Below are 144,179 nucleotides of genomic sequence, written 5' to 3' on the forward strand. Positions count from 1 at the left end.
TATGCTGATGTCTAGTGTTACAGTAATTTTATAAATTGGGCAAATAATTAACCATTTGATAATTACAAATTAATATTTTCCAGATATTTTATTAACACTCTCACCGCCACGTGGACTGCTGGCCGCCCACGTAAATTTGAGTGTAACGAGCCAATATTGTTTTTTAAATTTTAACTGGCAAGCCACGTGGGCGGCCGGCATACCAAAATTAGCGCGCCAAATTTGCTGTTATATTTACTTGTCATAACTTGTCAAAAAGTTATAAGGCACGCCACCCGTGTAATTAGGTCAGTTGACCGCGCGCCGCCCACCTAGCCTGCGGAGAAAGACTTTTGGCGCGCATTTTTGCAATGTCGGATTTTAGTGACTCTGATTCGGACTATCAACCGCCGCCATTATGGGATGGATCTAATTCGACTAGCAGCGACTCGTGTTTATCTCAAGACGATGTTTCACTTCTGCACGAAAGCACACCAGTGCCCCCGGAGCCACCGCGACCTGACTGGCATCAACCTAACGGATCGCGACAAAAGAGGTTTCCATTGGATATACAACCAGGTATTAATATTTCTAACAATTGTAACAGGGAACTTGATATTTTTCGATTATTTTTAAACCAAGATATTATGGATCTTATGGTGCAAATGACCAATTGTTATGCTAATAAGGTAAAAATACTTAAAGTTGTCACACGCAACATGAGACTTGCCAAATGGACAGACTGTACTGAAGAAGAAATTTTAAAATTCTTGGGCCTGCTGATTTTTATGGGACTCAATAAATTACCTAAAATTAGCGACTACTGGAGCAATAAAAAACTGTATAAAAACGAAATAGCTCGCCAAGCTATGAGTAGAAACCGATTCGAGCTGTTATTGAGATGTTGGCATTTTGAAGACAGTTTTTTCCATGCATCAAATACAGACCGTCTTATAAAGATAAGACGTTTGGTGCAGTTACTCACAGCCACATTTCGAAATGCCAAAACACCTGGAGAATATATCACTGTGGACGAGACCATGGTAGCTTTCAGAGGGCGTATAAAATTTATGCAGTACATTCCTGGCAAAAGACACAAGTATGGGATCAAACTTTTTAAAGTCTGTGATGATGACGGTTATACGTACGACCTTATCGTTTACGAAGGTAAAAACTCAAGCGGGCAAACCAATACACCTACGAATTTAGTAATGAAACTATGTCAACCTTACCTAGGGGTAGGCAGGAGTGTGGTGACGGATAATTATTATACCAGCGTCGACTTAGCGCAACAATTATTGCAAAACGATACGCATCTGATTGGTACATTACGCAGAAACAGGAAAGGATTGCCGAAAAAAGTTGTTCAAGAAAAATTGAACAAAGGTGAAATGATCGCTTTAGAAAACAATGACGGTATTCTTATACTCAAATGGAAGGACAAGCGTGATGTTTTAGCTTTGTCGACAAAACACTCTGTTGGTTTTGTTACTGTTACGAGCAAAAGGAACCGTAACAAGAAAGTTATGAAACCTACCCTGATTGCTGATTATAACAAACACAAATGCTCCATAGATTTATCAGATCAAATGGCAAGCTATGCCAATCCTGCCAGAAGAACGATCCGTTGGTTCCAGAAGCTAGCCATAGAACTGTTATTTTCGACTGCTGTCACAAACGCTTTTATAATTTACAAAACTCATAAGCAGCTTAGTAGCAAGAAGTACACCATAACGGATTTCAGAGAGAATCTCTGCTTGCAGATGTTGGGAATCACTTCCAGTTCGAACTCAGTGGGTAGTTTGCCAAGGCGGCAAATACAACATAAATTCAGTAAATCAACACTTACTGATCATAGAGGAAGACTTATTCGGCGACGATGCATCCATTGTTATAAAAAAAACAGAGATGCTGGACTATCAGCTAAAGAAGCCAGAGATCAAACAAAAAAGGTAAATACAGTGTGCCTGGAATGCCCAACTAAACCTAGTGTTTGTGGACAATGTTACGCAGAAATCCACATCCAAATTAATCCTTAGTTTTTTTATTACGTATTTTGATTTTTATAACTGTGATTTTGACTGCTTTGGATTAATAAATAATAAATAATATTTTTCTAATACTAGTTTTACTCATTCAATTTTTATCCTTATATTACTTTAAATATAGTCCAATTTTCATCAATTTTTTTTTCACGGGTAGCGTTTTAACTGAACTAATCAATGAAGTCATCTTTGAATATTTATCTAGCAAGCCAAGCTCTATAAAATAATATGAATTTGTGGGATCACAGCGGACCCCACGGCCTGCTGATAAAGTCAACGACGTATCCCGCCGATAGCCCACATGGCATGCTACACAAGTTATTTAAAATCGGACGTGGCGATAGGTGGAAGAAATCGCATGGTAGGCGTGCCGCCCACAGGGCTTGCTGCGCTAGAAAAACCTTAAATAAGTATGGCGGTGAGAGTGTTAAATTGATTAGGGTTTTTATAAATACGCTTTTAATTATTGTTTAGTTACTAAATAGTTTTCAAGAAACAATTCAAATTAAAACGTATTATGGATAGCTCCTTTTCATGGGCACCACAGGTTTCAGAGGTGGGGCGGAAAATTTTTGCTACTGTCGGTTATCTAAGGCGTTGGAAGAATCTTTTGCCGATTAAGACGAAGATTATGCTAGCCAATACCCTCTTACTACCTATAATTGATTATGGTGATGCGTGTTATCCGGACTTGTCAAAGGAACTCCTAAATAAGCTGGAAAGGTTGCAAAACACATGCATAAGATTTATATATGGCCTGCGTAAGTTCGACCACATATCCCATTTTGGACCGAACTTGGGTGGTTGCCAATCAGTCAGCGGAGAGACTTACAAGCTTTGTCCCTTTTATATCGTGTCCTTTTCTTTCCTCAAACACCACCTTATTTGGAAGAACGATTTATTTTTTACGGAGCGGACGGCCAGGACTTGCTTCGATCTTGCACCGACGGCAAACTCCAGGTTCCATTCAGTCGCACGAAATACTATAGTAACTCTTTTACGGGTTATTGTGTCAGACTCTGGAATTCCCTGCCTACTGACATCCGTAAGGCTCAATCCCTAAATGTATTCAAGAAGCGTTTGGAAAACCATTTCTTATCTATGTAATATTATAGTATGTAGTATATTGCTTAAATATATACTTATATATATGTATGTAGTATTAGAATTTATGAGTAAGTAGTTTATTAAAATTATTTTGTATATATATAAATATATATTTTTTATACTTAAATTGCTGCACCAACCCGTTCCTTCGTTTTTTTTTCCTAACGTCAAAGGTTGTCTGGAAGAGATCGCTTTAGTGATAAGACCGCCTTTGCACGCTCTGTTTTATTTTTATTATTTTAAGTTGCTTCTGTATTTGTGTTTAATTTATATAAAATGTGTGTGTGCAATAAAGACTTAAAACAAACAAAATTATATTTGATTAACAACCAATGTTCATGACATTGAGTTGGTGGGTATTTCGATATAAATAATACTGCATTATCGATACACTTCAATCCTACATGGACTCGAACAATGCAAACATACCTCCCGGTGTCTTAGTCTTTATCACTTAATTTGATATAATCCGCGAATAGCAGGATGTATAATGTACTTTATATTTTTTTCAATCGTTATACTCCACACTAAACAAATCTTCGGCAATGTACTCTCTACGCACGTTTCGTTCCGACACCGGAGCATCCTCAGGAAATGTTCACTTTACAATGAATAATTGTAATGTCAAAGTAAATATATCACGGAGTTCCGCAAAGTAGCCCCTGTTTCTAACCAAAATTGAAAAATATAAATGATATATTTAGTTTATTTAAGAAATTCACTTACTTAGTATTTTACTGATATGATAATTAGAGGAAAGTTCCAAAAGCGTTGGGTACAAAAACTAAACGAAAACACGATATAAATTCCACTGTTCCTAATAATTATGATTTTAGTACCTATAACTTTCCCGTGGTACCATAATTATATTAGCTCAACTGTTAAACGCCACACGATCGAATTGATGCGTATTTGCGGTTATCCACTCTAAAACGCCGGCATTAATTACATTAAGCATTAGCTTTATGTACCCCCTATTAACTATAATAGCAGCTACATTATGAGCACTAATACTTTAATCATTATTTTTCAAAGTTATTTTACTTTTTTATTATACAAAATTAGCATTTTCTTTTCCATTAAATTTGCGGTCTTTTATATTAATAATTGAAGGACCAAACGGATTGCCCACGTTCATTGGCGTGCAGAGAGGGTATGCACAGGGTATGGAGGTGATATAAAATTAAGAAAATCTCCAGTGCGAGGCTTTTTATAACTCTTACAAGCCTGTTCTTAAGTTTTTTATAACTCGTACTGAAGATTTTCTTCATTTTATATCATCTGCATACCCACTATGCACGCCACTGCCCACGTTATGGTAAGAGGAAAACTAGCGCATGTTAACAGAGCAGCACTTCCCAGGTTATGCAAAGAACACATCCTGCAAAGTGTTGCCCTATGTCAATCAACCTGAGGCGTAGGAGTTAAGCCTTATGTGTCTGTAATTACACCGGCAACCACGCTCTTCTCATTGGAACACACCATTAAGATAATCGCAGAAAGCGGCAGAAATAAGCACGGTGGTAGTGCTTCCTCGGACGAGCTCTGTCACAAAAAACTCTACTACTACTAAAGAGATCAGTATAATATTACCTACCCTTTGATTGCAATATTAATATATACATAAGTGTACCGAAAACAATGAAAGATCGAGTGAAATGACTTTAAAAGCGAAAAAATATGTAAGTCCAATAAAAATGTTGTTCATATCACATATCTATCGACTAACTAATTTTAAAACTAACTTCTCTCTTCTCGTCTATTTGTTAAGTTATGCTTCGGCATCGGTAGATTTTATGCATTTTCCCAGACGGCAGCGCTAGAACAAATTATATGCTTGAGTTGATAGAACGAGTAAAATTTTTCGTGATATAATATTTTACCAATTTAATCCAAGTTGGTATCCTTGTTTTGAATTGGAACGATGTAACACGAAGTTACATGATACGCCATTAAAGTTAAATTACCATCACAGAATATCTGCAACTGAAATTGACAACCACTGTTTAGAATTAGACACAGGTAAATTTTAACATCACTTTACATTGACAATAGTATTCGAGTGAGTGAAATAAAATCAATCAAAATACTCAGTGTTTGCATTAGATCTATATGAAACTGCGTTTTGGAGCAGTTTTTTTGCAGCAGCATCGAAACTGCAAATCGACTGCACCAATCGTGCCGATTCCTATAACCGATATTGGAACAAACAAAATGGTTTAAAAAAAAACAACATGCATAACGAACTACTGAAAAGTATTGAATATATTTCAAAATCTGTAAATAAATTAAGAACAAATATTGTTATATTTGGTCGTCGAATACGTTTTTTTTTTAGAATATGAGACAACTCTTTTTGTATATAAGTAATGTATGTAATGTATGACTCATTATTACACTGGCTACCTACAGGTAAATTTAAAAATCAGTTTTTATAAAGTTTTTTCCAACCAATAGTTTTTCTACAGAACTAATATTTTAGTAATATAGCTTTTACAAACTATGACTGAGAATGTCATTGTAGTCTAACTCAATTATTTAGGAGAAATGTGGTTGTTCTAAGCCGTTAGATCTAGCTTATTATTTTCCCACGAAAGAAGATACCTACCTATAATCAACAATAGGATATATATTGGACTTCAAGATTTTAAAGATGAAAGTGATTCTAACTTTGGTTCAGATTGTCTATAATTTTCAACTTGATGAAATCATTATATAAATAGTTAAACAAAATAGAATATAGCTACAGAGATGAAATAATACATCACGTCTTATTAAAAATGGTCTTTAATTAAATCAACGTCAAGTTTTAAAAACAATGTGTCTATATTATCCCTTAAATCGTACTACGTATACTATTTTAATTATATAATACAACAATGGAATTGAGTTGAACATTAGAAATATTCTAATGTCTATTTTTAAGACTTATCATATTACGGCGGATGCGTCCAATCAAATTGTAGCTTTTTACTGTTTTTCTGCGTACTATGTATCATATATTATTTTTTTAAAGGGTGATAACTTAATGGTTTACACTTCGGCTTCCTGATCAACCGGTCCGAATACAATCCCCGGCAGGCACCTCTATCTTTTCGGCGCTATATGCTTTTTAAGGAATACATCGTGAGAAAACCTGTAAGGCGTGTGAATTCTACCAAATCACACGTGGCCAGCATGGTGTACAGCGGCAAGTCCTACCCACACTGAGATGAGACCCGTGCCACAAAGTGAGCCGGTAACTTTTTTTTAATGATGATGACTTTAAGGAAGGCATTTAGATATGTCCAACCCCTAAAGGCAACGATGGGGTACTGGATTAGCGCTTTACATTTGTACTGTTGTCGTTAATCACTATTGGACCAATTTTTTTTTCGTTTTAATAATCGTCTTTCATATAAATAAATGCCTACCTCTTTTCTATGTTTTTTCCTTTTACGCCATTGGTTGCCTGGATGAAATCGTTATGTAGCGATAAGGCCACCAAATTGTACTCTCTTGCTATGTATTTATATCTCTGTAACTACTTTTTTTCTTTGGTGTGCAATAAAAGTGTATTCATTCATTCATTCATAAATGATACCTTGTCGCGCTGGATGGTTGTAGAAAAACTATAATTTGACTGACACAGCATGCATAGTGTTTCTTCGGAAAGCTTTGCATTTAAAAAGTATGCTTCCGCCTTATATTTAATCCACATTTACCCTGGCACTTAGGATATAATGGATTATCCTAGACGACACTTGGCACAGGTGCCCTTTATAATAATCATTATTATAGTAAGTATAATATTTAATTCGATGTCTTACATCTTTAATTAACGAGATTTTTAAAAATTTACGGCATTTCAATAACAAAATCTGTTGCACTTCTATGAAATTTACTTAAGACCAATGTAACTGGATATATCTAGATAAATGAACCTTGAGGCGTCATTTATAAGAAAAAAAATATTATGCAAGACTAAACCCAACGCTGTACGGTCGAGTAAATTTTCACGATCCAATAGCCTCAGAAAACTAGAAACTAAACGATCAGCCGATAGTCTATTTTAGAAGCATTGGGCGGATTATAAATTTGTGAACTTTCTAAGACCTTCATACCTTTAATCTGGCGGCAATAAAGCTGGGTCCTATTGATTTGAATTATAAAGGATTTTTTTTATATGTTTATGCAACTGAAGAAACAGAAACTCCGTTTTTGCAGAACTGCTGGCATACTCTATGATCAAAGCAATAATAAGTTTAACAACATATTTAACAAATTCTTCATGAAAATGAGTATCATTTTCAAAGGTTTTATTCATTTTAGTGAAATTTATGACCCCTATTCATAATAAATGTTTTTTTTCTTTATTATTTATTAGAAAAATAATCTAGTTACATTGGTCTCATCTTATAATAGCAATTGCTACTTCACTGTATCTCAGTATCATTATTTACAATATATATAGTTTCATAAATAAACTCTCAATGTAACACGATAAACAAACAGTTTCAGATTTATACTTTACCTAATTATAATCTATAATATATTATTTACAATATTAGTTTTTAGTATTACCAAATGACATAATTATGTCGTAGTCGTAGTCCATAATATTATTATTGTTTCTCAAATATAACACAGATTACCATAGATAAAATGGTGCTTACTATTTATCACGAACACTTCTAATGAACTGTTTTGTCATGACGTCATAATATAGTATAGTACCAGATTTTTGCATTGCCATTAATACAGCTAGGGTTGCTTTAATGTTTCACAATGACTGTTAGCGCTGATGGTGCTCAAAGGGCTGAAATTGGTACGTTTTTAATTATAAATTTATTTCCATTCCGAGTTACAGGGTGGCTTTTTGTATCTCCAGATTTCTTTACACTGAGATTGCTTTTTGTCATGAAAATAATTATTACCCACTGACATTTTATATTTCTTAGTCATCGATCAACTAATACGATTTGATACAAATTCATACAAACTCCAAAGACGCATAAACGTTACATAACTGTAGCTATAGATAATTTGAATTCAACATCGCTTTAAGTCACGCTTAGGTCTAATTTCTAATACAAGTTCGAAAGATAAGACCTTTGGAAAGCGTTGAATATCACAAATTTGCTGCTGCTGATGAAATTATTCGCGCCTTTCTCTTACTGTTTTTGACACGTTATATATCTAAGTTTTAATTGATCGATGTTCTTAAGGTTTAAACTTCAACAATCTGTACCTATACTAAATAAATAAAATTGAACTGGCCCTTAGGGAAACAAAGTACTGATTTATAAGAAGATGATGCCAGCGAAAAACATGTTTAGTTGTATGGAAAAAAATCGCTCTTTATGTACATTTTAGTGGATAGCTGAACTTGCATACAAAATGAATTCAAAGAATTGTTCTATGACTCCCTAGTCAATAAAACAACTGTGACATTTTTTTAAAAGTTCTACGGCCCCATATTTTTTATATTTTTATGCCCATTATAATGTTATATCAGTTTTAATAATGACGTAATGAAATAACACCATAGCTTTGTCGCGAGAGCAGCTGAATAAATATATAAACACAAGTTTATGCAACATTGTTAAATAAATTTTACGAGTAACCTCTTTAATCATAATACTTTTATATAAAAACTGGGTTCTGATATTTATTTCAAACTCAGTTACACAGAGAGAGAGATGTACGTAATATGCCGTCGAAACTAAATTACGCTATTCTCTTTTATATCACAAAAAGAGCTATATATAATACAACGCTGGTAAAACACAATGCAGAGTGGAGTGTAAGGCTTCTTACACAATGTGCGTTGCCCTGCATGGCAGCCGGAGTTTCGCCTGCAACAATAAAGTTAGTATATATTTATGTAGAGGCTAAAGCCTAGATGTCTTAAATTACCTCTATCGTACCTCCAAAATTTTCGGAGCTAAATCCAGTTTAGGCAATTTAATATCACTTGCTTTGGTGATGAAGGAAAACATCATGAAGAAACCTGATGGCCACGAACTCACCATAATGCCCTCAAAGATGTGTGAAGTCTACGGATCCGTACTTGGCCAGCGTGGTGGACTACGGTCGAAAATCTTTACACCATGAGAGGAAACCCATGCCCTATTGTAGGCCGGTAATTAATTGATAATGATAATGAGCTCATATAGGCATTTAAAGAACGGTAAGGTAACGGTAATTGATGGCCTATATTATTGCCTATAGTTCTATATGATATGAAGAGGACATTCTTTAGTTATCGGTTATTAATAGCCTGCGAACAATGATGGCAATGATGTTAATAATAAAATGAACTGGCAAACTGGATGTACCAGGGGCTTCTCTGCTATCTCTAGCTAGGTATTTTTTTAGAAATCATTAAGAAAATGTAACACTTTTTTATCGATACGATTATTTCCCATGGTAAGTTTTCTATAAAAATAATTTAATTTACATTTCATTTCCTCAATTTATTCATATTAAAATAGCAGTAAAGATAGTGTAATTACCTCACCGCAAAGTAAACAAAGCTTTCAAAAGCAAAACCACATAAAAGCTAATAATAAACCACTTTTGAACAAACAAAAATGCGGGCCAACGTATAAATGAAATATGAAACAAAGTTTCGTTAAGGTGTAATAACACGCTGCGTTGAAATTAATTTCACTTTTATGAAATTCAGTCACGAATTTTATAATTTAGTTCACTTTATGTTACAAGAGTAACATAAAGTAACGTAACGTAATATGTAATCTTTTGAAGAAAATAATGTTATCACGTGTGTCTAATTTAAGTTAAAATAAGCATAAGAAATTTAAATAACGCGAATATCATAAGTTTTTAACATGATTGTTTTTATATGGTTACATTTTTTCTGAATTATATCATTCATTATAGTATTTTGTCATCTAATATTTAAAAGGTACCTCCAATCGAGTAAAATAAAAAATGATTGGAGTAATAAAAAATGTATGCACACAAACAGCATTGCGAATATCATAGATTTTTAATATAGTTTTTGTCTTATCAATGTATTCTATCTTCATCTGTTTAACCCGTTCGGTTCAAAATGCAGCTTCTCCTTAGAAGAAGCCATCAAGAAACTCAGCAGATGCTCTTTTCCAAAATCAACGCTTTAAAATTTAATAATCATTACCCTTTCCTGTTGGAGATGTGAGCTTAACTGAGTGCTTGCAAGCAACCTTGTTATTGAGAAATTGTAAGTACTTAACCGAAGTATTCCAATTGAATACAATGCGAATGTAGTCTACATTCACCCCAAAAAAGCATAATCCGCGCGTTCGAAACCTCGGATAACATTCGCAATGCTGTTTGTGTGCATACATTTTATATTACTTTAATCATCAACATCAACTCTGTATATTTTCTGATGGCCTCGCTGAATTTCCCACTCAAATTGTACTATCACAACGACATTGTTTCGTGAAGCGTTGAATTCAATGCATAATATTTTCTTTCAAATAACACATTGTGAGTTAATATTTTTAACATTATGTTTCATTAAAAATGAGGATTAGGATATATTTCGAGAAAATTCTCATCTTGACGTCCCTAAAGGATTATTATTCTAAAACAAGAGCCTCGACATTATTAAAATAATACTGGTCTAGGTGATGGTAGTAAGCTTGCAGATAGCTGTAGCAGAATGTAAAATAGCTGGGTTAGGTTAGGTTAGGTTATAAATCAGATATCAGATTTATTACTACAAAGGAATAAGAGATAATACAAGAGTACAAGAGTAGAAGCATTGCTTTATCTGACATAGCCCGGAGAAGTCCTACTGCCATGTTTATTTCTGCCACAAAGAAGCATTGCTGTGTTATGGTGTGAAGGGCTTGGTTTCCGATGTAATTACAAGCCCATGCTGCTTAAAAACCTACGAGTCAGGATATAAACACCGGGCAGCACTTTGTAGGACATGTCTCTTATTTGCCCTGCGACATGTTGCTCTACAGAGCATGTTGCTCTACAGAGCAACATGTCGCATGTATATAGGCTCTGTTTTTCCACTTAACTTAGGTGGGCTATCTCGTTTCTATGTGAATTATTTCTATAAAATAAAAAAAGACTTACCAGTTAGCACGTGTACGCGCGCTGTCGCTGATTGTGCGTTGTCAGGCACGCACTGGTAGGCGCCTGCATCTGACGTTCGTGCCGCTTGCACAAGGAGTCTACTGCTACTGTGTATCCCCTTCTCGGTGACCAGCGATATGCCACCGCGGGTTGAGTCGAAGTTTATCGTCTAGATGCAAATAATGGATATTATGAAAATTAAGCTTAATTTGCTATACTCCGCGAAATGCTACTTAGCTAGTCATACTTTGATTGTTAATCTATAAATATTGTTCTTCTTTCTTTTTAAAATAATATTTATAAATAAGTTTTATTTCCCTATTGTATAATTTTGTACATGTATTTAGTTCCTCCTTTCAGTTTCTTTTTGTGTTATAGTGTCCATCGTCATTTAGCGTCAACACGATTAGTTATTAAGCATGTTACCTATAAGTTGAATCATATGTGTTTCTAATACCATATGTCAATGAATTACATGTGTTTTGTTGGTGTTCTTCGAATAAATAAATAAAAAAGCAGGATATTCTGTATGGTGTGATTTATAATTTCTTCAATCTTTATACTAGACACCAAAAAGATCTTCGGGAATCTCTACGCACGTTTCGCTCCGACACCAGAGCAGCCTCAGGAGATGTTTGACTCTGACTGACTTTACAATTAATAATTGTTAAGAATAAAGAATTGTGAATAATTGCTAATTAATTCAGAAAAATAACACCTGCAACTACCCAATATTGCAAATAATGGAATTATTATTTTATGACTATATCTTAAACCTAGCGACGCCCGCAGTGAATTAGACTTTTGGTTGCTTTGTTAGGACTAGATGGAAGGACGATATTTGGTGTAAAAATGCGAATGATCCTGTATACCACACTAGGGAATTTCATGTTATTTTTCTATGAAAAGTTCAATTGGCTGCTTAGATAGAGCATGAAGGAAAGACAAACAAACATACTGTTACAATTATAATATTAGTTAGGACTAATAAGGTTTAGTTAGGTTAGGTTAGGAATTAGAGACAATTATAAAGATACGTCGCAACTGTAACTTTATCATCGTATTAATGAAAATACATCGATAAGGAACTTCTCCATGAAAAATCATTACATTTTCTGAAAAGCAAGACCAACCTTCGCAGTGGTGCCCTACCTACGGTTCCCACAAAGCGTTTCGTGAGTTACCATATGATATCTATCATTTACAACGCTGCGGTTCTATTGTTGAAAGTTTGAAGCGGATAATCGAATAGTTCTTGAGTACACTCACTCTCCGAAATATTGTATATATTTTAGAATATAAATACTTCGAAACGAAATTATGATTCGATATGTGTAACTTCGCAAGAATTGCATAGGCAAAATAAGCGTTTTTGTCATTGTAGCCAGTATTGAAGATCAAAATGAGATTACACGGCCACAAGAGCGACAAAAAACTGTACAAACCTTAACTTTAGATATGGTTCCAGCAGCACATTTCCATTTTCTAAAGTTAAATAAATAAATATACTACGACAATACACACATCACCATGGAGCCCCAAAGTAAGCGTAGCTTGTTTTATGGGTACTAAGATGACTGATGAATATTTCTATAAATAATATATATAAATACTTATAATATACAGATAAACACCCAGACACTGAAAAACATTCATGTTCATCACATAAATATTTTCCAGTTGTGGGAATCGAACCCATGGCCTTGGACTCCGAATGCAGGGTCGCTTACCACTGCGCCAGTCGGCCGTCAGTCAGTAGTTGCTAGTTTATAGCACAAAAAACCGGATTGAACCGGAAGTGCGGATGAACTTAACACAATTGTTACAAGCAGTTGTTTAGTTTTTACTTCTCTCGGGGATTTAGCGGATTCTGCAGCTCGGCTATCTAAGATTAATCTGAATCGAATTTACTTAAAATTTTATAAATTCAGTTAGTACAAAAACTCATTTTTAGAGTTCGACTACCATCATTGGTGTAAACTGCTTTGTTCTTGGTCTGGTTGTTAGAATGTTCAAATACAGATAAGCGGCAACCACAATGCTAGTAAAAGTAATCTTACATGTACATCTTCTTTTCTTTGAATATTCAGACGTCTCAAAGAGGAAATCTTGTTCGACGTATGTAAACAAGATATCATAAATAACACAATATGTAAAGGTATCCGTGAAACCGTGAAAACAACACGTGTCGAATTATGTGATAAGTTGTATAATAACAAAGTTGGCTCCGTATAAAGTTCGGATTCTGTCATGCATTCTCACGGAAGGAGACGGAGTTATGAATTGCTCTGCATATTTATGATTTTGAATTTTGCATACGCGGATAAACTAAAGTTTATCGAAATTAGGAATATGCTGCAAATTGCATTGACATTATTTTTGATAAAATGTGGTTGTGTTGCTAATCACGGTATATTATTTTACAAAATTAGTATTGGGCAGTATTTTAACAATATCCTACACTGGCTTTCAGTCATCGAACCAAAAAAAAGACTGTTTATATAACATTAAATCCCTTATAACTTATAAATGGTTAGATAGATTTTAATATTTTGTTTTTCCTCAATATTTCGGTTGGTTCAAAAATATAAAATGATTTTTGGAAGGGAAAAGCAACTATAAATACCTTTTAATAGGTGGCATTCTTTAGATTTAAAGGTTATCAGATAACTACAAAATTAAACTTCAAGCTATATTTTTTTTCCATTGCAAATTGGGTCTTGACTGCAATCTCACCTGAGTGTTAAAAGATGATGCAGTCTAAGACAGTAGCGGGTTAAGAGTATTTCAGATATCTTAAGCCCATGCTTTCTAGACGAAACTTCAGCGGGCCACTACATCGCTTAGTGGCACGCCTTTCTCGGTAGGGTAGTAACTAGCCTCGGCCAAAGCGTCCCACTAGCCCAGCCCTGAGAAAATTTAGAAATCATCAATTCCCAAATTGCCGGGAATCGAACCCGGTACCACCTACGTCTACGAAGTCGTTAAAACTTACAACGTGTGTCAAATAATGTGATAAGTTGGATACCAACAAAGTTGGTAGTGTATAGTTTGGGTGCTGTCAAGCATTATCACGACAGGAGACAGAGCTGTGAATCGCATTGCATATTCATAGTTTGGAGTTTGTATACTATAAAGTAAGGATATTCTAAACCATAAGAAGACAATATTTAGAAACCTAGGAAAATTAACGTCTATGTGTCTGAAAATTGTGTCGTTTTCATACCGATTTAATATTATAAATGTAAAGGTGAATATTTCTGTGTATGTCCTTCGAATGTATACTAAGTGGTGATAACTTATTGGGTAGGGCTTCGGATTCCCTTTCGGGATGGACTAGTTTTATGCGTTTTTAATGTAAGCAATTCCAATATCACTTGTTTTATCGGTTAAGGAAAATATCGTGAGGAAACCTGCACGGCTGAAAAATCTCCATAGTGACCTCGAACCGTGTGATTTCTACCAATCCGGACTTGGCCAAAGTGGTGGGTTCGGCCCTACTCATTCTGAAGGAGGAGGAGGAGAATCTTGCCCTGTAGTGGGCTGGTCATGGGTTGATAATGATGATGATGACGTACCCCTATTCCCGGCTTTACACCGATCGTGATGAAATTTGGTACACCTGACATTCTGGCAGTACATACGGAAACTATACAATTATCCTGGAAAATCAACCAGTAATAACCTTTGCTATTTATGTGCAACAATAGATAAACCGATCTTGATGAAACTTGGCATAGAGATTACCTACATATTTTGAAGAAACCTTATGATGAATATATACCTAACGATGGTATCCGTTCAAGCTGGCAAATTGCAGGGTTAGAATTTGTAATTTTGAATGGGACCTCGTCTCACCTAACCTCACTTTTCGTATTTAGTAAACACAGAAAATATTATTATTGCCATGGTAAAAAGTTCCATAAGTTTGATTTTATACTAGTACGTATGAACGAATAGCTTTTGATCTCCTCGCCTGATAACTCGCTGTCGTTGCCTATCCGGGTAAATGGAATACCTGATAGCAGTCCCAAAGTGCATTGCGAAAACATTGAACTTAAAGTCCATTTGCTACTCTAAACGAATCCGTGTGGTTCAATTCCAAATAAAATATGACTTTACTCACTGAACTAAATACAAAATATCTTATAACTGCCATTGACATAATACTTCAAGAATTCCGTTTCGTAAGAGTTTGTCTGGTGCGATATTTTGAGCCAGTAGTAAAAAAGCACATAACGTGCAGTCATTGAGACCACGATGCTAAGAAAGTGTGACCAGATGTTTTGAAATCGTACGTGGTAAGAACAAACTTTGCTCAGATGCTGGTAAAGAATTTGATTAATGTGATTTTAAGACGTTTTTAAAAAGTTTACATGCTTGCTACAATTTTGATCCTAATAGCTAGAACAGAAACTAAAGATACCTATTGTATAACAATCCTATTCTGTTAATTCCAAAATATAGTAGATGAGTAGGAATAATATAGTTGAAAGCTACATTACTTTTTTCAAAATAAAATTAATACAGTAACATTAATAAACAAAAGTTTACTAAAGGTCAATGCAAACATGGTACCTACCAAGAATAGGGTAACTAGAACTTTGAAACCTATCAAGTACGCGCCAAGAGTAATAATTTTGCGGTTTGTACTTAGATCAGAGGAAATGTTCAGTAGAAGTTTTGAAAATTTGAACACAGCTTTATCCGGGTGGAGTAAAAAAAATCGGAGAACAGGGACGGAACGTGCATACATTCTTCGGAGTACTGAAGGCCTATATTCGTCTGTTAAAGAGAAATGTGAAATATTTAAAATTTTCTCAATCGCTGTCAACACGCTTCCGATTCCGAGAAATAGTTTCTTTATCAATATCAGTTCAGAAAAGAGTTATCTGATACCGAATCAAAAAGATTAATAGCGACAATGAAAAACAAACTTAGCAGCTTTACTTTTATATCTAAAAATAGTTAACAATACAATATTTTGAAGTATTACATCTCATATCGTTACTTTACATAATGCATTTGCAAATTCTGGAGCTTCAGACCCGACATCGCTCCACATATTTCTGACAATACAGCATAATATTTCAGAGAGGAATATGAAATGAGAGGCCCGTTCTTACATTTTTCCTTTATGTCTTAAAAATGTTACGTAAGTACAAAAAAAATCATGGTATGGGGTAACATTTCATTTAAATGAGATACAAATAACATTTTTATGAGACGTTATTACTTTCATTACAATGCAAGGTATTCCATCAAAATAATAGCAAATATTATATTTTACCGAAAATAAATTCTTATACCATATATAAATACAAGATTTACCGATAAAGAGTAGGTATTCCATATATGGCCCTTGCCCCTTGGAGTTAGCGCAGTTTCAACCAAATCAAAAACTTGCCAGAGGATTTAAAACATAAGATAATTTCTATATCAGTTTATATTATATTCTTTTGCGAATCCTTGGATGTAATTTATTTAAAACCCTTATAATATAAAGTAACTTGAAAAGAAATTCGATATAGCAATGTTTCCTACTAGATGGCGCTAACACTAACAGTGTATTAAATCAATGCGTTCAATAATGTACTAGATGTACAGTCCCTACGTATTTTTTTAATTAATTTTATTTGTTGTGTTAAAAATTTTGAATTTAACTTAAAATAAGATATTCTGATGATTGCTTTTTGGAGGTTAAGTACATTCGTTATGGTTTTCTAATATTTAAGAAACTCACGAAAATAGGTTGCCAAACCGTGGGTGCGATCATATTTTTCACTTTCACGTCTTGACGACTAACAGTTATATATCTAGTATGTTGTTGGTCGAAGGTAAGAAATTTTTGTACATACCTTGCCTCTATGCGTCCAGTTTATCGTACTGGGCGGTTCTGGTGTGTGCCTCACTATACACGTCAGATTTATCGTGGACCCGGCGTAGATGAATAGATCCGGACCGCCCATTATTTCAGTTTCTGGTTCTGTTGGATGAATATATCTCATTAAGCCATTATTAAAGTAATATAAAAAAATGCGACGGAGCGAAAACACTGCTTGCTATGCTGACACAAGTGCTTATTTCATCTTGATAATCAACTTATACTGGAAAAGCTATATATATAGCATAGTTTAGGCCAAAGTCCAACACACTGGTCAAGTACAGCAGACTTCACACTCCCTGAGGTTCCCTCATTATTTTTTATTTTACAGTTACAGCAAGTGATATTTTAATAGCTTAAATTAAAAACGAAAATAACTCCGATAAGTTGAAGGAAATGAACATAGCCGGGAATTGAACTCGGTCCCCCGAAACTGCAACCAACGATATCTATAAAAAAAAATATTTTAGAATGCCTATGCCGTCCTATTTTTTTTATAGTCTCCAAGAAACCCTTTCACTTTAGACCCAAATCATAAAAGGGTGCATGTTAAATACTATAATTGCTCCGCAATCTTTGGTAATACGTCTTATTACATTTAAAACATAATATCACTTGATTACCGGATTTTGCTACCCAAAGCTAAAGTGTATACAAATATTCAGCCCATTTTATTGGACTGGTTTAAAAAAACTGTTAGCAAGGTAAATAAACAATATTTTGTTGCTGCAGCATGTTTTATAAAAATATTTATATCATATTTAAATGGTAAAAATAGTATTTTCAAAATAAAATTAGATAATAACAAAAGGAAGTCAAATTTTCTACAACAGTGGTGGCGAGGAAACAATGTTCCAGCGATTACAAAGTGCCGCTAATGGCATTTACCAAGTGGGACGCCTTACTCATGTCACAAGTGGGCGTACAACATGAACCCACACTGGGCCATTCCCAACAAACACCGTACACAGGTGTGCCCTCACCAAATTCATTGGTGCCACAAACTGGATACTTAGTCCAGTGCATCAAATTATCGCGTGCAGTAACTATAACTGCGCCAAACGCGACAATCATAACGGAGTTTAGAGTAGCGCTCCGTTACACTACTTTACTGTGTAGAAACGGACTGCCGTGTGTGATTGCAATACGACCGTATATATACCACGAAAGCGTTAAAACTTCGATAGCGCGAGTTAGGGTTTTTGCTAGTAAAATATTAGTTTTTCAAGTTATTTCAATTCATTCTTCATATCTATTCAGTGAATCTTAATAGTAACTCAATTTTATATTAAGAAAAAAAATTAATGTATTATTTAATAAATTTATAGTAGATAAAATAAAAAATTACAACTAAATTGGCTGATACCATGCAGTGTTTTTTATAATTTAGTATCATGTATTTAAATTATTAAATTAATTCTAGCATAATATTGACGAAGATTAAATTTATAAAAAATGTTTTTAGTTCAAATATAAAAGTACATATATAAAAAAAAAAATACTCGTAGGTTATATAATTATGTATACTTAAGTATATAACTTTATTATAATAAGTACGGTAAGTGTTTACTGGGATTCGGACCATCGCTCTCTAGTTTTAGATTATTTGCAGGAATCCGTTTAAAGGGCGATAGTGGACCGTCTCGGTGGGTGTATTTTAACCAACAATCGTTCGGATCTTATCTACATCCGTTAGCCTTGATACAGACAAAAATCCGAATAAATGCGAGAATATTAAAAGTACTGAATTGATTTTATTTAAGGTATCACAAAGTTGTTGGTGTAAATTCTGTCGCAAAAATCTCTTAAATTAAATGAACATTTCTAAAGATAGTGTCATCCTTTTCACTTTGTTCTTATCGGAATAGGAAGCATGATTTTTATACCTTTAGCCGTAGTACCTACAAAATTTGCTAGCTCTCAATCAAGGAGTCGTTTTCGAGCATATAAATAACTACAATACTTTAGCTCGGACTTTGACATAATCCTTTTAAAATAAAATGAGAAGTACAGAATTTGTGACTCTAAGTTGGGTGACATTAGGTTTATTTTTCTTTGACGAGACAGAGGTAGATATGAGAAAACGCAAATCTTGTTCTTAGGCTGTTAGTTTAGTTGAGATTAGATATTATAAGATATTGATGGTAGGATGGTACCACGGCTGAGCCTCCGACCACACCGGAAAAAATTAAGACATTTTAGTTCTCAGGATTATAGGATATAGGATATCTTTTTCTTCCCCAAAAACAAATATATTTGAATGCACTTACACACAATACTACTATACAAATATGATATGTATGTTCTTCTGAACATCACACCGTGTTAACGAATATTTAAATGAGAATATGATCTAAAATTTGACTTGAAATATTTGACTATAATTATTATTTCCTAATTAATTTTATTTTTTATTTTTTATTGTTCTTTTATCGAATGAGTTTGAATTTTGTTCCGCATTATCAGAAAAGATTTGCACATTGTCGTTGACAGTAGATTGTAAAGGAGCGTATTTTAATTATTGTAAAGCAACTTATGGTGGCTGACTATTCCAGCTAATAAATTATTATTATTATTATAATTAAGTATAGAAAATTATCTAGACTCTAGGTCTAGATATATTTACTATGATGTAAAATAATATTACTTTACATACCTACGGTTATATTATATTAGGATTGGAAATATGTAATAAAAGATTCTATGAAATCCGTCAGCCATCCTTCTTATATGATATACCATAACCTAATAATAGATGCCTTTACTTTAAGATTCAATAGAGATTTTCTATTGGGGTAAGTGGAAGCAAATATTCGCTGTGAGATTAGCTCTTTGACATCGTTCGAAGGTAAATAGAGAATGTTTTTGGATGACAGTAGAGGAAGGAAAACAAATAATATTCCACTTCAGTTCCAGTTTGTAATTTTGTGTTGTGGAGGGTGCACTTCCTGAGAGGACTTTGTGATGTAATGCTTGGTTAGTTTGGGAGCAGTCAATTTTGTTTAGAGATTTGCATTAAAACAATTTAGCGCCAATTGTTTAAAATAATGACTATGGTCCCATGTACCGTACGTTATTTTTTTTAATACAAAATTACTTTCAACAGATTGTTTCAAAAAAACTAATGTAGCACATTCATGTCTCTAAATTCAAACACATAGGAAATTATTAAATATTATAGTATATGTGAAGATCATGGCATCATGGTTTAACCACAGAATTAGAAACATACAGTGCGTTTTGATGCTTCAATATTAGTCGTATACAGACGACTAATATTGAAGCATCAAAACGCACTTCACTTTAGAAGTGTTTTTCGAACAGGATGTGGTTATTCACATCATTCCGTTAGCAATTTACAGTATTTATTTGACCTCTAATGTTCTTAAAGTTTACCATGAAATGTAAAATGACAAAAAGTTTGAGAGCTGGCAACATTCAGCGGTGTGAAATCAAATTTGCGCTTAACTTGCTTGTTGTTTTCATTGGACACAATGCACTTCGTGCAATAAGGGTTCTGTATATTTCAAATTCTATGATTATACCATAACATGATTGCATTATCACTGACATAAGGTATATTAAAAAGCCAACGGGGTCTTTTAAAACCATGATGTGGTTTAGCAACTTTTTTAACCCCTAGCACGGGTGGGAGATAAAAATTATATCCCCCGATTATCCACCTGCTAAATCACTGGAACATGGAATAGGAGAAGTTTGCCCCCGTTTATTAATACACATATATTATTTGGATATTATTTCCACTTTTGCGCCAATGCTCTTAGAGTTTATAAAGCTGTGGGAGAAGATTTATATTTATACAGCTTTATCAAATCTTAGAGCACTGGTGCATAAGTCGAAATAATATCCAAATAATTTAATTATGTGTCAACGGAGGTAAACTTCTTCTATTCCATGTTCCCGGGCTTTAGGAGGTGGACACGTTAATTATATCCCTTAGAGGATATAATAGGTGGATATAATTTTTATCTCCTGCCCGTGATAGCCCGGTTGATTCTAAACTGGCTACTAGCGACCGTGAACCCAAAATCACTCTTCTCGCTCTAATGAAAGGAAAGTGTAAGCCGCATGGAACAGAAATTTAGTTCAGTAGCCTTAGTACATAATTTGCCGTTCGAGTCGTTCTTGCATATCAAACTCTGTAACCAACCAAGCTAAAGTAGTGTTATTATTTCCAGACTCGGAAACAACTCTTCGATTGTTACCGAGCAAATCTTGTAATACGGCTAAAGGTCTAAAAATCATAGCATCCTTTTCCCATAAGAACAAAGTGTATAGGATGTCACAACTTTTAGACCTGCTTATTTTTTTATTTTAACTCTTTATTTGTATACCACTACATAGTTAGAAATATAAAGCAAGAATAAAGAGAAACACAAAGATTACATTACAAAGAACGTTACAAAGATTTACAGAAAGAAATTTAGTAGTTTAGTTAAAAAGATTTGTTACCAACAGAATTGAAACAATTGAAATGAAAACAATTTAGTACTTTTAAGATTCTCGCTTTCAAATCCGGTAGACTTAATAGAAACAAAAATCCGAAAAATCGTAGTAGGTTAAAATTACACCCACCTACTATTATTTACTTACCTACTTAAAAAATTTAAACAAATTTGAATTTTATGCGATGCGAATAAGGTCCATTTTACTCTGACGTTTAAGTACGTCCACATTCGAAAACGACTCCTCGATTGCATGAGAGTAAATTACGTAAACGTTATATAACAGTGTTATAGGTAATCAAAAAAAAAATTCAAATCATTCAAAAATGTTTTATTCATGAAGACCTTATCACGGGCACTTGTGAAGTGTTATACATTTATGTATGTAATGTAACATTAATGCTAGTGATTCTGATAACTGCATTCGTTAACATAAAACTAAAGCTAGGAGGGAGCCAAACGCGTCAAGTTAAAAGCGCGCGTCCAAGAAGAGCGCACAATAAACTTAGCCAGGTTTTTTAAAAATCCTTTACGACGATTCTAATGAGGCTAAACTCTCTCTATCTATCCGCATATGAAGCATATAAATTACGATTTTAAGAGCATTAGTGGTAAAAAATACATTGTTTACTCACCTACTATATTAAGGTACACCGCGTGACCAATTGGTGGTGTGGTTGATATCTGGCACTCGTATTGCCCGGAGTCTCTTTTCTGTGGACTTCTGATTTTCAACGCCCACTCTTCGGAGCGTGGCTTGTGCTGCGCCTCGAAGCGCTGGTCTGACGTGTACGTGTACCGTCCTACCGTAAGTAAGTGGATGTCACGGTGGCGCACCCATGATACCTGTTCAAACGAAATGGTGGGTGAGTCGGGTGGGTGAGTCGAATGCTCTGCTTATTTCTAATCGCATAATTAAGTCGATGTAGTTGAGATTTTTGGCGCAGAGCTCGTCCAGGGAAGTTACCGCCATGCTTATATCGGCTCCAAAGCCGTTGACTGTTAATTGGCGCAGCGAGCAGCGATCCTACTTTCTGAGTCCAAGGCCGTGGCCGGGTGGCTGGAAAATGTTTGTGTAATGAACATGAATGTTTTTCAGTGTCTGGGTGTTTATCTGTATATTAAAGGTATTTATGTGTATTATTCAAAAAAATATTCATCATATCTAATAGTCATCTTAGTACCCATAACACAAGCTACGCTTACTTTGGCGCTAGATCGCGATGTGTGTATATTTACTTATTACTTATTTAAATGGTATGGGATAAGATTAATTCCCCGGCCCCAGATTAAAATAAATCATATAAATATGTTTTTGGTACAGTTTATCTCTAAAATGTTAGAATGAATATTATTTTCATATACGGAAATAATGATCATTATCAACATCATATCAATCCATTACCGGCCCACTACTGGACACGAGTCTCCTCCCACAAAGAGAAGGGGTGAAGCCCGTAGTCCACAGCGCTGGCCCAGTTCAGCTTGGTTGACTCCACACACCTTTGAGAAAATTATGGAGAACTCTCAGGCATGCTGGTTTCCTCCCGATGCTTTCCTTCACCGTTGCTAGCATAGCTAGTGATATTTAAATTGATTAGAACGCAAATAACTTAGAAAATTTGGAGATGCGTGCTGGAATACGAACTCGGCCACCCGAAAGTGAAGTTGAAATCCTACCGATCGGGCTATCACCGTTTGCTAAAGTACTGTTAATTTCATAAAATTCTGGAAAGTTAAGCATCGCACAGGTACTTCGGTGCTCTTTAGTTTAGCAATAGTGCGCATGTACAACAAATACATTAAATAAAATAAAATAATTTATTCACTGTTAAAATTCATACTACAGTCAATGACGAACACAATATTTTGTGACCAAATTAAAAATAGCATTGGCAATGTATAGCTTCACATCATTTAGCAAAACTGGCATAGGATACATTTTATTCCGAGGATTTTCCCGGATTTTCACGGAACGCGGACGAAGTCGCGGGCAACAGCTAGTTAAATATTATACGTTGACAATACCTTATCGTTGCCTTAGATCCCTACACTAAGCCGAGATAAGCAATTAAACTAAAGCCTCTGGTATTTCTGAGGACCGCACAAAGCCCACACGGAGTCGACAGCGGGATATCATGCGAAGCCGTCAAGCGTCTATGTACGTAACATAACGTAAAGCCTATTTAATGTTTCACTTCACAACAAAGGGCTCGGCTTGTTATCTGGAGATTGGAATTGGAAACTGGGATCGCTAGCTGATATTATAAATGGAAAAGTTTATTAAGATGTTTGGATGTTTGATAATAATATAATAGGAGTTGAAATAAATACCAGGGCGATTTAAGTAAGCTATTGTATTACCAAGTAATGATTTTGAATTGGGAACATATTGTTTACCGACTCCTTGGCGTAGTGGTGAGCGCTGTAGTCTTATAAGCGGAGTTCTCAAGATCCATCCCCGACAGGGGTAATTTGGTAATTTATAATTATTTCTAAATTTTCTCCGTGCTGGTTTAGACTGGTTAGCAGTTACCCTACCAACAAAGACGTTACAAGGGAGGGTCGTGCTACACGGCACGCCGCCTTCTCAGGCCTGTCATTATTTATTACTATTGGCCCAGTGGCGTGCATAGAGGGTATGCACGGGGTATGCAGATGAGAAAACATGAAGAAAATCTCTATTAGGAGTTTAAGAAATCTTAAGAATAGGCATTGTAAGAGTTATGTAAAGCCTACCCTTAAGTCTTTATATCTCGTACTCGAGATTTTGTTCATTTTATATCATCAGCATGCAATTTGCATACCCTCTATGCACGCCACTGTACACCTCAACAACACAAAAAGGTAACCCTATGTTACACTACGACAATAGAAAATAGAAACATCGCCATCTAACCCCAAAGTAAGCGTAGCTTGTGTTATGGGTACTGAGATGACTGAAGAATATTTTTGATAAATAATATACGTAAATACTTAAAATATACATATAAACACCCAGACACTGAAAAACATTCATGTTCATCACACAAACATTTTCCAGTCGTGGGAACCGAACCCACGGCCTTGGACTCAGAAAGCAGGGCCCACTGCGCTAATCGGCCGACTGCATCATTACTTACCAGGTGAGATTGCAGACAAGAGCTAAGTTGTAATGTAATATAAATAATGGAAGTATATATAACGTTACTTTTATTGAAAGTGGTTTGTTATTGTTAGCTGGAGAGTTCTATAATCTCCTTAGCAAATGTATATGAAAATTTAAAACCCCCGACTTTCAATATCGTGTACATTATTCTACTAGTCAATCCATCATTGGATTGCAATTTGCCATTTTACGGTGGCGGCCATCTTTGACAGATTTTCATCAAACATAGCTACACTTCCGAATAATGAACCTTTCAAACAAAAAAAAATACCAAAAGTTCATTCGGTTCGGAAGATATTACGATGCCAAAACCAGACTAATATGGTCGCTGCCACAAAATGGAGGATTATATTTTTTTCACAACTCCCTCAATATAAATATCAAATAAAAGTGCTTGACTAGTATAATAAAGTACCTACACTATATTGAAAATATTTTAAATTTTCAATTCATATATTTTATTATATTTTCATAAAACGTTTTTAATAAACATTAGGATTGAATCTAGAGATTTAATCTTTCACTTTTTCTTCGTTTTGTATATTCGATATTATAAAGTATTTTATTTATGCTCATCGCGTATGCATTAAAATATATTGCTTGCTGCATATGAAATGGGAAAGAGTGCAGCTGCCAAATTTCTACTGGAAATCTATAATAGAATATCGTACATTTGCCATTTCCGTATCCTTTGGAACATTTATTGTAATCGCAAAAGGTAAAGTAATATTATTTTCTCGAAGTTATTTAATACAAAAAATATTTTAGAAAAAGAGTACAACTATAATTATTTATCTATTCAAATATTTTCATTTTTATTTGTTACACACAAATTTATGTGCATTTTCATGTCTTTTATTAAAATGAGGCCATGAGAGCCAGAGTGGCCTAACTGTCATTTTTTCAATACTGATTTTAATTCAAAAAACTGCTCTAAACGGCAAAAGTCATAGCGCCACAGTGGCCTAAAATTAGTTCAATATTGTTTTCATAGATGGAATTAGTATTACTACCACAGCCTATCAGAAATTTTAAAAGTTTGGTAGCGCTATAGTGGCCTAAATGAGTTAGGCCATTTTTGCACTATGGCAATACTAATTAAATTGACATTTCTTTGACGTTAGGCCAAACTGTCATAGTTTGCCGCGTGATTGTTTTTAATGTTGAACGAAGGTTTTTCTTGCAATTAATGGCTTAAAATGGATAACATGGAAGCTGGAACCTCTAGTAACATAGAAAACACAATGCAAGGTAAGCAAAACATGATTTTGATAAGAAAAATTGTCAGTCAATTGAGTGTTGTAACTAATTTTGTCAGTCTACTATTTCGTAAGCAAATTACTTTACTTTCAGATATCTTCGGAGTGGATGAGGAAGACCCATATCAAGATTCAGGCTCTGAGTATTTACCATCCAGATCGCCATCGCCAACTCCCTTGGATCTAATTGATATTTTAGAAGATAACCACTCTCAAAACAACCAAGACCCTCAAAACGACCAAGAGCAACGGAAGCCAAGAAAGCGAGTTCGACAGCCACATAAGTGGAAAAAGAATATACGCAAGGCAAAACGCGCGAGAGGTGAGGAATATGTGAATGCAAAAGGCAAAACTGTACCTTCGAAAAATATAAACACAGATATACCATGTAGATGTGGACTAAAATGCCACGATAAAGTTGGTGCTGCACAGCAAAAAGCACTCTTCGATAGGTTTTATGCCATGGAAAGTTTTACTTTGCAGTCATCTTACTTATTTTCATTGGTAAAAGTGTTACCTAAAAAAAGATGCTCTTTTCTCACTGATCGCCGACAAACTGAGTCTAGACGCTCCAATACCCGAGTATATACTATTCCAAATTCCGATGGTTTGTATACTACGGTATGTAAAGAATTCTTTAAAAAAGTTTTTGCAGTATCTGATGGAAGAATATCCAGAGTTTTAAAAACAAAATTGTCCATTCCTACACCACCTATTGATAGAAGAGGAAAGCATGTTCCTGTCAATAAGACATCTGAAGAAAAAGTTCAAAAAGTAAAAACATTTATTGATAAATTTCCTAAGTATGAATCACACTACACACTACACAAGAGTATGAACAGAAGGTTCTTAGCTCCAGATCTAAGTTTACCAAAAATGTATTCCATGTACTGTGATAATATTTCTGAGTCAGAAAAGGTATCCGATTTTATGTTCCGGAAAATATTTAATGAACAATTTAATTTATCATTCCATGCACCTGTATCCGATTCATGCAAGAAATGTGACAATTTGAAGATTAAGATAGATGCAGCTCATTCACTAGAAGAAAAGTACCAGCTTGAGTTACAAAAAAAGTTACACCTCTCAAAAGCTGACAGTGCGAAAGATAATTACAAGAAAGATAAAAACCTTGCTAAAGAAGACTTAGATGTCACTGTCATTGTATTCGACCTAATGAAAACATTGCCTACTCCAGTAGTGTCAACGGGAGTGTGTTATTATAAAAGGCAGCTGTGGACGTATGTACTAGGTATACATGATGCTGCAAATGACAACGCAACAATGTGTGTATGGGATGAGACTGTAGCCTCTAGAGGACCACAGGAGATAGGCTCTTGTTTATTGCGATACATTAAAGAAAATGTTAAGACCAAAAGGTTAATTTTATATTCTGACCAATGTGGTGGCCAAAATCGCAATATAAAAATGGCCACTCTTTGTCAATATATTATTAGTCATCCAGACTATGTTGTGGAAAATATTGACCATAAATTTTTTGTAAGCGGTCATTCTTATTTGGCGTGTGATCAGGACTTTGGCTTAATAGAAAAAAAGAAAAAATATTTTCAGAATATTTTCGTACCTGATGATTGGATTGAAGTAATAAAGACTGCAAGAAAGAAAAAACCCTTTCAAATTATAAAAATGGCCAAAGAAGATTTCTATTCAACCAAAAAATTGGAGAATAATATAACCAATCGAAAAGTCACTGCAGAGAAATCAAAAGTAAAGTGGCTAAATATTCAGTGGCTCCTGTACCACAAGAACTACCCATTCACAATATTTTTTAAATATTCAAATAATGAAGAGGTCCTGTTTGAAAGTGTGGACTTGAAAAAAAGAAATTCTATTGCCATAGCTAATTTACAGCTTGATCTTTTGTATCCATTGGGTAGACAAATAAGTGTGGAGAAAAAAAAGGATTTGGTGGAACTTCTTCAATACATTCCCCCGGTACTTCATGATTTTTATAATAATATTAAGGATAGTGCTTCGGTAGGTAATGATTTGCATGTGGAAGATGAAGTAATAGATAGTGATTGATGCTTATAAGGAAGGTTTATTAATGTAAGGATACTTTTATTATAATAAATACTTTGGACTAACTGCTTATTTTTTTAAATTAATCTTAAACCCCAAATGCCAGAGTGGCCTATCTATAAAAAATAATAATAATAATGGTACCTAGGATTGACATAGGTCCTAAAAAACAAAGAATATAACATATGAAGAGACTTAGGCAATAAAAAACAATAAAATATAAATATTTTCTAAAGTTACAATTATTTGAAATATGGGCTTCTCTTTTTTCCTTACTACTGAAAACTATTGTTTAAGTAGTTAGGCCACTCTGGCTCTCATGGCCTCAAATATTAGCTACAATAATTGGTTTAAAGATATTCCTTTAACTGAAAGGACTTAAACCTACTTAAGTTATTATGTTAAACTATCCCCTTAAGAATAAAGATGGTATCTTTTAATTTATTTTTGTCTCGATATTTATTATTAGTAAATTACTTACTAGCGGACCCTCGCGACTTCGTCCCTGTACCAGATATATCTGATGCTAGCATCATAATCATCGTGGCTAGCTATGTATTTACTATTATTTTACGTGGTATACTGAGTTAGAAAGTTGTCATTGTTTTAGTTGATACATACATACATACATCAATCCTAGAAAACTTTTGCATTTATAATAATTAGTAGGTTGGTACGCATGCATTCGATCGCTGTCCCATATGACTTGCTACTCACTGTTATTTGTGAATAGTGAAAATTTTGAATTTCGATTTTTTTTAAATTTTAACTCCAACAGTATTTATCAGATCATCTGTTAAATTAGATTATTTTTCCGACCCAAATATCGACCAATAGAATTGCACCATTCGACGTCACGTGGTACAACCTACATGGTATTATACTGATTATTTTTCCGACCCAAATATCGACCAATAGAATTGCACCATTCGACGTCACGTGGTACAACCTACATGGTATTATACTGATTATTTTTCCGACCCAAATATCGACCAATAGAATTGCACCATTCGACGTCACGTGGTACAACATACATGGTATTATACTGATAATTTTTTGAAAATTTTCTCTGGTAGTTGCTATATATATTTTGCTATATTTATTCATTATGAAATTCTTATTTGTTAACTGTACATTTCGTCTCATGGTGCAATTCTATTGGCCGACATTTGGGACGGAAAAATAATCCCCCGAATACCACACGAGCTTCAAAATTATCTGGCATTTCCCTCAAGGTTCCCTGCAAACAAATAAAGTCGTCAAGTTTTTCAGGTTAAAAATTTTTTCCTGAAATGAATCCTTCATTTGTTTGGAACGAACCTATCGGGAAATACCCGATAATTTTGAAGCTCTTGTGGTATAAGTGATAATTTTTTGAAAATTTTCTCTGGTAGTTGCTATATATATTTTGCTATATTTATTCATTATGAAATTCTTATTTGTTAACTGTACATTTCGTCTCATGGTGCAATTCTATTGGCCGACATTTAGGACGGAAAAATAATCCCCCGAATACCATACGAGCTTCAAAATTATCTGGCATTTCCAATTTATCAATTTTGAAGCTCTTGTGGTATTATAAGTGACAATACATATTTGATAATATACACATTCAATTCATGCAATAAAATAAATTTGGGCCCATACTTCGGCGGCACCTAAGTCCTCGGTCGGTAAGTTATATTCGAATTAAGTTACGTTACTTGCATACGTTGAGTCAGCTTTGTTGGTCTAAGCCTCTAGGAGTGAAGGGCCTTGTACTGGTAAAAGACTTTCGGTCCGCTTATAATTACAATTATAAATGTAACTTACAGTTCGATTCTGAAGATTCTTCACTTTGCATAGCAGAATGACAGGGTGCCCAACTAAGCCGGTTACGTTGTCAGGGGTACTAGGGTCGAAATACGGGGCTCCAGGGGTTTGAGGCCAGTCCTCTAAGAACTCTGTGCGGAACCGGCGGGAAGACTCGGAGACTGTGCTCTGGTCCCGCGGCCGATTGCTACCGCCATCTTGGTGACATACTGCAAATAAAATACTTTTTAAAATGTTTTTTTTTGATAGCCTAGGTGGTTAAAGCGTCTACTTCCTATCCCCAGGAGATGAATGAAAACAGATCAGGAAACCTGCATGCCTAAGTGTTCTCCATAATGTTGTCAAAGGTGTGTGAAGCTATTGCTATTTTTTATCCCTGGTTGGTTGGTGGATTAAACCCTTTTCACTCTGAGAGGAGTTTCGAGCCCTGTGGTGGGCCGGTAATGGGTTGATGACGATGAATATAAAATTCTATTTTTTCAGTTAAACAAATTCAAGAATCCTATATACTTGAAATGTCATAAAGGGAATATTTTCGTATTTAAAACAGTCATGAATTGTGATTAATTCGATAAAATTAAACGTTAATTTATCGTAATAAAATTGAAATCGTCCAAAATATTTGTTCATTTAACGTGTTGGTACTATTTGAAGCCGCTCTTTGTTGGTTAAAGAAAGAATCTGTATTACCCAGCTAAATTAAAAATGGTCCATCTTCATACATATAACTTGCAGTGAGGTAGGTACAAGCTTAACCTAATCGGAACATCATAAAGCACAATTACGGTAATTTGAAATAAAACATACGTGTCTAATATCTTTGATTATATCAATAAAATAAGGTTCAAGTGACAAGCAAGTGTGATGAAAAGTTTATTATGTCTATTTTCAGCATGCCAGCTATATCAGCTATCTATGCAAAGTTTTGAGAAAATCGATTTCATTTTTAAGCATACAGGATGCAACCTATCGCTGTACTGATAGGTTGAGCCGAACATACACAACAAACAATAACGAAACTCGTCGGAACCCTTTGTTTTCCCAGGAAAAAAAGTATCCTATGTCTGTCACAGGGATGCGGACTATCTCTGTGTCAAGTGCATTGGTTGAGCCGCACATAGGGAACACATAAACAAATAAACAAGCAGGCGCACTTTTACATGTACAATATTAGTATGGATTAACAGCCTGCAAACAAACACTTCCAATTAGGAACCTATCAAAACTTTCTCGCCCTCAAAGGAATAGGTCACCACCCTCATCAAAACTTTGTCCCCACATTATGCAGGGCAAGAACAACTAATGTCGAATGAAGTGTAATGAAACCTACTCTATAAATGCGACCGTCATCTATAAAGTGACTTTGTTTTAAACCCTGAACAAGTCAGTATAATAAAATGGATTTCTAGTAGATAAGAGCGAAATTATAAAATCAAGTTCCTTTAAATTAACTTAAATATTTTGGGGTACAATAAAAACTCACACTTTTGCATTACACAATAAGAGTTTTATATAACACATCCGGATGCTGTCTCTCAAATAAGGACTTTAATTATAAAAAAACAGCTCTTGTCAACAACTTAAAAATAATATAGCCTCAAGCGATGCTAGGCTTTGATGGATTATAATCAATCTGCGACTAGAACCGACATATATCTATACTTATAATAAAACTGTAACCGGTCAAATTCTGTTCATTAACGATATTTAAAAAAAATTATTAGAGTGCACTCTATAACCGAGTCTGAAACTGTTTTTTTTTTGTCGTATCTGTCTGTTTGTATCTGGGCTGCGAATCACGAAACTAATGAATGAATTCAAATTAAATTTAGTACGATTTGAGGTCATACTACGAGGTAGGACATAGGATACTTTTTATACCGAAATTCAGTTCAGTTCCTTTGGGAGAGGGGATGAAAGTGTTTAATAATTTATTATCATAATTCCGTCAAATGATAACCGATTTAAATAATTCTTTTGTACTGGATTGGAGATATAGGACAGAACTCCTTAGCGGACAGCAGCAAACCACTCACTAAAGCTTAACAATACTCAATACGTTAAGAGTTGCCACTTTCATGAGGACTTCGCTGGTAGGACTAAATAAAAAATGTTAGAAACTTTCTTGGTTAACCTTAAGCATACGAAGTAAGCAACAAAGCGATTTCGTTTTTTCCTGTAGGCGATTTCGAAGCTGTATTTTTTGTTAGTGATACGAGCTAGGATGGATGGATACCAAATGTCCATTTACTGACTTGGATCAACGTCCTTTATTCATCGACTAATATGTAGTGGTGCTGTTATGCCACATAATTATTTGAAATCATATGCTTAAGGAGTTCATAGATCTTTGGAAATGGCATTCGCGATTGGCATTGTTTATATTATTGAAGGTATCAAATAGTGGGTGATCAAAGCTCCAACAGCAAGTAGAGATATATTTTTGCCCACACTTCAGTCGATTGTTCAAATATGCTGAAATACTATCAGTACTTATTATCACAAGGTTTGTATATTTGACACTTCCAGTACGATTGAAAAAACTTTACTTTATAGCGATACGCTGGGACCTTTAATTTACGCGGGTGAAGCCGCAGGGCACATCTATACTTATATATAGCTTTATTATTATTATTCTCGGTATACATACATATATATATATATATATATATATATATATATATATATATATATAAATACATATATATATATAGATAGATCGTAGGTAGTATATATATAGATCGAGTTACTGTGTTGCTTATAAGTAAGTGTATGTGAATAACACTAATTGCGTGATTACAAAGACGCAGTCAACTGTCATTTATTTAGAGACTAATGTTTATTTGAGTTAATAAGTAATGAAGCACTCTCAGTATTGAATTATTCACTAAGTGTATTACAACTGGCAGCTTAATATATAATATAATATAGTTTTGTCGGCATTAATCTTTCTAACATTTCGTGTGGTCACTCGTATTTACAATAATATTTTTGTAATAACAAAAAATGGGAAAAATTACGAAATATTATAAATCTAATGAATTCCTATATGACAATTACTTGGATAAAGACATACAATCCATTTTTCTACCTTTCAATACAATGCAGTGGTTGTTTTTGCTGCCCAAGTATCGGATTTATGAAAATTTCCTTGTGTTCAACAGCCGTAAAGTGGATTTCATTTCATTTGTTTGGGTTTTATTTTTAAGTCTTTTGGTATTGAGACGTGATATTTATTTTATTTTACAAGAACGGAATAATTTTATTGACTGCATTTTTCACTCAATTGATTTATGTTTCTATAGTACTGGCTGTATTTTTGCTAGCCTGTTAAACGTGTACAATAGAAAACTTATTGTGGAATTAGTGTTAAATGTTCAAAGAATTTTGAAAATGTTGGTATGCATCAAACATTTCAATATCTTTATCATCGTTTCATGGTGTTCATTAACTTCTTTTGTATTTGGGTTCACGGGGCATTTTCTGTTTTATATCTTTTATTTTAAAATCGGTTTTATTTCGGGTATTATATTAATTTTTACAATTTATTATGATATACACATGCTCCACGCTTGCGGTGTTATTAGAATTTTAAAAAGTCTGATAATCTTGTGGACAACTAAACTTAGTTACTTAAAAACGAACGCTTCAAAAGTTGTCGACGGAGACTTTTTAATAAATGAAGAAGGTAAGAAACGAGCCGTTTTCGACTCCTAAGATACTACTATCTTTTAAGCTAAATTCTACTTAAAACGACTTTCTTACAATTAAATTTTAAACTTATTATTGTTTTATATTTTTTTTTTATTATTATTAATATTGTAAAGACCAGTATTAATAATAATTTATGACGTCAACTTTAAACTATTTTAAACAGGAAACCTGAAATATCAAACCGTAACTTGAAATAAATGAACCGTTTCTAATTATATTTTTCTTCATTTAGGTAGGTACATAATGTAACAGGTTTATGAAAGTGAGTGATGGTATATCGCGTTGATTTAAACATCGCGGCTTAAAACAATTAAACCTGGTTAACTTAATTTTGGTTCCTGTTTAATGGTTAAATTAATTATCCGATAAAACAAAGAATAATATTTGGCTAGAAAAGAATGCGTCATGATAGGTAACTAATACGAATATGTGAATTATGTGTCCGTAGGTTACCGACGTACCTAATAATGTAAAAGTATTATTAGTTTTTATTGTGATGGTAAAAATAATAGTCAGTTGGAATAGTTATACACCATCTGAAAATAGACTATTTAAATGAAAACAATCTGTTTCTGAATAAACAGCTATGTGTAATATTGACATTTATCCATAATTATACAGCGAGCATCATTTGGCATCCAAGGGATATTAAACATGAGTGGAAAATATTATTAGCAGCTTACAGCAAAGTACTAGAAACTTATAAGCTCTACAAAAAGATATTTCAAACTTTGGTAAGAATTTATTTAACGTGGTACTTCTTAGTAAGAATTTATGTTACTACTTCTAGAATACTTTTATTCAGTTCGTGTATCCTGAAGACCAAAGTCTTCAAACAGTGCGTGTTGCCAGTGATGAATTACGGATCCGAAACGTGGTCGCTAACTATGGGTCTCATAAGAAGGCTCAGAGTCACTCAACGAGCGATGGAAAGAGCTATGTTAGGAGTATCAAACGTGATCAAATCAGAAGTGACAAGATCCGTAAAAGAACTAGAGTTACCGACATAGCTCAACGAGTCCCAAAGCTTCAGCTTTGGGACTGAGTAGGGCACAAAGCTCGGAGAACCGATAGACATTAGGACCCCAAGGTGTTGGAATGGCAACCCCGCACCAGTAAAGCCAGCATTGGTCGACCCCCAAGCAGGTGGACAGACGACATAAATTAAGTCGCGGGAAGCCGCTGGAAACAAGCGGCCCAGAATTGTGGAGTTTGGAATGCCCTAAAAAAGATCTATATCCAGCAGAGGACGACAGTCAGTTGAAGTGATGATTAGAAAAGATATTCTAAATATGTAAGGCTTTTGCCTAGATTCATCAGCTTATATAGATATTATAGACGAGTTGACGATCGCAGTAGATGATGCTACTACTAGCACACAGGACGCTGCTTCTCATTCTATATTATATTCCCTTAGTCACCTTGTACGACACCCGCAGAAGGAAGAGAGAGTGATGGCAACTGTATTCTTGTCTGTATTCGTATCTTAACAATAATTCATTGCAAAGTCAACATCTGAGGATGCTCCGGTTTTGGAGCGAAACGTGCGTAGAGGGTACATTGTTGAAGATCTGTTTGGTGTGGAGTACAAGGATTGAAGAAATTATAAATTACACCATCTGCTTCTTCTTCTTCTTCTTCCCTGGGCTTGTCTCTGTACTTGGTCGGCCGGAACATTCCTTTGTACATAGTGCCACTGGTACCGCCCTGCTGAGTCACTCCACTCCAGCCAGCCGAGCTCACTCCAGAAGCTTAGCAGGCCGCTCAGGTCGCCAAGTGCTTCAGCGAGTGATACTGGGGAGCCAAGGTATGCTGCGCGTTGCTCTGCTTCTCCTCTACATCGGAGCATTGCGTGTTTAATGCTGTGTAATTTACATTATACAGATTTCCCTACTTTTCGCGGAGTATAGCTAATTACGCTTAATTTTCATAATATATCATGGAATTCCGTATTCCGAAAAACTTGTGAAATGTAATGTGTTGATTTTTCTTTCATTATTTAGTTGGTGTTCCACGGAATAAGAACTTTTATATATAGCATGTTTTTCGTGCAAATTCCAATTAAATCATATACCGCAAGCAATGAAACATCGAATGTGAGTATTAAAAATAAGAAAAAAATGTTAGTGGTGTAGTTATAAATATTTCACTGACAGATATGAGAAGAAGGATTTTCATTACGATAATATCCCCCACGCTTTTTTTAAATATACCATTTTTTTCTTATTAACACTATTATTCATTCAAAATTTGTTAGAATTTTTTACACTATTCTAAATTAAAATTGATTAAAATATATTTTTCTAGTTTGGATTTCTAAACTTTTATTCCTTTTTTTAAACTATTTTTATTTTCTACTTTTTAGTTAGGTTTATTTATTAAAGTGTGTTTTTTTAATTTTTTTTTGAACTGTTATTTGAACTAATCTACTATCAATTCCGAGATAACTATAAGAGCTATAAATAACTGTTCTGGTTCTGGTCTCGATTAAAGAAGTCAAATATTTTAACGTTATCAATATATACACTGAGACTTAATGGTAAAAAAAAAACACCCGGCTAGAAACACCCGGTGGGCTTCTTCTTAGACCAGGACGCGTTTGGAACCCTCGTAGCTTTAGTTTTAAGTTTACGAATGTGGTTATTGCCATCATCTCACTACCGTGTAATGCTTATGTACGCATCAAAAGTGCCACATATAATGGCCTACTTGAATAAAGATATTTTTGACTTTGGTATAAGATTATAGATAAGTCTTACTGCGTGTTACTTTGTAATCGAATCATTTCATCTAATGCTTCTGTGTTACATGACATGACACAATAAATTGATAAATCCTGGTGAATCTAATCAGGATAATCGGATATTTTAATCGAATTACATAGTTACATATTAAAAAAATTAAGCCCAAGAAAATATTAGCCGGGTAAGGACTTAGATAATAGGATCGTCCATCCCGTACTTGGAAGGAGCCCTATGGTTTTCTAGGATAAAAATAGCCAAATTGTTAACTCGGACTTGTACTTAAATCGCCATGCAGCCAAAAGTTAGAACGATATTTAGGCTTGCGATGATTAAAATTTTCAGTTTTATTTTAAGTATAGATAGATATTTGTTCTATAACAATAATATTGTATTTTCTATAACAATAATATTGTTTGCTTATAAATTAATATTATAGGCCAAAACAACACGCACGTATTAAAATATAGTAGCTAGCATGAGCAAGTACAGATCATGAAGTCCTGGATTGAAGTCCCGGGTCAGGCCAATAATAAATCAGTTACGGATTTTGTGTTTAAATTCTCACATTTCTAGCAGCTCGGAGTTAGGAAATTAGGTTTGTCCGTTTAAGAGCGTCAGATAGCACACTAAGCTGTGTGCAACCTCTTAATCTCTCTATACTGTATGAATAGTGTTGTATTACATTTTCTTTATTTTAATGTGGCTTACAATAAAATTGTATTAATTCATTTATTCATAATCCCTTCTATTACTACAAATTCCTTGTTTACAGCGTCAGCGTCTTCAACCTACGCAAATTTCCGAATCCAACAAAAACTCAAGTGGTATTTACAATGCAAGTCCATGCAATCGTGGCATGCGCTCCTAATAGAAATACGGCCATTGTTTTAATATGTCTGAGCTCACTGCATACGGCAGTCTAAGGGCTGATTTCACCAATCAATGTTTGTTATTTTAGCGACCCGTTAAGAACTTTAACGGACTGTTAGTGTAAACGAGTGTCCCACCACGCAACAACATGTGAATATCTTTCCTGACGGACCGCTAAAGCTATTTGCTGGTATACGGGGTCTCTTAAATATATAACAGACCATTAGGTACTGTTGGTTCATTGGTAAAGCTGGACATCGTTATTTAAAAAGGAGTATTTGGAAAATTTATATACTGATCACTTCAGTGGTGCTATAGTACAATATCGAGATAATTTAAGAGCATTATTAATATACCCACCACGCTGCTCGAATGCGGATTGATGAGCTCTAATGATTATCGTCATCATTTGAATGATAATAATTGTGATCGGCTTAACGTCCGAGGCAAGGAGATTAAACATTTCATCGTATTAAAACCATTTGTTCATCATTTTCTCCAATTAAACACTTCTGCAGGACTTGCGTAATAAAAAACAAATCTAATTTTTGGTCGTTTAACACTTCTATTAATATGTAGTTATTCGTATGTATTTTTCCCATAGGTAAATTTTGACTTATTGTTTAGATGGACTTATATGTATTCCACATATCTATATTTCTCTGGGCGATGAAAGACTTCGTAATAGAATGCTTGTTAAGTTTTACAATTCAATCATTCTATAACACAATTGAGAAAATACAATCAATCTGTTTAATGGAACTTAATAACAATGAAGATTTGGGTAAGCATGGTGTTTTGCATTATCAATAATAGCCGATAACAATAGCATTAGTACAAGGAGTATAGGTTTAATATAACTGCTTTACCTCTAACAGGTTAGATCTCTACCATCCTAGACTGCAGCATAAATAACCGCCAGATAATATTGCAGTCAAGGACTACTATATTATACCATATACTATATACTATACCATTCCATATACTCAGTGGCGTGCATAGGGGGTATGCACAGGGTATGTAGAGAACATAAAATGGAGAAAATCTCCAGTACGAGTTTTCAAAAATTTAAGGATAGGCATTGTAAGAGTTATAAAAAAGCCTATCTTTAAGTATTTATAACTCGTATTGGAGATTTTCTTCATTTTGTATCATCTGCATACCCTTTGGATACCCTCTATGCACGCCACTGCATATACTATACCATTTACTGCGATCACCAATTTGTTTTCCCATGCACGATTATAGGCAAACCCGACAACCCCGCAACGGATATTTAGTTAAATATTTAAGAGGACTTAGATTTGACTAAAGGCCTGTTGTAAAATTATTTATATCAATCATAAATTACCTTTTGTTAAATATGTAACTAAATATCCGGGGCCAGGCTACTATTACTAGGAAAATTATGGTTTAACTGTAAAGTCTCGGGCTAGTTACCTGAGGCGTAGGTGTTGAACTACACCGACAACCATGCACTTTCGACCGGAACATAGCAATACTTCTTGGCGGCAGAGATAAGCATGGCGATAGCACTTATAATTACTACATATACTGTGTAGTAATAAAGAGCAGAGCCCTCAGTAGATTTAGTTTGTGTGTGTGTGTGTGTATGGCATCGCATTTCCCATATTTGATTTTGTTTAAAACTTGAATTGGTTGGGAGTGGTTTTAACTTATATGTAATTGAGTGATGTTTGATTAAAATCGGTCCTGGAAGGCTTCCGCCACCTGTTTTAACAACTCCCACAACATTGATATTATTTGAAAGGTCTTGACTAATGTAATCATGTTTACCGCTCACAAAATGGTGAATTTGATTTTTTTTCACAACTCCCTCAATATGGGTATCGAAGGACAGGGATTGCCTAGTAAAATAATGTACACTCGATGTAATTAGCACCCCAAAAAATTTTAAATTTATATATTACATTTGTATTTTACAGATGCACGACGTTGTTTCAAGAACGTGTTGCGTTTAAACAACGTCAACTTTGAAAAAATGGAAGTTTGTCATCTTTACACAGTGGATGCATGTTTACCTCTGCATTTAATCCGTTTTATTGCTGATTACGTTATTTTACAAGTTCAGTTTGCCCTAAATGAAACATTGAAATAAATCTTCAATAATAAGATTTTTTTATGATGCTCCTGATATGTGGACATAGTTGAAATGTGTGATGTTTGTTTAAATGATAATAACGTATTACTAGTATAAGAGCATTCATTACATTATTACGAATAAATGTCAAAGTGGCATATTTTCTGTCGTCTTTTAATCAAAGTAGTGATATATATATTTATTATAGCATCAGTATAACTAATCAACAAATGAGTCTTACTTCTTAATGTGATGTTATACCCTGGCAGGGGGCTCTCAGACCGTTCCTGCTGGCTTTAAAAAAAACTGGTATAACTTACATATTTGCTATTGCAGTAAGCCGAACTTAATAACATTTAACACGGAGATAGCTAGAGAGCTAGCCCGGGAAAATAAACGATGGTGGTTTTTTTAGAAATTCTGACTATGTTGTGGAATGATAATGAACTAAATGACAAACAGATTCAACCACGACTTCTTAAAAGAACTAGTCATTAATTTTCATTTAATATAATAGTAGATATTTTAATAATTTCTGTATTAAATATTACTCGAGGTTATACTGGAAATAATCTTGAAACAATGTGAGAGTTCTAAATATCAATAGGTATATTTGGGAGAACATAGACATAATGTATTTTAAATTTATTACACCAATTTTTACATCGCTGCGATATGTTAATTTTATAAAAGCAGAGAACGAGAGGGCCCAAGAAGGAGAGAGAGAGGCATATCTCTCATAGGAGATATACAGGCTTAGATAAAGAACTGCCTCTGAGAACACGTTAAAATTCGCCAATCAACGCAGCGTTGAAGATTGTGATCAAAAGAATTGTAAAATTGTACTCTCATTATAGCTTTCTGCGGTTGACATGAAAATATCATGCTTGACTCATACACACAAACATTTAATAAGGTTTCAGTCCGTCGTTTTCATAGGATTTCTAGATTTATAGCAGAATGATTAATTATTGGTATAAAACGTGTGTTCTAAATTTCCACTAAATCGCTGAATACTAATACTTTTTCAAATCCAGAATTTACTGTAAACAAATAGTGTATTAAAAATATCACCAAGGAGACATAAATCCGAAGTTTAATAACGCTTGATAACGGATTTATTGAGTGTTAAGTTTTTAATTGTAATCCGCTGGCGCGTTTGTGGCCTTTTATAGCTTTAAGCTCGGTTTCCACCAAAGCGGAGAGGAGAGAAGATGCACATGAGGCGTAGAATAGCGAGCAGGCCATTTCTACAAATGCGGAGGAGATATGTGCTGACTAGAACTAGGCAATGCTGCCTACGTTTTGAAATAACACAACGGTAAGGTGATTTGTGGTGTTATGTGTGCGGTGGCTTCGTTTATTAATAATGGGCATTGTTTCCCTCTAGATAGCTTAAACCTCCGTTTCGTATGATCATCTCTTTTCTCTTCGTTTTGGTGGGATTTGGGCCTTAAGCTGGCAACCGACGCGTGGGCAAGAGCGCTGCATACTGCATTGTTTTAGAAATGGTTTACTTTTTATGTATAGACTTCCTCTGCTGGACATTGTAAAGAGTTCCAAATTCCACGGTTTAGTACCGCTTGCGTTCAGCGGCTTCCTGCGACGCTTGATGTCGTCTGTCCAGCTCGTGGGGGCTCAACCAACGCTGCGCTTAGCAGTACGGGGCTGCCACTCCAGCACCTTGGGACCCCAACGTGCTTCGTTATTATGAACCAATTACCGGTCCAGTACAAGGCAAGGGTCTTCTTTTAGAATGAGGAGAGTTTAGGCCGTAGTTCCACTACGCTGGTTGGTTGCGGATTAATAGATATCACACACCTTTGAGAACGTTATGGAGAATCAGGCATGCAGGTTACGTCACGATGTTTTAATTCACTGTTATAGAAAGTGATAATTTAAATAACTTAAACTAAAAACGCACTTAGCTCCGAAAACCTACAGAGTGCTTGCCGGGATCGAACTCAGTCATCCCGAACGGGAGGCCGAACCTCTAGGCTATCACCGCTTTTCAACTTCATTAACTTTGTTATTTTCCAAAAGTCAATAGCAATAGTCTGCTACTTATATTATATTAATATGCTGGCCACGAGACATTCGAAAGACCGTCGTAGCCACTAGTGACTGAAGCAGGGATCAGGCATTGTAGGGGAGGCAGCGAATGGTGTGGTGGCGTGCGACGTGGCTACTCATACAATAATTCAGATCGCGCGAAAATGACGCGTGACGCGATGTATCCCGTGGCCAGCACGTTCGTTCTGATTCTGCCGCCACACAACATTGCAACAATGCTGCTTAGCGGCAAAAATGAGCATGGCGATAGTACTCTTACGGACGAGCTCAGTCACAAGAAAGCTGTACTATAAACGAATCCATACAAATTAGTTGACACAATCAGCGTGAGCGACTTACAAAGGTACCAAATCCAAAAATTAATGCCGTGAACACTGTTTAATGTAAATAAAAGGTAAATAAAATGATTAATACAATATAATAAATCATAAAATCTGTCTTATGTTTAAGAAAAAAATTAATCATTATCTACTAAAAACATGGAAAGAGATGGGCCGGGAAATAGACGGTCTTCGGGGAGCCGTAAATCCGGAGATTGTCACCAGTTTGATTAAGCGTTAAATTTTAAATCATAATCCCTGAGTGCGGTGACACTTTGCTGTGACATAAGGCCGAGGATTTCGCGAGTGTCAAATGGATGTCAACACTATACTTATTGATACTTAGGTTAATACTGATTTTGATGAGCACATGCCATATCCATTACATGAGTCTATATGTACATAATGAATATTAAATGCAAACGTAGCAGCAACTGATCTATTAGAACGCTATACTGAACCTCAATTTGATACAGATACCTAGTTGTAGTTTGCATCTCGTTCGATCGATCGTAGTCGAACATCAATTTAAGTCTTAATAGACTTATAAGCTTTTTAGTCTGGATTTGTTGCCACTGCTTCGCGTGCAGTGTATGGCGATTTATAGTCAAGGTTTAGCGACTAAGCGTTCCGATATGATGTCGCGTAGAAACCTATTAGGGGTTAGGTATAATTAACTGCAATACCCCTAACTTGGACTAACTTGTATTAAAAAAAAAAGGATTGTAAAATTGTAACCGGTCACAGGATAATTTTAAGCCTAGGAAAATAAACAATTCCCGTGGGTTTTTAAAGTACCGTAACAAATGCGGTAACAAGAAACTATACATAATGCTAGAGACGTTTATCATACGCTGTTTAGTATGAATGAAAGTCACGGGTAACAAGAAACTATACATAATGCTAGTAACGTTTATCATACGCTGTTTAGTATGAGTGAAACTACCAAATAAAAAGGCAGAAAACACTTTTAAAAGCGCAAAGAAAACACGAAAAATAGATGATCCTTGGAGGAACGTAAATCCCCGGATTGTCACAAGCTTGATTAAGTGTTAAATTTTAATTTATGATCCCTCAGCGTAGACGCTGAAGAGTGACATTTTACGACTCGGACCTTCTGTGGCATTTTACGAACGTTAACCTTTTTGTACTTTGGTAAAATTAAACTCGAGAAAAATAAAATACAATAAAATTATTACAGACTTCATACAGTTGCCTTTAGTTGCAATTCTATTGATGTTTTAAGCGATTAAAGGTTTTTAATATGGTACATAAGTTCTTACTGCAGTTAAACATTATTTTATTGACAACGTTTATTATTTTAATTGAAAAAATTAAAAAATACATAAATTTTGAATATTTACAAAATAAATTGTTTTTGACAAAAAAGAACTTACTTTGTTACACAACTAAAATGTAAGAAATATATATTTTATTTAACATTTTCAAGTCAAGTAAAATGTAGAATATATTACTGGTACTTTCTTGCTACTAGATAAAAAGATCTATACATAGTTACTTTATATTTTACACTTTACATTTTACATTTAAATATTTGTTTAAATCACTATTTTCAGTCATTCCTACCTTGAGAATTAAAAAAAAATTTACTTATAGTTAAAATAGCCACATATCCAACCTATCTGAAATAATCACTGTATACAAGCAAAAAGCACGTTCATCAAAAATTTAAACATAAAGCTTTACATTCTAGATATACGTAGGCGTTGCATAAAGACTACGTAGGATACAAAATTGCTTGCGGCATTCTCGAAAACTGGGCTAAAGTGCGTATAACTCACCAATAATGCACGAGAGAAAATGGACCGTAAAGAGGCAGGCGGCTGTAGCACGCGCCATCGTTCACAGGCCCTCGGGGGAAGAGTTCATCGTGCCTGAAACAAAGACTACGTTAATAACTCCTCAAAGACACCATTCGGTCTTTTGTTTTGACTAAATAAACAAGACTGCTAACTGAGTGCACTATGTAGGTCTCTGTCATATGAGATATTATTTTCGGCAACCTCTGTAGCGGTGATAGCGCATTGGGTAGGAGCTGGACTTCACTTTCGGGGGGGCGAGTTCGAATCCCAGCAAGCTCCTTTAACTTTTCTAAGTTATGTGTGTTTTAAGTAATTAAAATATCACTTGCTTCAACAGTGATGGAAAACATCGCGAGGAAACCTGCATGCCTGAGAGTTCTCCGTAATGTTCTCAAAGGTCGTGTTCTCAAAGGGGGCGTGGCGGCTGGAACGCAGTTTTAAACGCAGTTTTAACCTGACGCCATCGTCTCTGTTGTTATTGATCCAATGTAATCTGATCAGATTACATTGGATCAATAACTCTAGATCTAGATCAATAATTCAAAATTCAAAATTCAGAATTCACTTATTTATGATCATAAATAAGTGAATTCTGAATTTAGAATTTTTATCCGCACTGGGCCAGCGTGGTGGACCTTGACCCCTTCTCATTGTGGGGACCCGTGCTCTGTAGTGCGGCGGGAATGAGTTGATGTGATGATGATGATGATGTACCTCTAAAGCGTAGCCAGATTTTGAAGTAGGAAATCTCATATACCTACTTTCTACCTAATTAAATTTCTTGTTGTAGAATAGTGGAAAAGAATAAGTTCTGTTTACGTTGCGCAGTTCGGCCCTCCACCTACAGCGATAATTATCGGATCTTCAACATTTTTTTATGGAACGATTGGCCCATTGGTTCATAACTCAGTTTCTTTTTTTTTTCACGTTCATCTTTAAGGCGTGTGGACCAATCCGTAATCGGCCAGCATGGTGGACCTAGGTCTAAAACCTTTACATACTGCCTGGAGGCCCGTGTTCTGTTGGGTGGGTATTGCAGTGCTGCAGATAATTCACAAGGTTTTTTTTTTCGTCTGTATACCTACATTATAAACCATTTTTAATAATAGGTCAGTATTACTAACACTTTCTTCTATTGAGAACCACCAAGAAACAACAGTCATGTCTTCGTATGTCTTTATAGTTTCGAACATTTGTTTTCACACGTTTGTCTAGAATTGAACGTCTCGTAGAAACCTACTACATACATAGACCGATAAACACATTACTCTTCTTTGCATCGCGCAGGTGGGTGAAAAAATGGACCGTAAAGGGGTCTTCTTACGCGCCAACGCTCACACCCTCAGGGCGAGGGTTCATCGTCGCTGGAACAAAGCCTGCGTTAATAACTTCTCAAAGCGACCATCTGGCCTTTTGTTCGAAGTAAATAAAGCAGACTAAATCTGAACGTAGCGCATTTAAGGTATATTTGCAAGTTGCACAAACATGTTATATATAATGATCGCACCGTGTTCGAAATTTAATCGTTTTCCAATATTTTATTAAGTTATAGCTGCTGCCCGCGACTTTGTCCGCCTTTGTTGCTTGACGATATCTCTGCTCGACTATTACAAAATGCAATTCATACAATTGATAGCAATGAGAAAATAAATACAATTTTTTAACCTTTTCCCATTAGTGTATAGACAATGAGTATCCAAGCACTAGGTATGGCTGTAGGTGTGATAGGGCACCATTTTTTCGCATATATCGCATATGAACGCATCGCGCCGCCACGCGTATCATAACTTATATCCTATGCATACCTATCCGAATTTCGGAACGCAATGATGGAATGCCTTTGTCTCGCTCACACTCATTGGCTTTTATGGGGCTTCTTCATAACTGCTTTTTTCTCTTAGAAATGTTAAAGTATTTAGCAGAGACAATATAAATTATCTAATAATTTAGTATTGTATGGATCTAAAAGCAAGAGTACGGATTTAAATTCGTGCGAATGACTAGCAAATTGAAACAACTTCACACCGATTGAGTTTTACGTTATTTTTTTCCAAAATCTTTAATAGTCAGCACGGCTAATCTACGATTTTATTACGAGTATGTTGTATAGAAGATGAAATTTTTGTTTTCATATCGTTTCCAATATCAGACTGCGAACCTACAGTGAAGTGTGGCCGAGATCAGCTAATATTTAAGGTATATATATATACCCTTTTTACACTTTTTTTTTCTTTAAACCTTTAAACTACTCGTTCCATATCTTACACTACTAGCGCAAGATGCTTTAAAAGGATACAATATTAATTATCTTAGCGCATTATTCTAATAATACGTAAGTAGCCTCCACTTCCTGCGGTTGTAGTAAGAGATTATTAAGGGGATATAACGAAGGGCAGGTAGCAGCTTCCTCTATGTTACTACTACAATCTGCTGCAATCACCAACCCGTCTTTCCAGCGAGGTGGTTAGGGCAAACCCTTGCGCTCGGGGAGGTTAGTTTATTAGTGGACTGTTATAAGCTATTGATGATTAAATTAAGAAGAAGTTTGGGTTCGGTTCCGGACTACGCAATTTGAGAATTTATTAATTCTGAATTTTCTCTGGTCTGGTCTGGTGGGAGGCTTTGGCCGTGGCTACTTACCACCCTAGCGACAAAGACGTCCCGCTAAGCCATTTAGAGTGCCGGTGCGATGTCGCGTTGAAACCAATTAGGGGTATGACTACCATAATCGCTAACAGTTTAGCCCGCTAACTTAGACTGCATCATCACCAGGTGAGATTGTAGTTAAGGACAAATTTGTAGCAGTATAAAAAAAAATCGAATACAGTTGTTTTCTCCTCTTGCCGCGGGTTTCATCAATTCGACTAAGGGAATATGAATGGGTCAGGATGGTCAGGAAGTGTCCTCTGTCTACTACGTCACCAACACTGTTGACATTACCACGCTGTTCAGCGTGGAAATTATGAGAAAGTCCGCCTATCTTAATATATATAAATCTCCTGTCACGATGTTTGTCCGCGATGGACTCCTAAACTACTTAACCGATTTTAAATTAAATTGGCACACCGTGAGCAGTCTGCTCCACCTTAAGAGATAGGATAGCTTAGATCTTTAATTATAGTCGCAATTTTATTTTATTGCAAATTAATTGTCTTTAATTAATTGACAGTCACATGTTATACATATATATACTACTATACTCATTTAAGGCTTAACGATACTGAATACTTTAAAAACAAAATCAAACGCAGACGAAGTCGCGGGCAACAGCTAGTCAGTATATATAGCTTTTCTAAGGCTATCAGTTTCCTGTCACACACATAAATGATCCATCGTTATCGATCCGTTATGCCAATCAGTTTTGACGGCCGATTGGCGCAGTGGAGTGACCCTGCTTTCCGAAGCTAGAGCCGAGGGTTCTGTTCCAAATACTGGAAGATGTTTGCATGATGAACGTGATTTTTTTTAGTGCTTAGTATTTATCTGTATATTTTGAGTATTTTTTAGTTGAATTAGTTATCTTAGTAGGTACCCATAACACATAGTATATCTTATGCTGTATACAGCAGTGCTGCTAGGCGGCAGAAGTAAGCATGGTAGTAGCACTTTCCCGAAAGAGTTAACCCATTACCGGCCTTCTACAGGGCACGGGACATCTCCCTCGATAAGAAGAGGTTAAGGCCGTAGTCCACCACGCTGGCCCAGTGCGGATTGGTGGACTCCACACATTTTTTGAGAACATTATGGAGAACTCTTAGGCATGCAGGTTTCCTCACGATGTTTTCCTTCACTATTGCAGCTAGTGATATTTTTATTCGAAAGTGCAACCGAAGTCCTAACCTCTAGTATATCAACGCTTTTTTTTAAATTTGCATTTGCCACCTCAAAGAGTTGCTATTGTGGCTTAACTATGATAATTAGAAATATTGGGTCGAAGATATTTACCTGTATTTTATCTGCATATCCTTCACCGTTGAAGCTAGTAATATTTTAATTGTTTAAAACGGACATAACTTAAAAAAGTTAGAGGTGCGTGCTGGGATTCGAACTCGGCCCCTCGAAGGTGAAGTCGAAGTCCTGCCCACTGGGCTATCACCGCTGCATAAAAAGCTTTAATATAAATAAATCAATAAAAGCTTATTAAATAATTTATTTTAAAACTAATCTGAGAGCTGCAGTAGTCGAATGGGTTCCATAAAAAATATATCAGTGGATTAAGATACGGTAAAATATAAAGGCCGTAAAGTTACGCGTGTACCGAAGTAAAAGGAAATGTCTGGAACTTTTACCCTTAACACCCAGGTTCACGGTAAATGTCCTTCCATTTAAAGAGCAAGACTTTTTTGTTGTTACTTTAAGGAAAATATTTTAGGTGTGAAACTTTTCCTCACCTGGGAACTCTCACTGCAATATAGTAAACGCAAAAGTACCCTCCTTTAATATAAGTTACACAAGATTAAATTGTTAGCTCCTTAAAGTAGTTTAGTTTATTTATACAAAGTTTAGGGTTATACCTACTCGAGCAAACTCAATTTAGAATACTGTAGGTACTCATTCTAGGCACAAGTGTATTTTGGTTCTCAATTAACAAAATACTTTGAGCTTTATTAATAAATTTGGCATGTGGACTTTTTGGCGACCCCCCTGGCACAGCGGTTAGCGCTGTGATTTTAAGTGTGAGGTACCGGGTTCGATCCCGGCAGTGGTAATTTGGGGATTTACAATTTCTAAATTCTCTGTTTTGGTCTGGTGGGAGGCTTCGTCCGTGGCTGCCACCTTTGCGACAAATACCAACTACTGCGACACCAAACGATTTAGCGTTCCAGTGCGATGTCTCGTACAAACAGAAAATGTTTAATATAAGTGCCGTGTCCCGTAGCAGATTAGCCCGTTATCACCATAGCCTGCATCATCACTTTATGGTGAGTTTGCCGTCAAGGGCTAACGTGTAGTAGGGAAAAAAAAAATGTTGCGCAGTCTTTTATCACGCTTGAACTGACAGCGTCTTTTTAATGTTACAGCGTGGAAAAACATTGTGTTACTATTCTGACGTTATGCCACGTTTATTAGTTAGGGCCTTTAAGAATTAAACAACCTACTACAAACTTACCTGACTTTGAATTGTTAAATGAGTAGAGTGCTTATTTGCGAGTTGCTTTGAGCAGGTTAAACAAATTATGAGCTTAAACAAACAAGAGCGGTATGAATTATTAAATCGAAGGACTCAGCTTTCTTGGTCCATGTACAGAAACAAAACATTAATAACCAGGTGGAGTTTAAAGAGATAAATATAATTAAGTTTTAACAGTTGCTTGCATTGCTTGTGGTTGAAATTTGATCAATTTTGGCAGTTCGTCCACAACAAAAAATTATGATATTTAATAGACTTTAATAATAGTTTTTAATAATAGTTTTTAATAATAGTTTTTAATAATAGTTTTTTATGGAGAAACAACAATTAAATGAATGTCAATCATTATCATCATCATCATGATGATCGGTTTAACCGATTGATACTGCTGGTCATAAATCTTTTGTAGGTTAGGTAGTTCCAAATTCATAGTCCTGGGCCGGGCTAAGATCCAGCGCCTCCCAGCGAATCATTTTATGTCGAAAGTCCGCCTCGGTGGAGACCGATCAACGCTGAGTTTACCGTTGCAGGGCAACAATTCCAGCACCTTGGGATGCTAACGTACAATGGTTCTCTGAGCTACGTGGCCCTTTAATTGCCACTTCTGCTTCTTGACATAAACAATAGTGTCACATAAATCCATTACCGGCCCACTACAGAGCACGGGTGTCCTCCAACAATGAGAAGCGGTTAAAGCTGTAGTCTACCACACTGGCTTAGTGCGGAGTGGTGGACTCCACACACCTTTGAGAACATTATGTAGAACTCTCAGGCATGCAGGTTTCCTCACGATGTTTGCCTTCACCATGGAAGCAAGTGATATTTTAATTACTTAAAATGCACATAACTTAGGAAAGTTAGTTCGAGCGCTTAGGATTCGAACTCGGTTCCCAAAAGGGAAGTTTAGCTCCTACCCAATGCGCTATCACGGCTTATAGTGTTAGTAAATTCTATAATGCTCTAAACGCCTTTGGTTGCCTCGAAGAGATCGCTATGTAATACGGCCGCCAAATCGTATACTTTTTGTAAATTTTTTATTTATAATTTTACTATATGTTTATGTGGTGCACAATAAAAGTTTATTCATTCCTTCATTCATTCAATGTTGTTACTGAGGTGCAGTACCAATATATATATTTATAGCGTTAAGATTACGTATTTGAATTGACACACAACTTCGAGGCATCACAAAAGTCGTAGCGTTGCTATACTATGCAGAGGCAAACTTGTTAATAAAAAAGTTATCTGCTCTAAAGCGTGTCTACATTGTACAGTCTACACAGCGAAGTTAGAATTTCTATAGGGATTCCTATAGAATTCTACCGCTTTAACCAGAGCGTTTAAACTTTGTAAGCGATTTATTCGGTTTGAGTTATTGTGTGGAAATGTTTTGTAACAGCGGAGTACATTTTGTATTCAGGTTTAGTTTTTGTATTTGTTAAAATATTTGAATTTGTTACATTGACATTTTTTTTTTCCAAAAGTTGTACGTGGCTTGATAGCAAACCAGTGATTAGTATTCAATGGTGCTAAAAATCAGCTTTAGTCATATAGGCACACATGTTTTGGTTGATGTATGCCAAACTACCTACGATCGAATTTATTCGGGGTCCCTAGTCATGCGCTCGTTCGGATGACGTGTGCAAAGCATACTACTGGCAACGTGAAAGGAAGCTTGCATAATTTACGGTGAAAGTGATATAAATATTTTTATAAAAGCTTCACAAGAAAATCTTTTATGAAAACACTTAAACCACAGTTATTTATGATTGTTAAAATCTTTTCAGTGCTTCTCAGTGCCAAGGCAAACAATTTCTGGTTTAACGGTTAAATATGGATAAACTTACACGAAGCCGTCAGCTTTCTGGTGAACATAGAGTAATATACAGCATAACTTTGTGTATGTTAACCCTTCATCCAAGTTATAAAAGATTTATGAAATAAACTTTGGAAACCGGTCATTCATAAACCCAATACGTATAGTATGCTTTCTTGTCATGTTGCCAGACTACATTATACTTAATTTGTAGTTACTTCTCTCAAAATCGAAAAATGTATAGGATCAAATATTGCGTATTCGAGTAAACTTTAATACACATTCGTCATCTTCTACTACCGAATTGAAAATATAGCAGGATAAATCCGTAGGTATACTCGTACATACCGCAAAACAGGTTTTGCCATGAAATAGGACAAAATAAATTTCTGCCTCAGTTATCAGGATCCACCGATAAACTTACTGTTTAAACACACTTTAGCAGTTGTTTAGCGTAATCGCTCTTTAATTTTGTTTTGCGTAAAATTTGGTCTCGAGAGTCGTAAACTATGTAGATTTATCATGAGCTAGTCCCAAGTATTAAAGTTGGAGGATCTTCTCCGAAAATTGGTTTTGAAATATTTCAATTTGTTCGCAATGACCCTTAAGATAGGTATTTGTTAGAATTCAGTATTATTCAACGGATACCAATTTCAAATTCATGGAATTACAGATATTTCATAATATTATCTCGGTATTATTTTGACGGCTCCTTATTGAAATTGCATGGAATATATTATTAATGAGGCACTAAGAAGGTACAGAGTCACACATCGGGCGATGGAGAGAGATACGCTCTGAGTATCTCTGGTTGAACGAATCTGGTAGTACGAGATTAGAAAAAGAAACAGAGTAACCGACAAAACTCAATCACATTCGGGGAACGCATGTATTTAAACATATCCTTTTCCGACGAGTAGATAAAATTACAATTGGAATTGTGACCTCGTTACGGTAAACACAGCGTTGGTGGACGGTTCACTCTCTCTCTCTCTCCATAGTCGCTCCTGCATTGCTGAAGATCATGGTCTTAGTCAAATCGCAACCTAGTGCGGCCAGTTGCTACCACCGTCTCTTATCGGAGCCTTTTTTTTTTTTGGCGTGGAAAAGCTTTATGGTTACCTCCGAGCCTTGGGCAGGACGTAGGTTATGTGGGACGCCCCCTACTAAAGGGGATACAAGAACTATAAACAACCACGGTATGTCCCTCTTGTTGGCTTTGTTAGGGGAACCCATTGTAACCTTCAGGACGTCTACCAACCTCCCTAACCGATTGTTCAAGCTGGTCAAAACAGCTTGAAACCCCCCTCAGACATCCGAGGCCAGACTAGCTATTGTGTGAAATTTGCACTTTGGATCTCAGCTGGTCTGCCCATCATGTTGTTGAACGGCCTTCGGTATCTTGCCTTCGATTTTTCCCGTGACGATAAGTTTTTCTAGACCCACGTCGCTTAATATGTCCAAAATAATAGAGTAGGCGTTGCTAGTATATGGAAGAAAGTCGAGTTTTTACTCCTAGTTGTGACAAGATTGACACGTTTGTGCTTTTCAAGGAATTCTTAACATTCTGACACAGAATCTCGACCGCATCTATTCTTTGCCCTATTCTTGCCGTATTGGACTTTTGACTAGGTGAACAAATAACAGCAAGCGAGTCGCATGGAGCCAGGACTTTGGACCTTTCGGAGGACCGAAGTCGATCTCCGTCACGCATCTGTAACAGTTACAGAGTTATGAGCATTTAAAGCTATAGGTATCACTTGTTTTTACGGTAGAGGAAAATATCTGTAGAAAATCCTGCATGACTGAGAGTTCCTTATCATATTCTCAAATCATACCAATCCGCACTTGGCTACCTACAGCATAATCCCTTCTCAGGCCGAGAGGAGATCAGTGCATTATAGTAATGGGCTGATAATGATGGCAGAGATCGCTTTTTAGCGATAAGGCCGCCCAATGTACCTGTGTGTTATATTTACTGTTTTTTTTAGTTTATAATTTAATACTGTTAGGTGTACAATAAAGTGTATTTCATTTCATGCAATATTTATTTTGAGATGGTTGTAAGTCTTACTTTTTATAAAGTACTAGCGTACCCAGCCCGCTTCGCCGGGCTAGATTTTGCTTTATTCTATATAAACAATAAACTTACATCATTACATTTTTAATTTAAGTTTCATAATATATTAAATCATTTATTTCTCTTCGTATTCATTCTCTTCTATTCTCTTCTAGAACGGGTGAAGATCATTATCTACACCTATGTACATCCAACAATAGAATATCATCATAGTAAATAAAAGCTGTATTTGACAGTTTGACAGTTCAAAAATAGGAGTGCTCCGATCGTCACCAAACTTAACAGGATTGCTCGCCAGGTCAATCCGGAGATTCCCTGAAGGTTTCATTGAAATCGGTCCAGCCGTTTCGGAGCCTATACCCACACACTTTCTCTTTTATATATATATAAAAACATATAGCCGTAATTCGAGGTATCCGTCCGCTTTTTAAGTATGTTTTTTTTTAATTCCTGTGTTAACCTTTTGCTTTCCGGTAGTAAAAAGTTGCCTATGTTACTCTACGTATCAACTAACTTTATGCCAAAAAATAATTCGATTGGTTGCTTAGTTAAGGCGTAAAGTAAGGACAAACGAATAAACAAACAAACACAGTTTTGCGCTTGAAATGTAAACTAAAAACATAAAAACATAAATACAAGAATAATCTTAATGTTGTGATTTTTAATGTACCTACCTAAATGCAATGTGCCTTACATTATAAAACTTGGCAAACGATTGATACAAAGCTCCTAACTAATATCAGATAGCTTTTTGTTTTACTCACTTTATATTAGATTGAGAGTGATTTGGTTTTTATGCTTCAAAGTTATCTAAAAAGAACTTTTTAAATTTGTTCTCAGGTTTTACTTTATTGTTCTAATGTAAGTGGATAACTTGGCATTCAATTTGTATATGTCGGTTTATGTTTCATTTAATAACAAAACCTAATCCAATTCTTTCAAAACCAATGAAATGTGATTATTTTGAACTATTCAATAGTTTAAATTTGAATATTTACAATTCAATTAAATACCAACTATCAGAGATAAATACAAAAGACAAAAAAGGTTAGAAAGAATGGAATAAAAACCAAAAAATATATGTAAGCCGTCACCGGACGCCTGGCAAATGTGAAACACTGAAATTGTTTTATATAACTTATATTGATAAGAGAACAACAGATTACGACACGAATCAGATATAGAGTACTGAAAAAATAAACCATTACAGATTTGCTCCATAAAAAATGACTGTCTATTACATTATTATTGAAAAAAAAAAATCGTATTCAAAAATTTATTAAAAATCGCGACAACACAACTACGTATAGTACATAATTATATTCCATCATATAGCGTGGCGATGCGTCGCCACGGCCTGTATCGCCACGCCAACAATCAGGTTTACCCTTGACTATAGATGTTTCACATCAAAAATGAAAAAAAAGGCAAAAAAAGAGACTTGCATTAAACACGGCCGCAATCAGCCCGTAGCACGGGGATGATCAAATTTGTCGGAACGCGAACAAGACGGATCGTTTCCCTAACGATTCATCATACTTGCGGCGCTTTAACCATCCCAGTAACCCACCGCTCATTAATTATTGTAATTTCACTGACCTTATCTACGAAGGCGAATCTTTGTAGAAATTAAAAATCCTACCCATTTTTATATATTTGATAATTGAGCGAAAAGAAGAGGAAAAGGGGAACATTGGGGCACAGAATGAGTTGGAAAAGAGGGGTGGATAGAATAGGTCGGCTTACTTATCAGTGAGCCCTGCTTTGAGATATTACCTACATAACACCTTTTCCTTCCTGTATATGTGATTATTCTTACGTCATTATTTTTATGTTTTTTGTGAATGTCATGGTCACTTGTAATACATATAAGTGAATGTGTAAAATATTATTATTATTGGTGTCCTTAATAAATAACTAAAATAAAAAATTAAAAGGCTATCTTTAATTACAAGAGCTTGGATCTTAAGTTTAAGAAGAAGAAACATTTAAGCTTTTTGAAGGTTTTTTATTATAAAGGGAAGAATTGTTTTATTCACTTTATTGAGCATGGAAGATGTGAATTGAAAGCATTGGAAATCAAATTTTATCATCATGATCCTCAGATCTTAAAAGTCACGCTTCGCTACGATACCCTTTGCTAAAGTACGCTTTATATTATTAGTATGGCAGTATGGTTTCGAAGAAGGAACATTCCATGCAACCTCTTGCTCCCCGCGGCAAGGGCAAGAACAAAACCTCTCTTTATCTTAACCATGGGGTTGATGTATAATAAAGGGTACATGCATGGGCGTGTAATTTTAAAATAAAAAACAATAATTAGGGATAAAAAAATAATAATCAATCGATAATAAACGTGTTTCTTATTATAACGTAATTGTAACCCATGACTTCATTGCATTAATTGTTAATTGTTAAACGACTAAGCCACCGGTATCTTTGTATCGTTCGAGTCCATGTAGGACTGAATTGTATCGAAAATGTACCCGTATTTATATCAAAATACCCACCAACTCAATGTAATGAACTTTGGTTGTTAGTCAAATATAATTTTAATTGTTTCTCGGAAACTATTTATTAATTGAATAATAATTATAAGCGTTTTTGTAAAAAGCCTAATCAATTAAAAAAAATATCTGGCCAATATGAATTTATAGTTATCAAAACTTTAATTATTTACCCACTTTATAAAATTACCGTAACACTATCTTCTTTTCAAATTGAGAATCTTTCCAGTCAGTACAGATATGCTAGGGAAGAATTTCATTCAAGAAGTGCAATAACATTAATTCATATTCCAGCTACCTGGCGTTTCAGCAGACTTGCATAAAATATCGTTGCCATTACGTACCGTAGCGCACGGATGAACCAATTTGTCGGAACGTAAACAAGACTGATGGGTTTCTTTAACGATTTATCATGTAACCTACTTGCAGTGCTTAGTTGATGCAAAATATTAATTAATATCGGTATAACAACATATGACAGCGCCTCACACGCCATATTGTTTTTAAAAATAAGAACATTATTTTCTTTATCTAGGTATATCTTTGTGCCAACTTTCATGAAGATCGGGGGATAAAAAACATTACAACAACTACTTTACTACTTTTTTTTTTTTTTTTTTTAATACGATTTATTTGAAGACTTGTCTTATAAGTTAGAAGGCCCGGTTTCGATCCCCTTCTAGGCAAGTTGGGAACTTGATTTATTTGTTCAATCCGCACTTGGCAAGCATGGTGGACAACGGCTTTATACCCTACTCATTATGGGGGGGAGACCCATGTCCTGTAGTTGGCCGGTAAAGGGGTTACTATGAATAAATAAATAAATAAAATAAATATACTACGACAATACACACATCGCCACCTAGCCCCAAAGTAAGCGTAGCTTGTGTTATGGGTACTAAGATGACTGATGAATATTTTTATGAATTATATATACATAAATACTTAGAAAATACATATAAACACCCAGACACTGAAAAACACTTAATGCTCATCACACAAACATTTTCCAGTTGTGGGAATCGAACCCACGGCCTTGGACTCAGAAAGCAGGGTCGCTGCCCACTGCGCCAGTCGGCCGTCTGATGATGATTAGGTGATATTGCAGTCGTGATAACATGTAGTGGATTAAAAAAAAGAAGTTATGAAAAACACAACGCTGTTACTTACCTTCAAAAACTGACTAAATTACACCGAATCAACTAACTGACTAAATTACAACCGAGTGAAATTCAACTTAAAAAGAACTCAACCGTATTTTTACGGTTGGTAAGTGGTTAATTGTCCTCATTGAAGGTTCCTTTGCTTTATTATGTAAATTCGTGCAGCAAAGTTTTACAGAAGTTTACAAAATCACGGGATGTCGCGGAAGCTTGGGCTAAATGTACTTTGTTATTATGATTGCACAGAGAAAATATTTCTGTCAGAAAATTAAGGAAGCAGATAACTTTCTTACAGTATTATTCTTATTAATCAAGAGTCCTATTTTTAAACCCCACACAAAAACGTATATCCTTCCTTTCCTAATATTATAAATGTGAATGTAAGTTTGTTTGTTACTCTTTTGCGCGAAAACTACTTAACCGATCATCATGAAACTTTGTACACGTATTCTTGGAGGTATCAGAAGTAACATAGGATACTTTTTTTTAAAAAAAAAATATATATATATTTTCGAAAGATTAAGAAATGTTCGTCAAAAATCTTATGTATTATAGGTGTAGTCCAAAGTCAAAGTCAAAAATATTTTTATTCAAGTAGGCCCATAGGTGGCACTTTTGATGCGAACATTACATGATATTTACACGGTAGTGAGATGATGGCGATAACCATATTCGTAAACTTAAAATTAAAGCTAAGAGGGTTCCAAACGCGTCCTGGTCACGACAAACTTAGCCGGGTGTTTTTTTTTTTTGTTATCACCATCTCACATTGTCTTTTAATCGTCAATTGGTTGAAATGATGATGAAGATGACAAGTTTGTTGTGTCTGAGTGTGTAACTGCATGTGTGAGTGTTTTACTGTATCTGTGGCATTTCCCGAACGAATAAACCCATTTTGATTTTGTTTTTTTTCATTGAAACGTGAATTAGTTTAGAGTGTTCTGAGCTATTGATAAAAATAAGTCCAAAATGAGCGCCGCCGCAGATTAATATTTTTTCATAGCTCCTTCACTATGAGTATCAAATTAAAGGGCTTTACTAGTAGAATTCTATACACTATGTCGCCAAATATTTATATAATTTTATATAATCTACATGTATGTTTGTTTGCTTACACTAACTAAGCAACCGTTCAACTTGATCTTTAGCATAGTGTCAATTTAAAGTACCACTACTAAAGTTGAGTGTTTTTTGATGTTACAATATTAGTCGTTTACACGGTTTCTGTACGTTCTTAATTCTGTGAGCTAGAGTTATAAAGCCAACCAATCCACATTGGAAAATACATGAAGCGTCTAAACTCTAATTTCCTCTCTTCCTACAATGTAACTATTTTACATTCAAGTGTGCGGTTTATGTGACTGTTGAATATTTCAGACGGAAATATCGCTATTATGAAGTTTATCTTAATTTTATTGCGGCTTTAATGGCGGCTGTTTATCTTATTTCACGCTCAAGGTGGCGGGGCCTGCTTGCCAAGGGCTATATGAAACTGATACGACGTTACATATGACAGGAAAAAACTGTACTGTTTTAGTACTACTAGCTGCTATGCGTTATAACCGAAAGGAAATCTTTATACATAACGCGTAGATAGCGTTTAACTATACCAGTAGCCGTTTGATAAAAAAGGAATGGTCCGACTAGTAGAATGTACTAGGAAATAATGACATCTTCTTTGAAATAAATAATAATCATACATCTCATGCAACATCTTTTTATATATAAAAGGCAAAGGTGACTGACTGACTGACTGACTGATCTATCAGCGCACAGCACTAACCACTTGACGGATCGGGCTGAAATTTTGCACACAGATAGTTCAAAAAAAACAAAACAAAAACACTTCATTGCACACAAGAAATAAATAAAAGAGAACAAAGGTACAAGTCATTTAAATTTGTGTAACAAAGGCGGCCTTATCACTTATAGTGATTTCTTCCAGGCAACCATAATGAGGAATTGGCACACAAAGGAATCCTTATAGCGGTGCAAAAAGCTCTAAGAATATACATACATTTTAACAATTACAAAAACAGTACATATATAAAATAAATAAAATAAAGTAATACATATTTCCCTACGGTAAAATAAATAATATTAAAACTATATATAATAATGTTTACGGTACAGAAAGTAAATGTGTAACACACACAGTTAAAATGTTTACGGAATATTCAACGTACTTTTTTAAGCAAACTGAATGAACTTTAACGTATTCAGTTGGAAGTAGCACAATCTCTGCGGCTATTAGTTTTTTAAACGAATGAAAATGTAGGGATGCGAAGTAGTGAGAGATATCGATTGTTTATTCACTGTGAACACTAATTATTTATGAAAGTAATGAAATGCATCTTTTAATTGGCTTCCTTAAAAAAGGAAGATTTTCTATGCACCATCCGCAGGCCACTAACGTCTCACTGCTGGGCATGGGCCTCTAATGGGTAAGACGATTTTAGAGCATAGACCCACCATGCTGCTCAAATGCTGGTTGGCGGGCTTTAACAACTATTACCACAAGTGATTATAACTGGGACCAAGGCTTTACCTGCTCTACGAGGCACTGGGGCTGGCACCGCCAACTTTATAACTCAAGGCTGTCGCCGAAAATATTTTGATAGAAAATACACAACATCTTATATAATTTGGCCCGACCCGGACTTCAAACCGATGACATTCCGTTGTTGAATATTCTAAACACTAGACCAACGAGGCAGTTCGGGCATAACAACAATAGAACCCAAAGAGTTTGCATAAATGATGCAAAGTCTCAGGGTTCAAATACCTCAATGGGTGTCCCACAAGGCTCGATTTTTGGGTCCTTTTCTATTTTTAGTGTATATAAATGATCTACCGTACCATGTCAGTGGAACATGCGACATTGTATTGTTTGCAGATGATACATCTCTAATTTTTAAGACTGATAGGAGTAAAGATAACTCTGACGAAGTAAACCGTGTTATGTCGCATGTGTCGCACTGGTTTACAGTTAACAACTTACTTTTAAATGCAAAAAAAACAAGGTAAAAATAGAGACTTCCACAGTTTTTCTGGGTGTGACCTTGGATAATAAGCTACAGTGGGGTGCCCATATAGATTCACTAGCGGGTAAACTAAGCTCGGCTGCCTACGCAGTCAGAAAAATTAGACAGATTACTGACGTTGAAATAGCTAGGCTAGTTTATTTTGCGTACTTTCATAGTGTTATGTCCTATGGAATCTTGTTATGGGGTAAAGCAGCTGATATCGAAACTATATTTATATTGCAGAAAAGAGCTGTACGGTCAATATATAAACTTAAATCACGCGAATCCCTCCGTGAGAAGTTTAAAGAAATAGGCATACTTACTGTAGCTTCACAATATATTTATAACAATATAGTATTTGTAAGACAACATATTAGTCTTTATAAACAAAAAGTGGACATAAACAGTCGACTTACAAGAAATGGTCATAAATTAGTGTCATCTGCATATCGTCTGCGTAAGGTACAGGGATCATTTGTGGGATTGAGTATACGCTTTTATAATATGATTCCTAAGGTGATTTTGGACCTGCCAATGCACAAGTTTAAAGAATTTGTTAAAACATATTTATTACAGCGAGGTTACTATACAATTGATGAATTTTTTAATGACAAGGTTGCTTGGAAGCATCCGGCTCCGCTTTCAGCTCTCACAAGATAGAAAAATGAATGTTAAAATGCAAAATTTAAATTGTTGATGTTGGAAAAGAGCAACTGCTGAGTTTCTTGCCGGCTTCTTCTCGGTAGAATCTGCCTTCCGAACCGGTGGTAGAATCACTACAAACAGACAGACTTGACGTTTCAAAAGTGCTTATATTAGGCCTACTTGAAATAAATGAATTTTGAATTTGAATTTGAATTTAATTTGAATTTAACTCCGTCATCTATAGATAGACTTCAAAATTCTTTACTACTTCAAAGGAGTTGGATCCAAAATGGTCCCATTTAAATGTCATATAGACCCGATGAAGAGTTTCGAATCTTTGCGGGACGGACAAAAAACAGCAATTGTTTTTTATTTTTTTTACATAAACTAAATATAGTTCTTTATCTGTAACAATCTAGCTGTTCGAAGGAAGTTTAGCAGACTAATGGTAAAAATATGGGTTACGATTTATTTTTCAACAAAGTTCGTTTGATGGAAATAAAAAATAAACTATTATTATAAAGAGAAAATATGCTTTGATACAAAAAAAAAATACCGCCAGAGGTATACGTGACTAAAATAATATAATATCATTATTTATTATTCTCTTTGTATTCATATCATTGAAGTGACTTTGAGCGTTTAAAGTGTTATTGCAAAAGCTTTTGTTATATTTTGTTCTAACAAATAGAAAGTATTCAAATCATTTTTATATTCATTTGTTCGGCATATTTGGCGAAGTCGCAAGCATTTTTGTCGAAGCCCTAGCTTGTACATCGAAGTCAAGTTTGGAATTTAAATCCTAACTACCTCGTTGGTCCAGTGGTGACAAACTGTTTGACTACAAATCTTGGATTTAATTCCCGAATAGGGCAAAAGATTGCTATTCTATGGAGCAATTCCGGAGTATAGCAGTACCAGTCCGGAGATTAAATATTGCCGCAGTCGATCCTCGTGCTTTGTAGAGCACGCGAAGTTATCAGATAGCGGCGGAAGCTTATCACATAGCTTCCGCCTCGTTAGTAACCGTTCAGTTTGTTGATTTTGTGAACAAGGTACTATTTCTTCCCGTAAAATTATATTTGTTCCGTGGAAAATCAATTAGAATTCACGAAATCTATCACTTCAATAAGCGAGAACAAATTTATTTTACGAGATCAATAAAACACTTATTACTTTAATCTATTGTACTAGAGCCTTGGGAACGAAATGCCAAGATGACGTCATAAACAATGAGATAGCTGTAACACCCTGTACACAGATAGCTCGTAAAGTAAACGGATACAAAACGGCTTATAAAACCGATTTTATTGCTTCTTTCTTGGACCTTTTATCATGATGAAGTTTCTGTAGTCAACTCTTTAATAGCGCAACTATGATAAACCGATCACATGTTTATGATAGCATAACATCCGTCTAGCAGTATATACTATTACTTATCTTTGTCTTTAAATGTAAACCTGTATAGTACATACTTTTTAATTAAGTGTAGTAAGAAACTCCCTAATGTGATTGTAAATAACACAATAACCGCTGTATTGTGTTATTTACATAATATAAGTGAAAAGCATGTCCGATTACGCTATAAAATACATAAACCGGCTAAGGGCGAGTTAGACTTGCAGACGAAGAGTTCCGCACCAAGGTGCAAAATTACATACATAAAATGTATTAGTTATTTTGACGACCTTCCTGGCATAGTGGTACACGCTGTGGTCTTATCTGTAGAGAGCTTAGGATGAACCCCAATCTCTCTCAATCAGGAGAGAGCTTGAATTTGTAATTTCCGAATTTTTTCTGGTCTCTGGTCTGGTCTGATGGGAAGCTTCGGCCGTAACTAGTTACCATCCTAACAACAAATACGTATCGCCAAGCGATTTAGCATTCCGGTACGATGCCGTGTGAAACCAATTAATGGTATATAAAAGCCATACCCTATACAGCTAACTACCATGCTAGACTTCATCATCGCTTACCACCAGGTCTGATGGAAGTCATTGGCTTATTTCTAGTGGAATAAAAAAAAAGAATTGGGCGCAATAGAATAAGAGTCATTACCTTTTAAAGTATATACATTTTTTTTTCTTTTTTTGCTAAATATGCTTGTTTCGGGCTAGCCTGTCAGGGGGTATGGCAGTTAAATCCATACCCCTAAATGGTTTCTACACGATATCGTACCGTGACGCTGAATCGCTTAGCAGCACGTCTTTGTCGGTGGATACGTAACTAACCACGGCTGAAGAAGCAGCCTAGATCAGAAAAAAATGATAAATTCTCAAACTCCCCTGCCGGGAATGGAACCCGGGTTCTCACACTTAAAACTGACTACAGCGGTATGCAGTGCGTTAGGTAGGTTGATATAAAGTACGAATCAAATTAAGATCCTCTGTAAAGATTAAAGTCCTCCACCTCATTCAACTCCAGTGTGCTTATCATAATAGATTTTCCAAACATCTTATTAGTACTAGAGCGCGAAAGGCCTCGTAATAACCCACTCACCGCGTAAAGAGGCGTCGCTTCGATGGCGATCAATCGTCTCAGGGAATACCTCGAGAACCACTTCAGTGGTATCGATATTTGTAACGATTTCTCTTAAGATACATACTAGAAAGTGCTATATATGTACGAGTGTTTTAACCATTCTTACTTTTTTTCCTCTACCATAAAGCATCAGTAAGATGCTTTATTGCCTCTACAATCTAATATTTTATTATTATTATTTAACTCTTTATTTGTACACCACTATAAAGTTAGGGAAATAAAAGAAAAATAAATATAGCCGCCGAAATGAGGCGAAAAAAATTTTCGATCATAAAGCACTCTCTGATGCTTCGCATCATCAGTCGTGCAATAGAAATACAAAAACGGAAGTAGAATACAAAAGGTGGCCTTATCGCTTAGTAGCAATCGCTGCCAGGCAACCTTAGGATTAGGACAACAGCGTAGCGTAAAATTATTTTAAACCTACATTTAAATGCTGAAATACAAATACATAAACAAAATTGCACAAATAAGAAAATATAATAAATAAATATAAAATAATAAACTAATCCATCCGCTTTCCACCTTTTTATCGGGTTCACACGCTCATTTGGCATTTAAAAAAAAACTTTTAGTGATAAAGCCGCCTTTGCACCCTAGCACTGTACTGTTACTGTTTTCCTTGTGTTTTTCCTATTGTGTTGTAAATAAATAAATAAATATATATCGACAACGCACACATCGCCATCTAGCCCCAAAGTAAGCGTAGCTTGTGTTATGGGTACTAAGATGACTGATGAATACTTTTATGAATAATATACATAAATACTTAGAATATACATATAAACACCCAGACACTGAAAAACATTCATTCACACAAACATTTTCCAGTTGTGGGAATCGAACCCACGGCCTTGGACTCAGAAAGCAGGGTCGCTGCAAACTGCGCCAATCGGTCGTCATGTTGTGTTGCAATAAAGTCTTTCTTCTCTATTTACTTGACTAATGAGTAACTTATTCTTAACTTAAACTTCTACTTTTAAATAATTACAACTAAGATATAGTCCAATGACTTAACTCAGTCTCTAACTATGATTTAACGTTCACTTTGTTCACGCGAGCTTATTACTTAGCAAAAACACTACCTTTATTCACTGCACTGAACGCCATCCTCATCACGCTACTACAATATTAACGATCACTTGTATTATATAAAACACTACAATATTAACAGTTCCAGAATCCACGGCCCAGGTCAGCTTGTTTCCAGCGGCTCCAAGCTCGCAATTCCATCACCTTGGTGCACTTTTTTCATTGCCACGTCAGCTTTGCGAAAGGTTAGGCTATGTCGGTAACTCTAGTTCTTGTACGGATCTCCTTTCTGATTTGATCTCGTAGAAATACTCCTGACATAGCTCTCTCCATCGCCCGATATTTTTTTGGTATTTTATGTCAATTAATATTATTCCTTTTTTTTTTAATTGTATTCGTTTATTTGTGTTTAGTTATTTGAATAAAGCTTGACAATAGTTTGACACCACCCATTCTTTCTCGCTTATATTGCCATAATCCGAAGGTTGCATGGCAGAGAAAATATGAATATAAATAAATAAATATACTACGACAAAACGTACAACGCCATCTACCCCCAAACGAAGCGAAGCTTGTGTCATGGGTACTAAGATAGCTGTTGAATATTTTTATGAATATAATACACATAAATACTTATAATATACAGTAAAATAGCCAGATACTGTTCATCACAAACATTTTCCAGTTGTGGGAATCGAACCCACGGCCTTGGACCCAGAAAGCAGGGTCGCTGCCCTCTACGCCAATCGGCCGTCATGATTATATTTATTAAAAGGTAACAGAATGTTTTTCGTTAAACTGCATGCAGCTAAATTATATAATCCGACTGAGTAAGCCAAAATAATTTCTCACGTCATGTCTCTAACCGGTACCCCAAAAAATTCAACTGAATTTGCCGTATCAATTGAAATCCGAATTCCATATCGTGTGTAACAATCGTGAAAACGTGTAAACCGCATTCCTTCCCGAATTGTTCCCGAACCATTGAATACAAAAGTGTTCAGCGACGACTTTATTTGTATTCCTATAAAATATACACCGGTCCGCAGGATTTATACGGTCTAGTTATTGCGCCTCTGCATATAAAGTCGATTGTTCTATATCAACTTCGTAGGTTTATTAATACTGGTCCCAACCGACAAACGGTTACGATTGAAGAACTTTGAACTTTGAAGAACCGTTAATGATGACAACAACGTTCTTCGTAGACTCTCAACCTTAGGTTGTCAAACGAGCGACAAATCTCAGGGAAGGTACATAAGAATGATGATGGCTACTATTAGATGTATTTGATGGTTGATGCGTATTTTATTGCCAAATAAGAAGATAAGATAGAGAAATTCTTAGTACCAGCTCGGAGTTTGAAATTGGCGGTGATTCACCCCCGTGCCTTGGAGGGCACATTAATTAAGCTGTTGACCCTGCAACTGATCTATTTTCGGTTTTGGATCTACCGTTCCATTGGTATATGAGGGAATAGTAAGTGCGCCTGTCTTTGCGTGCACACTTAGTAAGCACTATGATATCTGCCGCGAAGTTGAAGAATCTATATGCAGATTGATACCGTGGCCGAAACCGGTCACGGAGAACTGCGGCTTAACATTAATGGTTGCACAATTCAAACCTTTATAATGGCAGTCAGAAAAATATTCAAAGCGGGTATTAAATACTTAAGTGCTACTAAGACGTCTTTATAAGAAAATGATATCGTGTAGAAATCCTTTAAGTGCGTAATCGGCTTATGTGACAAAAGCTGCAGCAAACAGGTGATTTTTCAGCAAACAAGACTTAGTTGCAGTCAATTGTCTACTAGACATATATTGGAAACGTTTGTGGTATCTGCAATACCTACCTTACATGCAGAAAAAACAAGAGTCAGTTTTTGATTTTTTTGGGAATGCTACATTGACTGTTTGATTGACGGTTTCCCTACTACGCCATTGTTCTGTGTTAGGCAAAAAAGAACTCTTTAGGAAGGTTTTCGTATCTTTTTCGGTTGGATATTCAGGTTTTCTGACACATATAAGTAAGACACTGATTTAATTGGCACATACTCCAATTCTGATTTTAGCATAATTAAGTAAGTCAGCAATGAGTGAAAAAATTAAAAGTACCAAAGTGAAATTTTCGTAAAAGTCCGAAATGTTCTCACGTTTTCTGCGAAATTTAATTAAATTAAAAATCCCCACGTTTCTAATCCGCCCGAGTCTCCGGAAACTTTTCAAACATGAGAACGGAGTGAAAATGGAGAGCTATGAATAATGTCACTTTAATTTGAGTGCTTAATTATAAAAAAAAAATTACAAAGTAGCATGATTTAATGCAAAAAACAAAAAAAAACAGTTAGGTGCGATTTCTGCTGACGGAGAATTACGTACCAAGATGCAATAGGAAAAAGACTACAATATAGTATTAAACATTAATTACTTAGATCGAGAAGAAATCAGCCATATCAACGCACCACGCTCGCCAAATGTGAATTGGTGGACATTCCTGTGAGAACATTAAGGAGAACTCACAGGCATTCAGGTTTCCTTTCGATGTTCTTCTTTACCGTAAAATATATTTAGGTGATATTTAATGGTTTGAAAACGCATGTAACTCTGAAAGTTAAATGTGCGTGCCGAGGATCGAAGTCTAGACCCCGAATAGGGACGCCGAAGTTTTACCCACTGGGCTATCATCTAGTAAAAATAATATTATTGTGACATTACAAAAATTCTAATTGTATTTGCATATTTTACATATTTAATGATTTTTTCAGAGATATTTTTCAGAGTTGCAAATATGTACACTAGATTTATATAGTACCAAAGGTGTTTATGTATCATTTCATTTAAATCTATTTAGATATACGCTTCTAAATATTAAATTCTCCGCGTTCTGCCAGTTTCCATCCATATTGTATGCAAGTGGAGCGTGTCTTATCTAACTTGATAGCTACACCCTTTTCTTTAGAAATTCTTTATTGGCATGGACATTTCCCCGAGATGGATGCCAAAACCTGAACAAAGCAAATATTGGCTGAATCGGAGTCCTTACTTGGCCTAGAACGTCCATTACAGAGTGTTTATGTACAAATGGTTGAAATTTGTTTGATTTTACAGAGTATTTTTAGTTGACTATTTCTTACTTTATAAGGTTTTGTTTAAACGCAAGATTTATTAATTTTTTTATGTTAAAGTTTGCTGTCATATCTGCTTTTTTATGCATCTGTAATTTCACATGTTTATTGCAAATGAATGATTATTCTTATGATTATGATGTTTTTATATATTTTATTCAATTTACTGTGAGATGGTGATAACAATAAAAACCCCGCTACGTTTAGTGTGGACTCTTCTTAGACCAGGGCGCGTTTGGAACCCTCGTAGCTTTAGGTTTAAGTTGGCGAACGAAATTACAATTATGTAAACATATTATATGTATGAATGCTTCATAAGAATAAAGACATTTTGTGTTTGAATTTGAAAATTTCCTCTAATTATTTTCTACGCGATAACGTACCAGATCTGCCGTCCCGTCGGACTATGGGAGTGAGCGAATAAGGAGTGCACCTGTGTTTGCGCACAAACATGTATGCACTAAAATATTTCCCGCGTAGTTGGAAAACCTCTCTGGAGATTGACCACCGTAGCCAAAATCAGTCAGGGGTACTGTTTTCTATTTGTTTAAATTTATTTAGTTCATAGTGATAAGACAGAGAGGATATGAATTTTATGAGTTTACTTACTGGCAAGCTTTGTGTATATTCGACGCAATATTCTGAATAAAGTATTACAGTTAAAGGAAATAAGGTGATGCAAACTAAATTTTATACAGGGAATAAATATCACAGGCTTGTAGCTTATTTTAAACTAAAAACATTAAAGCAATCTTTGTTTTGTGTTATGAAACTCCTAAAGAATTTATAATCTAAATTTTATGCATTATATTCTAAGTATCCATCTAATTTTGTCTCGGTAGTAAAACCGGGAAGCTTTGTTTCGGGATTCTTGCATAATATAAATTTATAAGTTACACAAGTAACCTGGATAAGAAGTTTTGAGACTTAATAATAAGTACATTTTAACGATGAATAAATATTAAAGTAAGTATTTTGTCTGGTGGGATGCTTTGGCCGTGGCTAGTTACCACCCCACTGACAAAGACGTGCCGCTAAGCGATTTAGTGTTCCGGTGCGATGTTGCGTAGAAGCCGATTAGGGGTATCACTACCATACTCCCTATCAGGTTAGCCCGCTACCATCTTAGACTGCACTTAACACCAGGTGAGATTGTAGTCAAGGGTTAACTTGTAGTGTAATAAAAAATAAATGTTAAACAAATTTTTCTTGTAATAATGTGCCTGTATGTTTGTGTGTAAGCAACCCACGAACATACAGGCACATTATTACATTCTTACTGAAATAGTAACATAGAAAATGACCACCATTCAGACCACCAGACACTGAACAACATTCATATTCATCACATTTTCCAGTTATGAGAATCGAAACCACGGCCTTCGATTAAGAAATCAGGACGCTGCCCACTGCGCCAATCGGTTGCCGAATACATACTTGCATGTACTAGTTAGGTACTTTATACATATTTCTATATTTGTTTTCAGCGGGCGATGTAGTATTTGATTTAGAGATCCGTAGAACTCGAGTTATTGGCGAACTAATAACAAGCTTAGCAAGTTTCGAAAGTAAAGTGGTAACGGGCGAATCCCATAGTTTGGAGAATAGATGATCAGGGTTCCACAGCACATTTCCCGGTGCAAGTTCGCCGACCTTGTAAAATGCACCGTTGGAAAATCTTCCACGAGTTAAACTGACGCATTCAATTAAATTCAGGGGCTGCTGGACATCACCGACAAAAGATCGTGGTTGTCGAAGTTACTCCAAAAAAACTTAAACGTTCATTTGTCGAGTTCATAGAGGCAACAGAGCTCGGGGCCGTGCATTTCAATTCATTATATTATATTTCTTCCTTGACTCGCGTAGAACTTAATATGTATTTCTGATATGTTTTGTGTAGCGTGTACTCTATAAGTTGATTCCTATGTGTTGTTTTTTTTCTCAAATAAAAGATTTATTATTATTAATACCACGGAGATTACTTATCAAGTGCCAGAGTTTGGAAAAGCACTGCGTCCCGATTCCGAACAATTGCGATTTTATGTCACGAAGGAGTTTTGGGAAAGTTGCACCGTAAGATAGTGCTGCAGGCGAACTAACACATTTGTGGCAACTGTAATAGTTTTAATAGCGGGTTCCATGCACTGTGTTAATAAATCTTGGCCCATCTAAATTACCCTTAATAATAACCTTGGAAAAGTTATGAAGTGTTTTATCAAACCTCAACAGAGAGAAAACAAAAATGTCCAAGCGTGACAAAACATTAAATAAGTTCTTATTTTTATATTCCACTACAAGTCAGCCCTAAATACCTGATTGTTAGTGAAGATGCCGTCTGTGGTGGTAACGGGCTGAGCTGTTATAGGCGTAAGTCATTTATATTAAATCCATACCCCTAGTGGATTCTACGCAACGTCGTAATGCATAGCTTAATCGCTTAGCAGCACGCCTTTGTCGATAGGTTAGGATAGCTAACTAACCACGGCCAAATTCTCTTACCAGACAAGGCCAGACAAAAATCAGAAACTATAAACTCAAATTTCCCTTGCTGGAGGAACCCTTCACTTAAAACCACAGCGTTCACCAATGCGGTATGGGGGTCGTCAAACTATTTCGACGATATTTCACTTTTTTTTTTTGGTAGCAATATTGATGAACCAATCAGGTGCCCAACCTTATGTTGGAATTGATGAACGCCATCGCCAACAGAGCAACTCTTTACAGGGCATGAAACGAGCACCTCCTGCAACATGCCATGCTCTGTCAATCAATTTAAGGCCTAGGTGTTAAACTTAATGCCTGTAATTACACCGGCAACTCTGCTTAGCAGCAGGAATAAGCATGGTGATAGTACTTCCCGGGACAAACTCTGTCACAAAAAGCTCTACTACTACTAAATTCACACAATATTTTTAATGATTTATAACAAAACGTTTGTAGGTGGCAAACATTTAATCTCGATTTGGGATATAATTGCGGGGAGCGGGGTAATGTCCGTATATTAACAATTACAACGAAAGTTGTGCGAGAAAACCGATATAAGGGCACCAAGGGCCGGATAGTCGGTGTAGTAAGTCTCAGGGATGCCGGAGGAGTCGGCTGCATCTGTCACTTCGACCTAAGCTCCTAACCAAAGACAACAAATATTCCTTTCTTTTTCGGACAGACACTAGCCGATAACCACCTGAGGGGTGGTTGCTACGGCGTCACCGGGGGAGTGGGGCGAGCGCGAGAGTTCACCATGAGCCCACGGGCTCGACGACATCGTGAGTAAGGTGGGGACGTCGACCCGAGGGTGCCTCCTGTCTTTGTGTTAATCTGACTTTTGGTGGACTATTTGACTAATCATTGTACACCGAATATTTGATTCGATTTTCGGATGGACACTTGCCGATAACCACCTGAGGGGTGGCTACGGCGTCAACGGGGGAGTGGGGCGAGCGCGAAAGCGCGCCACGAGAAGAGTCCCACGACCGGGCACGACGACATCGGGGGGGACACCGAAATATTTGCGAGGGACAAACGATAGCGCGAGGTAGAGGACTAGTGGTGCCATCTGTTGTCACTATTCTTCACTAATCCGTTTCATTTAGCTTTATATGGCATGCATATCGGATTGTTCTCTCGTTAACTTATTAGTAAAAGAGTTACATTTCCAGTTAAAAAATGAAAAGATAGATGTGAAAAATTCAAAAGTGAAAATGTACTTTTAAAATGAGAATTTTATTTCGCAGACGCCAGACGATGCAATATGTCACTCTCCAGTTTATTTATGTTACTATTCGAGTAAGATATCGTTGGAGCGGGTTAACTGAAGCGTACGTATTGAAGAGTTGTGTGGTTTACAGCTTCACTGCAGTTTTATACTTATCTGATATAAATTCTTTTCAAAAATTTTGGGAAATAAAAAGTGCACGACTCTTGTGCCCGTTTTCAAACCTAGGTATCGCCTAAATAAAATGATTATTGATCTAGGCGATGTCTGTAGAAAAAAATATTTCACCAGCTGTTTCTTAGGTGATAAATATTGGTGAACGGATGATGTACACCGGATAGGAATCTCCTTCGATTAAGCATTAGTAATTAAAGCATTGCCCTGTTAGTTAGTGAAAACGGGCATTATACTTTTAAGACAATCCATACTAATGTTTTAACCGTTAAAGTGTCTGTTGGTTTGTTGCTTAAATATAATCAGTTCATAATTAAATGAAATGAAAATACACTTGATTGTACACCAAACAGAATTCAATTATGCACAATAACACTAAATATATCACACAAGTACAATGTGTACAGTAGGAATCTCCTTATGAACTAGATACAGTGATTCTATTGATTTGTGCAGAAAGGGGTACTTAAAAACTCGCTCTAAGGTAACTTGTGTTACGAGTGTCGCCACCTTCCTTCGCACCCATTACAACAACGTGAAGTTACTAAAATTCTAGTTGTATACAATCATCGCGATACATGATTTGAGTAATAATACTATTTTTTGTTAGATTAAAAAGCACATTCATAGCCAGCATTCCGAAAATAGACATAGGATATTTTTAAATCCAAAACAGAACCAAAAGAACTTCCCCTGGGGTTTTAAAAATGTAGCATTTGTTACCACCGGCTTCAAACCAATTTTGGCGAAAGTTTGCATTGGATTCCATCCCGGAGAAGGTACTTTTTATGATGGGAAATGTAACGGTTTTCACGGGATTGTTTAAAATTGCGGGCGACAGCTAGTTCAAAAGAAAATAATAATCACTAAATAACATTGTCCAGATAGATTTTCAATATGAAATTATTCGGTTTCATTATAAAGTAATAAAAAAGGAATATATCGGATATTTCCTTTTTGGGGCGTATTCGTGGCACATCAATGCATACGGACTACCGGATTTCACCGAAAACGTATTTTTGTATAATAAACAAAATGAATGTTTTTTAATCATATCGCATTGGAGTTTTTGATGTTAGTTCTTTGGGGTACTTTTTGATTTAAGTAAAGAAAAAGTTTGATTTGACTTGTTGCGTTGCCGTTATTTTGTGCAACCCCCAACGAAATGGGATGACTAATTAAAAAAGTCAAACTCGTGCCGTTTCCAACAGAATCCGATGGAGACAGTTCGATCCACGATCTTTAGTTATAAAGGAACGACCAGAGAGGTAGAAACAATTACTAACATTATACATTTGAAAAGCCTGAGAAAAGAAAAGAATTAAACTCTCAGCTTGAAAAACTGTTTATTTAAATTTCATGTGACGACAACATTTCTCGTTGGAGAGAGGTATTTGTTCAATTGTAGGTTTTTGCGATTGCGAGATAAATATGGTAGTTCTAAAACCCATATAACTCAGAATCAAAATCAGTATAAACATGGAGTTTATTTATTTATTTATTAAAGGCCAACAGCTTAGCCCAAAGAAAAATTAAAAGTATTTTCTAATCAGTGTGTCTTAAAGGTGTGCAGCATTTACTACAAAACGACCGATTTTAACACTACAAACTATAATAAAAAAAGTTAAACAAAAGTAATATTAAAATGAGAATTAACTGAAAAATAACTAAAGAAATCTAAAACCATGTATTCGATTTTAAGGTTGTGATTTTACCACAGAAAGGGTAGATATCTTATCAAATCAAAGTACATACGAAAACGTAAAAACTATAAATTCCTAAATCGAGTCAAGCCAATAATGCAAATCATTGAACTCCCTACCGAGCTTCTGAAGATCCAATATAGGCTTTAACGATGAATTTCAGAAATAATCTATTTTTAGATCTCGTTTAGACATCCAAAAATAGCACCTACTTGACGCTACAACATCTTACTGTAATGAAAATAAGAGCACCATTTAATAACTATTTGGATAATGAGCAACAATCAATTTTAAAGTATTTTCTGCTTAAAATAACATCATTATCTCATCATCCTCATCATCATAGACTATTACAGTCCACTGCTGGACTCTCCGAAATGTAGGATTTGCCAATAACCACAACGCTGGGAAGACAGCTTGATCTCCGTAGATAGTAGTAGTCATACAGAAGACGCTGCTGGCCCGCTCGCCGTTATATTCCCTTAGTCGCCTCGTACGACACCCGCGGGAAGAAGAAGGGTGGTGATAACTATATTCTCATCTGCATGACGGCACTTAAGCTCCCTTTCCTCATACGAGAGAGCTAATTAGTTAAGAGCCGCAACCCTTCTCCAATTCGGGTTGGTGTTATACATAAATGTACCATTTATCAACTCTGCTTTTTACTAACTATATATAGTCTTCTTCTCATAAAAGAAGTTGGAATAGACCCACTATGCTATTCCAGTGCAGTTTAGCGAGCTACATTTAAAAAACTTGATTAAAAGAAACTATATATTTCTAGTGGTCACACTATAATTATAATTAAGTTAAATTATATTTTTGAACAATATTAAGGTTCTATTGTCAAACACTATAGGTTTCGCTTGGTTACAGATTTCGCCAAGGCTAACACAACAAGACTTGACAGTTGTTAATTTGCATGTTTTTTTTCAAGCAAATTATAAAACCACGTTTAAAAGAGTATATATGCGTGTGTATTTCAAATACGTGGTAGTGTGTGTGAAATGATTAAAAAGAGTATAAACGCTTGTATGTGTGAAATACATGGAAGAGTTGAAAGAAAGAAGAATGTGTTTTTTATTGATATAACCACGAAGTGAATGTTTTATTCATAATTGAATAAGAATATGAGTATTCTGCACTCCTTCTATATATAAACTATAAGTGTGGGAAATTTTATACTTTTCCGTCTTTTTTCGTCTTAAATTTTTGTTAAAAGGGTTACGAAGTTGTTCCTTCAAAAATGCGAATCCATACTTATATAACAAATGTGAAAATATCTGTCTGTTTGATTGTTACTTACATTTACCTTAACCATTGCACCGATCTAGATGAAATTTAGCTCGGAGATAACTCACAATCCGAACATGGACAAAGGTTTTACTCTATTTACTCCAAATTATCTTTTTACTCCATAAAAGCAGAAAGGGATCTTTCTCGTGTAATTAAACATATAACCTTTTTTATAATGTATCCATGACTTATAGTTATTTACGAAACATTTTTATCGCTTTGAAGAAATGAATAGCTTGCACTGCCTAATATGGTACCGCAAAAATTTTTGTATTCGTTACTTTTACTGAGCTACAGCTCAGTAAAAGTAACGAATACAAAAATTTTGAACACGCACACTACAATCTTTACTATAAAGATTAAAAGTCAGCGTAATATAAGAACAAAGCTTGTATTTTATTTCAGTAATAAGAAGATTACCGCCTGAGATAATAATAATTAAAGCAAGGCAGAATAAAAAGTTCTAACGAAATGCTTTATTCACGTACGCTAACAGAATGTTCCGTCATACATAAATTTTTAATAACTTTGCACCTCCTACAAAATTAAAGTCTTCAGTTCAAAAAAAATCTTTCTCGTTTAAAGAAGCACAACGCATATGACTTATTATAATTAAAGGTGGTTTGATCGTTTTTATTAAGTATGAAATATTAATGCTTAAAAAAAGTAATTTTAATCTGAAGACAATGAATTGTAGACAGACCATGCTTCCACATTACATATTAAACATATTATGTGGAAGCTTAGTTTAGAGATCATGAAAAATTTACAATCGATCGTACGAGACGGGCATTTAGGTCCTTAAGTAAGGGTAAGACACGCAATACTTTAAGTTTTGAAGAAAATTTAAAATTCATTTATTTCAAGTAGGTCATAAGCACTTTGAAACGCCAAGTCTGTCTGTTTGTAGTGAACCTACCACCGGTTCGGAAGGCAGATTCTACCGAGAAGAAGCCGGCAAGAAACTCAGCAGTTGCTCTTTTCCAACATCAACAATTTAGATTTTACATTTTAACATGAATTTTTCTATCTTGTGGAACCGGAGCATCCGGATGCTTCCAAGCAACCTTGTCATTAAGAAATTCATCAATTGTATAGTAACCTCGCTGAAATAAATTGTAGTATTTAAACTAATAGTACGTTACGACTCCTAGTTAAGGTGGGTGTCATTACTGTAACAGCTTGTTTGAATAATTTAAATCCTTAAATGACGGACGGAAAGTTATCCTTTCTGACAAATGATGCATTCAATTTTTTAATTTAATTTAATATTCTCTTGTTCTAATCTTTAAAATACGTATTGCTAATGGTATAACCACCAGCTTTAAATAATATAATATAATAAAGAAACTAATTAAAAGTCACTTGGCTAGCACGCTTCCTAGTCTAATCACCTATGTATTCGGTGACCGCTAGTTGACAGTGTCTAATGGGGCTTAAACATAATTAAAACTTTAATTGCCAGAAAAGCTGCCAAACACGAATGACACAACCATCGAATGTTTGCTTGGGATTCATTAAACAATTATTCATTGAACATGTTCGTGAATGGCATATGCAATTGTTTTCAATGCATGTTATTTTCAGCATGTCATAACAAAGAAACAAAAGTCAATTTCATGCTTCAATGCACGCCGTAGGAACGCTGTCGCAAAAGGAATTTTGTATGATTACAAAATATAATCCGATTTGTGCGGAGAACGAAGTTCTTTCTTTTATAAAATACTTATTTCGGGTTTTAAATGTTGTACAATAGCATTAAGTTTTGAATATCTTCTTTAGTAAATTATTTAGAACTTTTCTTTTCTCACGACGATGTTATTAGCATATTTGAAGGATGTTTCACGCAAAGAAAATCAAAAGTTTTGAGAAAAGAAAAAATTTAAGAAAAATTTCTTCATTGAAGTTTTTAGAGTGTACATTTTCTTCTTTTCAGTAAAAGAAAAGTAACGATTTTTATTTTCACTTGGGCTTACCGTACTGAAAAACATATACGTATTCACTCATATCCATCGTAGCCGAATCAACCTCCCACTGCTGAACAACAAAAATCTCAATCTTTCTCACTCATATAAGAGTGAAAGAAACTCTTTCTTTCGCCACACTCATCCAACATGGTTTATAGGATAAGGAACTACTGTTCAATTTGAATTTTTTTATTTATGCATCTAAAATTCACATAACTTACCATATTGAACCATTGATGTTTTTTTATAAATAAATAGCCACAGTCTCAAAATAGTAATCATTAAATCACACGAATTTTTCATTATGGTGAAATAATATGCACACTTTTATTAATAAATATAAGTGCAGGCACATAAAATAATTTAAAAAAATTATATAAAAAAACAACCTCGGCGAAAGCTCAATAAAAAATAGGCTTACCGGATAATCCTTCAACAATAGACTCCAACTCAAGTCCTTCACAAAAGCATTCCGCACCGCAAAAACTGTTTTAAACTTTGCAACTCGGCAAATTAATCACTTGGTGTCCCATTTAATTCCTCGTACACTTTTCAACACTCAAAAACAATACACTTTTCACAAAAACCGGTAAACAAAAGAACGTCGAACTCACTTCACTGTTTAATAAATCCTAAGTTTTTTTTTATTTTTCCGATAAATTACCAGTGTTTATTTTTATTGAGAAATGTCACTTTTCCGAAATACGTTCGGAAACGCAGAGTTTGCCGTGATAAGAGCGGGCGTCTCTAGTGATAGGAGGTCCGATACTGTGAGGTTAGTACGAAACGCGCCTGCGTAAATTTCCACCGCGGATTCTATCTGCACCCATGATACATTTCTGCTTCAATTAAAACCAGCTCTATACTCAATTACATTTCCATGTGTTAACCTGGTGGCAGAATTAAATTGTGTAGAATAAAATGTATTGCATTGTGTAGGCACAGAAATTAGTTTATGAGCTGAAATGTAATTAAAGCGAACGTGTATTAAGATGGTGTCGTTAAGTTGAAACAACTTTAAAGCTTAATATAAGTATAAAATATTTATCTATGTAGAATATTTATGCATGTACATATAAATATGCATATGTAAATTCATACCTCTACCTCTCTTCTTGAGCTGTGTTACGCCATTCGCGGTGGTGACAACTGTTTTCTGATCTGCTGTCACCAAACGGAAAACGGTATGGATTTCTTTCTAAGCACATGTAGATTCTCGTGAAGATCAATCTTAAATGGAAATTACACTCTACAGCCATTCCATCGCGCAATTGGCGAAACAGATCTGAGAACTTGAGGTACAAACTTTTCATCATCATCATCATATCAACCTATTACCGGCCCACTACAGGGCACGGGTCTCTTCCTATAATGAGAAGGGGTTAGGCCGTAGTTCAACACGCTGGCCCAGTGCGGATTGGTAGACTCCATACGCCTTTGAGAACATAATGAAGAATTCTCAGGCATGCGGTTTCCTCACGATGTTTTCCTCCACCGTTAAAGCAATCAAATACTTACTCTGAAAAGTAACATGTGAGTGCCGGGTATCGAATTTATTCCCCTGTACAGAGCACTGTATCATCATACAAAAATGAAGTAACACAAACTTTTGATTGCCGACAAAATAGTTTGTCGGTTAAGTACTTCGGACATTTGCGCTCGTTTTGTAGACCAACAGTTTTCGGTAGGCACGGACAAAACTGTAGGCGATAAAGATTAATAAGGTCAGTTGAGTCTTAGAGTCCTTTTACATTGTAGTGTTAAGAGCGTATTTACGAAGAAAAGGGGTCGTTATAAGTTAGAAGACGATTAAGATTGACGATTATTGGTTTTAATTTTTTTAAGCATTTCGTAGGAATACTGCAATTCATTTCAGTTTCTTTGTGTATTTGTATGGTGCAATATAATACTGAAGCTTCAATTCAAAACTTTGAACAGGCAGAGTTGGCAATCAATTGTCATAAAAAAGTACAGTCGCGCAAACTTTTTGATTGCCGACAAAACAGCTCCTAATAGTTGAATGGTTATGTGCTTAAGACTTTCGCGTTCGTTTTAGACCACATTTTTTGATACGGACAGAAACGTAGGCGATTAACATTAGTAACATTAGAAAATCCTCTAGAGCCCTTTTACATTGTTATGTTAAGAGCGTATTAAAGAAGTTTAGAGTTCTGATTGTTGATTATCCCTTCAACTATTTTTAAGAGTATTGTAGTAATTGCTCCTTGTTCGAGGTACTCTTTTAATTTCGTCATATAGTTCTGTCAATGTCATTAAACCATTTATTCAAACTTTTTACCGAAAAATAGATTTTAGAAAAAGTTTATTTCAGTTTAAGAAAAAAGTTATGAAACTCAAACCGTTGTAAAATCTTAACTGATGTTAAAGATTACAATGTAAAGACGGATGGTTGTTTGTTTGCTCAGTTACACCAGAGTGGCTAAACGGATCTAGATGAAATTTTGCACAGAAATAAACAAAATAATTGTCTGGCAAAGCATGTAGGCTACTTTTAATAAATAAATAAATATACTTCGACACTAAGCCCACATACTGATAAACATTCATGTTCATAACACAAAATTCTCCAGTTGTGGGAATCGAACCCACGGCCTTGGACTCAGAAAGCAGGGTCGCTGCCCATTCCGCCAATCGCTGTTAATCTTTGATAATTGTACGGTTCCCGCGGGGTAGATTTGTTTTCAAGGTGGTTCAAGGGTCAAAGAATAACATAGACATACACATTAAAATTGCTCAGCACGTAGTCGCGGGCAACAACTAGTAGTTTTACAAGCGTATGTAAATACTGCTTAATAATCATGGTCCAATGATCGGATCGAACGGGTCTTTACGGACGGTTTGGCCTCTCGTTACTCTGAAATCTTTTCTTCTTTCTATTATAAAGAACCGAAGTAAGGGCTTTATAGACCCGAAGGGCTCTAGACAATGATAATGATTATCTTCATAATGCTTAACCTCTTTATACTGACCAATTTTTTGGCATGTTATACTAATAGGACAAGTTTTGGTTATCCTTTCTATAATGCAAAATGAAAAAGGTCTACTGTAGTAGCAGACATTTTTGTGACAGAGCTTATCCTGGGATGTATTAGCTCCATGCTTATTTCTGCCGTTAAACAGTATTATTGCAATGCTATAACTTTTATATTATTTATTTATTTTAGTACAAGCTGTTGCCCGCGACTTCGTCTGCGTTTGATTTTGTTATTTGATGTTGCAATAAATTTAGTTGTAGATCTAAAAAAAATTAAAGTATTCAGTATCGCTAAACCTTAAATGAGGAATTTGCTGCTGTAAGCTGAGGAGTTCTGTCCTCTATCTCCAACCACAGTTGGGGCAAAATTAAACACATATTATAACCTCTATAGTACAAAAATAATTATTTAAATCGGTTAAAATTTGTCGGAGTTATGGTGTAAAATCGTCAAACACTTTCCCCTCTCCAAAAGGAACCGAGCTTAATGTCGGGATAAAAAGTATCCTATATTAATTCTAACACTTCCAAGAATATGTGTACAATGTTTCATGAGGATCGGTTAAGTAGTTTTTGCGTAACAAACAAACTTACATTGACATTTATAATATTAGTAATAAAGTAATAATAAGTATAAGTATAAGATATATATAAGTATAGGGATTATCTAATAGTAAGTAGTTTATGTCCAGTTCATTACCGCAACATCCCGTTCTGTCAGATTTCCTATCGCCAAGGGTTGTCCGGGAGAGATCGCTTTAGCGATAAGACCGCCTTTGCACGCAATTTGTTTGTTTTACGTTTTTACTTTTATTTTCTGTTTTAATAAATGTGTATGCAATAAAGCTTTACAAACAAACAAACAAACTAAACCTAAGGTTGATGGACACAGGGCGGCACTCTTTCGGACGTGTTCCTTGCATGCCCGGCGAAGTGTTGCTCTATTTATAGGCTATCGTTTTCCACTTACCATCAGGTGCGCCCTGTCCATCAAATAATACTCTATAAAGGAACGAAGGTTTGGAAAGAGAGTTAAGTTTTTTTAAGGAAATAAGTTTGAAGCGAATAGATGTACTTTAGAAGTTGTACTGCAGTAGAATATTTAATTTTCTGGGACGTATGTAATAAAAACAAGTACATTAACAAAGAACTTGGATAATAAACAGCGTCTATTGTACATGCTTCTTCAGATTACAATCAACATAACGTTCTATACGGGCAACGTTTAGTTGTCCAAAGAGGAGTCAATAACAAAGGCATAAGCGAACCGTTTAAAATGAGATTTGTGATTAATCCTTCGAGAGCACAGAAAATTACAATGTAATTTCCAGATTCCAGAAAAGTTTTTGAAGGGCCCTATCTAGTGTTGTACTGTACAAGACTAGATACTGGATTATCGAGTCTTAGAGTTATCCATATGCGTTTTACTGAGGATTGCTCACGGATACGTAGGTACCCTAGGTTTTGTTTTAAAAGTAGTTTTTGTCACGGAACCGTTACGAGCAGGCCATGTACCTATCGCGCGAACTACTTTATAAAACCTTCTAGCAGCACCGAGCGGTTTTTTGCTTTTTGAAGCGACCACGTTAATTCTCTGAACAATTAAAAATAAAGATAAATTAAAAAGAACTGGGATATAGAAAGGAAATGAATTAAAGTACCTAACTGAGCTATTAGCGCTATCTCATCCCAAGTGCTTTTAAGCGAATGATACGCATAGCCTGTCGCGTAGACGATAAGACGACATCAATAGATTGACCACAAGATCGTTTATATCCGTGACTCAAGCAACTCTTTTATATTTTAACAATTTAAAAAAACTTCCTTTTTTTAAGTCTCAATTCGTCAGAATTTCTTTTACTAATTTAATTTTATAATATAGGATACGACCGTGATAAGCAGTAAGTGGAGAGTCAAAATCGACATTGCGTTGGCAAGCCGGATATGTCATGATAACAATAGGTTAAGATAAAACTGTGTTTTTGTTTTAACCACTATCTATTAAATTTCATAAAACGAGTATTAATTGAGTATTCATTGAATAAAAAACTCCTAAAGAAATAAGGAGCAATGAGAAGTATGCTTACTTCCATACACCTGCATATTGCGCCTTAATTTTATTTCGTGTATCTGTCAAAACTGACACTTAGGTATGTCGATCGTTGCAATGGAGATTACGGAGCTGTCAAATACGAAATACATATATGAAACTTGAAGTTCAAATTTGTGTGCACACACGTAGGTTTTCATCTTCATCCTTTCATTAATAATAAAGAGATTGAGAGAAAATATAGAAATACCGCAACAAGAATTAATTTTAACATGTAATTTATTCTAAATAAAATATAAAATAAATGGAATTAATCAGTCACTTAAATACGTCAGGTTGCTCTAAGTAGAGTCTAAGCTGCTCTATTTAGAGCTATACTTTATTTCATTGAAAAACTTTTCTGATATGCAATTGATTTTGTCCTGGGGCAGTGTACTAACTTATACAAATTACTTTTTCGGCGACTTCCCGACGGCTATGTGGTTTGTAAAGTAGAAGGTTCCAGGTACGATCCCCGTTGGGGCATTTTGGGAATTAATAATTTCTGAATTTTATCTAGTCTGATCTGGTGGGCCGCTTTTGCCGTGATGGTTATAACCCTAGCGATGACGTGCCGCCAAGCGATTTGTCATTCCGGTACTATGCCATTTGTAAATGTTTAGGGGCTTAAATAATATAACTGCCCCTTAAACGTTAGCCCCCACCATCTACGACTGCATCATCACTAACCATTAGGTACGATTACAGTCAAGGGATAATATGAAGTGGCAAAAACAAACAAGGAAACAATACTAAAACTTCGAGGTATGATAGCCTAATGGCTGGGTTACACTTTAGTGTAAGTTAAAGGTTTACCTTTCGCATACATCAGCTACCAAAGAGTAAAACAGGACTACGAATTTGCGGCCAGCGTATCGGTTAAGGTTGCCTCTGTTTTTCGGTCATCTATGTCTAAACCATTGAAACCATTTGAATTAGAGAGCCTGCGGTTGCATTGGACACTTGGAATTCTTATTATACTGATCAAGTGAACTTGGAAGTCCCATATAAAATGGTCGACGTTCTCTTTTACCCTGTGACGTTCTTTAAGAGTTTTACTAAGAGCTTACACGTCTACACATATAGTCTTAGACTGCTGCAAAGCAATCAGTTACCAATAACAAGGAATAAGGCGTCTATTAGCACAAACAATTGTTTGTTTTCCGCCCAGTTTCACACGTGGTCGCGTTTGCGGCGCCACGCTCCCTGAATATCAATTATTCGTATCCAACTGTTGGCGTTTGCAGTTGTTTGGAACTCACGTTCATGCCATATTTAACACTGTTATAATGTTAGGATCCTGGTAAAATAAGTTTGGGAACCGTTTATCTGGTGGGTGGACTCCTGCGTCAGCTAGGTGCTATCTAGACTGGGACGCCGTACTGCGAGGAAATACGTATATTTTACGCTATGAAGCGTATATTTTGTTTTGCAAAGTTGTGAGGTGGTGATATATACATTCGTTAATTTAAAACTGAATTTGACAGCTGGTTGGAGCAGTGGGTAGTGACCATGCTTTCTGAGTTTGTCTATTTTTTAAAAAAAGTACATTTACGGTGATTCTAAATGCGTCCTGATCTAAGTAACCTACATTTATTATTTATATCATCACACAGTATCAGTTCCAATACGAAACTAAAATTATGAGTACATTTGACTTACTGCGAATGTTAAATAAACTTTTTATGTGGGTATTTTCTATCAATATGAGTATGGTGTGAAATAGAATACAGCCTCATTTCAGAAGATATTTGAAACAACTATTTAATACGTTTGGTTTTGTGGTTGTAATATTGATTAACGTTGGTGATATATTTAATATTAGCAGTGGTCAGCCCCGTCGTTACTGGTAGCCCTCAAATGTGGACGGATAGCATCAGGCGAATTACAGGGAGCCGCTGCCGATTCAAGTGATCCAAGCGGAACAAGACCGTGGTATTCGGTACTCCCTAAAAAAGATCTACGTCGAGAAGAGTACACAATGAAATAAAAATCACCTTTTTTATTTTATTTTTCGCCAACGCAGACTCTTCTCTTTGGCCACATATCTTTAGGCACTCTGGGAACACAGGGTGCGCCTTCCAGCAACGGGCATCGAATAAATAATAATAGTCACACTCGACTTACCCAAGTGTATTTAAGTAAATATGCAACCTGTAAATGCGAACCGAAATAACACTTCACAGGTTTTAGAGGTATTTTATGTACTGTCTCTGAGACTTATCTGTGAAACCGAAAACTTAATAGTTTTTAAATAAACCACTTCCATAGTTTTCACTGAAAGAAATCAGATACAGCCTTAACATCACATGAAAAAATTTAAAAACATGTGACTCCTGTAATTTTATTACGTACGCGACGCGTAGCGAAGGTACTATGCGCCTTTCGGTCTTTTAAGTTCAATAGGGTTGTCATTAATAAATACTTCGAATGTTTTTAATTAGTTGGTGTAGAAAAATTTACATACTTTACCTATTTACATACCTTATTGTGCTGTTGTATTTGTATCTCTGTAAATTTTCTCTGTGGTGTACAATAAAAGTGTATTCATTCATTCATTCATTCATTCATTCATACTTTATTTTAATTTCATATTTTGACGGGATGATTCCTTATGAAATATTCTTATGCTTCCTTCAACATTGTTTTGTAATTCGGTTTTACGTTGTGTAAGCTGAGCAAACAATTATTTTAGTTATATAAGGCCAGTAGTAAAAACACTAGTCGTAACTGACGGTCATTTCTTCTGCCCACAAGCATCGCAAATTATACCTTTTCTTTTAAAGATCAGACAGAATTATTGGGCTCTGGATAGTAGGCATTACTTATTTAGGAATGTTAGTTACGCGGTATTAATGTTATTACTCTTAATTTGTAAACAATATGAAGTTAAAGAATTATCCAAGAAAACGGAAACATAAAAATAGAAATAGAAAATAAAAGGCGGCCTGATGGGGTGATATTTCAACGAAGATATAATTTATGAGTTGCATTAATCCATTAGAGAAACGGATTTGCCTAACACACTTACATATTCATATTAAATAACAGGCACCTTAGACGTGTACAACGAACGCACTCCTTTAATATTGTGAAGCTCCTTTGTTTAAAACTTCACGTTTAATTTTAACAAAGCTTCCCTATTCATCACAGACTTCGTTCATATTAAATTGGATACGCTCATTATTACTTCGCGCTGAAATAAGTATCGTGACACCATGAAAAAATTATATAATGTAAACAAACTTGCTTATTGCACACTATCTATACTTTAAATTAAACAAATAATTTATTTCTTACATTACATATTAACTAGATGCGCGTGTGTTTGTGATACCCGCGTTGAATAAGTCTATATACGTAATAATTCTATTGCAATCACGACGTGTACCGGCTTGGCCATCGCCCCTCAGCACGCAGTCAGTATAAATTTAAACACTAGGTATAGCTCTAGTACTTTAATATGAGATTAATTTTTTGACATATCGCACTAGAACCATTGATTTTTTCAGGGTACAAAATTAGCCTACGTGTTAATCCAGATAATTTTTTTTTATTTTATTTTAATATAAGTAGGATTTATTTGTCGTTATTCATAGATTATTCAAAAAATCAATAAAATGAACAAGAAGTAAGTACTCTAGTTAAGTCTTGTTTATGTATTGTGTACGCTGAGCGAAACTGCTTTGTGCATAAAAGTTAAAAAAAAAAAAACCCAGAATGTAATTAAAATTTGTATCCAATTGCTGTAGTGTCACTTTTTATCAAAGATTCACTTAAGATTAGAGAAGAGAAGGTTTCCGATTGGTAAAAATATTGACCATATTGCATAGGAAATGGATATCAAACGTACATGTAATATCATATATAATTATTACATATATAATTATATTGTTGATAACGAAAGAAACACGTATAGTAAAAGTGGGCAAACGGTAGAATTTGTTCACAATTACGTTGCAAAATTTTAGCTAGGGAGTCTATTAAACGCAAGTACGTGAGTTCACGAAGGGTTTAATACTTAGTTTTGCTGTATGAAAACCCGTTGGACATCTGCCAATATAGGCAGTCTGTCAATATTGATTGTTTAATGTTTTGAATGTTATATGAAGTGGTTTCTGAGAACATGAATAACTTATTAGTTTAGAATGTTGGCAGTGTCTATGGCAAGGAGTTAAATTGATAATGTTAATAGTAGTCGGTAATATTATCTATGGTACTAGTAATATTATTGGAGTTCTTGTATTTTGGTCTTGCAGTTTGCTTAATCACCGTTATTATTATTCTTGAATCGTTTTTAGCTATCTTAATTACAAATCAAAATTTAATTATAAACGAACGACCCGCTCCGACTTCTTACGGATATAAATTGAAAGGAGAAGTGTAGACTTTTTTTTGTTACAAAAAACTTATCTGGGCTTTATTAGATAGAGGAACGGAACGGAACTGAACGGAACGGAAAATAACGGAACGGAATGGAACGGAACGGAACGGAATAGAACAGAACATAACAGAACAGACGAGACCGACGAGAAGTCGATGTGGGTTATTACCGCTTCCATTTTCGGATTCATCATTTATAACCAAAAAAAACTTTTTAGTCTTCTCACTACGGTGTCACAGCCTTCGTGTAATATTTAACAACGTCTCTGCTTTACTAGACGAGCGAGCAAATATCCATATTATTTAAGGCAGTTAATTAAATGTTTAAACCGTATATCATTATCCGCAGATTATTTACGTCCCGCTGCTAGACCTATACCCCTTTTTCTCGTAGTAGAGACGGTTGTAGAGGATAGTCACACGACACTACTTTAAGGGGTTTAAACGACTATTTTCTCAAAAATCAGAGATAATGTCCAATTTATACATAACCGATATCGGATACATTAACATTATGACGAAAACAAAATTAAAAAAAGCTTGCATTTAAAACAAAGAAGTAATGAAGCTTTTAAAACGGCCATCTCCAATTGCCAAGGAAACCTGAAACGCTTTTGACCCGAAAGAAAGTCTAATAGAGTCTGTCGTCTCGCAATAACCGACGTAGTTAATCCCCGTAAGCACTCCCTAATGACACATTTACAGGTAGTTTACCACTTATTCTCTTTACTCACCTACAGAGTTTCCCTTATAAACAAAATAAACTTGGAAACAAATAAGGTATTCCGTTTACGTAGGTGCTTGAAGGCTGTAAAGAGAGGCTACTTTGAAAGTGAGCTAGGTACCTATTTCATATTATTATTATAAGCTTAGTATTACCTAACTGTACGGAAGATAATAATTTAAGAAAGAATGAGTTCAAGTTTAGAATACCTGCTCATTTAGAGTTTGTAACACGTACTTCCTTTGAACTTAAACGAAATTGTAACGAAATAGTAGTGACGGAGCTCGTCCGGGGAATTACGACCACCATGCCTGTTTCTGGCGCTAAGCGGCATTGTTTGCAATACTGTTTTTCGGCCTAAAGGGCGTGTTTGTAGGTGTAATTACATGAGGCTTAACACTTACGCCTACGGTTGTGTTTCTTGCATGGAGAGTGCTCTGGGAAGTGTTGACCTGTTAGTAGGCGAAGGTTTTTCACATTCCAACAGTAAGACTTGACGGATTTATGTCCATGGATTTATGTTGTGTAGTATTAAATATGATTCTTGATCACAATCTCGTCATCTCCATCATCCGACTGCTGGACAAGCCTCCTATGACAAAGGGAAGGGCTTAAATCGAAGAAACACCTCTTGACCCCTCTATTTGGTAATATGAATAAAACACTAAACTTCTTTTAACATATTTATTGTCATTACAATAATAATTTAAAGTGACGCAAAATCTATAAAAAACTTGTGGAAGATCAATTTATGTCTCAATAGTCTGAAAGTTCACTACTCCTTTATTGTCTGTTTTCGTTTTTATTCTTTATTTCTTTTATTTTTTTTATGCTTTATTAATTATGTTATTTTTACGTAACTATAATTATTCTTTTTTATATTATATTTATATTAGTAGTTACAAGCATTGTTTTATATATATTATATATATTTATTTAAGTTATTATATATTTTTCTACAAGTATGGGTACATATGCACCACCTACCTATTTTCTGTAGTTTGTCGTTTAGTCGTTTTATGTGTTTTTTGTCGCCATTAGATTACCTGGAAGAAATCGCTATAAATCAATTAGGCCGCCAAATTGTATACGTTGTTTCGTTTTACTTTTCTTTTTATGTACTTTTTGTGGTGTGCAATTAAAGTATATTCATCCATAATTCATTAATAACTATCATGAACACACATTCTAACTGTTAACATTATTAATTTAATATGTTACTATTGCTGTTAACCGTAACTACGCCCCATCAAAATATCAAGCGGGAACAGTTAAATTTCCTGAGACAAAAACATCCTTGGTCTATCTTCAGCATTTCTATGTAAAAATGCTAACAAATGATCTATTTTTAAACCCTCTGGGGACATAATTCTGATATATATCAAGATCTCGCTCTCGCATTTGTAATAATACTATGATTAAAATAAATAAGTAAATATACCACAATAATACACACATGGTCATATAGCCTCAAAGCAAGCATAGCTTATGTTATGTGTGAATGTACTAAGATGAAATTATTCATTAATTTAATCAATAATATTATTCATAAATATAACATAAATATTTATAATACACAGATAAACGCCCGTACCGTTGAGAACACGTAAAGCCGTACGTAAACACGTTTTATCACTTACTTGTGGTAATAGTCCTCAAAGCCCACCAAGCCCGCATTGGAGCAGCGTGATGGGTCTATGCTCTAAGACAGTCTCTCCTACGAGAGATGAGGCCTGTGTCCACCAGTGGGACGTCAATAGGATGCGAATGATGATAATAAATGAATATTGTTTTTATTTACAATATACTTTTTGTGTGTTACAAGTAAAAACCTGAATCTGAATTTGCCCTTTTGGCAAATGGTACAAAATCCTATTACAACGTTTCATCAATACATAATATTGGTATAAGACGCAATTGGGTCTCGAACTTATGTTAAGAATTCACCGAATTCACTCAAGAGATGAAAGGCCTCACTCTTTGTGCAATTCAATTAGATAGGCCTTTCTTAAAGCCTTAAAAGGGAGAGACACTTTCTATTTTCCTCGCTGATGTATATTTTTTAAGTCCTGTGACAGGAAATAAATTGCTTGGTGTTTAATTAGGCTTTAGGGATGAAAAATAATTTGAATGTATTTGCATGCATTTAGAATAATACGCCAAAATATTTAAATATAATTTTTTCAAACGCCACGTTTGGCATTTGGTTGTATGTGTGTAGATAAAGCTATCTTATTACTGTTGTGCTTGACTAAATTAACTGAAAGGCATGCAAATACGAAAACATTTACTACTTGATCTACAAGTAGTAAATTTTAACAAACATAACACATATTTAACAAATCATCATCAATCAGATTAAAACTAAACGTAATTTAAATGCATTTTTAAAAAGGATCCTATACTTAGGATATCAAAAATTGTTTCTTTATAATATTTTAACATAGATTTGAAATAGATTCTACTGTAGTAAATAGTTTTGAATAGATCAGCAAAAACGATGCCCTTTAAAGTATTCGTTTGGAAAAATAATTACCATGACATACCCGTTTGAAATGATGCTATCACCGACTTCTTATTTTAACGGAGTTTATGCTTTCGTTTTCTTATTTTTATTCAATACCTGCAACTAGATGACTACGTTTACGCTGATACGTAAATGTGACTAAAACTAAACCAGAAAGCTCCGTTGTAATGGTTTCATGAGCACAAAATACTTCAATGTGTCAGTAAAATAGGCCCCGTTTATGTCAAACGCAGATGTTTGAATCACTGCACGTGACAGTTTGCTCTAGTGCGTCCCGCGTTTTGTAACTTAGCTTTGGATTTGGAATAATAGCTGCGTTCAGTTGTTTGATGGGGGGGGGGGGGTAAGAGCTATATTCAATATTTCCCTGTGTGGTCAAACAGAACCGTGCGAGAGAATAGCTGTTATAAAATAACAATAGTTTACACGTACAACGAACGGTTCAGGCCAACTTAGTACGGAGAAGTAGACAAAAGAAGAATAGTTCAATAATTTGGGATGCTTTACCAAACTACTTACTTATATACTACTTACTTATATATATATATATACAATACTTTTGAAGTACCAATCAAATGTGGCATACAGGCAGAGTCTTCACGTATCGTACGTAATCAATCTAAATCATGCAATATTTGCTGCCAAATTTTGTATTTAAAAAAAAATTCAAAATTGACCATTTACAGCAATGATCGCGAGATTTACACCTTTCGCAAACCTGTTGTGAGATACGTAATCAGCCTGCGGGAATGTTTAATGCAGCGTTGGAAAGTCCCAATCTGATAAACCGATGGAACAAGTAACCCCCTGCGATTAACTTGATGTCATCTGTCATTGAGCCACTGGTCACAAGACTGGAGACTCTACAAAAAACTTATGTCCATCAATAGACGTACATCGTTTAAAATAATGCTACAAAAAACCTTAATGTTCGTGAATGACTTAAAGTTCATAATTGCTCGTGAGAAGGTATATCCAGCAACAGATCACATATCTGCAATCTTTACAACCTACAAACAACAAAGTAGTTCCGAGAACATTCCTCATAAAGTGTTCATAAACATTACGTGGAAAGACAGTTCTAGATTTTAATTAAGCTGTATTTAACCCGGCGTACGTTGGAACTGCAGGACCGAGGCAAAGCAACTTCGCAGTCGAAAAAATTTGCAATTAACATTCTGGACTACGATTAACCTGCTATTGGTATTTCCTTTGGGGAATTTACTTAATAGCAGATTAAATTCTCTTCAGAATCCTCAGGTAGTTTTTTATTTCAAACCTTTCGAATTGATTGAACATTTCCCCTCGTAGCATCGAACGTGCGATCCTCATATTGCCCATGCTGTCATCGCATTTTTAGTTTTTATGAATATTCAGTATAATACATATGTGGGTGGCATATACAAGTGGATATACACACTCACAAACATATTTAACAGCAAAACCGTCACCAAACAACCATACATCTATCAATCAATTACACTATTCAGTATATAGAAGAAGAAGAAGAAGAAGAAGAAGAAGAAAAAGTCTTTATTGCACATACAAATATAAAACCAGGTTAACAACAAAAAAAAACGATAATATACATATGCACTAAGGCGGCCTTATCGCTTGAAGCGATCTCCTCCAGACAACCTTTGGTTGAAGAAACATATTAGAGAAAACGGGATAGTGCAATACTTAAATTGTGCTAATTATAAGCAATTGTGCTAATTACATATACAATACATACTAATACTACATATATATAGTAAAACATATATTTATATATATGTATATTAATATCAATATATAAACTTAAATACATATTACTATTTAAACATACACATAAAATACATAGATATTTTGCTACATACTAGACAGGAAATAGTCTTTTAACCACGATTTAAAGATTCGGACTGTCGTATATCCCTCGGCAGCTCATTCCATAAATTAACCACCTTTACCGTAAAATAATTGCCATACGCCAATGAACGACTAGCAGGAACGTGTAACAAGCTGTCATTATTAGCTCGCAGATTTAAGTGAACATTGCTACCAATGCCATTTTAATTGAGCACGATACTGAGACACATGATCAAATTTACGTATGCCGAAAATGAACCGTACACATAAGTTTTGCAGCCTCTCAAGTTTGTATAGCATGGTCTCAGATAAATCCAAATAGCAGACATCTGCATAATCCAAAATAGGCAGTAATAATGTATTAGCTAAAAGAATTTTAGTTTTAATAGGTAAAAAGTTATTCCACCGCCCTAAGCACCGAACAGCACCAAAAATTTATACAGTGATGTCGTAGAAGCAATGCATGGTATTATTTGGTATGCATTTATTAATGGTGATATAATAATACATATAACAATTTTAGTACTCAATTTTATACCAGGGGCAACTTGTCTTAGTTTACTTTTCTTTTTTTTTTTTACTTAACTGATGAAAATTATTTCTGTCATCGTTCCAATAGTTGTTGCCGTGGTGAAAATATTCGCACACTCTACCAGTAGAATTAAACTTAAGACCTCCCATTTAATCCCCACAGCGCACTCTTGAGGGAGGTCGTCAAAATATAATTGCTTTAGTCAGTTAACCCTTACCAACGCAGTGTCGGTTTAGTTACGTATATAATGGCTAGAATAACGTCTCACCACAATATCGCACATACTGTCACATTCGAGAGAATTAATATGCAAATAAGGGTCGATGTCTGTGCTAAGTAATAGTTACTTTAGCCTGACCTAGGTCTAAAGGAACCCATTGATGGAAATAATCTAACGCCTCCGTTAGTTAAGGTAGGTATTTATAACGTAGATAAAGGGCCTTCCGGTTTATAATTAAGATCGAGATGGGATATCACGACCCTGCTTGTTTCAGTGAATACAAATAAATTATAAGTTTGTCTGGAATACGATCAATAACATTTTTCATTATTACAAGTGCTTTTAGGGCGTTAAATAAAATTTTATTATGATTTACCTGCTTTTAAAACTATTGATTTTATAGCAGCGAAAAATACCTGAAAAATTAAGAAACACCTTCTCTGACAACCTACGTGGTGCATTGATAAAAGCTGTGGCCTTGTAAGTGGGAGGTTCCGGATTCAAGTGGCAGGGAAAATTCTAAAAAGGAATTTTAAAATAAATTCTGAATTTTCTTCGGTCTAGGGAGGCTTCGGTCATTGGCTATCGATTAAGCATTTTTATAAGATGTCGCGGTACTACCTATCAATTGCACGGGCTTAATATAACTGCCATATACAAAACAGGCATCCCGCTTACATCTTTCAATGCCCACAAAATTAAACTATTATTCAAAATATTATTTGCAAAACCTAGAAATAATTATTTTTAACTGAAGTTTTAATGGACTGATGGTAACGACTAAGGAACACAGACAAGACAAGAAAAATTCTAAGAAAGAAGAATTCGACATTCGACCGTACCATAACACAACAGTGCTATTTTTGGTCGAATCGTCCATCGGTGCTTACATTTGGTTATTTTCGACCTATTTTTACGACATTTACTTAATTCTCAATCAGGATATCCATTCGGTTGTAATTTAACAAATTGAATGCGGCGGACATATCCGTCAGGTAAACCTTTTTTACGGACATTTTAATCTACCTCAATCTGTTATACGCCGATGTTGCGTGATCATACTGATTGGTATTTTTTTATTAAATGGAACCAAATTTCTTTATTATTAACCTAAATTTGTATCATTATTACGTCAGTGCTTAGAGCACATAAATGGTTACTAATATAGAATTGAAAAATATACGTTTATGTAATCAATAGCCTATAAAAGTCTTGGGCTGGACGTGATTGAAGTAGATCGTGGTAGAAGCAGCACGTAGGACACTGCTGCCCGTTCTGAGTGCTATCTCCTTAGTCGCCTCGTACGAAGAGGAGGGGTGACGATAATTTTATGCCTTTTAATCCATTACCAGTCCACTACAGTGCATGGGTCTCTAACAATGAGAATGGTGGACTCTACACACCTTTGAAAACATACTGGAGAACTCTCAGTTATGCAGGTTTTCTCAAGATGGTTTCTTTCAGCGTTAAAGCAAATGATATTTAAGTTGCTTAAAATGCACCCGAAAGTTAAGTCGTAGTCCTACCCTCTGGGCTATCACCGCCTCACATTATTCAGTATCAAATGGCTTAAAGTTTTCGCCGTATCACAACAATTCTCTAACTCAAAGCATACAAAACAATTTTATTTTTTTTGTTTTACCACGGCTTCAGGGTAGAAATGGGTTCAGGAAATTTGTGAAGAGCTGATAAGGACTGTTTGAGATGGAGGAAATAATTCTTGAATAGAACATTTTATATGCTCGTCAATTTAAGGGAATATTAATTTGCCGCGGAAACATTTTGTTTGAGTAGGCCTTAAAGGAAATATTCTTAAGTTCTGAATATAAACGCTAAGTAAGCATTTTTATATTATTTTATCCAAATAGGTATTCATTTTTACGCGCACTTATCTCAGGGCCGAGTTTTGGATGGCCTGTTACGTTTAACATTAAGCACGCAAAACCGCGATTCATAAAATTGAGCGAGTGGCCCACTCGAACGCTCGAGATGCGAAGATAAACTCACCTCTTAATAAATAATTGAAAGTTATGGTCGAGACCCTTTAGGAATATTAAAATAATTTTGCTAGGGTCGCGGATATACATGTTGGAGAATTTCCGTTGTTTTGACTACGAAAAATAATAAATTTAACGTAGGAGCCTCCTTTCTACGGTAAATAGAAGAGTTTTGTCTATTATGAAGTACATAAAGATATGATGACTTTAAGTACTGTATACTTTATTACGTTCTAAGTTTTATTATAAAACTACTGTGCCTGTGATATACAAGGCTTTAGGGTTTAAAGGGGGTAACTAGGACACCACTCATATAAAGTGAAAAAATCCATAGAGTTTAAGTTTTTCTCTAAACTCACACACATATTAAAAAACTTATAATATGCATTACACAAAAAAATGAATAAACATAGTATCGATTAAAATAGCAACAAAAAGCATTATTTTTTACTCTTTGTATTTAGATTGTTGCTACGGTGTAATAAACAGACAAACAAGCTAGTAGCACTAAGATTTTTTTGTTGGAGAAATCCTATTCGGAACATTCTTAAAGCCAACTCAGAATTCACGCCAGGATTCCTCAGAGTTCCTCGTAGTCATAGCATGTTTGGAAAAACCTGGGAATAAAACTAAGAACCTCCTGATCAGCAGTTGAACAAGCTTACGAGAGGCTTTCCAACAAAGCCAAAGCTTCACTTCATAAATATAAATCAACTCCAAACTCAGAACTCTTCGAAACTCGAAACTAATTCTATAATCGATTTTAGTTTTATAACTTGTTCTCTTTGTAAGAACCTCCGTTGACTCGACCTCTCTCTCTCAAGGGAGAGAGCTTTCGAAGATAAGATTCCTTCGCCAAAGTTTCGTTTACTTAGTCTAACTTTTCTACCTTGAGTATTGAATGCAGTTAATACTTCGTAAAATTAACGGTTCAATCTCCACTTTTTCCTTTGCTCTATTTATTTGTATTTAGGTAACTCTTCTTTTCTTTTGTTTTAAAATGTAAATTATGTCATTAAGTATTAAACATTAGTTTAATAATCTTTTCTGTTAAAACTATTATGACCGATTCACACGACGCGTTGCTGCAGCGGCGCGTGCATTACCGCTGAGCGTATTACAAATAGAAAAATCCATGGTGTTACCCACGGTGCAGTGCACTCTCACCCAACTTGCACGTTGTATCATGCAATTTACCGTTAAATTTGAGTTAATTAATCTCTTTCCAAATATTGTTCTTTTGTTTACTGGTTTGTAATTGATGAATTTTTTTAAGAACCGAAATTATCTAACAACGTTTACCTAATCTAGATTTTTAAAAAACATGGTGTAAACCTTATATTCATCACTGGTTAATATCTGTTAATTGTGTGAAATTGAATTAAAACCGACTCTATTGAATTTCCATTTTAAACAATTTCTGCTGTAATCATTCAGACGAGGTGGCAACGGATTCACGCGTTGCAGTGTCGAAGTGGCACCGCGCCATTTTAAATTGTGTGTTGCGTTTACAGTGCGCCGCTACAAGGAACCGTGTGGATCGGCCATAAAACAAAGTTTTTTTTGACGTTTTTTTGTTTTTAATTTATTTAAAAGACAAGTAAAATAATTTAATGGCGTGTTAGTTATTTTAGTTTATATGGAATGGTGAGTGTAAAAAATGCTTGCTGTGATGGCCTATAATAAATTGAACATTTAATATGTAACCCAGTATGTAAAAACTTAGAGTACCTTAGTTAAAATGAATCATTTGTTAGTTGTCCTTATTAAAAAAAATATAGATTAATCAAATCACCTCCTCTCAGAGTGAGTAATATTTAAGTCGTTGTCTACCCCGCTGACCAAATGCGGTCATGAAGGTTTCCTTACGATGTTTTTCTTCATCGTTAAAGAAAGTGATATTCAAAAGTTCGAAGGCGAAGTCTTATTTACTAGGCTATCACCTCAATAAAAACAATACTTTTTTTTTGTATTTAGAACTACAGTTTCACACTTGAACGCGTTTGTAGCACCACGTTCCTTGCATATCAATTATTCTGGTACCTTAGTACCTAGTTCCTCGGAAATAACTTTGAAACTCACGTTTGTACAATATCTTACCCTGTGTTCTAACTAAATGTCGACACCTTTGAGAACTAGTTAGACATTGCTTATATTCACAAAATATTAACCCTCTACCTTCTGACTAAAACACTTTGAATAGCGGTTGTAGTGTTGCGTAATGTTTTTTTTTTCATCTTTCGAATGTCACATTGCAGATGACAGATAGAAAGAAAACATTGTATAACTACTCATCACTAGCTATTCAACGTTCACTACCATATGGTCTAACTAGACCGTTGCTAACTGATAGCAATTATATACACTTTATATAAAATTGGCAGAATCAGCTTTTGTAGGATACAGCTACTTGCACTCCTAAGAGTGTTAGCCTTATGTTAAAGTATACAGAAGTTGTGATTGTGATAGCCCAATTTCTGTGAGAGGTTATAGTATCCACTTGAAATTAAGGCTTACACCCTTAGGACTTTGACAGCCGGTTGGCGCAGTGGGCAGTGACCCTGCTTTCTGCGTCCAAGGCGGTGGGTTCGATTCCCACAACTGGAAAAAAAATTGTGTGATAAACATGAATGTTTTTCAGTGTCTGGGTGTTTAGATTATAAGTATATCTTGTCGTAGTATATTTATTAATTTATTTAATATGAAAATTAAGCTTAATTTGCTATATAGAAATAGAATGGCGTAATTTATAATTTCTTCAATCTTTATACTCTACACCAAACAGATCTTCGCCAGTGTACCCTTTACGCACGCTTCAGTTTCGCCCCGACACCGGAGCATCCTCAGGAGATGTTGACTTTACAATGAATAACTGCTAAGTGAAAAGGCTACACATTTGGGGAACAGGTGATGGTTTACACTTTCCATCAGGCAGTGGCGTGCATAAAAGGTATGCACAGGGTATGCACAGGGTATGCAGATGATATGAAATGAAGAGATGATGATATGAAATCTCCAGTATGAGTTATAAAAAACTTAAGGATAGGCATTGTAAGAGTTTATAACACTTACAATGCCTATTCTTAAGTTAAGGTAGTGAACGTTGAACTAGCTATATAATATTTTCTTCCTATCTGTCATCTGAAAGGTTGTCTGGAGGAGATCGCTTCAAGCGATAAGGCCGCTTTTGTGCATATGTTTTGTATTATCGTTTTTTGTGTAAACCTGGCTTTCTATCTGTATGTGCAATAAAGACCATCTTTCAAGTCTTTTTCTTCTTTTTCTTCTAAAGCTTTCCAATCTTAAATTAATTTTGTTATATCGCTTCTAAATACGCACTGCCATATTTGTTTGCAATGTTAATTGCAATCAGGCGTGAAAGCAGCCAAGCATTTACTTTAACAGAATAAAAATAATTATATCACGAAAAGTTCACCACTAACAATAAGAGTTAAAACGCTCCGTTTTATGCTTTCATACACTTTTAATTTAATCATGGTTTTAATGAGGAATTACGTTTGCCTCATACCGTTCAAGCGGAAACATATACGTAAAATTGTTTATAAGAAGTTAAATTGGAATTTTCGAAGTAAAAACTTTCCATGCCGCCTTTTTTAACTGGAAATTCTTAAGAAATAAAGTGGTTGTTAAGTGCTGTTGTTCGGAAAGATACATCCTTTATTCATGGTATCTTATAGGTTTGTTTACATTTCAGCGTTTGAATAAAACAGTTTAATTTTAGCGTATTTGTACCGTTATATAGTTTCAAAGAAGCAACACTGCGAACTGCCTCATTGGTCTTGTGTTGAGTATGTACAACTGCAGATGACGAGGTCCTGGGTTCGATTCCCGGGTCAGGTCAGTCATTGGATAAAATTGTGTTTTCTTTCACGAAAATCTTAGCCGAGAGTTTGGAAATTCGCGGTGATTCAACTTCGGGAAGGACGATAATATAAGGTCCTGAGCCTGATCTCTTTCTGTTGGAGCTGGCGTCCCATTAGACTATGAGAGTGGGGTAATAAAGAGTGCACCTGTGTTTGCGCACACACTCGTGTACGCACATCTCCCGCGTAGTTAAAAAATCTTTTTCGTTATTTATCACCGTGACCTAAATGAGTCACGGAATCTTGTAACAGAAGTCACGATTAGAGTTAAAAAAATAATAAAACTGATTTAAAGCGATTTTCTGTCATTCCAAATCCTGATTGTTCAAGAGAGTTGCGGGTTGAAAGTTATTAAAAATGTAGCCCCAAATATCAATCCTTTGCTAGAATCTGGTGGCAGAGCATTCTATTGTAGTGTATGGCTAGGGGAGTATATAGACATACAAACAGTGGCACTTACCCTTTTCAGTGGTTCATTACGCAGTTTAGCTTTACGTAGTGTAGTTTTACGTAGAGAAGATAAAACCCCTTCCTCTTATCTCGGGTGTCGTAATTGGTGTCTAAGAGAATACAACGTAGAAGCAGCGTTCTTCGTGCTACTACTACCGTTTACAGCGATCTACAACCCATCTGCCCAGCATGGTGGTTTTATCGAACCCTCCGTTGGGGGAGGCATCATTCATCAGTGGACTCTTATAGACTGTTAATAACAATTATAATAAATGCCAACATTGTTTCTCCATTTTGTAAAATCCAAAGATCACTAAAAAGTATCCTTTGCCTTTATATAAGATGCAAGCTTTCGCGCGAAATTTTGTGGATAGGTTTAGTTGTTAAGCCGTAGGTAAATTAGTAACTAATCTATGTCCCTATCTCCGCGATGCAAACTCTCTCTGTGGTAAATATCGTCTAGATCGGTGCCGTAGTTGAGAGTATAACAGGGTGCCAAGAAACAAGCAGACACTTCAATTCAAACACGATCTCCACTATCAGGATGCAAACGAAAAAACGCCAACAAGAAGAAGAAAATTTCTATAATATAAGAAAAATTGCACGCTAGCCTGGAACTCAAATTTAAAAAACAAAAGAAATATTGTGTTTTTAAATTAAAAAACCCGTTTTCGATTAACATCCTAACTAGTTCTAACGTTATCTTAATTGAGTTTATGTTAACTTACCACCGCACGTCACTATATCTATCTATAAATCGTTGCTGTCAAACGTCACTTTTGTATTTTTTTTGTATGTAAGAATGACGTTTTATAGCAAAGATCGCGAGATTTACGCCTGTCGCGAGCCTGTTGTGAGGTATGTGCGAGTTTTCTTTTCTCTATTATCTTTTCCTTCTAATATACATTTTAAGATTTTAGGAAAACAAAGAGTTTTGTAATGCTTTTTTTTTTTTAGTTTATTGATAGATATACTTCGTCTTAAGTGGGATGATATTATGTTATGCAACAACCTCAGCTGTAGAATATTCCCAAAATCGATTAGCAAAGTTATCTTCTTATCTGGCTTTAATCCAAATGCATTTCGTACAAACTTCTTGACTCGTCCCGATTTATTACAGGCTAACTGTAAGCGATTTATTTCACTAATTCCAGTAAATGTCCCATTTCCCGTACTGCATGTTAGTAATTAGGCCTCATTGCTGCCAACTGGAGGCCATCTTTTAACCCCAAAAGCTAGGGGATTGACGTCATTAACAGTCTGTGTGTTTGTATTATCTTGTATTTGACAAACATTGTTTGGGTGCTCATTGAAGAATGGAGAGTAGGGAGTACATCTATCTACTTTGACTACATAGGACTTTTTCCTGATTGTCTTTAAACATAATATAGTCAGTGACGTCTTCTTTGGCCGCCATTAAAAACACAAGACGATATAAAATTATTTCCAAATGCAACTGGAACTACAAATAAAAATATTTTATTCATCATCGTATCCACCCATTATCGGCCCACTACAGGGCACGGGTCTCCTCCCACAAGTGGTAATGCCGTAGTCCACCACAATGGCACAGTGTAAATTGGTGGACTCCACATACCTTTGAGAACATTATGTAGGTTTCCTACCGACGTTTTCCTTCACCGTCGAAGCAAGTGATATTTTTAATTCTTTACTCACATAACTTAGAAAAGTTAGAGGTGAGTGTTGGGATTCGAACTCAGCCCCCAAAAGTAAAGTCGAACTCCTACCCACTGCGCTATCACTGCTACCTCTTCATTTTATTCATATTCAATCATAAATTTCAGTTATGATAAGCCCTAGACTTTCAATAAAAATCTAATTTGAATTATATTTTTTCTTGTTTGATGTGTAATAAAAGTGTATTCGTTCATTCAATTAATGCAAGATACCTATAAACATGTATTTAATGGACAAGCTAAATAAAATAGAACAAGAATGATTATCCTTTGAATTTGTGTGAAAATGTTCTATCATCTACTTAGTAACAGGTTTTAATAAGGCTATATAATAATCGGGATTTCGATGAAAAAAAAAGACTTTATTACAGTTTTTAAAAATACTGCCCCCGATCGGATGTAATATTAAATGAAAGTTGTAATGACAGTATATCCACGAAAATTGGTATTTTCGCTTACGGTCATCCCAAGGGTTAAAATAGGGCACAAAAGATTGTAAATTGTATTTATTTTCTTTCAATGTACATCTTTTGAGCTTGCTTTCTGGAGACAGGCAAAAGCATCACTGGGAAATTTCCTAATTTCTTACAGTATGTCAGAAATTCGGGTAGATCTCTCCATAATGAGTTGCTTAGTTCGTACGTATTTCGGGTTTGGATTGTTAGTTCCAGCAAACTTAGAATTTCGATATAATTATAGAATTTCGATTCGGTACCTAACTTTATATTAAGTTGGTAATTGGTGTATTATTCAAACCACTCAAAACTACACACACATTATTATTTGAACTTAACAATAAGTCACTCATAACTCTTACCCGGTATTTAAAAAAAAACTTATCGCTTAAGATAGATATTACATACAGAACAGAACACCTTCCTTTTGTTTATGATTGTTTTCGTTGTGTTTACATGTCATTATTTTTGTGAATGTCGTGGTCACTTGTTATCGATGTGCATTTAAGAGAATGTGTAGAATATTGTACAAGTTTATTACTGTATATGGTAAATATGTATATTGTTAGTGTCTTTAATAAATAAATAAATAAAAGTGTAGGTTTGGATCAAATTATCAAGATTTAGTCAACTTTTATGAAAGATAAAGTGTATTATTAGTAACCAACATTTATTTTATAATCAAACATAGGAATACTAACACTCGTATAGCTCAACGAGTCACGCAGCTAAAGTGGTAATGGGTATTTGTGCTGGAATGGCGACACCGCACCTGAAAAGGCAGCGTTGGTTGCCCTCCGACGATTGGACGTACGACATCAAACGTCCTAAGACTGATATTTTTTTTTTTCTATATTGTAATACTAAAAAAGAAAAAAAAATTGGCTATACCTATAATTGATAACATTGTTACCAATGATTGTAAATGTTGATGTTGGAAAAGAGCAACTACTGAGTTTCTTGCCGGCTCTTCTCGGTAGAATCTGCTTTCCGAACGGGTGGTAGAGTCACTAAAAACATACATACTTGCTTATAAAGTAGGCCTACTTGAAATAAATGAATTTGAATTTGAACGTATACATCATGCCGAATTTAAAGAATTTAAAATGAGATTGTAGACAGCTACATAATGAGTTGCTAAACTCATAATGCTTTCGAGTTCTTCCGAATCGATACCAAAAGATGTCTTGCTTCCTGGCTTTCATCCAAATGCACAAATTTTGGGACTCGTTGAAATTTTTTAAAACACTAATGGCTGTTAAGTATTTTGTCCATTCCGGTAAACGATATCGTTTAGTGCACTACTGATGATAAAAATTAATTCAGTGTTAATCTTCTATGTATTATATATATACATATATATATATATATATATATATATATATATATATATATATGTATATATATATAATACATAGTCAGGACCGCACTCAGATTTTGACAATTACAAAGGTTTTAAGTTTTTTCTTAAAAATATTGAAATTTTGTTCTATTTTAATGTAGTTAGGTAATTTTTTATTATACATTAATGCTCCTTCAATGCTTGTTTCTCTTACCGTAATTTGTTCGTGGTTTGTTTAAGCAAATGTTATTAGCACTACGAAGTTTTGATCCATGTTCCTTTTTAGTTGTATAAATGTTTCTGGATTTTCTTTTTTTGTAAGAATACATGTATTATAGTAATGTAGTTGTTGTATAAATATTTCTTTAGCTTCGGTTCAAACGGAACGGAAGCTTAAAATGCACAAATTTTGGGACTCGTTGGAATTTATTAAAACACTAATAGCTGTTAAGTATTTTGTCCATTCCGGTAAACGATATTGTTTAGTGCACTACTGATGATAGGAATAAATTTAGTGTTAATCTTGCCAGCGGGATTACTTCTTTAGCGGTTATAAGCTTCGGTTCCGCTTGGGAGGAATGTGTTTCAACCTTGGCACGCATCCTCAAACGTTTTTGGTTCATGTAATAAAGTATCTCTTGCTGTAGCAGTTAATTCAAATTCATTTATTTGCTTAAAACATGACAAAATACATGTTTAGTCGCAGTCTACGACAAATCTTAATTGACTATATTTCACCACTCAATTGCAAATATATTAAAAATAAAAAAATGGTAATTATAAGAATGTCATATGTACACTGTGATAGAATTATAAGGCGTATTAGCTGTATCTCATAATCATAAATAAGAACAAAAAAAAAGTCTGAATTAATGTTTCGTGGCAATGAAATTACACAGTATTGAAAGTAGGGCTTTTTTTAAACACTCCAAGACAGCCTTTGAATGCAATCTCACCTGGTCGTAAACTGCGATGAGTAAGATGGAAAAGGGCTAATTTGCTATGGCAGTTGTATTTTGCTAGCTTCTTATCAGTTTCTACGAAACATCGTACCGGAACACTAAATTGTTTGGCGGCACGTCGTTGTCGATAAGGTGGTAACTAGCCACGGCCGAAGCCTCCCACCAGACCAGATAAGAGAAACTTAAGAAATTCATTCAATCAAATTGCCCCTGCCAGTGATCGAACCCGGGACCTCCACTGAAAAGATAAAAGCGCTTACTTAACTTTTTAAGCCTTACGGGCTAGGACACCCTTGTTTTAGCTAAATATCGGTTAATAATTAAAAAATAAATAAACATACTACGACAACACACACAGAGCCATCTAGCCCCAAAGTAAGCGTAGCTTGTGTTATGGGTACATAGATCACTGGTGAATATTTTTATGGATAATCTACAGATAAACACCCAGACACTGAAAAAGCATTCATGTTCATCACACAAACAATTTCCAGTTGTGGGAATCGAACCCACGGCCTTGGACTCAGAAAGCAGGAGTTCCTACTGTGCCAGTCGGCCGTCAAAATTACGAGCTGTAGACTTTATGCATCAAAATGTAAAAACAATCATAATATTCGACTTACGTATAATATTATGCAAAATGTTAATGCCGTGCTATCCAAAATTAATTCAATATTCATTTCGTGAGAAACACTTCATGATAGTATACATTCATAACATTATTATAATCAATACTGACAGACTGGTTCCCACTGGCAGAGGGCCAGATTGCGGTTTCCATCTACAAACTTACGTGTATACACATTAAGTAAACTCCAATAGCCAATCAGCACTGTGCCACCACACATTGTTAGTGAGTGTTACCATAATTCCCTATGAACTGCCATTTATCAATCCTGAATTCCTTTATTGCATAAACTGAGTACATGTATAAATGGTCTCATGAGCAAAAAACGCTATACAGTTAGCCATTTCAGACTCAGTGACCTTACAAATAGTTACATATAAAAAAATCGTATTAATGCATAACGCACATATATGTAGCCTCAAATATGTACTTTTACTTATTTATTTCTTGGTTAAGTTCTCGACCTCGATGCCGCGGTGAGCGCAGGAGCAAATTTGGGAAATTATAATTTCAGATTTTTTTTCTGGTTTGGTTTTGTGGGAGGCTTCGGCCATGGCTAGATACGGCTAGAACAAACTGAAATTTAATTAAATTAAAAATAATTATGTATGATATGATAAGCGGTTATAGCCCAGTGGGTAGGAGCTCGACTTCACTTTCGCGGGGCCGTTTTCGAATCGAAGCTACCTCTAACTTTTCAAGTTATGTGCGTTTTAAGTAATAAAAATATCTCTTGCTTCAACTGTGAAGGAAAACATCCTGAGTAAACTTGCATGCCTGCTACATAATTTTATCAAAGCTATAAGGAGTCCACCAAAAACTGGGCCAGCGTGGTGGACTACGGCGTGAACCCTTTCTCATTGTGGTTGGAGACCCGTGCCCTGTAGTGGGCCGGTAATGGGTTGGTTTGATGATGATGATACCATATGACCAAACAAAGGAAAATATTCTTTTAATGTAGGTCATATTTTAACAAGATAGTAGGTAGACGTAAATTAATTAGTAAAACAGTTTATATCAGACACTTATGGGATGAAAAGGCACATTAAAGTTTAATTAACCACACGTTTGTATAAAGCACTCGTCATCCAATCAAATGGTACTGGATTAGTAATCTGTGGCTCTTTTGATTACTAACTGAGTTTGATTGGCGAACCTTTCAACGCCGGGGTGTAAACGTTGGAATTTAAAAGCAGTTTTCAACATTTTATTTAAAGATTTGACTAATTATTTTAATGACGTAAACTGCAATCTTACCTAAGTTCCTCCCACCGCATAGATTGACTACATTGCTGGCTTTCTACTTCTTTAATGTTTGAGAGATATCTATGAAGTGGGACGTATTCTACATTATACAGATAGATTATGAAATATAATTGTTTTAAATACCATACGTGCAACTATAAAGGTACTATACCGTATACTATACTATACCGTTACGTGCAGATTTTGCAGTGAAAGGGAATGGGATCTCGAATGATTTCTTTTTGTGACTTCGCTTTAACCCATTCCTTGTTTTTTATCAACGGAATATTGAAGAGGTTTCAATATGTAATTAAAACAGATCGCACTGAGTTTATTTCTAATAGTAAACTCGGAGCTTTGTCAGTAGTAGGCATTAGGACTATTTTTGAACTAATAACCACAGAATTAAGAATTATTATGGTTTAATTGGAATGATAAATTCTACATATCTGCAAAAACCTATATAAATGTCTTCTATCGTTCACAGTCCAACTTTGTTTACAAAAAAATGAATTACCGCAGCGTCTCGTGAACGAGGTTATAATTAAGGAAACGGGATGGAAATAAAACTAGTGGGAAAAAATCAATCGAAATTCCTTGAGTCTCATATTATGTGTTATATTTCTCACTAGCTTTGCCTTGCGGTTTCACCAGTATCTAAAATCACTGTCGCTAGTTCACAGTAAACATTCGACTTACCCGTTGAAGAATACGTGTCAGGATTAGGTAAACAAGGGTTGATTTTTTGCACGCACCGAGCAAACACGTCCCACTGTTGACATCATTATAGCTCACAATAAAGAAACACCGACTGTGGTACTCAAATGAATTGGATGTTTATTTTGAGGGACTGAAGCTGAATATCACGAATTCGTTGCTAATTTTGCTGGCACAAAACTCTAAGCCTATGTGGTCTAAGGGCCTCATAAGAAGGTTCAGAGTCACTCAGCGGGCGATAGAGAGAAATATGCTCGGAGTACCTCTACGTGTTAAATCAGAAATGTGGAGATTCGTAGAAGAACCAGAGTTACCGACAGAGCTCAATGAGTCGCGAAGCTGAAGAAGCAATGGGCGGGCAATTCACATAGTTCGGAGAATGGATGGACGTTGGGGTCCCAAGGTACTGGAATGGCAGCCCCAAACTGGTAAGCGCAGTATTGGCCGATCCCCAACGAGGTGGCCAGACGGCCGTTAAGCGCGTCGCAGGTAGCCGCTGGATCCAAGGGGCACAAAACCGTAGAATTTGGAACTCCCTACAAAATACCTATGTTCAGCTGTGGACATCTATTGGTTGATATGTTGATGATGACCAAGTAGACGGCCCAACTTTTGGTGAGTGGAGAATCACCATGTCGACAACATGTCGATTGCAATATTCAGCATCATTTGTACGTCAACAAAACAATCCTTTGTGGTCTTGTCCACGCATTAGCGATCAGCATAACTGGCCAAATTATTTTTTTCTCTACCCTGGCTACCCAAAGTAATTTATATCGATCCCCAGGGGTCACCAACAACTTGCAAAAGGTCAAAGTCAACAAAAAAATTGGGTGCATGAGATGTAAATCTAAGTGAACTGTATGTAGTATGTTCTCATATAAACAGGTCCTGACTTTATATCGCTTTCTATGACTAAAATTGTTAGAAAGTTCAGTTATTCAGTGCTACTTAATTTGAGTAGCCCTAAAGCGAAAATTTTGTGGCCGATGTTTTAGACTATATTAACGTTAGAGAGTTTAAGCTGTTTGAGTGAACTTTTATCAAATATTCATTAATATAAACTCGATACCTTCTGCCGGATAGTCGTATATTATTTGAATGGAAAGCATTACCAACCTCCTTTCCTTGTTTGTTATATATTTATATATATACACTCATGATGCGAGGAGTTTGAACTGCTGCTTCCACCACGCTGCCAAAGTGTAGATTTAGACTTCGCATGCTTTTGAGATCATTATGGATGACTCTTAGGCATACTGGTTTTTAACGATGATTTCTTTAACGGCTTAAGCAAGTGAAATTGAATTACTAAAATCGCACAAAACTCTGAACCTGGAAGAGATGACTTTTATCCTTAACTACGCAATAAACATGTTTAAATTAAAAAAAAAAAAAAAACAGTGCTTGCTGGGGATCGAACTCGGTCCCATCCAAAGTGGAAGGCAAATTCTTACACACTAGGTTGTCGCCACTCAAATTCAAAGTAACTAGGAATATTCATAGAAAATGTAATGTTTACATTTCAAGAAGTTCTACTACGACGTCTTATGAAAAAGCTGTTTAAATATAAATGACCGAATGGATTAAGAGTGAACCGGTCTTATTTTTAGTTCTAGTTGTTTTTTTCAAGATGCGCTGCGGATGCGGCGATTATGGTTTATTAAATATGCAGTGCAGTGCTTCGAAAGTTCCGCAGCAATATTATTTAACATTTTCCATTTTGTATTTATGAAAAATTATAAAAGGCATTAAAATATTAAAGTTTAAAAAGCCAAGCTATTTAAACATACTTAAGAGATCTTTAGCACACCCAATAATTTTAATTCTTCTTATCTACGAGCAATTATACCTAATATACGTTCAAAAATACATAATTAAAATTTTTTCCGTTAACCATCATTGTACCATGTACTCTGGTACAATGTTTGTAGGTTAACCACTGTACCAGATTTTCTACCTTAAACTACCATTGTACTTTAGTACAATCAGTGGCGTGCATAGGGTATGCACCGGGTATGCAGACGATATAAAATGAAGAAAATCTCCATTACAGAACCTCTGTATGACTTCTTTTAGTAATTAATATACTATTAGCCTTCTGTGGTACCACGTATAACATAACAACAACAACAACAAACAAACAACATATTTATATATCTAACAACACGTTAAAAAAGCTATGCAACATTATTACTCTGTTAACTCACTCAGTCCAAGTAAAGATTAGTTCTTGCCTAACACAACGTCGCACTTACCACACGTTCGTTTTGATTTCTTCACCGAACCTCTGTATAATTTTCATTATATAATGAGTAGTTATATATATATTTCATATATATATAACTACTCATTAAAGAAGCTATGCAACATGATAAGTCAGTTAACTCACTAGCGTAAGTATTGATTAGCGCTTGTGAGGCTTCAGTTATTGCGGTTTGCTAGCGTACTGAACGCCTGTTGTAGTGTAAGAGTCAATGAGTTCAAAGTACTAATATAAGCTAACTACTTTATTTAACTAACCTGATTGTTAGGATAAGCATAATAAACTCATTTAACGCAGTAATTGTTGAAATATTGCTTGGCGCTTGAGACTTCAAAGAATTGCATTAGCTTTACGGACGCTAGCAATAATGTGTTGCATTGTAACACAGTTATAGGCTTTTTTTTGTGATAGAACATAAGAATATCTTGTTTAACAATATACCTAATTAACTCAAGCAATGTATAACAGTCTAAATAAAAAATCAGTTTTTAGGATAGAATGTGATTGGAACTGCGTAATATGTATTTGTGAATATAATAGGCATGCAGCGAAATCATGTTTTTTTTTAAGTTGTATAGTACGATGATGCTGAAATAACCATATAATTCTAAGCAAAGTATTGTACGAACCGTTCTTTAAAATTTAAGAAATTGAAGAATTTACGAGTATATAAATACGGTGTAGGAAAATAATGATGATTTTTTCGTGTCCTATAAAAAATTAAAGATTATTCGCTACTATAAACAAAATTTTGTCAGCTCTCAGTGTATATAGTTACTGTTATATTAGATCAGGCGTTATTGGATTAGAAAATATGGTTGTGTTTCGTTCAGTTTTCAGCGCGCGTTCTTGCAATAATATTGTATAGTCACATAGTTTCTCTACGTTCTTAAATTATGTTCAGTTGAAAGAGTGTCGTATGTAATAGTTTGAAATATACCATGATATGATTAGAAATTGAAAGATTCGCTAAGAAATTAATTCAGGTGATTTAAATACAGTAAGTGTGATGTTTTTTTTACTATATATAATGTTACTTTAATTTTTTTTTTTTTTTTACAATTTAGTATAGTAGTCTTGCTTGACTCACTTCCTAATGCCGAGATACGTAATGTCTATGATACGATACCTATATCTAAAAACGAGTTGGTGAGCAGTGAGAAGCGAGTTTTCAATTCAAATACTTCTCGGTGAATATAAACGAGTGTGCGAACCGTACGAGCGACATATAATTCTCTACCAAGCTAGTCTTTTAGCGAGTATCGCTAAGCAAGTTTTATCTTGATTAGTTCTAGTCGATTCTACAAACTATCAAGCAGTAGCGCCTCACAGCAAGTCCAGTTGCAATTTCAACCCTCAAAGAGTTTAAAATTTAACCAGGCTCGAAGAGGTAATTATAGATGAATAATAATAATAAATAATAGATACAATAAATATTTAATATTTATTATTATTATTATTATGACTTAATATCTTCTTTTCTTCTATCTTCTATATATATATAATGAAAATGGTCTTCGTTTGAGGCTCAATCACGCCTAAACCACTGATCGTATCGACATGAAACTAGCACCATTCGATGCGAAATTTTTCCTAGATGGTTTATGGCTATCTATTTTTTGAATTCCAACATTCCTTCATTTTTTTATTGCTGTTTTACTTTTATGAACATTTATCCCGCTAATAAAAACAAAAGATAAGCATTTTCTCTTGATTCTTTTGTTTTCATGGATTTCAACAGAGTGTATTAAACGGATTATGGTTTTTTACATTCAGCTAAGAATCTACTCACGGTAGTGGAGAACGGATGGACCATTTGGGCTTTTTTTTATCTTCAGAATTGTCAGGAGAAAGTTTTGTATGTAAGAAAATTTTAAAAAAGCCCGATAAAAAGTTAAAAATTTCGATGATAATCGAAGAATTCCCATCTATATAGTCACTCACCACGAAATCTCGGGAACCATAAGACTTAGAAACGTGAAACTTGGTAGGAATATTACTTTTGCTATGTAGAGGTCAGCTATGAATAGATTTTAAGAAATTCATTCCCCAAAGGGGATTGCGGGGGCGTTAACAATTAACAATTCCCGTTTTTAAACTATAGCTCCTATAGACTTCAAATTTGGTAGGAATCTTCTGTAAGAGGTGTAGAAATAGGCTATGAACGAATTTTACGATAGCTCACCCCACAGGGGGTTGCGGGGGTGGGTATTAACAATTAATATTTTTAATTTTCCAGCTAAAGCTCCTACAAGCTCCAAATTTTGTAGGAATTTTCTATAAGTGATGTAAAAATGATTTATGAACAAATTTTACGATATCCCACCCCAAAGAAGATTGCGGGGGCGTTAACAATGAAAATTTTCAATTTCCAAGCGATAGCTCCTATAGACTCCAATTTAGTGAGAGTGTTCTATATGTAATACAAAAATGATCTTCGAGCGGATTTTACAATGAATCACCTCCAATAAGGTTCGCGGGGGTGGGTGTTAACAATTAAAAATTTCAATTTCGAAATATAGCTTCTAAAAATTCTAAATATGGTAGGAATCTTTTATTATTCACATAAAGAACATCTCAAAATGGATTTCAATAAAGTCTACTTCCGACAGGAATTGCGGGGGTGGGTGTTAAAATCTAAAATTTTTATTTCTAACCTGTAACTTCTACAGACTCCAAATTTGGTGGGGATCTTCGTGTATGTAGGGATATTCGTGTATCTCCTTACAACAATCGTCTTTTTGGCAGCGGAGAAAAAGTCATTGAGAGGTTTCAAAAACTTAACTTTACATGTAGCTATCCAATCAACGGACTAAGAATTTTACATTCATTTTACTTTTGCAGACTACATAACCGACGAATTCTTTTATTGCGGGATCGCGGAAATGTAACAGATTAAAATGAATGCATTTTCCAAGCACATGAGATGTGGAAAAGAAATTTAGTTACTTATTCCAATAGAATTCATAAAAAACATGCACAATTAATTTTCTATAAAAAATTGATGTCACGGAGAAAATTTTAGTTAACAGAAAATTCGTCGCACTTGAACCTAGACGGATTTCAACTTCACATATGACACTTGCAATGACTTAAACTTAAACTTTCAATGCTCATTTCAAATTTTTTTCTTCATGTCAATTATTATTAATTTTTGGAAGAAAGGCACGGAAATGTTATAATGATTGCACATTGAAAGTTACAATAAATATTAGTGAGAAAAATCACCTGGATGAAAGATACAGGCTAAATAGATGGAATTTGGAATTTGAGTAAGTCTAAACAATATCGATGCTTACAGTTCTATCCGCGGGGCCTATTTATGTTCATACAAAAATAAAAAAAAAGGAGAATAATAAAAATATGAAAAAAATAAATAAAAATGAAACATAAAATGTAATTTATTTCCTTTTTCAATTCGCCCAGCGAAGCGGGCTGGAAACGGCTAGTTAAATAATAAATATGTATTAACCACAATAAATAAATTACAAAATACTGCAAGAGAACAAAGAAAAAGAAAAAAAAAATACAATAATTTAGTATGTTGCTTCGTTGTGGTCAACGGGTCACGTACTCAGCTCTGTGTCGCAGCACCATTAATGCTTTAAAATCCATATAATATCTAGTTGGCTTAGTGGTGCATATTACATCACGGGATAACAGTCCATTGCTGGAGTACTGGCTTCTTCCAAAACGAGGAATTGCTCCTATCGCAGTAGATGGTAGTAGTAGCACAGAGGATGCTGCTGTTTGTTCAACACCTGCGGGAGAAGAAGGGTAGTGAAAGCTGTATGGTCTGATCTGCTCTCAATACATGGCACATTAAGAGGCTGATGATAAATATCCCTAGTGCTGTAAATACGCATTATAGCAACTATACTGCATTGAAGCTTTAAATCTTTTTTTTTTATACAGAGAAAATGCCTGACGCATACCACTCCGTTGGGGGAAACGGAGTAGTTATGTGGGACTTGCACCCACTAAAAACTCTGTGTGTCCCTCGATAGACCTATAAGTGAGAGCACGGGGTTCACTTGCGTATTCACCGCACTCTCGCCAAGGTTTTCACCCCCCAGTGCATGGCGGGTCCTATCATCAATGGCCTGAACGCTGCCAAATCCTCCAGAGAGGCGTGCGCTACACGGCACGTCACCTTCTTAGGCCTGTCATTAGTTGGGTGACAAACTTCACCTTTAATTCGCCACCCGCGAGCCTACAAAACTTTAACTCTTGTTTTTGTATTAAATATCTTGGATCGTGTAAGAATCAATCTTTAATATGTTACAAATAATATTATTACAGCGTGATAAAATTCCGGTAGCTAACTCACTAATGAAATTAAAACGGGTGCATTGATATCAGCGCTTGAGGGGTTCCGATGAATACGGTTCGTTAACGTTCCAAACGCCAGTGAAGTTATATTGGATCCGCCGATATTTGATTAGGACGCGCGGCGGTTTGTTTCTAGTGTATACCGAGCTTTCGATTTGATTGTTACTTTTCAGTGTTTCGCTTACAACATTTTGCTCTTAAAGAATATAGGGCACTGTTTGGACAAAGAAAGTTCTCTGAGTTTTTTTCTATCTCATTACCCGAAATTATCGAAATAAAATATTCTGACCGCGATGTAAAACCGCGCTCAGTTCTAAAAGTTGTTATCATAATAATATGATAATGATTTACAACGAATTGCCTAAAGCTATTGAAGATATTACCATTTTTGAAATTAAAGGGAAATTTCCTGTCTGGTTGGTTGATAAATGCTATTATTCAGTAAGAGAGTTCTTGGATAACGAAATATAATTTATTTAGGTACTAATTTAATTTATATGTTATTTTCAATTGACAATCCATGATTATAATCATTCCACAGAGTAAAACTAATAACATTTTTATTATATTTAGTCGACATTTGATTTTTAAATTAACTAGTTATTGTTTGAATGAATTTGTGTAAATTAAGATTTGCACGTCTTAGTTTTTGACTTTACAAGTAATGTAAATAAAAGAATTGAATTGGGTATTCTTTCCTGGAGTGGAGAATGCCCGAACTAATTAATATCCTCGGCATGTTTCTCGTGCTGGCTTTGCTAGACCTGTTGTTTAAGCTCGAGGCAATCTCAAATGACGATATCAGAGTTAGTTTACCTATTTATTTATTAAAGAATAAGTCCTAGCCAGCTTATGTGAGCTAAGCAATCTTACTTTCCAACTAATATCAATCAATTTCTGTTTATTATTACAGATACACAGGCATGAGGAAGTTAAAACACAACAATGGCCCGGCAAAGCGATCAGTGAAATCTAATACTGCATCTAAAACGGAAAAGGCCCCTCCGAAACTCGATTCGATAGATGACGATGACCAAGGGTTCGGGGGTTGGCTAAGGTTAGTTAATATATTTTTTTTGGTCGCGGATGTGTGCGTAAGCCTAACAAAACCTTTGCTTCCCTCCGTGGCGAAGAGGCATCCATGAGGCTTTCCCCACGAAAAAAAAAAAGTTTAGTTAATATTTTCACATAAATTAATGCAGGAAAAAACGGAACGCGTCCTTAACATTTTATTATCATCGTGAAGCGCACAAACCCTCATTGGAGTAAAGTGGTGGGTGTACGCTCTGGAACCTTCACTCTTACGAGAGTAGAAACATTAGCCCAGTAAAGACTAATGTAATTAACGGAGGATAGAGTTTAACTTTAAAGTTACAGTGATTCAACAAAGGCATTCTTAGCCTTAGTAATAGGATAAAACTATTTTCTCCACTTTACAAGAAGCGGGAAGTTGCTTGGCTTTCATCCAATAACAACTTGATAGGATCAAGTTAGAATTGACAAGAAATGGCTTCTAGAACTGTACCTAATGCTATAAAGTCTACAACGTGCAATTAGATATTTTCAAGACTCGACATTTGTCGAGCTTTTACGGAAAATTATTAGAATGCTCTTCTCCGAATTACTTTTACGGAAAATTATTAGAATGCTCATCTCCGGATTACTGAGTGCTGAATTCGGCTTCCAGCTTGGGGCAAAAACTGCAACGGATCGGACTTTTGGGCCCATAATTTGTTAGTACCAGCGCGGATTTAGGAAATCGGCACTGTCCAATCCCTGCCTCTAGTAAAAAAAGTTAATGCCAAAAACAAGATGTGTTACAAAAAAACTCAACATCGGTATCTATACTGTTGAGTTTGTCCATCGAATTTTCTGAAGCAAAGCGTACTGAAAATGAAACAAAGAATGAACATAAACATAGACCGCCGACTGGCGCAGTGCACAGCGATCCTGCTTTCTGAGTCCACGGCCGTGGGTTCGATTCCCACTACTGGAAAATGTTTGTTTGAGCATGAATGTTTTTCAGTGTCTGGGTGCTTATATGTATATTCTATGTACCTATTTATGTATATTATTCATAAAAATATTCATCAGTCATCTTAGTACCCATAACACAAGCTACGCTTACTTTGGGGCTAGATGTGTGTTAAGTCGAAGTATATTATTATTATTATTATTATAAACATGATTGCGCAACACGGAATAAAATTATCACGTCTAGACTAGCTCAGTCATGTGACAAAATATTATCTTTATAGATCGACCGAAGGCGTGGAGAATATGAGACTGTTCGTTATTGCGAACACCATTGTTCTGCTCACAACTCTCGCGTACCCTCACATGCAACTGATGATTGAAATTATATCCGAGGCGGTTTACGGCCCGGACGGTATCTTTTAACATATACAAGAATATAAAGGCATGAAACATATCAATTTTACTGCAAAAAGCAATAAAGGACTTCGCCGAGCTCTATGTTAACGTAATATTTGAAATGATAAGTTCAATGGTCGTGTTCTGTCTAATCATGTAGACGAGGTATGTATTATGATTATAATATAGCATTATCTGCATTAATAAATCATTTTGGTATACCCACACACAGTGGCGTGCATAGAGGGTATGCACAGGGTATGCAGATGATATAAAATGAAGAAAATCTTAAGTACGAGTTATAAAAAACTTAAGGATAGGCTTTGTAAGAGTTATAAATAGCCTAACCTCAAGTATTATATACAGCTCGTACTGGAGATTTTCTTCCTTTTATATCATCTGCGTACCCTGTGCATACCAGTAGTTAAACCAATCGGGACATGACATCGTAATATTTTAATAATCGTATTGACTGAACCTACCATTAGTGAAATAAAAAAAAACGATGAAAATTAACACCTCATCCAGTATTTCTACTGGGTTTGATTTAAATACAACGGTTATAATTTAGAAATTTTATTGATATAAAATTGAAATTGAATGCATTTTCTTAACATCTTAAAATTATAATAATTGGTTGGATCACGAGTACATGTTCTGTTATGATAAACGAAAATGGAGCCTAAAAGAATCGCACGAAAAAATAGTTTCAGTTTGTATCTTTCAGCTTTTTGAAACACATTAAATATGTTGAACATCTTTCGCAGTACTCAGTGGAAGGTACAAATTCAAATTCAAATTCATTTATTTCAAGTAGGCCTACTTTATAAGCACTTTTGAAACGTCAAGTATGTATGTTTGTGTGACTCTACCACCGGTTCAGAAAGCAGATTCTACCGAGAAGAGCCGGCAAGAAACTCAGTAGTTGCTCTTTTCCTATATCAACATTTACAATCATTTTGCTATCTTGCGGGAAATGGCTGCTTCCATTCTACCTTGTCATTGAGGAATTCATCAAATGTATAGTAACCTCGCTGTACTAGATGCGTTTTTACACATTTTTTAAATGTATGCATTGGTAGGTCAAGAATATCCTTACGCTCAGTGATTTCACGCTTAGATACGTTTTTAAGCTGCACGTGCAATAATCTTCTTATAAAAAGGCTCTTTAAAATACCTAATTAAATATTTTCATCCAACTTTTGTATTTTCAGGAGGAAAACCATTCTTCTCGGAACCCTATTATAAGGTCAGACCGAGTTTCACGTACGCCCATTTGTATTGTCTTATATTGTTAATTGTGTTGACTCAGCGTGAAATATATCAGACATGACTTCGAGCCGGTATTTGGACAATTTTTCTTGAGACATACAATATAATAAGGTTAGATAAACTGCTTCTATTGAATAAATATAATACAATTTAATATCTAATGAGTACTCCTAATATTTATATTTTCGTTAATTTAGTATTTTTTGTACGAGTAATAAAAATATAATGTTTCAAATATTATCTATGATGTTTTATAATTTAGAGGTTAATAATAATATTTTTTAAGAATTTTAAAGAGTTTTGTAACCATGTTAAGTATCGTAGTTAGATTGGTATTTTCCATGGGTGTTATTATATGGTATTCTATGAACGTATGGTCTATGATAAGTAATTATTTCAGTAACAAATTCAAGGAAAGCCTTTTAAATGAATCCGATGAATACGAATATGTAGAGTTGTAATGAAAATATTATACTATTTCGTTTATGAAGTTTATATTCAAAAATAATTTGTCTTTACTTGCGAGCGGTTTGGTTTTTTGACGGTCAGATTTTCCTTTGCGGTTTCCAAATGAAGCTTGCTTTCACTACGTTACTCGCTCAAGCTTAAACAATCTTGCATTCACCGACCAAAACACGCGTAAGTAAAGCTCAAGTATCTGTAAAATAGATTTTAACACGTTGGATATTATTAAGTTACAAGATTATTATAAATAATAAATGATTATCTATTATTTTTTTATTTAATAGAAAGGTTATGAATGAGAGATTGAATTATATTTATTTGGTCTTTTCCTAGATGAATAAGTATTTGTCTATTTTATATTTTACAACTTAAGTAGGAATATAATAGGCAATGTTGCCAATTGACGGTTTCTAAAATAGTGATGCCTTTTACATGGGGAATCTTTTGAAAAGGATAGCATTTTTTTTATAATGTTCCCAATTCTTTTTTATCACGGCCGATTGGCGCGTTGGGCAGCGACCCTGCTTTAGTCCAAGAACGTAGGTTCGACTCCTATGTTTTTCAGTGTCTGGGTGTTTATCTGTATATTATAAGTATTTATTTATATTATTAATTAATTACGTAGCTAGAGTTATGGGTACCAACCCACTATAACACTAGCTACGCTTACTTTGAGACTAGATGGCGATTTATGCATTTATTATTTATCTATTATTTTATTTAGTTTAAAGTTTCGTGTGTAACAGAATTATGTCGGACGGGTATTTTATAAATCTATTGGCACTAACTGGCGCAGTGGTGAGGAATATGTTCTTATAAGTGGGAGGTCCGGGGTTTGATCCCCGCTGGGAAAAAATTGGTAATTCATAATTTCTGAATTTAATCTGTTATAAACTGCCACAAGATTTAGCGTTCCGGTACGATGTCGCATAGAGGGTAACTATAGGTATGGGTTTAAGATTAATACCATGCCATACAGGTTAGCCCGATACAATTTTAAATAGCAACGTCACTTATCACCAGGTGACATTGCTGCCAGGGGTCTACGTGTAGTAGACTAAAAAACATATAGCATATATATGTATACTAGCTGTTGCCCGCGACTTTGTCTGATTTTGTTTTTTGATGTGGCTTTAAATTTAGTTGTAGTTCTAAAAATAAATTAAAGTATTCCGTATCGACTAAGCCTGAGGGGTTTGCAGCTGTCCGCTGAGGATTCCTGTCATCTATTTCCAACCACTTTCATCAGATCTACACAAAGTTTGGGCAAAATTAAATCCATCTCCATACCTCTATAGTACAAAAATAATTATTTAAATCGGTAATAATTTGTCGGAATTATGGTGTAAAATCGTCAAACACTTTCATCCCCTCTCCCAAAGGAACTGAGCTTAATTTCAGGATAAAAAGTATCCTATATTACTTCTAACACTTCCAAGAATATGGGTACAAAGCTTCATGAGGATCGGTTAAGTAGTTTTTGCGTGAAAGCGTAACCAACAAACTTACATTGACATTTATAATATTAGTAGGGATAGGGATAGATATATACCTAATATTCCTGCAGAAAATAAAACACCTTTCTTACCTAGTGAGTGTACTAACACTCAACATTAGTTTCCCGGCTTGTCTACACATAAGTGTAAGAAAGAACACACAGGAAATTGCCTCTAACAAGTTTAATTACACTTTCAAAAGAAAAAAAACTTTTCCAATCAACCTTTTTATTCGGCCTCGTTTTAAAAGAATAGATTAAAGCGTTTATTAAACGTGATCATTATGATACCTACGTGCCTATTTCGTAAACTTTTAGTTCGTACCGCTCTTTTAATTATAGCTAGTGTATTCTAAAAAAAATAAAAAAATATGCAGATTGATTACTGTAATCAACAGAACATTTGAACAGAATAATTGTGTTGAAATAAATCTAGTAAGAATACAGTTGTCACCACTCCTCACCACTTCTGTTCCGGCGGATGTCGTACGAGGCGACTAAGGGAATATAACAGAGAGCGGGCAGCACAGTCCTCTTTGCTACTACTATCGTTTGGAGAGGCCTTTAGGCGAACAGTGGACTGTTATAGTTATTGACGATTTGATAATAATTTCTGTAACTACCCCGATGATCAATGACTAATCTCAAGATATTTGGTCCGAATCCTGGGTTATATCGACAAGTTTAAAAATTGTGCTGCAGCCCAATTTTAGATACGTCAATGGCTGTACGGTAATATACCTTTGCCTTTTCCCTACAGGGAAGAATAGAGAAGAAAAAGAAAATTTAGATACGTCAATGCATTTAAGTTAAGATATACAACAGATTACTTTAATTTAAATAATTTGTATCAACGGTGAAGGAAAAAATCGTGAGGAAAACTGCTTGCCTGAGAGTTTCTGTAATATTCTCAAAGATACGAGGAGTCCAGCAATCCGCACGGGGCCAGAGTGGTTGACTGCGGCCTTAAACCCTTCTCATTGTGGGAGGAGACCCGTGCCCTGTAGTAGGCGGGTAATGGGTTGATATGACGATGATGATCGTGAAGTAGCGTTGTAGGTTTTGACTGTATTATCACAGTTAAAACCTACAACGGTACTTAATGAAGTTGAAATAAAATCTTTTCTATAATGGTCTAATAATCCTATTCATTTGCAAAGAAATTCATATTATCAAAGCCAAATTTAATATACCAAAACAAGGAGTAGACAAAAATAAAGTGTTAAAATTAGGATACAAAGGAATATATGAAGGTACCAAACTCGAGCAACTGTATTATTACACCGTACACTATTATACTAAAAAGGGGCTAATAAGTCCAACCAGGAGTACATAGGATTAAACGCGGGCCGTTTGAATAAAAACATAACGAGGTCTGAGTGTGTAAAATGAAAGATTTATCCCTAAGGCTGCGACAAGGGTACAGGGCTGTGTAAATAAATTCATAGCAATCTATTGAGAGTCGAGACCCCGAACTGGATCAGAGTGCTTTCTTTGATATGCCACGGAAAGGAAAGTAGAGTGGGTCAGAGCGGGGCACAAACGGGTTCACATAAGATTCTATACCGCATTAAGACGGCCACTTTATCCGAAAACAAAGGAAGCATTAGCACATTATTAATGTTTAAAAATGACAAAACCTGGTAACATTCCATTAGCAAACAATTAATTTAATGAAATTATATTTATTAGCTGTAGAGCTTAGTGTGACAGAGCTCGTCCGTGGATGCCGTCCATTTTAGCAATTCTGGGTTCCGGTCTGAATGGAGGCATTGCAGGTATAAATAAAGGCAGATGAGGCCGGACATCTACATCAGGATAGGTTGATAAGTAGGGCGTCACGTCGCAGGACGTATTTTTAGCATGCCCTGTCTAGTGTTGCTCTGGTTACAAGCAATGGTTATTTGTCAGTTAACATTAGGCGAATAGGCACCAGAAGAAGAAGTTCAGGTAGGTCATCTGCCTGTTCCTTTAATTATTATTAATATACAACGTGTAAATGAAAACCGAAATATTATATCACATGCTTTCATCGTCATCATATAAACCCAATACCAGCCCACTACAGGGCACGGGTCTCCTCCCACAATAACAAGGGGTTAAAGCCGTAGTCCACCACGCTGGACCAGTGCGGATTGGTGGACTTCACACTCCCTTGAGATCATTATGGAGAACTCTCAGGTATGCAGTTTTCCTCACGATTGAAGCAAGTGATATTTTAATTGTTTAAAACGCACATAACTTAGAAAAGTTTAAAGTGCGTGCTGGGATTCGAACTCGCCCTTCTGAAAGTATAGTCGAAGTCCTACAACTAGGCTATCACCGCTTCGCTACACATACTTTAGAGGTACATTATTTACTGTGTCTGAGACATAAGTAAACACTGCCATAGTTTTTACTGAAAGAATACAGCCACAAAAAAAAATTACAAAATTAAAATCAAGTGCCTCCTGTCACTTTATTGGGTACGCGTCGCGTAGCATAGGTACTATGCGCGTGTCGGTTTTTATCTTCAATAGGGTAGTCATAAGTAAACACGTTTGTATGGAAAAATAGATATGCTTCTTTTGATTTTCCAATTCTTAGTCTATCGTGGCTAGACTAAGGCTAAGCTGGAACACTTCCATATGCTTTCCCTCGTTGACCGACGGTGCATTACTGATATGACTTTTCTACAGAAGCTCGTAAATGGTAATTTGGAAGCTCCTGAACTTTTGCATACCCTTTCATTGTCTGCTAAGAAAAAATTACCTAGAGTTGCTACGCGCAAAACTTTTTATGTAAACAGCGGTAGAACGAATTTTGGTAGGAATGCAGCTCTTAATCGCCTAAGTCGTGTCTATAATGATCTTACTCGCGCAAATAACAATATTGATCTATTTTGTCAAAGGCCAAAGGTTTTTAAACGTGCTGTTATTTCTGCTTTGTCAAGCAATCCGGACTGCACTTTTGGATTGTAATTTTTAGTTTTCTTTTGTTATTTTTCTTATTGTATTATTAGTTTTGTTTAACTTTTCGTATTTTTATTATAGTTTGTTTAATATCATTTAATATCGTAATATCATTTCGTAGTAAATGCTGTGCACACCTTTAAGTGGCTAGTCACACAGATTAGAAATAAAATATTTGTAATTTTTCTTTACAATGTATTGTGAACAAGCGGTTGGTGTTCCTTTAATAAATAAATAAATAAAAAATAAATAATTTTTTTTACAGGGTGACTTGTTATGAAATTTACTTTATGCACCTTTCAACAGTATTTCGTAATTCGGTTACACGTTGCATATAAACAAATTACACCGTGTCAAAAACTAAATTAAAATATTTACTTACACTAGCATAAAGGGAACTTAATGAGGTCTGGGTGAGCAAATGAAAGATTTATCCCTTTGGCCGCAACAAGGTTAGCAGACTGTGTAAATAAATTCATACCACTCTATTGAAAGTCGAGACCCCCAACTGGATGAGAGTGTTTTGAAAAGAAACCGCTTTGATATTCCTCGGGAAAAATAAAGCGAATGGGTCAGAGCGAAGACATAAAATGGGGTCGTTTGAGATCCCATTCCGGGCTAAGTACTCTTTGATAGGAAACACTTTTAACGCATGCAATAGATTAGATAGCGTGCTGTCTAACTTAACTTCGGCTTATAGAATTGTACGGCTTTCTAGCCATATACTGATGGGCATTGCTTAGAAATGGCATCGACTTTAAGAACATACTACTTTAGTACCTAAGTTACAAACAGTCACTTGAGTACACTTACTTGTAGAACTTTAGTACCTCTGTTGCAAAGAGTTACTTTAGTATTTATTTGTAGGGCAAAATAATATGTTTTTATTTTATGAGAAAACTTTCGTCTTCCGTGGGACAATAAAGGCGTAGAATAAATATCATTAAACATGAATTTATAGACTTTATTATAATAAATTAAATTTACTAACATTTAAATCTACAAGTTTCATAAAGGGTAAAAAGTTTAAGGCTAAAATTCATGATAATGTTCTTAAAATACGCAGTGACAACCAAGAATTAAGCTGTGTTTCGTTTAAGGTAAATTGGTTTCAGGGACTATTATGATTAAGTACATCCAAATGATGTTAAAACGATATTTAAGACAATTTATTTGTAAATGCAATATTAACTGAGACTAGTCACAATTAGTGAGTTTTATTTTAAAATTGGAATACGCGGCCTGTTCCCAAAAGTGGGACGATGATGTACAGTAGAGCGTCGGCTAAAATTATGATGATATTATACGATAAAACAGGACGGTAATATACCTTATATTAAACGGAGGTTGGAAATTTTAATTTAAAATTAACCCTCCGTCGCGTAGTACAGGTACAAATGATCTCTCCTACGTTTCATGTGACAAGCGTGCAGGCGCGACGTGCGAGATAACGTCCGTCGAACGAATGGCTCGTATCCGGGACATATAGATTGTAATCACGTCCAGTAACGCTGTATGGGGTTAGAGCTTTTAATAACCAACGATACGATATCGGTTGTCTGGGAGGCGTCGGCATACCAACCTACCGACAAAGACGTACTGGTGAATAAACGATGTCGTGAAGATACCGATACTCACATCAGTGGATATATGGATTAAATATGACTATCATATTCCCTAACAGCTTAGCCCGCTACCATATTATACTGCATCATTATTTACCATGGCTAGGTGAGATTACAGATAAGTGCTAACTTGTATGGGAATAAAATAAAAAGTACGATATGGTTTTGAAACGAAGTTGGGTAAGGTAAGGGGGCTAGTTAATCCGTCACCCATTGGAGATAAGTCCTTGTGTTCCCGGTGCGCCTTCGGCGATTGTAGAGACATTTTAGTATGTCCCAGAGGAGGGCCTGCAATGGCGGGCGCCGCTAGCTGGGTCGCGGATGTGTGCGAAAGCGTTCCCGTGGCCCAGCCACCAGGCGACTGGTAGGAACACCGTGGGGTTTTAGTCGGTACGAATCCGACATAATTACCGTGACGCACATGAAAAAAAAACAAAGGGTCTAGTTAATTCTTACAAATCGTCACATAACAATTTTCTGCAGTGGTATGCAGGATAACAAATACTTGCTGTCGCAGGCCTGATCTTGCATTTTATTTTACTATAATAGCTTTTATGCTCATCATTTTGGGAATTATATCGTTTAAGGAACTATATTTGTATCAGTAAAAGGACGGGTGGATGGATTTTCGATCATGACTGGGTCATCCACACACTTTTTTTTAGAGATTCGAGAAAACAATTGGATAATGTGAGCAACTTCTACAATCACCATATCTGTAAAGTTCAATTAAAATAATACTGGTGGCAACATGTACCTGTACATTGAAGACACAATGCCTGTGCTGCCATTGCTGAAAAATTACGGGACATACCTACCGATGTGGATTTTTTTTTTCTTTAGCTAAATTACCTTATTTAAATTATTTCTTTTTCTTTTTTATTTGCAATCATTTTTGGCGACGACATCGACGAAATATTACATTATTAGTTTATTTTATTAAAAACCTAAGATCTACAAATCTTAGGTTTTTAATAAAATTTAATTTTGTTAAACGTATATCAAATGAATAAACTTTGTCGGAATATTAAATAACGCGCCGAAAGTAAAATACGATCGGAGAATCTAAATACATTCTTACATTGCTCGAATGAGGACAGAATATCGAGTACAATTTAACTACGCCTGTAGTTAATTTTTATTTTTATTTTATAATAAAAAAAAATCTGAACTTTCTGTGTTTCATGATTTAATTAGAAGCACAAGGTTTCGACAATTTTTTTCAAATATTTTATTTACTTACATGCACGTGCTACTATACTTACACACGCACGCACGCACTAACTCACATACCCAACCTGTGTACTGTTTTAATATAACAATACTACTTCTACTAACTCAAAATAAATTTGGAACGCATGCAAAATAGGGTTTAAATTCGGGTCACATACATTCAATTACTAACAGATATCGTCCGCTTAATAAATTGGCTATTTCCAAAATACATAGTATCTCATCCTCAAAGGAAATGAGCCTTTTGTCCATAGCACATAAACTGATATGCCCTATATTTCAACTGCCTAGTGAACTTAGGTTTTAGGACCTTATTTCAACGCCAACCGTCTGGAACCGGAAATTACCAGCTCAGTGTGTCTAATAAGCTTTCGTAAAGTGAAAGAAAGTAGCGTTTTCATTACAAGCTTGTTTCTACTTTGTGCTTACAGTGATGTATTCAAGCATATTTAGTACTAACAGTGCAGGTCTCAATGATTTTTTAATTTTTTTTATTATTTTAAGTTGACTGCAATATTGCCTGGTAAATGTTGATGGTGTCTAAAATGGCAGTGGGCTAACCTACTATGGGTATAGAGCAGTTATATTAGGTACCTATATAGTTTCTACATCTACGTGACAGGACATTTTAGGTATAACCGACAGTCCTCTGTGCAGAGCATTCATAGAGGTGGATGAAAAAACCGACACACGTAACGCTCCGATATAGAGTAGTAGCAAAACAACGCGAAGCATACCTTTGTTTCCCAGCATACTCCGTGAAGCACTTTGTGACCGGGACGACCTGCTAAGCTTCTGGAGTGAGTTCGGGTGGCTGGATTGACGCAGCAGGGGCCTAAACATTGATGTAGTGACGTAGTGCACGTGCAACGAGGTGGAACTGATATTTCATCATCACAATCTTTTTCCTCCTTCCTCGTTCTACGACAGAACAGCGTGACACCGTGAGCGGTGGCATCCCTATGTGTTTGATATTCCATGAAAATGCACAAAACGTTTTTTATCCACGTTTCTGATACGTACCGCTAAGATGTAGAACGTGTGAACGTGTTTCCTGTCACGTATAATTTGGGTACCTTCCAGGCAAGAGTGAATAGGCCTTTTCTAGGCAAGCGTGCTCCAACTTAGATCTCATCATTGCTTTCTAACGGGCATGATTGTCGTCAAGCACTGGCCTATCGTTGACAAAAAAAATACTTTATATCTTGTGTACATTACTAATATTACAAATGCGAAAGTCTTTTTGTTTACTTGTATTACCTTTACGCCCTATCTAATCAACTTGATTTTGGACATATAGTTAGATGAAACAGCTAGTATATTACTCGTATTTAAGCCCCGTATTTGCTCCCGTATGTTTTCTACGCCAACGACACTTCAGCAAGAGATGTGTTTGCGACTTCACCGTTCATTGGCGCGGAATGCTCTGGGGAATCACGGCGTCCCGTAATGAATACCATTTGATAATGAAAAAAATGGCCGACGTTATTGAAAATTGAAATCGCTCAAGTGTTTTGATTCGGCTTCTTAGTATGAAACAGTGTTTGAATCCCTATATTTATTATAGGTATTTGAAATAAAATATTTTAATATTATTATTTCAAATTAAATTTCCAATATAGCTAATTGAAATTTAATTCATCATCATCAACATCAGCTCAGTACCTCAACAAGTCTTACCACAAGTCTCCTTCCACAATGAGATATGGCTAAGGCCGTAGTCCACTACGCTGGCCCAGTGCGGATTGGTGGATTTCACACACCTTTGAGAACATTATGGAGAACTCTCAGGAATGCAGGTTACCTCGCGATGTCTTCTTTCACCGTTGAAGCAAGTGATATTTTAATTGCTTACAACGCACATGACTTAGCAAAGTTAGGGGTGCGTGCTGGGATTCGTACTCGCTCCCCCGTAGAAGTCATAGCGGCTAGCACCGCTTCATTACGGTTATAATATACACTTCTAAATTTACGAACTATCTTTTATATAGACATACTCGTACGTACTTATATTTCGTTTATTACGCATAATTCGCTTTTCTAGAAGGGTGTGGTTTTGTTCTACCAATACCACAGGCAGTCATCAACATTACTATCATCGTCAGCTTACATCAGCCACTGTCGTATATAAGCCTGTCGGAGAGCACTCAGTGGAATCGGCCTTAGCCCTTTCTCATCGTGGGAGAAGAACCGTGCCCTGTTGATAACCGTTATATACCGAACCGTTGATCACCGTTTTATAATATCATCATCGTCATCCCCAGCCTATTGACGTCCCAATGTTGAGCACGAATCTCTCTCAATGATGGATTAAAGCTGGGGGGGTCAACCCACCCACGCTATTCTAATGCTGGTTTGAGGGCTGTAACGATTATTAATACGAGTTAGTGATAATAACCGTCGACTTAACATGCCTGAGGCACGGCGATATAATATCAAAAATGTTGGATTGGCGCTTGAATCAAACCCAAAACCTCGTGATTCGTAGTGGAAAATGCTATCCATACGACCAAAAGAGAAGTTAACCTATTAACATTAATTCATTTAATTCTGTTTTCCGTGTAAACTGTAACCAACTCATTAAGAAACGGCAGGCTGTCCCCATTCTGTCACGCAAAATAAATTACACCCAAGTTAATTTACACACGTGTCATTAACTGTGTTGAAATATTAATAAACTTGTCCCTTTTACATGATTATCATAAACTAAACTAATAGTTAACAGACCGCCTCTTTGATAACCGCAATTATGTGTTAAGGTTTAAGGAAAACATTCTGAGGAAACCTGCATGCTTGGAAGTTATCTTTAATGTTTTCAAAGGTGTGTGAAGTCTACGGCTTATTCTAAAAGTAGACCCGAGCATTACCGTCCTATTACAGGGAGTAGGCCGGTAATTCGTTGAAGATGATAAAGATGACGAAGACGATAAAAGGTAGAGGTCGAAAATACAAATAAATAGGATGTTTAACCTTTTATTAATATTATTATTTTTAAATTACATTAAATTATTATTATAACCCTTTATTCAATCATTATATTCTCAGTAATATTAAAGAGCTGAGAAGCGAGAGTCTAATAACAATATACTCCATATTGTTATTCAAGACTCGTCTCAAGTTTAGGTACTACATCAATCCAGTTATTAGCTAATAGAATAGAGATAGATACTTAGACATACACTTGGCGAAAGCGTCTTACCTAAGTATTTTCACAGCTGCTCTCCAATTTGTAAAATTATAAACTAACTAGCTATTGCCTGCGATTTCATCCGCGTTTGATTTGGTTTTCAAGCATTTTTAAACTGATTTAATAAAAATTGGTCCGAGTTCTTAAAAAGATCATTTTTAATTAAATGAATCCCTAAAACTAACTATTTAGTTTAGATGTAGTCCTAAAATTTGCTAAACCCGCGATCTACATAGAATGTCCGATTGGAATGAACTAAAAAGTATTTTACTGCTGTAAACACCTTTGATGATAAAACTATTTATTTGAATAAGATTTATTCTAACTTCTAAAAAATTCACTTTGTTTCTACCGGCGAACTAATACAATTTCAGGACAGAAAAGCTGCTATTCCAACTTAATTACGTTGGATAAACATATTTCCTCGCGGACTCTTTTGTAATGAGTACTTTATTCATACAGTACATACATTTTGTTAAATTAATGATACATATCAACAGTTTTCTCAGTGCAAGTCAAGTAATGAATTTACAAGAGCTTTGTAGAAAAAGAGACGATTGAAAGAGTTTGCAATAAACAATCTTTTTACAACATTATATTAGATATTGACTAGTTTCAATACTAATTCCGTTTTTATATCCATGAATTAGATTCTGGTAACATTTTTAGTAGGTACTAAAAGAAACAATAATCCCCAATAAGACCTAAAAATGTGCCCATTGGGCACATTTTTAGGTCTTATTTGGTAAGGCATTTTTTATTAATAATCGCCATAATCGTAAAGTTGTCAAGTGAAACATATCAACGTTTAATTCTATTAACAACCGCTAATATCTCAGTAATGCTTAAATATTTTATTCATTTCCAAACATTTCATTCTACGTCTGTTATCCAAAACTCTGACGTTATTAAGAACGGGGGACGCCCGTATCCTGTCACCCGAAATAAATGACGGTCCTGTTAATTTACGCACACGTCGTTAATTGTGTGAAAATATTAAACATTTTGTCCCTTTTAACATAATAATAATCGACTTAATTAACCTAACGGTGGCGCGGTGATTAGGAAAAGTTTTATCAATTTCGTTAAGAAAGTAGATCATAAAGATAAAAAAAAATAACAATGAATTCGAAGTTTGAACATTTTGAATTATCTACAATATAAATAAATAAATAAAATGGTTTATTTTTTCCAAATTTTTACAGTTTTAACAAGATTGCAAGTTTGGAACCTTCTTTTAGATGTAGTAGTACTACACCTGTATCAGAAGACTCCGCTCTTCCATAACAATATCCGTTATATGCGTAAAACAAGTAAGTTGCGTTTTAAAATATTTAATAATTAACGTTGTGCGTGTGTGTGAGTTTGTATGTGATGTGTGTGTGAGTGTGTGTGTGAGTGTCGCGCGCGCGTGTGTGTGTGTGTGTAATGAGTGAGAGTGTGAATGTGTATAATACGAATAATAGATGTGCTTCAAGTGATTATATAATCCGCTTTAAAAGGTTTTCCACATCTTCGTAACTAAGAGATAAGGTACTCAACAAGAATTTTTCTGCAATAAACAATATAAAGATGACTATTTATTTGATTATCTCTAAAATATAATTTTTATTAATACATAACCATGTAACATGTTTGCAACCATGAGCTCACTACGGCGCCTACGTTTTGTTCTCCCGATCCCTACCAAAGTTATGTTGGCACATTCTCTCCTTCTCTCTATTCTAGATTATGCGGACGCAAGCTATCTGAATCTGACTGAGGACCAACTGAACAAACTTGAGCGTCTCCAAAATCTTGCTATTCGGTTCATATTTGGCTTGCGCAAGTATGACCACGTATCTGAATTTCGTCAAAAGCTCAAGTGGCTCCCTATTCGCCGTCGCCGGGATCTGCACGTACTTTCGCTTCTGTACTGTGTGTTATTTAATCCCAAAACACCTCCTTACTTGAAGGATAAGTTTAACTTTGTAGGAGCGGCATCTGACTTAAGATCTTGTCGTATGCTGACTTTGAGCATGCCATTCCACAAGACGAAGTTTTATAAGCTTTCCTTCGCAGTTCAGGCTATCGAATTGTGGAATGCTCTCCCTACGAACATACGACAGGCAAAATCGCTTGATATGTTTAAAAATGCAGTTAAAGCTTATTATCTTGCGCAATAAGACGACTGGTTTTTATTTTTATATCACTATTAATTAATATAGCTTTTCAGAATATATATTAGTTTATTATTTTTAAATTTATTTATAAATATTTTATTTTATGTTTTTATTTGTGTATATTTTGTTTATGTATTCGTATGTAGTTATTGGTATGTAGGTTTATAATAATTTTACACCACCTATTTGTTCTCGCTCTTGTTGTCTCCTAATCTTAAGGTTGCCTGGCAGAGATCGCTTTTTAGCGATAAGGCCGCCTTTTGTATTCTACTCCAGTTTTTTTTTTTTTTTGTGTTTCTCTCTATTCGTCCTTTATTTTCCTAACTGTGTAGTGGTGTACAAATAAAGAGTTTAAATAAATAAATAAATAAATAAAAAACTATAACGTAAAATAAACTATTTAAAAACTAAATAAAATCTAAAACGTCCTCGAAACCACCGCAGCGAGGCACAGTTCCTAAGATGCTGGCAGCATTGCCCCATTACATTGCCTAATTACATTGATGACTATTATTTATTAACTCTTACTCATATTTAAGTATTAATGGTATGCTAAAGTATATATATTAGTTTCTATTTTATAGTTATTATTTAACGGCCGATTGGCGCAGTGCCTGCTTTCTGAGTCCAAGGCTGTGGGTTCGATTTCCACAACTGGTAAATGTTTCTGTGATGAATATGAATGTTTTTCAGTGCCTGAGTGTTTATCTGTATTTAATAAGTATTTATGTATATTTTTCAAAAATTTATTCATCAGTCATTTTAGTACCCATAACACATGCTAGGCTTAGTTCAGGGCCCTTAAAATTATGTACACAAATATTTATGACCGCTTCATAAGTGCCTGTGATAGGCCTAAATAAATAAATAAATTAAATTTTGAATTTTGAATTTTGAATTTTGGTGGTGATTTGTGTATTTATTTGTTAGTCTGGTTTATGATACCTAAAATTGTAAGGCAGATATCGCTATTAAGCGATAAGGCCGCCTTTTGATCATACTACTAGAAATATCTGCATTTTCTTCTTTTTTTTAACATGTTATAGAGCTTGAGATCAACTAGAGTAAAGAATTTACCGTTGAAATTTAATACCGCATAATAATAATTATGATCAGAAAATAAAACATTAAAGTTTCGGCATAGAGCAAGTTATTATGAAAATATAACATGAAGTAATTCAAAAAGCAATAAATATCTTTTCGTGTATAGCAGCCATGATTACAAGCAATTTATCACCACGACCAGTTGCGAATGACGTAGCGACCAAAGCCAAATTTATAAGTTCTTTAACTACTTGTTTTTGCTTGTGGCTTTATGACAATGGAATACGCAATATTTATTCTGTAGGTAGGTGTATTTTCATAACAACACACGATATATTTTCATATTTATAAGAAGCAACCCATACAGGTTACCTTGTTTAGTGCTGCCGTAAACATGTCCATAGTCCTAGAAGGCTTTCTGCAGCTAAAGCTGTATTAAAGTTTTGAATTGACAATTCAATTTACTTATTCCGCACAATACATAGAGTTACATTTTTTAATGCTTTATTTATTTCGGACTTTTCTGAACTATAAGAATGTCAGCCTTATCGTATACCCTTTACTAAAATTAATACTTCTTTTTTCTCTTATCTTAACTTAAAATCTAATAGAATCTAATAGAATAGCCAGAAGGCTATCTCTGAATAATGTGCCGCCAGGATGCTTTGCCAAATCCCCACATCATAAAAATTAATTTCACATATTAATTGGTCCCTCATTGGTCTATTTCGAACACACTCCCCCAACAAATGATGGACATCTTCGTCTTTATTACAAATGTCACACTGAGGGGAACTCACCCTTTTCATAAGATATCCAAATTTGTTTAGAGGAACATGTCCAGAACGCAGTCTCCGAGACATCACAACTTGTTGGCGCTACAATCTATACTCGCAGAACCACGGGACACGAGGAGGCTCGCATTGTATGCTCTTATACCAGATACCTTTACTTTTTGACCGTTCGTCAAAATGAACTTTCCAATTTTTGCAACATTCCTTTTTTAATCTTTTTAAAATATCGCAATAGTTTGGATTAATCTCAATAAAAGTTACATTTATAATACAAGATTTAAAATAAATTTAATTATACAATGTAACGTATGTAAGACCAATTTGGACATTTTTAAAACTATATAATTCTATGAACTACTACGGTCCACCAGTCTAAAACTAAGAGTCACTCAGTGGGCGATGGAGAATGCTATGCTCAGAGTATCTCTACGTATCTCAAATCAGAAATGAGGAGATCTGTATAAGAACCAGAGTTACCGATATAGCTCAACGAGTCGCGAAGCTGAAGTGGCAATGGGCAAGGCTCATAGCTCTGAGAGCGGATGGACGTTGGGGTCCCAAGGTGCTGGAATGGCAGCCCCACTGGTAAGCAAAGCGTTGATCGAACCCCAACGAGGTGGACAGACGACATCAAGCGCGTCGCAGGGAGCGGCAAGCGGCACAAATCTGTGGAATTTGGAACTCCCTACAAAAGACCTACGTTCAGCAATGAACGTCTATCGGTTAATATGATGATAATGAATTTCTAAAAAACAAGTTAAAAAATTCATTTACTGAATAAAAGCAATCAGGTATTTTTTTTTAATATTATCAGTTTTTATGTTCCTCATAAAATCTGGCAGATGGTTATATATTTATATAATTCATTTTCAAAATTTCTAAATTTAAGAAAAAATGTGACTGCAATAATTTAAACATTAGAAGTAAGAATAAACTTACAGTGCAATATACCAGGTTACATAAAATTTATAATTCGTTTAAAGGAAATTGCATTCAATTCTACAATAAACTACCAATTGACATCTTGGAGATGTCTCTTAAAAAGTTCAAAGTTTGTATGAAACGTAAGCTTATAGAAAAGTCGTATTATAGTATAAAGGACTACGTAAACGATAAAAAAGCTTGGGTGTAAATTATTGCTCTAACCAGGTTGCTCTTCTAATAATTTAAAATGACATTGAGAGATGGTGATAACAAAAAAAAAAAACACCCGGCTAAGTTTGTTGTGGGCTTCTTCTTAGACCAGGACGCGTTTGGAACCCTCGTAGCTTTAGTTTTAAGTTTACGAATGTGGTTATCGCCATCATCTCACTAACGTGTAATTCTTATGTACGCATCAAAAGTACCACCTATGGGCCTACTTGAATAAAGATATTTTTGACTTTGACTTTTGACTTTGACTATATTAAAATTGTGGAGTGCTAATTTTAAATAAAGTGGTATTTGATTTATTTTTTTTTTTCGGAAAAAAGCCGTTCTTTATCTTTGATTTTAGTGTAAAGTTGTATTATAAATAGCTGGCCATATACTTTAAAGCCCTATTTTTGACACGACCCGGGAGTCGAACTCGAACCAACACTTTCTTAGTTACTGATTTCATCACACGTAGAAAGCGTTAGTTTATGTGTAACAAATCGCTTCGTGGAATTTTACCTATTTGAGTTAAGACTTTTATTTTTGCTATTTATGTTTTACTAATAAACTCGACCACAATAAAGAGAAAAGATTTTATTCTATTATATCATACTAGTTATTTTGTATATTTACAAATAGTTACTCTATCTTAGCTTGCTACTGTTAACAATAGCACGAGTTGCACAGTTTGTAAAACATTCTTTCAACATGAAGCTATCTAATGTATTGCTAGCGTTAAAAGCATTTCCTGTCAAAGGGTACTTAGCCCGGAATGGGATCTCAAACGACCCCATTTCATGTCTTCGTTGTAACCCATTCGGCTCCTTTTACCCGGAATACCGAAGAGGTTTCTTTAAAAACACTCTGATCTAGTACGGGACTTGACTTTCAATATATCGGTTTGAATTTATTTAAATAGTAACACTATACAGGCTTCACCCTTGTTTTGGCCAAGGGGATAAATCATTCATTTCACACGCTCAGCCCTCGGATATGTTTTTTAAAGAACCTTTCGATGACTTTCTTTTTTTAATTTTTGATTGCGTATTTTATCATTATCATCAAATAATATGCATTTTGTTTATGTTTATGTTTATTTTCTGTACTTTCCTGTGGTATAAATATTTGCTAATAAATTATCTTACCAAAAGCCTACTCTTTTTTGGCACGCCAAATGGAATAAATAAATAACTGAAACTAGAAGAAATTATTAACAAGCAACGAATTTAAAACAATTATATTTATTTTAATGATTCTCTGATTCAAAGACCTGAATATAAATGAGAGAAGTTCCACAAAAAAACGGATTATAAGAAATGGAAAGATTTATAAAAGTGCTGCGCGGACGTCGCAGTCCCGGAAAGCTGCTAAAAAACTCTAGATAATTTACAGTTTTATAGTTTCTTTAAAAAAAACTATAAGACGCTTTATATTTAATATTTTTATTATAAGACTGGTGGGTGTCCCTCTGGTAGCAGACCAAAGCGACGCCCACCAGTGAGATAGTAACAACCTAATTTGATGTTGAACTGTTGGTATAATTTATATTTTTGTCATTCAGGTTTGAAACAACAAACTCTGCATATGTAGAGCTTTTATTAAAGACTAGCTGTTACCCACGACTTCATCCGCTTTGGTTTTTCGAAAGACATGTGCCTCATAAATGTGGCAGCACTTTATGTATTTAGGATATCTAAGCCTGGTGTAAAATCTTCAAACACTTTTGTCCCCTCTCCCAAGAGAACTGAGCGTAATTTCAGGATAAAAAGCATCCTATATTTCTTCTAATACCTTCAGGAATATGTGTACAAAGTTTTGTGATGATCGGTTTTGTAGTTTTTGCGTGAAAGCGTAACAAACAAACATTACATACCGGCAATCTAATTAAATTTTGTGATACAAAAGCTGCTTTAGTGATTTAACTATGATGGTTAGGGATATCTATTTTGTTTTTTTTTTGGTCATAGTGAGTACATATTTTGTATGTATCATCAATAGTTTTCTTAACGCACGCCAGGTAATTTAATTTATATGCAAAATTTTGGTTACATTTATGCAATTTCCAATTTACAGATTTGCAATTTCTAAGACAATAAGCTATAATTTTATTTTCCGTTTTGCCTACGATACTACCTTTGAATTGGTGAAAAAGTGGTTAAAATCGGTTCAGTGGTTTCGGAGCAAACGAATCGGTAACAAACCAAAAAAACTTTATTTTTTATAATATTAAATAAACATATAGGGGTAGGTACATAAACCTTAGTTGGTAGGTGTATGTTGAAACGCTATAAATTATTTTTTGCATATCACAGTCATGATTACGTGCTGTATATCACGGCAGCCATTTGCCAACGACGTGGTCGACCAACATCCGGTATAAGAATTATTATGAAAATCAGAACAGTTAATGAGTTATTAAGTTAACGTGTTAAACTTGAAATTGTGTAATAGTTAAAAATTATTTAAATTGTAGTTTTTATCGCATTAGATCGGCAGTCTGTTTTCTATCCGTTAACTGCAAAGAAGGCAACATTCAAAATGTGTGCAGTTTGCTATTGTATATTTAAATAGCTGACTTTAATTGAGTACCTACTTATTCGAATGTTTCCTGCCATAGTGACATTAATAACGCCATTGCACCGCACTTTTCGCATCCTTTGTAGGTTGTTTCTTGCGTATCGTGCAAGCAATTGCAAGTGTTTAACATTTGGTTTTTAATTTTAAAATAAATTGCACTTTTTTTAGTTCACCTTGTAAAGAAACGCTATTATTTATTAAATTAAAATAAAATAACATAAAATGTTTCCTTATGTTTGAACACGATAACAAAGTTGGTTTCTAAACTTATTTATTTTTACCTCACTGCTAAGCATATGCCTACCCTAATGCGGATCATTGGGCTGCCTCTTCTAACTATTATTACTTTTTTTTTTTTATAGTAGTAATTGGCAAACCTAGCAACTGATGTTAAGTGAAATACCATCGTCCATATATAGAGTAACGCTCCAAAACCCATGCGAAGAATACGCCCTACACGTCCTTTGTCGGTCAACCGGAGGCGAAGATGTCAAGCCTCATAATTGTAACTACACCGGCAACCACACCGTCCAGACCGGAACCCAGCAATGCACGACGGCAAAAATAAGCATAGTGGTAGACCCCAGACGAGCTCCGTCACATAAAGCTCATCATAATAAATAAATAAAAATAAATATACTACGACAATACACACATCGCCATCTAGCTCCAAAGTAAGCGTAGCTTGTGTTATGGGTACTAAGATGACTACTACTTTGGGGCTAGATGGCGATGTCTGTATTGTCGTAGTATATTTATTTATTTTAATTCCTTAAAACGAACATAACTTAGAAAACTGCGTGCCCGAATTAGAACTCGGCCCCTCAAATGTGTAGCCGAATTCCAACCACTAGGCTATCAGAGCTCTACTACTTACTACAAAAATATGTGCCCTTTCCACCATGAGTAGGCCCCAGACGAGCTCCGTCACATCAAGCTCATCATCTTCATATCAACTCATTACCGGACCACTACATGGCATGGGTCTCCTTCCACCGAGTAGCTTTTAGTACACCACTTTGGCCTAGCGCAGATTGTTTGATTCCAGACGCCATTGAGAATATTATAGAGAACCCTCAGGTTTTCTCACGATGTTTTCTTGCACCGTTGAAGCAGTTGATATTTAAATTCCTTAAAATGAACGTAACTTAGAAAACTGCGTGCCCAAATTAGAACTCGGCCCCTCAAAAGTGTAGCCGAATTCTAACCACTACGCTATCAGAGCTCTACTTACTTACTACAAAAATATCTGCCCTTTGATAAATATAAAGTCGATAGTTGTGTCGACACTCGTTGCTTTCAATGTTATATTGCCCACGTATACGCGATCCGTTTACATAACTACCATAGTCTCTTCATGCGTACGCTACAAGCGTTATTGGAAGAACGAGAAATATTATTTCGATAACATAATTACATAGATCACGCAAACCAAAGTTTGCTTCTTATCCAGTTAGGAAACGCCACCTGGGATATGAAATTGTTTTGTCAGTGTAATATTTGTATTGACATTCATATAACTGTCACATAAGTAAGTGGATTGGTGTACATACTTCAGAGGACAGATTTAAGAAGACAAAGAAAAGAGAGAAATCGCTTGAAGAAGGTCGCCATGAAGTAATGTCCAGCGGTTCCGTGCAGGCCTGGCAGATAGGGGGGGGGGGGGGGGGGGCTGTTTTAGTCCGTGCAAGTCGGACATGCCCTGCCATCAGAAAGAAGTCCGAAGGGATTTTTTTCTCCTCGATTACAAAAAAAAAAAGTTTTAAGAAGACAGACGTTAGCCCATAACAGTGATTATGCAGTATAATATGGAAAACGGCTTACCTGTTAGGGGTACAGCAGTCATACCAAATCCATGCCCCTAATCGGTTTCTACGAAACGCTAAATCGCTTAGCGGCACGTCTTTGTCGGTAGGTTGATAACTAGCGAAGCCGAACGGCCGAAGCCTCCCACCAGACTAGACCTATATTTCAGAATAGCCCCTGCTGGAGATAGAATTTGAGACCTCGTACTTAAAAGCACAGTTCTACTACGCCAAACTTTTATATCGATAAATAAATAAAATAAAATAAAAATATGGTCTTCGAAAAATATGGACTTTGTGGCCCTAAAGTTTTTTAATCAATGACAAATTAGAACACGACTACGATACCTAAGCTGTTTTTTTCAGACAGACTATTATTATAAAACATATCATACCAGGAGTTCATACCATTAAAAGGAATTGAAATAAAGTGTCCCCAGAGGCTTCCAAAAAGGTATCAATTTGTATATAAAATGTCGGAGTCAAATTACAAAAGTCGGCGTATAACGCTTCTCCGCAGTACAAAAGTGTTATTTCCTAATGCGACTAATAAACGATCACAGGTTTTGTAAGTTTGAATATATGAACATTATTAACATTGAAGCGGTGATAGCGCATTGTGAAGAAGCTCGAATCCTCTTTCGGGAGGCCGAGTTCGTATCCCAGCCGACCTCTAACTTTTCTGCGTTTTAAGTAATACAAATATCACTAGCTTCAACGGTGAAGGAAAACATCGTGAGGAAACTTGCATGCCTGGGAGTTCTACATAATGTTCTCAAAGGTGTGTGGAGTCCACCAATCCGCACTAGGCCAGCGTGGTGGACTACGACCTTAACCCTTTCTCCCATTGTGGGAGGAGACCCGTGCGCTGTAGTGGGCCGGCAATGGGTTGATATGATGATGATAATGACGTGATTAACATTAACATTTTTAACAATGAGGTTATTCCCTTATACGATGTTAATACCTATATAATATCATTTAATAGATATGAGAAGTTATATTAGAATATAATTCCAATAATGTTGTCATGGAGATTTTATTATAACTCGCAATACTTGAAACTCGTATAATGATAATTCCTAGTAAAAGGAGCACGAAGTTTTCTGTCATAAAAATCGTAGATAGGTAACCTACGTAAAATACGTAGCTTGCTGCTACGCAATGTTAAATGTATATGAAAGTCTGCACGGAGTTAGAACCTTATATAGGTACCTATTATTTACAAAACTAAAAATAAACAAATGACTTACTCACTGACCCTCATCACCGTTCAAATCTTTGACCTTGCAATTTTTTTTTATTAATAAACCAACGAAAAATATATTTTTCGTATTAATTACAAACTAAAATTAATATTTACAATAAATATAAGCCGTCTAACTGTTCACTTATGGGCATGGTACCCAAAATGCTGGCGCTATTGCCCCTTTGAATTCCTAGACTTACCCTTAGACCGTTGGGCTAAATAAGCGCCAGCTCTTGGGTCACCAGACGTAAGGACCAATTTTTGGGACACGATGCTAATAAAATTTTTCGTGTCCGAAGACCATGGGCCCAGAGTCTCAAACGCAAGATCATTCATAAAGGTACATCATTCATATTCATCATTACAAATAACGGAGTATTTACGGCGCTTAAGCATTTGAGTAGATTCGGCAGCTGCCGCCGCTTTTTGGGACGTACTCGGCAAGTGAGAAGCTGCTAACGTATCAACGCAGGTCGTATCCCACACCAGCGCACGCCCCATCGACCACGGTACTATAGTCATACCGTCTAAGCTCTTGCCATCATCCCTCAACAAACCGGGAGGTTCCAATTTTGCGCGACGGACTATACCAATTATAATTATAACTGCGACTAAGTCTTGCACTATAGCAGTATTATCGAATTTGGGTTTCATGATACACATTACCTTATGTTTGCCTTATTTTGTACTATTTTTAATTTGCTGTGTAACTGTTAATTGAAATAAACTTATTACTTACTAAAAAAATTACTTACTAAATGACTTGTGTGAAATGTGAAGACTTTCAAGCAGTTTTGGATTCGGTGGATCGTTAACACAGGCGAAACTACATAGTCTCCAGCACCGACGCAATGTTGCCTGTTTATCGATTTTTTACCGGATATACTTCGGTGAGTGTGGTCAGGAACTTCATAATCTTGTTCCTCCTTCCCCGTTCTACCACAGAACAGCGAGACACCGTGAGCGGTAGCATCCTTATGTGGTTGATATTCCATCAACACGCACGAAACGTTTTTTATCCACGTTTCTGATACGTGCAGCTAAGATGTGGAACGCCCTCCCGGCAACTGTGTTTCCTGCCACGTATAATTTGAGTACCTTCAAGGCTAGAGTGAATAGGCTTTTTCTAGGCAAGCGTGCTCCAACCTAGACCTCATCATTGCTTTCTAACGGGCATGATTGTCGTCAAGCGCTGGCCTATCGTTAATAAAAAAAAAGTTACTTAAAATAAAACTTTATAATACCACAGTCACAGGCTTACGTGTGTTCTTTTAGTTAATATAATATAACTGAGAGTGTGTTAAAAGTAGTTTAAATTTAAGTGCCTGTTATCAAATGCATTAGAATTTTAATGGCCATCGCCCGTTTCGCGTAATTATAGCTAATCGAAATAATTATAGCTGTAGTGAAGCTAAACTTGCAAGTATTTTAATATCGCATGACTGCAATGCTTAGCGAAGCCACATTGTGCACAAAAGCCACATTGTGGTACACCATATGCACCGATGTGGCCATGTGGCATGTAGAACTTCATTATTATTTCAATTGAGACCCATTTGATAAACTTGTTAGTGGTTGCGTTGACAAATATTTTAACGTTTATTAAAATTTATACTTAAACCATGTGTAGAAAATTGTACCAAGTGAGACTAGCGAACAACAATTCATTTTAATATTTAAAGATGTATTACCGCTTAAAGTATTTATGGTATGTTAAGATGTGTATTAGTATATTTATTTTTTATATTTATCAATAGTATTAGTGTATTTGTGTAGTCTGGTTTATGTCTTAGTATGAAGATATTCGTATGTATGTACTAAATAGTGTACCCCACCTATTCGTTTTCTTTTTAGTTTTCCTAATCCTAAGGTTGCCTGGCAAAGATCGCTACTTAGCGATAAGGCCGCCTTTTGTATCCTGCTTAATTCTTCATGTGTTTGTTCTTTTTTTTGTCTCGTTTTTTCTGAGTGGTGTACAAATAAAGAGTATAAATAAATAAAGTCAGGAGGTCCCAGGTTCGATTTCCGGCAGGGGCAATTTGGGAATTAATTAATTTTATATATATATAATATAATAAGAATTAGGAATTTTCTCCGGTCCGGTCTGGTGGGAGGATGTAGCCTAGTTACGGCTAAAGTCTCCCGTACCTCCCTACCGACAAAGACGATCAGCGATTCAGTGTTCCGGTGCGATATCACGTAGAAACCGATTAGGGGAATGACTAACATACTCCCTAAGGTTAGCCCGCTACTATCTTAGGCTACATCATCACTTACCACCAGGTGAGATTGCAGTTAAGGGCTAACTTGTAGGGGAATAAAAGAAAAAAAACAAATCCTTTATTTCAAGTGTCCCTTCGAGTTAAGAACATTATATGCAAAAATACTGTTTTGACTGAAAATAAAACGAATCAATATATTTCATTACTACTTTTCAGCCTTTAATTTTTTTTTTTTTTAATAGAGTGTTCATACATATTTTTTAAACTTAATTTCCTGTAAGTCACGGGAAAGCGCAAAGGGAGGACGCAACAAAAGCTGACAGTAGCCGGGTAAATCTAGTAGTTAGATTATACAGAAACATAATACTTGGCTTATGAGTAGGTATTTCTACGATTTTGTTTTCTTCTAAAGATTACTTAGGTAATTCAAAATAACTGTCGTAGAGTCTTAACTTTAAGTGACCATTTAACTTAATTGCTAACTTCGTGAATTAAAACTTTCTTTTATTGTTCGCCTTTAAACGACTAAGTATTTGTGTATTGTCCAAGTTTTAAATAGTAAATAAAATTAACTACTTCTTATATTCGTATCTTAAGTAACTTTAATGTTTGTGGAGGTTTTTTATGTTTTAGGACTAACGGGTTACATAGCGATTGATTGACAGCCAATGGCGCAGTAGGCAGCGACTCTGCCTTCCGAGTCCAAGGCCGTGGGTTCGATTTCCACAACTGGAAATAATATGTGAAATTGTGTGATGATCATGAATGTTGTTCATTTTAAGTATGTATGTATATTATTCGTAAAAATAATCATCAGTCAACTTAGTACCCATAACACACGCTACGCTTACTTTGGGTCTAGATGGCGATGTGTGTATTGTCGCAGTATATTTATATATTTATTTATTTACATTATTTTTTCTTTAATAACGCAGTCAATTTATTTGTGCTATCAGAATATTGCAATGGACAGATGTACGAACACTTTGGAGTATAATATTTGTTCGTTAACTTTTCTCCGTACTTCATAGAGCACGTGGCAGTTGGTCCCGGTAACGGTGGGTTATAATAGATGTACTACTTCAAACAACATGTCTACTCGTCGTGCCCTTGTAAAGAACACGTCGAAAGGTTAGAAGTCCTGTAACATCGGGTAAAGTTTTATGTTGTTTATTTACACATAACTTAGCGTGTGTGTGTGTGTAGTTTGTCTGTCTAGTGGATGGTTCCTTGAAGCGACTATTAAGAGAGCAAACTAATGTCCAGTAAGCAAAACTATAGGTTATAGGTACTTAAGTTTTTGGCCGCATGCAAACCTTACGGGTTAGTCTTTGCCTTTTGTAAACGGCTATATTCTTGCGTACCGTTTTGTGGAGACGCTCGATTGTCAACTGCTATGCTAAGATAAGATGGTATTTTAACACAAGTTTCTTTCGGAAAACTTTCCGTCTTAACTTCTCTAGACAGAACGTTGTTCGTGTGTCTGTATGTATGTAACTACTTTGTTGTACACTAAAGAAACTTGCAATTACTATGACATACAAATACTGAAATTAAATCTAGGTATGTACAAAACGGCGGTCTTATCGCTAAAGATCCTCCTTTTTGACGACCTCCCTGGTGCAGCGTGGTGACCAGCAGCAGCACCAGGTGAGATTGCAGTCAATGGCTAACTTGTAGTAGAATTTAAAAAAAAAGTAATATCTTCCAGACAACCTTCGTTCGTTTGCCAAAACCTCATTTGTTGTTATACCAGAAGCATATATACTTCTAAGTACAGGTGTCAAAAGTACAAAGCCTCGTATATTATTTTATGGTTCATATCACTAATCAATTCCAATTACATTTTTATGAAGAAAATTTATATTTACATGGTTTTAGTATTGTCTATTACGTCCAAGAGATATCAACGATTTCCAATCGCAAATTATTTTTTAACATTAATTTGAGTAAGTTACATATCACGCACTATTTAACAAGTGAGAAATGAAAGGAAAAACACACGGATAACGTAATTAGGGCAAACGAACCGACGTTTTTTTTCCCAGCCGGTCGGCAATCTCAACTGAGAACAAAAAACATTATCATAGTGTTTGCTTTGTGCTCTATTTGTGTATATGTCGGCGAAAAACTAATATCGTGATAATATAATAAGAAAATACGTGAAATATTTTACTCATAACAGGATTATATGAGTTGTAGATGTAAAGTAATATATTCATAATTATATAAAACGACTTCAATTCAATATTTCCAACGTAACGGATCAACATACACGATCGTATTTTATTTTATTTTATATATGTACTGTTTTTGTAATTTTTGTAATTATTAATATGTATGTATATTCTTAGAGTTTTGCGCACCGCTATAAAGATTTATATGTGAGCCAATTCCTCATAATGGTTGCCTGGAAGAAATCACTATAAGTGATAAGGCCGCCTTTGTTACACAAATTTAATTGTACCTTTGTTGTTTTTGTCTCTTTTTTTTTTTTCTTGTGTGCAATAAAGTATTTTTGATTGATTGATTGATCTTAGTAGGTATACATTTCAATAATCTTTTTGTCAGCTCACCATTGAAACAATTACACGATTGTGAAATAAACACCCTATATCATAAATATATGTGTTTGCCCATAATCACCTCGCTGGGCTCGAGTAAGCTAAGAAGGGTTAAGGACGTAGTCTAACACGCTGGCCCATTGCGGATTGATGGACTTTGAGAACATTATGGAGAGCTGTCAGGTATGCAAGTTTCCTCACGATGTTTTCCTTCACCGTTGAAGCATGTGATATTTGAATTGCTTAAAACGCACATTACTTAGAAAGTTAGAGGTGCGGTGTACGAGAAATTCGAACTCGCCCCCACGAAAGTAAAGTCGACGTCCTGCCCACTTCTCCGGCACCGCTTCTTCAATAACTGAAATCCAACTTAACAAATTATCGAAAACAATAACATCATACATTTTTTATGACTATTTATAACGTAACTTTAATTATTATAGTGGTTTATATATCACGTTAGCAATAATTATTATCATCAAGAGGTACGGTGTTTCATGTTTAAACGTGGTTATTCTGTCGCGTGACTTAACGTTGTTTATCTTCGGGTTGTCAGACTTAATTGGCTTCGTTTTCAAGCTTCCCTTTCGAATTTTGAAGTTTTGTGATTGGAAAACTTCAGAGTGGCTAATTAGAGGTTTCGTGAAAGGTTTGGAAACTTGTAAATTTATACTCTATCCCTTTTTCGATACAGGATTATTTTCAGATTCCGTTTCAATAAGCTTAGTACAATCAGCAAATGCTATTCTGCTGACTGTACTTAAATTATTTAAAAAGATTTAATTATTTTTGTAGAACTTATTTAGATTATAAATATGCGTAGTTTTATCAAGACATATAACTTATTTTTCATTCCATTTCTAGTAAGCTCTCCACTGCATTCTCACCTAGTGGTAAATGATGATGCAGTCTCATTTGTTAGCGAGCTGTTCGAGGTATGGCAGTTATAATAAATCTACTCCCCTGATCAGTTTCTACGCGGCATCATACTGGAAAGCTAATTCGCTTGGCAGCACCTCTTTGTCATTGGGGTACTCTAGCTACGGCCGGACCCTATAACCGGACCAGACCACAGAGAATACGCCAGGAAAACTTCTCGCACTTGTACCAGGCTCAAGTCCGAACAAGCATATAGTACAGCCTGTCAAGTACCAGCTTCAAGCTTTAGATTCGGTGAATCGATGCGCCAGGAGAGTTATAGGTGGCAAATCTGACACAGGCGAAACTACATCGTTTTTTTTTATAATTTTACTAAATGTTTATGTGGTCAGTGGCCTGCATCTCATCGATGCAAATAAGCAGTGCATACCCTGACCTCAGGGCCTCTCAGACCATAAGGACGACCTAAAATTTAAAGATTGAAAAAAAATTAAACAATTCATAGAAAACTATAAAAGCACCATCTAGTTAAAACCGGCCGCACTTCTATGTAAATCAATGGACAAGTCCCGTGTCATGGTTTAGAACTAAAATAGACAAACTGCATAATATTTCGACTATATTTTAATTTTGACTTGTAAACAGTAAGTATCCCTAAATAAAAAGTAACGCTTTAAATATAATTTAAATCTCATAAAATTAGCTGGGGTTTTCACGGTTAAATATCGAATTAATGCGCCGCGCCGCCGCGGTCTCCATAGAAGTACGGAGATTGAATGCATCTGTCGTTACTTGTGTGCGCGAGCACACTAGGAAGTTCTGGTGTGTAGTGATATAATCGCGTGCGTGCTTACACAATATTTGGCTCTTTCTATGTGTGCCAGTTTTCCAGGTTACCAGTATAGGGATTTCGCTTGTGTGCAAATCTTAAAAGCACTGCTTACTGGAAATTAGAAATCCAAATGTATGCTTTGTTTTTTTATAAGCACATGTAATTTGCTTTGTTTGTTATTGTTTTAAACGGCAATATTATTTTTTTTGTAATTAAATAATGTATCAATAAATTTCATTACATTCACGGTCTTTAGAAATTTATAAGTACATACCTAATTTGTTCAAAAAGTATATTAAAATAACCAAATTAAAAGTTGCCGAATTATGTTAAATAATTAATTTACGTATACCAGGTGCCATTGGTAACTGATGAAGTAATATTCTTTTTATTTTTTGTTCAAATGACAACTTTTAATAGCATTTGTGTACTAAGAAAATATTACGGTCATATTTTGACTATGATATTGTCATTATCGCTGGCGATCGCTAAGCGCCATTATTGTTTACCTTTTACCTTCTGTTATAACAACTTATATTCACCGAATTAGAATTAAATACTGTTTTTTTCGTTTGTTTGTAAATAGTTACAATTATTATTGTTAACATTAACCTTTGTGACAGTGTACTGTTTGTAAATGATTGTGAGTGAAATTAGTGTGATATTCTTAGTGTAAGAAAGTTCTTATATTCGGCGTGTGATCTGATGGTTCAGTGTGCCTGGAAAATGTAGGTAACTTTAGAGCTAATTCTTAACTAACGTTTAATTAAGATTATTCGTAAAGGAAGGAATGTACCTTTAAGGAGCGGCACGTAAAAAGAGCTCTGATTTACTTACATTAACAGGCGAATAGCAGTGATCAGTTTTTTGTTTCATTATTTATTTATAATAATACCTATGTTTGTTTATTATTTACACTAAAAAACATTATTTAATGTAATTGCCGCAATGGCAGACAATTTTAAAAACTCGCTGGTCGGTCGTCTCAGAGCTTACTATACCTACTGGAAATAGAAGATCATGAGAAGATCACAAACAATGTTAGGTTAGGTACCTACTCACAAATAAAATTATACAGTAACATCAAAATAGCATGTTCAGTACCTATTTTTTTTAATGCATACCCTGACCTAAAACCCTATGCACGCCACTGTATGTTGTGTACAATAAAAGTGTATTCATTCATTCATAGTTCACACCACCGACGCAATTTTACCTTATATCGGTATTTTACCGGATATTCTTTGGTGAGTGTGCACAGGAACTTTCAATCAGTATCTTCTTGCAATCTCGTTCCTTCGTTCAACCACATAACAGCGAGACGCCGTGAGTGGTTGGTATCCTTACGTGGTCAAACATCAACCACGTAAAGATTTTCACGTTACGTTTTTATGCACTTTTCTGATTTATACCGTTAGGATGTGGAACGGCGGCCTCGGCCACGGTTGGCTCCCGGCAACTGTGTTTACTGTCACGTATAACTTGAGTACCTTGATAAGAGTGAATAGGATTTTTTTAGGCTAGCGTGCTGTAACCTAGAGCTCATCATTGCTTTCTAACAGACATGATTATCGTCAAGCGCTGGCCTATCGTTAATAAAAAAATAAACCGAATAATTTGACGGCCGAGTGGC

General features: G+C 35.3%; 4 protein-coding genes across 4 annotated transcripts; 3 read left to right on the forward strand and 1 right to left on the reverse strand.

Moving 5' to 3' along the window:
- Positions 1-350: 350 nt before the first annotated feature.
- On the forward strand, positions 351-2,018 carry LOC120627434 (piggyBac transposable element-derived protein 4-like). The gene has a single exon (XM_039895436.1). It carries the CDS (start codon positions 351-353, stop codon positions 2,016-2,018), a length of 1,668 nt encoding a protein of 555 aa, XP_039751370.1.
- A 6,741-nt stretch (positions 2,019-8,759) lies between these two features.
- On the reverse strand, positions 8,760-76,064 carry LOC120627326 (zwei Ig domain protein zig-8-like). The gene is made up of 7 exons (XM_039895303.1): positions 75,812-76,064; positions 43,450-43,542; positions 29,826-30,034; positions 22,199-22,409; positions 17,072-17,199; positions 11,214-11,382; positions 8,760-8,968 (listed from the first exon to the last, which is right to left on the reverse strand). The coding sequence occupies exons 2-7, from the start codon at positions 43,505-43,507 to the stop codon at positions 8,856-8,858; spliced, it is 888 nt and encodes a 295-aa protein (XP_039751237.1). The 5' UTR covers positions 43,508-43,542; positions 75,812-76,064; the 3' UTR covers positions 8,760-8,855.
- LOC120627325 lies at positions 25,591-28,124 on the forward strand. Its single transcript, XM_039895302.1, has 2 exons — positions 25,591-25,962; positions 26,065-28,124. The coding sequence occupies exons 1-2, from the start codon at positions 25,911-25,913 to the stop codon at positions 28,014-28,016; spliced, it is 2,004 nt and encodes a 667-aa protein (XP_039751236.1). The 5' UTR covers positions 25,591-25,910; the 3' UTR covers positions 28,017-28,124.
- Positions 76,065-106,438: 30,374 nt separating the features above from the next.
- On the forward strand, positions 106,439-114,493 carry LOC120627481. Its single transcript, XM_039895485.1, has 4 exons — positions 106,439-106,481; positions 111,597-111,740; positions 112,942-113,221; positions 114,271-114,493. Exons 1-3 carry the CDS (start codon positions 106,450-106,452, stop codon positions 113,081-113,083), a joined length of 318 nt encoding a protein of 105 aa, XP_039751419.1. The 5' UTR covers positions 106,439-106,449; the 3' UTR covers positions 113,084-113,221; positions 114,271-114,493.
- Positions 114,494-144,179: the final 29,686 nt, after the last annotated feature.

This window comes from Pararge aegeria, chromosome 11 (assembly GCF_905163445.1).
Source record: "Pararge aegeria chromosome 11, ilParAegt1.1, whole genome shotgun sequence".
In the NCBI taxonomy this organism is placed as follows: domain Eukaryota; kingdom Metazoa; phylum Arthropoda; class Insecta; order Lepidoptera; family Nymphalidae; genus Pararge; species Pararge aegeria.

Bases quoted from the DNA above. Each gene is read 5' to 3' on its own strand.
- LOC120627481 (XM_039895485.1), top strand. From the start codon at position 106,450: ATGCAACATGATAAGTCAGTTAACTCACTAGC. The intron at 106,482-111,596 runs GTAAGTATTGAT...TTATTATTACAG, and splicing joins AAGTCAGTTAACTCACTAGC to ATACACAGGCATGAGGAAGT. The intron at 111,741-112,941 runs GTTAGTTAATAT...TTATCTTTATAG, and splicing joins GGGTTCGGGGGTTGGCTAAG to ATCGACCGAAGGCGTGGAGA.
- LOC120627326 (XM_039895303.1), bottom strand. From the start codon at position 43,507: ATGGCGCGTGCTACAGCCGCCTGCCTCTTTACGGTCCATTTTCTCTCG. The intron at 17,200-22,198 runs GTGAGTAAACAA...TTCATCCAACAG, and splicing joins GGTGTACCTTAATATAGTAG to AACCAGAAACTGAAATAATG. The intron at 11,383-17,071 runs GTATGTACAAAA...ATTTGCATCTAG, and splicing joins ACTGGACGCATAGAGGCAAG to ACGATAAACTTCGACTCAAC.
- LOC120627325 (XM_039895302.1), top strand. From the start codon at position 25,911: ATGGATAACATGGAAGCTGGAACCTCTAGTAACATAGAAAACACAATG. The intron at 25,963-26,064 runs GTAAGCAAAACA...CTTTACTTTCAG, and splicing joins CATAGAAAACACAATGCAAG to ATATCTTCGGAGTGGATGAG.
- LOC120627434 (XM_039895436.1), top strand. From the start codon at position 351: ATGTCGGATTTTAGTGACTCTGATTCGGACTATCAACCGCCGCCATTA.